Raw genomic sequence first — 144,179 nt, 5'->3', positions numbered from 1 at the left:
AATTATGCACGCCACCTACAAACGGCTTGTCTTGTCACTCAAGCTAATGAGGTGTCTAGCTAGTGATCGCTTCTGGTTCGCATGCGCTGGATCGCGCACTGCGATGCGTACGCATGCGCAGAATGCGAACATCGGCAGGCTGCGTGCGAGCGGGTCTGAATCGGGCCCTCTGAGCAATGAGCCCCTGATGAGACAGCTGGGGCAAAGGACCTCTGCTGCCAGTGCCAATGCTAATGTTCCTTTTCCTTAAACCTAATAAAATTATGTTGGGCTAGCATACTGTATTCTACCGTGATGTGCGCAGCGGTACGTGACGGTGGCACCTTGCAAAGCATTGAGGACCTTATTCAGAGGCCAGTGCCGGCTCCCTCGTGCGCATGCGTGAGACCCACTACGACCGACAGCGCTGGTCGTAGCGGGTCTCTTTCCAAAGGGGGCGAGCTGTCGATGTTGATTGACAGCTCGCCCCGTTTAGAAGGCGGGCTGGGGGGGTGGCAGCCCAAACGGAGGCGTTCCCATGGGAACGCCTACCTTTTGGGGGAGGCCCCACTGACATCACAAGTGATGTCAGTGGAGAGTGGAGAGCCAGAAGCTCTCCGGGGCTTACGACAAGTGAGACCCCACCCTAGGGTCTCGTCGTAAGCCCCGATGGTCGCGATGGTCTCTGACCATCGCGACCATCACCCGAGCGGTCGTTAGAGCTGTGGGTGTAAACCCACAGCCTAACGACCGCAACAGAGGTGGGCGGTCAGGATGCAAGTGGCCGCCCAGTTTCTGAGCGACCGCTTGCATCCTCCGACCGCCTCTGAATGAGGCTCTGACTCTCCTCCATGCAATTATGTACAGTAAGAACAGGTGGAGGGATTATCACGTGTATTTTACCAGTTCTGATTCGTCGGACAAGACGTACTGCACAGACCCTGCGGATAAGTCACAGCATACTGCTGTACATATGTGCTGTAATCTGAGACAAACACACAAAACTATTTTCTTCACGTTATAATTAAGACAACCAAATCTTAATGGCCATTACTCGTCGAGTGGGAAGCTAGTTGATTTGATGTTGTGATACCAGTAAACCGGGAGCTCGGTTTCTCGGTACTTGTTGATTTTGCAACATAGGGCCATATTCAATTAGGAGGGAAAAGCCGTTTTGGCGTGTAAAAAAAGTGTAAAGTCTATATTTTGGGGTGCAGATGTTGGGAAACCACTCAAAACCCTTGGTACACCCCCCCCCCAATGGACAAGTCACCCAAAAAAAGAATTAAAAAATTCCAGTAACACCCCAAAAAAAAATTTGAAATTTGGGGTGAAAATGAAAAAAGTGGGGGGACAACTTAAAAAACTAGTGAAATAAGTTTCTGGGGGTGCTGTAAGAAGGGGCCAAGTGTTTTTGGGATTGCAGGTGCTTGTATGACGGAGAGATTTCACTTTTCTTACACTTCACTTTAGAGACATTAAAATATGCTAGCACCCATTTTCAAGTACCCCAAATTTGATGTAACTACTTATTTTCACCAAAAAATACTGCATAATGCCATTCTTCACCACTCTTGCAAGGACGCTAATAACAAGGGTTTTAAACAACTTCAGTACCCCACAGAGATTAGGGCTATTGGAACACTTCTACATTGATCCCCAATGTTAGTGCATCTTTTTTTAGGGGTACAGACTGATTTCCCCAATTCTGACAGTACTTTCCACCTGTTCTGCATTCGCCGTTTTCGCCTGTTTAGTAATTGAATCCGGCTCATCATTGTACCGTACACTTCATTCTAATAACAGTGTCAGAAAACAAGGCATTACATTAACACTGACATAGCGCCGGACTGTTACTACAGCGACAACTGCAAATGCGATTTTATCTTCGCAATGCCGGTGAGGCCGTTTCAGTTGATCCCTCAGGGCTTTGCCACAAACGCGGCGAGACATTGGAATGATGAAAAGGCCACTTTTACCATTTCATACTTTGGCCCAAGAAACTGCAGGATAGGAAAATAAGCAGGAAAATATTCGCTGTCTTTACCTCACTCAGTGGGGGCGATTCAATTGTTTTTTTGGGCGTGATAATTAATGATCGCCCAGACTGCTATTCAATTGTTCTGGGCGCTCATTAATTATCGCTCTCTTCGCCGCCTAAAAGAGGAGGTTTAGCCATCTATAACGTCTGAACCCGTCTTAATTTCTGGTTAGGGCGCGCTATCTGCAGTTATCGCGCCCTAACCAGAGTGTTTTAGACACATTTCTGCTCACGCACTCCTGAGTGCGTGCAGAAATGCCGGCACCGGCATCTAAAAAAACAAGCCGCTGGCTAAACATTTGAATTCCCCCCCGTGATTGATTAATAGACACACGCAATGTCCATGTTGTGACGCAGTGCAGCAATTTAGCTATTGCGAATGCGCCCAAGCTGCACTGCTTATGCTCAGTGATTGGTTAGAGATGGCGGCCGCGGAGAGGATTTATTTGCTAAGTGAGTGACAGGTAGTCAGTGTTTGGTGGAGGTAACGAGAGGTCGCTAGCAAAACATAGGCATGTTGGGACCGTTTTCTGGCCGGGCAAATTCGTACACAGCTGGTGGGGTCCATATGCGACCAGTGTTTCTGCTTTTGGATGTAATGACAGATGTGCGATGCCAGAGGCGGGCGTCTCTGTCCACATGACAGAGGCTGAGGGCCTGATTCAACAAAGAACGCACGCTAGCAGATGCACACACCCGTCCGCTGCGAGAATATGCTAATCAGTGCATACGCACGGAGACCGCAGCACAAGATACAGACGCCCAGCCCCATATTAAGCCGCCCACCTCCCTTTACTCACAGCCTGATCAGCACGCAAGATAGCGTAAACATCGGTAACATCGAGAACCATTGTACCCATATGCACAACAGTGGGTGACCTGACCTGTCGCAGGATTTTGGCCGCTTCCTGTGTACAGCTTACGGTATGGCTGCGTATGCCGCAGCACTGCCTTAGTTATACATGCCCATATAACGGCTGCGTTCACCTGACCAACCCCCATCACCACCCACAAACGGCACTTCCTGTCAATCAATATTGGAAGGTTCTGCGTACACACTGTGGCCCTGACTCAGAGCCGGACGCTCTGAAAGAGCGCTCGCTCTGAATCAGGGCGTTTGTTTTTTTTTAGCGGCCTCCTGGCCGCTCGCATAGCTGTGGGTGATCACCCACAGCTATTGCAAGCGGCCAGGATGATGGTTGCGATAGTCAAGACCATCGCGACCATTGTGCTTGAGACGAGACCCTTGTGGTAGGGTCTCATGGCCGCAAGCCCCAGAGAGCTTCTGGCTCTAATAGAGCCGGAAGCTCTCCCACTGACATCACTGGTGATGTCAGTGGGGCCGCCCACAAACGGCAGGCGTTCGCATGGGAACGCCTCCGTTGGTGAAGCCACCCCCACGCCACACCTCCAAAACAGTGCGAGCTATCAATCAAAATCGACAGCCGCCCCCTTTTGTTGCGAGACCCGGAGCGCCAAGCACCCATCGCTAGCCGGGTTTCGCGCATGCGCACGTCTGAGCCGGCTCCGGCGTGCGCATGCGCAGCGGCCTAACATCGACCCACTCGCGAGCGCATAGCACTTGCGAGCGTGTCTGAATCAGGCCCTGTGTGTAGTCTGCGTACCATAACCCGATCCCACTGGCTGGTTTGTGCACTTACAGTGCGATGCTTATGTAGGCGCAGTGTAAACACAGCGGCCAAGTGCGTGCGTTCTCTCCTTTGCGTTCCTTGCTGAATCAGGCCCTGAGTCATCAGCATATTTTCACAGATCCGCTGCGTACTGGATCGCAGCAGTGACGGGAATTGCGTGCTCCTCTGCCTCAGGCTTCTATCTGTAAACTATGAATTTACAAATACGCAGCACTTGTGGCTGACTATGAAACGCCTGCATTCGCACCACCACTCCCCCGTTTCTATCGACCAACCCCTGTCAACACCTACAAACGGCTCGTCCTGTCACTCAAGCTAGCGAGGTGTCTAGCTAGTGATCGCTTCTGGTTCACATGCGCTGGATCGCGCACTGCGATGCGTATGCATGCGCAGAATGCGAACATCGGCAGGCTGCGTGCAAGCGGGTCTGAATCGGGCCCTCTGAGCAATGAGCCCCTGACGAGACAGCTGCGGCGAAGGACCTCTGCTGCCAGTGTCAATGCTAATTTTCCTTAAAACCAATAGAGTTATACCGTGCATATAGCGATGTTGGGCTAGCATACTGTATTCTACCATGATGTGCGTAGCAGAACGTCACGGTGGCACCTCGCAAAGCATTGACTCTCCCCCATGCCATTATGTACAGTAACAACAGGTTGAGGGATTATCACGTGTATATTACTGGTTCTGATTCGTCGGACAAGATGTTGATCGACAGCTCGCCCCGTTTTGTAGGCGGGGTGGGAGGGGTGGCCGGACAAACGGAGGCGTTCCTGAAGGCGTTCCTCTGTTAGAGCAGGAAGCTACCTGAGGCTTGCGGTAGACAAGACCCTACCACAAGGGTTTCACGCAAGCCCCGATGGTCGCGATGGTCGCGACCATTGCAACCATCACCTGGTCACTCGCTAAAGCTGTGGGTGGTAACAGCTGGTGGTCAAAGCAAAAGCGGCCGCCAATCATTCAGAGCGCTCGCTCGGCTCTGAATGAGGGCCATAGTGCGTACACACTTGACGATTTGAACGATTTGTAGTTCCATTCCGTCGGGATCGGCTAATTGTTAAAAAAATCGTCTACTGTGTACCCAGCTTAAAACTCAAGTATAGTATTGCGAGAACTCTGCACCTCTGCAAAATGGCCAGTTCCGCGGCAAAACTCGATTTGCATGAAACTTTTGTTTGGCTGCTGGTTAGGTTCCTACATCGTGTCTCCCAAAGTTTGGATTTTCTTGGTGGGATATTACGGATTTCGTCCAGTGATAACGGCTGTGTGTATGTTTGCGCATTTCTCAGATGTGTAATGGTAATTTGGTTTCTGTAAAGTAAAATCAAAATCAATTAAGGGGTAAGACATTAACTCATCCCTTACGGTAATATTTCTGCCACTTCTCTGTAATTCCTGCCTTGTAAAACATATCTTGCATCTGATATTTAATTCAAGATTTTGGCATTAACATATCAAATGTACAACGCTTCAATGTACAGCTGCTGTATCAAAAAACAACTTGGCAAACCGTTGTAAAAGAGCGATGCAAACCGATTGGTTCACAGTCCGACTTCAAAAACCTTGGGATGACTTTGTGAGTGTCCAGGTGGGGAGATCACACCTGCCAGAGGCACCTTTGTAACCCAGTAATAAAGGAGGGGGGGGGAGGCTGTGGTGTGGACTCCTAGAGATTGTATCAGGACTATACACCCACCTGTGTCAACCGTCATGTCACCGCAACACAGAGACCTGCGGTGGGAATGCCCCTTGTTATCACCGACGCTCATCTCTGTGGTCTGTACATCTGATCGCTGACAGCAGCCTGAGAAATGTCACAAGTGTCAATTTCACAGAGTTTGAACCAAAACCAAACACAAAAGTCATATGTTAGGGAAGAAGAGAACATTTACTGAATTATTTCACATCTTTAACCATCTTATAACCTAAAGTTTGACATACTTGTATAGACCATACAGCCGGACCAGATATTTGCACTTTGCAGATTATTTGCAAGGTGTAACTTTCTTAGGCCGGCTATGCACTTGGCCAATATCAGCACGACCAATCGTGCATATCGGCTAGTGTGTACACACCATTGCGCGCTCCGGCGGGTCATATTGCGACGTTTTGTTTGGCCATGCTGCATGGCAAACCGGAAGATATCGCATGCGGTTAGGTGCCAATCGTGTGGTGTGTATGGCCAACCAGACAATATTTCGGTCCGATTTGGCCAATTTTGACGTCATGGGCGGGATGCATGACAATCGCACTCGCATTGGTAACGCCGGTATGCATGACGATCCCCACAAAGGACCGTTTCGTCGATAAGAGCCGCCCTTTGTGGTGGAGCTGGCTTCCGGGTCTATGACCCAGAAACCCCTCCGGCGTCCCACTGCGCACGTGCAGGATGTGCCGTGGGGGATGCTGGAAGGGATCTATCTCCCAATAGAATCCCATAAGCTCCTACGGGTAATGCCATCAGAAAGATGATGTTACCAAGCGCAACCAAGTGCTTGGTGCATATGAGAAATGCGGTCAAATTTGCATTTTCGGGGTTTGACCACATTTTTCCCCTTGATGCATCCCACCCAATATGTTGCCAACGATCGTTGTAGTGTGTACGGGAGCAGCGATAAATCATATACGATCAAATTATACAGTATATAGGCCCTGATACAGAGGTGCTCGCTATTTGCGAGCGCTTGCTCTGAATCAGGGTGGATTTAAAAAAAAAAATCCGCCTCCAGGCCACTTGCATAGCTGTGGGTGACCACCCACAGCTTGTGCGGATGGCCTGGCGATGGTTGCGACTATCTCTACCATCGGGCTTGCAACGAGACCCTTGTGGTAGGGTCTCGTCCACCGCAAGCCCCAGTGAACTTCCTGCTCTAAGAGGGCAGGAAGTTCACTACCGACATGACGTGTGATGTCAATAGGGCCGCCCACAAATGGCAGGCGTTCCTTCGGAAATGCCTCCGTTTGTGCAGCCACCTCTCTGACCCACCTACAAAACGGGGCGAGCTGTCGATCAACATCCACAGCCGCCCCGTCTTGTAGCGAGCCCCGGAGCAAGTGATTTCTCATTTGCCCAGGGGCTCGCGCGTGCGCACTGCCCGACCATCGACCCACTTGCGAGACCTGTGTGCTCACTAGCGGGTCTGAATCAGGCCCATAGTACGGTTGTATGCGATATTGGACAGTGTGTACACGCAATATCGCATGTTCTGGCTTCAAGGGAAATCGGATGTAAAATCAGTCCGATTACAAGTCATTCAGGTTCCTTATTAACTAACATAGAAACGGCAGCACGATTATAACATTGTAATCGTGCATGTCTGTGATGCGCCTACACTGAACGTTCAGTCATTCAGTGTAGGCACATCCATCATCCCCGTACATGCTGAACCTGATGTGATCGTCAGGTTGACCAGCATGTACGGGCGATGATAGATGTAAAACACGACCAGCGGGCAAACGCATCGCTGATCGTTTTTTACTTCTAAATGCCCGAATTGCAGACGATTTGTAGGCGATTAACAAGCGCTTAAACGATGTCGTTATCGTTCAATCGTCCTGTTTAATCGCCTAGTGGATACGCACCTTTAGTGTTTGCACAAATGTTTAAAACATTTCTTTTTTTAACATAGGCATTTGCTGTGAGCAGGTTTGATTGATATTTTGGGTATATGAACAAAGGGATTTCCTATCTTTTGAGGTAGATTAACTGAAATTCCCCGAATCTCAATCTAGTGCATCAGTGGGTCGTCCATGGTCCGTAAGACCTTCCAGGGCCGGTGGTAGATCACCATCATCATCAAAGCTTATTTATAAGGTGCCACAGATTGTGCAGCCTCCTACCGGGTAATAAAGACATGACGCGCATACTAATGACCAAATCACAGGACATGCAGGCAGGATCCGTATAATGGCAGATACGAGAGTTAAGCAGGATAAAAATGGGACGGTTGCAATGTCGACCATGTTGCATGGCTAACAGAGCTCAGCAAAAGACATGTCAGAGTGGACGGACAGGAGGCATTGGAGGTAGATGACTCTGTCCGTGAGAGTTTACAATCTAGAAGACGGTGTAAGAGAAGTTAGGGGGAGGTGGGGTGGTGGATAAAGCAACTGAGGAGGGGGAGGCTGAGCAGTCAGAGTAGCAGGAGGATAGGGGTGTTAGGCAGGTAGCGTGGTGTTGATGGGGGCAGTAGAGTTTGGTTTTGTTGGTACTCGAGGATGAAGCGCAATGAGATGGATTAGGAGTAGTAGGGTCCAGTGAATCACGAGGCAGAACACTACATCTCCTGGCACCATAGCAACGCCTTGGTGAGGACCCGTGAAGCCTCTCTACCCTCCTGGGTATCCACAGATCATAGTGGGGTCTCTTTTGAGTATGTGCCGAAAAGCCCCAGGCCTCTGCCGGCTAACTTATCTCAATGGAGCATCCTTCTGGTGGCCTGAGGCTCATCACGATGCCTATCACAACTTTACGGCTCTGTCCATGTGTGGCCTGGTTCGACCCGGAGGCGATAACTTTAGCTACCAATTAACATTTTACTTTATATTAATATTGTGCAATTAACTTTTATGTCCCATTATATTCAAAGTATCCACTTTACATTGATTCTAAGGTGAGCGGTTCAAGGAATAATTTTTGCAAGAGCCAGGTTTCATCTGTTCGCCTGGTTTACAATTGCTGAGGTAAAGCGACGCACATGTTGTATAGGCATATTGTCATATCCAATGAATTATTGCTGCATATGTAAATTATTGCTCAATGTGTGACACCCCGGTCATGCTATTAATGCAGGCTAACAAATATCAGACTTACTGTACTGGACTTCTACCCAGAAGTTCATTTTCAGCAGGTTTTCTGCCCAATAGCGGCACAAGATATCAGACCAATTGGTATCGTAACCACTTATAGGTTTATTAACAATAAGGAGTATAAGGACAGGAGGCCAGAGCACTGACAACAATATTCAGCTTAGTTCATTACAAACAATATATATCAGTAACAGTGCAGTACTGAGAGATTTACACGCAACCCGGTAATATTTATTTTACTGGAACCTTTCAGTCGCCGGGACTGTCCGTCTACAAACGAAGTTGGTTAGTTCAGCACAGTAAATAAATACAATTAACTTTTGATTAACTATCACATAAAAATGATAACATGTTTTATGAAAACTCAAGTCCTTTTAATTTACTAGTTGCTGGCCAGTTGCGCTGTATCGTTGGTGCACAAATATTGTTTCGATAAATTGAATCCCTTCAACAATTGTGGATAACAACAAATAACTGATCTTACTGACTCCTAAGGAAATCACTGTTAAGTGTCCTAGTTTTCCTCAGTAGGCTGCACTACGAAGAGTTATACCCTTTAACCCTGCCCTGGGCTGCTGGTCACATAGAAGGAACTTGGCAACATTTGTATCGATAATGAGTGAAGGTTCATAAGAGCAACATAGTTACTAATTGTGCCTACCTCTGCTAGACTCTAGCTTTCCGCAGTCAGTGAAGCTGGTATGCTCAGGGATATAGGGGTCTATTTACCAAGCCTTAGCTGGAGTTAAAGTGAACGAAGATAAGGTACCAGCCAATCAGCTCTTAACGGCCATGTCACAAGCTGAGTTTGAAAAATGATAGTTAGGAGCTGATTGGCTGGCACTTTAACTCTGTTCACGTTATCTCCATCCACGGCTTAGTAAATCGACCCCATAGTGCAGTATGTCTGTGATCTGCTCTCAACCTTAAATAAACAGTGCGTTACTGCTGAGTGGATAATGTAGCTTCTATGGGGACCTGGGGACCCCTGAAACGGTAGCCTTTAGGTAGGGGTTTCCTTTTTAGAAAGAATCCTAATAATTCTAAGTACTTGGATATATCTGAAACACTGTCTCAATGAATTACTGAAAATTGGGCTGTCACCCGAATAAGTCACTTTTGAAGGAAATCAGGCTGCTCCTATTGCTCTCTTTCTCGACACTATCTGTATCAGGTACCACAATGGGTTGGCTCACTAAGGCCCTCATTCAGAGTCAATCGCTAGATACAAGCGGACGCTCTGAATGAGGGTGGCCGCTTGTGGTGTGAAGTGCGGCCTCCTGGTCGCTAGTTAAGCTGTGGGTTACCACCCACAGCTCTAGCGAGCGACCAGGTTGATGTTCGCGATGGTCAGGACCATCGCGGCTTGCAATGAGACCCTAAGGTTGGGTCTCGGCAAGCGCAAGCCCCAGGGAGCTTCCTGCTCTGATCAGCAATGATGTCAGTGGGGCCACCCCCAAATGGCAAGCGTTCCATCGGGAACGCCTCCATTTGGCCGGCCACCCTCCCTGCCCACCTCCCAAACAGGGCGAGCTTTCAACCACCATTGACAGCTCGCCCCCTTTGGCGCGAGACCCGTAGCGACGGAGCACCTGTCACTAGCTGGGTCTCGCGCATGCACACGTCGGAGCTGGCTCCGACGTGCACATGCCCAGTGGGCAAACATCGACCTGGTTGAGAGCCCTCAGCGCTTGCGGCCGGGTCTGAATAAGGCCCTAAGTCCCTTGCAGTAATAACTATGTTGTTGTAGATTGTCAGCTAGGTGACACTGCAGTAATGCTGGGTGTTGTGTGCTTTTGTTTGGTTACAGACCTCTCCTGCCGGGACGATGGCAGCTGCTGACTCTTGGGTAGTCACCACCCATTTGCAAAACCTCCGCAACCCAGGTCTCCGTATTCAGCCACAGGGCCTGATTCAGACCGGGTCGCAAGGCTGCGTTCGCACGCAGCCTGCCGATGTTTGCAATCTGCGCATGCGTACAAGATGCAGTGCGCGTTCGCAAACCAGTCAATGTGATCGGGAAGTGTTCGCAGCCTGTACACAGACGCAAGCATGATTGACAGGACAGGGGGTGGTCGATGGCAACGAGGGTGTGGTGGTGCGAATGCAGACGTGTCTGTGCGTTGGAGCGCCATTTTAGGGGCGTGCATCAGCATACACGTCACATGGCTGAATTACACACAGCAGCACTCGCAGTGCTTGCGGTAGGGTATGGTCAGCCACAAGTGCTGCGTATGGGTCTGATGTTACCGATTGTTTCATACACTTCCTGGAGATGACGTGTGTTACTAAGGGAAAGTGGGCGCCTTGTGTCAGGCTGGTGGGCATCTAATTTCATACCGCGATCGCACGCCAAAACATAGTGGGCGTGCTAATGTCTTGCTAGCGATTGCAGGATTTGCATATTTGGGCTGCTGATGGCTGCGTGCGAACGCAGCCTTGTGACCGGGTCTGAATCAGGCCCACAGTCCCAACCCGTCGCTCAGTTAGGCAGCTCCACCTCCTCCTCTGCTGCTCATAGGAAGTCCCCGCTACTCCGGTGCGCCTGGTGACCGGCAGTCACTACTCTTATTCGGATGGCAGCAGCTTCGATCCGCTCTCTGCTCTCTGTGCCACAGGACAGTTTAGCTGTCAGTCGGGCAGCCCCTTTTATAGCCTCTGGGCCTAATTCAGACCCGCTAGCGAGCGCTAGGCGCTCGCAAGTGGGTCGATGTTGGCCCAGTGGGCATGCGCACGACGGACCCAGCTCTGTCGTGCGCATGTGCGAGACCCGGATAGTGATGGCCAAGCCGTCGCTATGGGTCTCGTACCAAAGGGGGTGTGCTGTCGATGGTGAGTGACAGCACGCCCCCTTTGGTGGGGAGGCCCAGCCAGAGTAGCCTCAGGGCCCTACGCCCAAACGCTCACCCCAAATGTAATATATGCCAATTATAAGGTTTCATGATAAAGGCACATATATATTTTGTCAAATGTAAGGCCTCATGATAAAGGCACATACATAAATGCATCCAAATTGAGAGCCAGCTTACCTGGGAACTCCAACTAGCACTACTAGAACCAGCATGCCCTCCTAATGCTGGCTCATTCCTGCATCTCATAACAGCCCTCCCCCCTTTTTTTACTTGGTATGACCCCTGCCTTTCATGCACCTGAAAAGTACTGCCAGATTGATTGAGCAGCTGCCATCTATTGTTTGCACTTATTCACATTCACATGCTGTGATTATTCACTGGAGAGAGGAACTGGGGGCCTATCCATCAGCTCCCGGAGCGGTGCGCAAGCTCCCAGCATGATGAAAACAAGGGGAGCAGCTTGCAGGCATGGCATTTCACACGAGGCCACACCCCCTTGCTGCAAGGCCACACCCACTTTATCAGGCACACCTTCGGCGCCCGCTCATAGGGCCACTTTCAGGATTTTTTCCAGGGCCATTTTAAATTCCCTATCCGCCCCTGGCTGCATATATTAATCACCCTGTTTCCCTATACATAAATAGATGCGGGTTCAAACCTTTTCTCTGAGGTTTTTTATCCCCAGATTATATACAATGTTCTGGAAGTGTCATTGATACATGGAAAAAGGCGGTGTTGGAGTTTTCTGCAGTTGGTTACCATGTTGGCAACAGCAGCTTAAGTGACTGAAATCCCATCTTATCAAATCCCATTAAGGAAGCAAGTTTACTAAGGGTGGTGTCTCAGGGAAGTGTTGAGAGCTAGCTGATTTCCAACTGAAAAGCATTAGCGAGCGCTCAACTTATGATAGGCTGACATGATGGGGTCATCCTCCTCCCTATCGCAAATGGAATATGAGCCTTTCATGTAATCCTGTCACCACCAGAGTGTCAAAGAGCCTTGAAACAATGGGCCTGATTCAGCAAGGATCGCAGTCGGCCGATAGTTGCGTACTGCGCATTCGTATGCATCGGGACTGCGATCGCAGTGACTATGCAGACCCATCGCAGAGTGATTGACAGGAAGTAGAGTTTGTGGTTGGTGACAAGGGGGGTGGTTGGCGAAGCGCAGGCGCGCCAGTGTGTTTGAACGCCGTTGCAGGGGCATGCATAAATTATCCACTGCGATGCCTTACGCAGCCTGAGGCCTCATAGCGTGCGCTGAAGTTAGCAATTCCAGAGCAAGGTCAGAGCTTGTGCAAGTGTGCGTGAGGCTGCGATGGTACTCGATTGTACCAATGGTTTCGCAGACTTGCTAAACATTACGGATGTGTGTAAGGTAAAGTGAGCGTCGTTATGTTACGCTGCGACGTCATAGTGATCAAAATGGATTAGCATACTTTCCCAGTGAGACTGCGTGCGTAATCGCTATTGCATTCGCAGTTGTGATCCGTAATGAATCAGGCCCAGGGTTAGGATACCGACACCTGTCAGTCAGTATCCTAACCCTTCCCTTCTCCATTGCTTAAACCTACCCCTAGTGCCTAAACCTAACCTTACCCCTAGTGCCTAAACCTAACCTTACCCCTAGTGCCTAAACCTAACCTTACCCCTAGTGACTAAACCTAACCTAACCCCTAGTGCCTAAACCTAACCTTATCCCTAGTGCCTATCCCCTCTCCCTCTCAATTGCCTAAACCTACCCCTAGTGCCTAAACCAAACCTTACCCCTAGTGCCTAACCACTAACCGTAACTCTAGAGCCTAACCCTAACCTTACCCCTAGTGCCTAACCCTAACCTTACCCCTAGTGCCTAAACCTAACCTTACCCCTAGTGCCTAAACCTAACCTAACCCCTAGTGCCTAAACCTAACCTTATCCCTAGTGCCTATCCCCTCTCCCTCTCAATTGCCTAAACCTACCCCTAGTGCCTAAACCAAACCTAACCCCTAGTGCCTAACCACTAACCGTAACTCTAGAGCCTAACCCTAACCTTACCCCTAGTGCCTGACCACTAACCTTAACCCTAGTGCCTAAACCTAACCTTACCCCTAGTACCTAACCACTAACCTTAACCCTAGAGCCTAACCCTAACCTTACCCCTAGTGCCGAACCCTAACCTTACCCCTAGTGCCTAACCACTAACCTTAACCCTAGAACCTAACCCTAACCTTACCCCTAGTGCCTAACCACTAACCTTACCCCTAGTGCCTAACCCTAACCTTACCGCTAGTGCCTAACCACTAACCTTACCCCCTAGTGCCTAACCACTAACCTTAACCCTAGAACCTAACCCTAACCTTACCCCCTAGAGCCTAACCACTAACGTTACCCCTAGTGCCTAACCACTAACCTTACCCCTAGTGCCCAACCACTAACCTTAACCCTAAAACCTAACCCTAACCTTACCCCCTAGTGCCTAACCCCTAAACCTAGCCCTCCCCCGAACCCTTGTACTTTCCGTCAGGATGCCGGCCTTTGGGGTTGCCAGCACCTGGATTCTGACAGGTGTGTCGGCATTCCGGCACCGGCATCCTAAGCGTCGGCATCCTGACTGTCGGGATTATAACTACATCCATGTTCTTAAAACCAGATCAGTTGCAAGAGAGCTGCTTTGTGTCAGAGGTCAACAACATAAAATGATAGTAGTCACCTATAGCTCTGTAAAATCGCCACAAAGATCTGGACCAGTCTAATGAACAGCAAAATCCAAAATCAGTTTCCCATCTACTGTGTGTACAAAATAGAATGTTAAATGACTGCAACAGCCTACAGCTTGTACAGTGTTCCTTTCAGATAGGGTTAAACCTCTTCCCTGCAAACAATACAGTGTAAGCAAGGACTGATCGCATGGCACCAATGAAGTTCTGTCCTCAAGTGCTGTTTTAATTGAAGGCTAAAGTCAATACTCTTTCATGAAGAAATTATTGATTCCAACTAGCAGTTGAATTAGCAATTTGATTTCGGTAGTAATTACTGGCGAGGGTGCGAAGAATTATAAGTGAAAGCTCTCAAGCTAGAATAGCAGAGAATTTAATCGAAGGTCGTTATAATTTAGGAAATGTTATTTTGATAGGAAACCAAATATTTGCCCACTGCTCTCGAATTCATTAGATGAGAGAGAAGACGATATAAAAGGGAGCGACGTGGTAGGTACACTCAGCGGGGAGACTTTAAAAAGATCTGCAAGATAAAACAGCAGTGGCCTACATTTCTAGGCTTATTTTATAACACGGTTTTAATCTGCAAGTACCACCCACAGGAGGGCACAGGCCACGGGCCCGCGACAGGCTATTACTGTAACTGCGTACGTTTGGAACCCGTAAGAATTCAGACACGATGCCTGTACTCAAACACCCTGCTCCTGAAGACCCCATGCCCCATGACGGTGGTATTGGTTAGGGTCATGTGGTGTGCAGGCTACGTGCCATGTTTTGTCAATTGGTTGTGCTACTTAGTATAGTTCCTAGAAATTGTTTTTTACAACACATTATGGGCGGGATGTACTATGCATTTCAGCGATGTGGTACATCCCGCCTGTCTTCGGGCACATACCGCGGATAATTACCGCGATATGTACCTAGAATATCGCAAAGGACAGCCCTCCTGATAAGAGCTGTCCTTTGCGATGGCTCCGGACAGAGGGGCTTCCGGGTTTAACACCCAGACGTCCCTCTGGTCTCCTTCTGCCCAAGGGCAGAAGGCCGCTGGCCGCATCGGGGTGATTCTTCCCAAGGGGGAGAGTCCAGATAAGAAGCCCATAGGCTTCTGTTAGGTAATGCCACCTGAAGATGGCATTACACACCAGAACGTGGGTACATATGGGGAATGTGCTAAAACCCTCGCCAATGGCATTTCCGGGGGTTTTACCGCATTTTCTCCTTTAGTACATCCCAGCCTATGAGTGTAATTCTGGGGTGGGAGTAAAGCAGAAAAATAGCAAGTAATACCCCTTTCAGACATACAACCCGGGAAATTTCCCGCTCAGACCCGGGAATTTCTCATGTGCAAATTCCCGGGTATTCGGGCGAGACCCCCCTTTCACACTACAGTGTCTACCCGGGAACTTCCCGGGCAGCACCATTCAGACAAGAGCAGGGTTTTTCTGCTTACCTGCCTCTTCTCTGCCATCTGCTCCTCCTAGCCTATTCCCTCTCTGGCTGATGATGATGATGATGATGATGATGTCATCATTCGGCTACCGGAAGCCAGCCAATCATAATGCAGATTATTTTTTTTATTATTATTATTATTATTATTATTATATTATTTTTACATTTCTTTTAATTCCCTGGTGGTCCAGCGGGAGTGCGGGTGGCCCGCTATGGCTGGGACCAGTCGTTGGTCTCCAGCGTGGGTGTCCCCGGCGTCCGGCAGGGGTCCTGTGTCGCTGACACAGCGACCGGTGTGGCGGGCAGCCCGCTGTGGCAGAGACCCGCTAGCGGGTGTCCCCACCGTCCGGCTGGGGTTCTCTGTACACAGCCGGCCGGCGCAAGGGGGTGGTGAGCAGCAGCTCTGAGCGTCCTATAGGATGCTCTGCGCTGCCAACTTAAAGCAGCAGTGCTGAGCGTCCTATAGGAACGCTCTGCGCTGTCAACTCCATGTAAAAGCTGTTTGGTGCTGCCCGGGAGTAATAAATTCTCGGGTAGCACCATTCAGATAGAAGCAGGGTAATTTCCCGGGAAAAACCCTGGTCGATGGAAGGGGCGGCTATCCAGGAAAGTGTTCCCGGGTAGGTACCTTTCAGACAGACGCGGCTACCCGGGAATTTGGCTGACGCAGGCCAAATTCCCGGGAATCTCGTTAAGTCTGAAAGGGGTATAACTGTACACTTTGGCAAAACCATGTTGCACTGCACGGGTGGGAGGCATGAGGCTTACCGCAGGCTTGTAGCTCCAGGCTTTAACAGGCTATCCAATTACAAGCTAATGCACATTTCCCATTAGAATCCCGGTTAAGTGCCTGGAACTACGGAGTTACCCTGCGCGGTATGCCCCAGAGGCCGCACTAAACGTCTCAGGAGATGCGAGGAATAATTTGCGCTAGGTGCAACCCCTGGCGCTAACTGTGCGGGGTACCATCAGTAATTGAGTAGCTCTGGTCAGAGCTGCAGACGTGCGGTAAGCCCCCTGGCTAATTTAATCTGTCCCTTAGATATAACAGGTCGTGTCTACACTTAAATCTAAATTGCAGTGTGAAAATAAAGCTGTCCTGCGCAGATGCAAAACTCAGCGGTGATTCACTATCGGGCTCAGCCATCAATATTATGCCATCGGTGGCTAGCCATCCATGGTGAAAACACTCATAATCAGCATCAGACCATCGATGGTTGCTAAATCATCGATGGTCGATGTGCCCTGCTATGAAAGGGTAAATTGTTTCAGAAATTGAAAGCTCAGGGCCTGATTCAGATATGGACCTTAATGCAATTTTCATGCAGATCAAGTGATCTTTTGCCATCGCGCATGCGTATAAGCCGCACTGCGTGTGCGCAGCGATCGCATTGCGATTACAGACGCACAGAGGATCCCATCACAAAGTGACTGAAAGGTTGTCAGCGTTTGGGGGTGGTAATGGGGAGTGGTCAGAAAAACGCAGGCGTGTCTGTCCGTTTAAACACCGTTACATGGACGTGCATAAATTAGCGTGTCAGAAGAGCACCCAAGGCTGCGGCAGCTCAGACCTCCCGCAAGGGTAAGATAGCAGCCGATATGCGTTGATGTTACCGATATTTACGCAGGTATGCGTCGTCGTGCACAGGTAAGGAAGCCGCAGTGGGTGTCTTTATGCTCAGGTGATTTTTGATAACAGCAAACATAAAATGGAAGCTGCTCAAATCGATTTGGCAATACTCTTCAGGTGCATGAAGGGGAGGGGTCTTACTAAACAGAAAAATAGAAAGGAGAGTATCCCCTAGAGTTCCCCCAGCACACTAAATTGTACCTGCAACAATACATGAAAACTATATGGTAATAGAAATTCAGAGATATTTGTTGCATGTATTTATAAGTACATGGTAAGCTGCCAGGCCACTTCACGGCTTCTCTAATACTGGTAGTCCCTACTCTACATCATATCATATCATATCATGTAGTGTAGGAACTGCCGGTATCAGAGAAGCCGTGAAGTGGCCTAAACCTAAATCCCCCGGGGGGGGTGCCTAATCCTAAATCCCCCCCCGGAGTGCCTAATGCTAATCCCCCCTTCCCCTAGCCTAAACCTAACCTCTCGGGGGGGTGCCTAACCCTAAGTCCCCCCCGGGAACCCTAAACCTAACCCCCCTCCCCAAGGCTATCCGCGCTCGGCGCCCCGTGGTCCTTCGATCGGATGCAGGGCGTCGGGCTTCCGGCGTATGTCGAATGACAGGCTACAACATATCGACACCTGTCTTTAGACCCTTGCCGGGATATGACAGTCGGGAAGCCGGCTGTCGGGATTAGGTCCGCCGGCTTCCCGACTGCATACCCTTATAAATACATGCAACAAATATCTCAGAATTTCTATTACCATATAGTTTTCATGTATTGTTGCAGGCAGAATTTAGTGTGCTGGGGGAACTCTAGGGGAAACTCCCCTTTTTGTTTTTCCGACCATTGATAACATTAGCATATTTCCGCTGCTGCGTTGTGTGTGAAATCGCAGCTTCAATCGCACGAGTGTCCTTAGCGTCCATTTCTGAATCAGGCCCTCAGTTGGGAAGATCCCTGGATATTGGAATAAGATGGGTGCCTGGATATTGGGTCGGTTGCTGTTTATGCCTGGAGGAATTTATGCAGTGTGACGTATGTAAGAGGGTAACTGTTGTGAGGGGACAAAGCCATAACTAGACTTTTTGGCTCCCTGTGCCAGAGAGAGCATTGGCGCACCCCCACCTCTCATTTTTTAAATAGGGACATAATATACTGAACCTGAAAAAGGGCCATGGCCTCATGGGGAAGGGCCAGGGAAGAGATAGGGGAGGCCAGGAGATGATGGGGATATATAGGGACATAATATAGTGCACCTGAGAGAGGGCCATGGCCTCATGGGGAAGGACCAGGGAAGAGATAGGGGAGGCCAGGAGATGATGGGGATATATAGGGACATAATATAATGCACCTGAGAGAGGGCCATGGCCTCATGGGGAAGGGCCAGGGAAGAGATAGGGGAGGCCAGGAGATGCTGGGGATAAATAGGGACATAATATAGTGCACCTGAGAGAGGGCCATGGCCTCATGGGGAAGGGCCAGGGAAGAGATAGAGGAGGCCAGGAGATGCTGGGGATAAATAGGGACATAATATAGTGCACCTGAAAAAGGGCCATGGCCTCATGGAGAAGGGCCAGGGAAGAGATAGAGGAGGCCAGGAGATGCTGGGGATAAATAGGGACATAATATAGTGCACCTGAGAGATGGCCATGGCCTCATGGGGAAGGGCCAGGGAAGAGATAGAGGAGGCCAGGAGATGCTTGGGATAAATAGGGACATAATATAGTGCACCTGAAAAAGGGCCATGGCCTCATGGGGAAGGGCCAGGGAAGAGATAGGAGAGGCCAGGAGATGCTGGGGATAAATAAGGACATAATATAGTGCACCTGAGAGAGGGCCATGGCCTCATGGGGAAGGACCAGGGAAGAGATAGGGGAGGCCAGGAGATGCTGGGGATAAATAGGGGCATAATATAGTGCACCTGAGAGAGGGCCATGGCCTCAAGGGGAAGGGCAAGGGAAGAGATAGGGGAGGCCAGGAGATGCTGGGGATAAATAGGGACATAATATAGTGCACCTGAGAGAGGGCCATGGCCTCATGGGGAATGGCCAGGGAAGAGATAGGGGAGGCCAGGAGATGCTGGGGATAAATAGGGACATAATATAGTGCACCTGAGAGAGGGCCATGGCCTCATGGGGAAGGGCCAGGGAAGAGATAGGGGAGGCCAGGAGATGCTGGGGATAAATAGGGACATAATATAATGCACCTGAGAGAGGGCCATGGCCTCATGGGGAAGGGCCAGGGAAGAGATAGGGGAGGCCAGGAGATGCTGGGGATAAATAGGGACATAATATAGTGCACCTGAGAGAGGGCCATGGCCTCATGGGGAAGGGCCAGGGAAGAGATAGGGGAGGCCAGGAGATGCTGGGGATAAATAGGGACATAATATAATGCACCTGAGAGAGGGCCATGGCCTCATGGGGAAGGGCCAGGGAAGAGATAGGGGAGGCCAGGAGATGCTGGGGATAAATAGGGACATAATATAGTGCACCTGAGAGAGGGCCATGGCCTCATGGGGAAGGGCCAGGGAAGAGATAGAGGAGGCCAGGAGATGCTGGGGATAAATAGGGACATAATATAGTGCACCTGAAAAAGGGCCATGGCCTCATGGAGAAGGGCCAGGGAAGAGATAGGGGAGGCCAGGAGATGCTGGGGATAAATAGGGACATAATATAGTGCACCTGAGAGATGGCCATGGCCTCATGGGGAAGGGCCAGGGAAGAGATAGGAGAGGCCAGGAGATGCTGGGGATAAATAGGGACATAATATAGTGTACCTGAGAGAGGGCCATGGCCTCATGGGGAAGGACCAGGGAAGAGATAGGGGAGGCCAGGAGATGCTGGGGATAAATAGGGGCATAATATAGTGCACCTGAGAGAGGGCCATGGCCTCAAGGGGAAGGGCAAGGGAAGAGATAGGGGAGGCCAGGAGATGCTGGGGATAAATAGGGACATAATATAGTGCACCTGAGAGAGGGCCATGGCCTCATGGGGAATGGCCAGGGAAGAGATAGGGGAGGCCAGGAGATGCTGGGGATAAATAGGGACATAATATAGTGCACCTGAGAGAGGGCCATGGCCTCATGGGGAAGGGCCAGGGAAGAGATAGGGGGAGGCCAGGAGATGCTGGGGATAAATAGGGACATAATATAATGCACCTGAGAGAGGGCCATGGCCTCATGGGGAAGGGCCAGGGAAGAGATAGGGGAGGCCAGGAGATGCTGGGGATAAATAGGGACATAATATAGTGCACCGGAGAGAGGGCCATGGCCTCATGGGGAAGGGCCAGGGAAGAGATAGGAGAGGCCAGGAGATGCTGGGGATAAAATAAGAGGAAGCTACAAGTGAGAATGATAATAAACACGAATGACAGGCCCAACCAGCGCCTCCTGCCCTGCAATGCCCTGTGCCATGGCACTGGTCGCACTACCCTAGTTACGGCTCTGTGAGGGGCTGGTTTTGCACATTAAAGGAGCCTCCGATGTGGGAGTGACGAGGTGCTAGGTTTTCCGATGCAGAGTCTGCTGTATGTCTGCCGGTGTATGTAGTGATCTGTTATACTGTGGAAGCACTGCACCCAGCAACACCTGCTATGTGGACCGTATTGCAATGCTGTGATATTTGTGAATAGTACCGATGCTGGAGGCATGAGAGGAAAGCATTGCTTTGCAGCCATTAAGAGTATCTTGCAGGTGGAGAAGGAGACATTGTAATATAGGAATGAGGTTGTGGATGAATACATACACAAACACACGCACACACTACACAAATTGTTTGTCTGTCTTTTTATTAATAACTCATGAAACGGGAATGATTATCAGTCTACTTGGAAACATTATTGGAGGATGGTTCACAGCTTTCTAGTGCATGATGGGGGCAGCTCAATGATTCATCCAGCCAATATATCTGTATATGAATGACTGTGATATCAGTGGAGTGGTGCACTTTATGTGTTATGCACACACACACACACAAGCAAACGTACACACAGCATGCATACACACATACACACCACATACACACATATATAAGCATACCTATACACACCAAGCATACACACGTACATAAGCATAACTACACACAGCATACATACACACGTACATAAGCATACCGACACACAGCATGCATACACACGTACATAAGCATATCTATACACAGCATACATACACACGTACATAAGCATAACTACACACAGCATGCATACACACGTACATAAGCATATCTACACACAGCATACATACACACGTACATAAGCATACCTATACACAGCATGCATACACACGTACATAAGCATACCTACACACATACATAAGCATACCTACACACAGCATGCATACACACATACATAAGCATTCCTACACACAGCATACATACACATGTACATAAGCATACCTACACACATACACAAGCATACCTACACACAGCATGCATACACACGTACATAAGCATACCTACACACAGCATGCATACACACGTACATAAGCATACCTACACACAGCATGCATATACACATACAGACAGCATGCATACACACGTACATAAGCATACCTACACACAGCATACATACACACGTACATAAGCACACCTACACACAGCATGCATACACACGTACATAAGCATACCTACACACAGCATGCATACACACATACATAAGCATACCAACACACAGCATACATACACACATACATAAGCATAACTACACACAGCAAGCATACACACATACATAAGCATACCTACACACATAAGCATAACTACACACAGCAAGCATACACACATACATAAGCATAACTACACACAGCAAGCATACACACATACATAAGCATGCCTACACACAGCATACATACACACATACATAAGCATAACTACACACAGCAAGCATACACACATACATAAGCATACCTACACACAGCATACATACACACAGCATACATACACACGTACATAAGCATACCTACACACAGCATGCATACACACGTACATAAGCATACCTACACACAGCATGCATACACACGTACATAAGCATACCTACACACAGCATGCATACACACGTACATAAGCATAACTACACACAGCATACATACACACGTACATAAGCATACCTATACACAGCATACATACACACGTACATAAGCATACCTACACACAGCATGCATACACACATACATAAGCATACCTACACACAGCATGCATACACACGTACATAAGCATACCTACACACAGCATGCATACACACGTACATAAGCATAACTACACACGTACATAAGCATAACTACACACAGCATGCATACACACGTACATAAGCATAACTACACACAGCATACATACACACGTACATAAGCATAACTACACACAGCATACATACACATGTACATAAGCATACCTACACACAGCATGCATACACACATACATAAGCATACCTACACACAGCATACATACACACAGCATGCATACACACGTACATAAGCATACCTACACACAGCATGCATACACACGTACATAAGCATACCTACACACAGCATACATACACACGTACATAAGCATACCTACACACATAAGCATAACTACACACAGCATACATACACACGTACATAAGCATACCTATACACAGCATACATACACACATACATAAGCATACCTACACACAGCATGCATACACACGTACATAAGCATACCTACACACAGCATACATACACACGTACATAAGCATACCTACACACATAAGCATAACTACACACAGCATACATACACACGTACATAAGCATACCTACACACATAAGCATAACTACACACAGCATGCATACACACGTACATAAGCATACCTACACACATAAGCATAACTACACACAGCATACATACACACGTACATAAGCATACCTACACACATAAGCATAACTACACACAGCATGCATACACACGTACATAAGCATACCTACACACAGCATACATACACACATACATAAGCATAACTACACACAGCATACATACACACAGCATGCATACACGTACATAAGCATACCTACACACAGCACACATACACACGTACATAAGCATACCTACACACAGCATGCATACACACGTACATAAGCATACCTACACACAGCATGCATACACACATACATAAGCATACCTACACACAGCATGCATACACACGTACATAAGCATACCTACACACAGCATACATACACACGTACATAAGCATAACTACACACAGATGCATACACACGTACATAAGCATACCTACACACAGCATGCATACACACGTACATAAGCATAACTACACACAGCATGCATACACACGTACATAAGCATACCTACACACAGCATGCATACACACATACATAAGCATACCTACACACAGCATGCATACACACGTACATAAGCATACCTACACACAGCATACATACACACGTACATAAGCATAACTACACACAGATGCATACACACGTACATAAGCATAACTACACACAGCATGCATACACACGTACATAAGCATACCTACACACAGCATGCATACACACGTACATAAGCATAACTACACACAGCATACATACACACGTACATAAGCATACCTACACACAGCATGCGCATACACACGTACATAAGCATACCTACACACAGCATGCGCATACACACGTACATAAGCATACCTACACACAGCATACATACACACGTACATAAGCATACCTACACACAGCATACATACACACATACATAAGCATACCTACACACAGCATGCATACACACGTACATAAGCATACCTACACACAGCATACATACACACGTACATAAGCATACCTACACACATAAGCATAACTACACACAGCATACATACACACGTACATAAGCATACCTACACACATAAGCATAACTACACACAGCATGCATACACACGTACATAAGCATACCTACACACATAAGCATAACTACACACAGCATACATACACACGTACATAAGCATACCTACACACATAAGCATAACTACACACAGCATGCATACACACGTACATAAGCATACCTACACACAGCATACATACACACATACATAAGCATAACTACACACAGCATACATACACACAGCATGCATACACGTACATAAGCATACCTACACACAGCACACATACACACGTACATAAGCATACCTACACACAGCATGCATACACACGTACATAAGCATACCTACACACAGCATGCATACACACATACATAAGCATACCTACACACAGCATGCATACACACGTACATAAGCATACCTACACACAGCATACATACACACGTACATAAGCATAACTACACACAGATGCATACACACGTACATAAGCATACCTACACACAGCATGCATACACACGTACATAAGCATAACTACACACAGCATGCATACACACGTACATAAGCATACCTACACACAGCATGCATACACACATACATAAGCATACCTACACACAGCATGCATACACACGTACATAAGCATACCTACACACAGCATACATACACACGTACATAAGCATAACTACACACAGATGCATACACACGTACATAAGCATAACTACACACAGCATGCATACACACGTACATAAGCATACCTACACACAGCATGCATACACACGTACATAAGCATAACTACACACAGCATACATACACACGTACATAAGCATACCTACACACAGCATGCGCATACACACGTACATAAGCATACCTACACACAGCATGCGCATACACACGTACATAAGCATACCTACACACAGCATACATACACACGTACATAAGCATACCTACACACAGCATACATACACACGTACATAAGCATACCTACACACAGCATGCATACACACGTACATAAGCATACCTACACACAGCATGCATACACACGTACATAAGCATACCTACACACAGCATGCATACACACGTACATAAGCATACCTACACACAGCATGCATACACACGTACATAAGCATACCTACACACAGCATGCATACACACGTACATAAGCATAACTACACACAGCATACATACACACGTACATAAGCATAACTACACACAGCATACATACACACGTACATAAGCATACCTACACACAGCATACATACACACGTACATAAGCATACCTACACACAGCATACATACACACGTACATAAGCATAACTACACACAGCATACATACACACCTACATAAGCATACCTACACACAGCATGCGCATACACACGTACATAAGCATACCTACACACAGCATGCGCATACACACGTACATAAGCATAACTACACACAGCATACATACACACGTACATAAGCATACCTACACACAGCATACATACACACGTACACACAGCATGCATACACACGTACATAAGCATACCTACACACAGCATGCATATACACACGTATATACTTACAAGTCTGTAGGCTCCCAGTTGAAGAGGAAGGAGGACGCTCGTCGCAGAGGTAAGTGTAGAGCAGCTCCTTGGTGTATCCTGTGCAGAGAGAGTGGGCATCACTTGACCCGTGGCCAGTGCAGAGACGGAGGCAAGGCTGTCTCGGTCTCTATAAAACAAGTTTGGTCTGTCAGGGGTGGTTTCTGGATACTCAGAAACCCCCCCTGCGTGCACGTATGTTATCCCATAATCTCCCGACCGGTCTTTCAATCAGGGCATTCACACCATGACACGACATGACGCATCTGCAGAGTGGTAAAAATAGGACACTATTCAATGTCGTTTGAAATCAGAGAATGTGGCTTAAGCCCATCAACTAGTTAAGTTTCCATAGTGTTGATCTAGCTCAGTGTTTCCCAAACTCATTCCTCAGGAGGCACCGTAACAGCGCATGGTTTACAGTTTTCCTAATTGGTGCACAGGTGTTTTAATTACTGGCTGACACATTTTAAAGATCCACAGGTGGAGCTAATTAATTCACTTGTGATTCTGCGAGGAGACCTGGAAAACATGCACTGTTAGGGAATGCACTCACATTACCAGCGGCCGGAATGCCGGCTGTCAGAATCCCGACTAAAGATATCCCCCACAGCTGCCTTCCCGAACTAAAGCAAGTGGGCGCTGTTAGGTGTTAGCCGAGGTGGGGAGAGGGTTAGGTTTAGGCATCCCGAGGGGAGATTAGGGTTAGCCATCCCCCAGGGAGGGCTAGGGTTAAGCTATGTGGGGGGGTTATGCACCACTGGGGGGAGGTTAGGGTTAGGCTATGGGGAGAGGGTTAGGCACCACTGGGGAAAGGTTAGGGTTAGGCACCCCACCGGGAGGGTTAGGTTTAGGGTGCAGAAAGGGGGGGTTAGGGTTAGGCACCACTAAGGGAGGGTTAGGGTACTCACCGGCCCCTGTCGGGATTCTTCACAATCAGGATCCCAGCGTCGGTGTTTTGACCGCCGGCATCACAGCCATTGGTATATCATACAGATTCCACTGTTAGAGCCTCCTGAGGGATGAGTTTGGAAAACACTGATCTAGAGCAAACCCCCAATGTGCCATCTGCCAATTCTGTTTAAAAATTTAGGAAGATATTCCTTCCTGGACCTAAAAATGTCAGTGACCTAGATCAGAGGTTCCCAAACGCGGTTCTCTAGGCAACCCAACAGTGCATGTTTTAGAGATATCCATGGTTGAGCACAGGTGGTTAAATCACCTGTGGACAAACATGGATATCCTTAAAACCTGGACTGCTAGGGTGCCTTGAGGAAAGAGTTTGGAAACCTCTGCCCTAGATCAATTACCCCTAAATATCCTCAATTATATATAGCAACAGGCACCATTTCTTGTGTAACTCCACAGCTCACCCACCCTAACAGTAAAGAACCCAGGGCCTGATTCAGACCCGTTCGCTATACTGTATGTGTGTGCTCGCAAGCAGCCCGATGTTCTGCGTACGCGCATGCACACGCTTCGTTCTGCACGTGCACGAACTACTCACTGCGATCGCATACCACTCGCTCGCCCCGCAAAGACAGCCCAGTGTAATGAGTGACAGGAGAGGCCGTTTGTGGGTGGTGACAGGGGCAGTCCAGTAAAAACGGGGGGTTTGGAGATGCGAACGCAGGCGTGCCTGAGTGCATAATTAACAAGCAGCGTCATAGTACACGTCACTTGGCTTTTTTTCACACTGAAATGCTCGCAGAGCTTGCGGTAGGGTAAGGCAACCACAAGCGCTGCGTTCGCATCCGATGGTCCTCTATGTACCAATGTTTTCATACACTTCCTGGAGATGACGTGTGCCAGTGGGCATTTCTACATGCGCTAAGGGGTGTCTGCATACACAGAGCGATCGCTCGCACAGCCAGAGTGGGTGTGCTTATGCCTTGGCGAGCGATCTCATCCCATGACGTCAATTTGGAAAATTTGCATTCGCTCAGTGCGAGCGTACGCATCTAGCGACCGGGTCTGAATCAGGCCCCCAGTACCTACACTGATGGTAAAGCCATCTTTCCGCCATTCACTGTCAATGTCCTCTTCAACCGGACACTGGATACAGAAAGATAATTAAACAAATATTAATATTGGCCTAACTCCCCCTTTTCCCTCATAAGCAAACCTCATTTGTCTAGCATCTCTCTATAAACTATCTCTTCCCCTGGCTTTATTAATGAGGTTGCTCATCTCTGAATTCCTAGGTGCTCCTTATAGTGTAGTATCCAAAACTGTTCATTCTAGCACCCTGTACTTTTTCACAACCAGTGAAGTTCCCCTTTCCTGCCTGGGGTGTCGTTCTCTGCTCTGGTGCTTCTAGCACACTAAACTTATGCAACAAACTGATGAGATAGAAACCAGAGTGTGGTAGAAGCACCAGAGCAGAGAGCGCAACCCCAGGTAGGAAAGGGGAACTGCACGGGTTGTGACAGGTGAACACTATGTACCCCTTATTCAAGACGTTGCATAACTACCTCTGTGCCGGCATCCCAAAGTCTGGAGGCCCCTCCTCTCCGTCTCCGACACGGGCCCCCTCCTCTCCGTCCAGTGGTCGGCTACCTCACTGAGCGGTACGCGGCCAGTGCCGCACTTATGGACTTTGGGCACTAGAGTGGCTCAGAGTCTATAGCGCATACACAGGTCACCGTGGCGGCCATTATCCCTGTACTGCGATTGCGCAAACGACGGGAAAATGGCAGTGGCGGCCGTTTTACAGGCGCAGACACTGGAGCCGACGTGGACTCCGGAGAAGTAAGTTTTATGGGTGCAGGGTGTATATATATATATATATATATATAATGGAATGAAGACATGACTACATGAGTACATTTATGCAGGAAATAATCCTGGTGCCAAGGGAGAGGTTGGGGGACTTTACAAAGACAAAACATGACGTATCACAGCAATTCAGGGTTGGACTGGCCCACAGGGGTACAGGGAAAATCCCCATTGGGCTCCACTGCTCTAATGTCAGGTTCCAGACTGTGCACTCAAATTATACATTGTTAATCTATTAGAGGACCAGTTACATGGTCTCTAATGTCTGTCCGAGCCTCTATGGGGGCTGGCCTCATCTCCTGTGGTAACTGACCACACCCCAACCCATGGACCTCTACCACTACATTCCCCCGGTGGGCGCCTCATATTCCAGTCCGACACTTCATCAATTGAATGGCAAGATCCAGTTTCAAACCTACGTCCTCATAAAACCGAATCATCAGATGTGCCCTCATACACTGCGGATTCAGTTGCGCCAAACAGCCGCTCTCTGTGCGCCAGGTCCTGTACGATGTGTCCACACCGAGCGTATTTCTCGCTCAAAATGGTGACTTAATCCGCATAAATAAAGCTAGGAGCAACAAAACTGCTTTGCTAGATTGCACTGATCAATTGGATGCGCAGCATTTGTACATCTATGTGCGACTGAGGCCCTGATTCAGAGCCGGTCGCTATTTGCACTCGCTCGTCCAGAAAATAGGGGTGGCTATTCAAATGAACCGTTCGCTGTTTGCGGTCTGTTCACGCCTCTAGGTCTGAACGAGCGAACAAAACTTGCGGTCGTTTTTTGGGAAACTACGCCCCCTGGCCGCTCGCATCCGACGTCATGTCCGCTATTTATTAGATTAATCGAGTACATCGAACAGGGTATGAACTGCTCGCTATTCTTGTGGTTGGTTTTTGCTACCACAATTTTGCGAGCAGTTCTGGCTAAAAAAAACCCAGTGACGTGGTCAATGACGCTGCTGTTTTAAATATGCACACCCATAAAACGCCCGTTTTGACCTTTAAGCACGCTTGCGTTCTGATTTCCACTCCCCGTTTTCAAGCACCTTCCCCTGTTACCACCCACATACGCCTCATCCTGTCACTCAAATTAGCAGGCATTCGCTATTTTGCGAGCACATGAATTTCGGCCGCACTGACTGGTTCGCGCATGCGTATAACGATCCGTACGCATGCGCAGTTTGGCAAACATCGCTCGGAGCGAACGAGCTGCTGCTTACGAGTGGCTCTGAATGAGGGCCAGAGTCTGGATCTGTGCACAAAGAGCTACGATGCAACGTCCGCGGCTTTTCTGATGCCAAGTTCCGCTGTGCTTCGCCTGCGACGTTGTACGTGTTTAAAACCAATTCCTGCCCCGTTGAAGCCGAAGCTGCAGCCCAGCGTCTCTAGTACACTGTGAGCGGAGTTTTGCAGCGTCTGCAATGTGAATAAGACGAAAAATGTAAAGAAAAAATGGTACGCTGCTCCTCTCGGTGCATCGAGCCTGTCCTGACTGAGTAAATATACCCCTTAGTGCAGCAGTTTTCAACCGCTGTGCGCCGCGGGCGGTTGTTCAGTGTACCGCACTGCTGTCAGTGAGGCCCGGGCCTTCTGGGAAGCTCAGGCATGCCCAGGCCGTGACCTATATAGACGCGGCAGCGTTACATCAGAGGTCACGCCCGCCCGCTCACTTAGCCAGTCATCCCACCTGCTCAACCAGCCTGCCCGTCCACTTGCTCCACCAGCCGGCCGCCCGCACTCTGGGCCTGATTCAGAGCCGGACGCTATTTGCGCTCGCTCGTTCAGAAAAAGGGGCCGGATATTTAAATAGAGCGCTCGCTCTTTGCGGTCTGTTGACGCCTCTATGTCTGAGCGAGCGAACGAAATATGCACTCGCTATTTTGTAAAGACGCCCCCTGGTCGTTTGCATCATACATCATCTCCACTATTTATTAGATTAATCGAGTACATCGAAAGGCGTCTGAACTGCTCGCAGTGCTTGTGGTTGGATTTTCCTACCGCAATCATGCGAACAGTTCAGGCTAAGAAACAACCAAGTGACATGGCCGATGGCGCTGCTTTGTTAATTATGCACTCCCATTAAACGCCCGTTTTGACCGTTTGGCACGCCTGCGTTCGGATCTCCACTCCCCGTTTTCAAGCACCTTCCCCTGTTCCCACCCACAAACGCCTCATCCGGTCACTCAAATTAGCAGGCACTCGCTATTTTGCGAACACACTATTTCCGAACGCACTGACTGGTTGGCGCATGCGCATTACGACCCATACGCATGCGCAGATGTGCGAACATCGATCGGAGCGAACGAGCGGCCACTTACGAACGGCTCTGAATCAGGCCCTCTGCTCACAAGCCAGCCCACCCGCTCACTTAGCCAGTCATCCCGCCCGCTCAACCAGCTGACCCGCCCGCCTGCCCGAACTCTGCTGTGCTGACAGGTCTGCGCTGTCAGCCGATGAGGCACAGGTAGGTGCCACAAAATGTGTATTTATTCTTAAATAAATATATACGAGGGGCTAATGTGGGAGCTAGTGTGACTTATTTTTGGGGGGAGCAATGTGTTTTTATTTTTTCTGTAGGGGTCAGCCAATGGTGTGGGGGGGTTTTTTTGGTGTAGGTAGCAATGTGGGTTATACTTATTCTGTGTGGCCTGGCAATGTTTTTGTTTTATTTTTGGGGGGCCAATGTATGTGTTTTATTCCTGTGGGGGACAAATTATGTGTTTTATTTCTCTGGGGCCAATGTATGTGTATTTTACTCCTGCAGAGGCCAATGTAGTGGGGGGTTTTTATGTGGGAGCCAACATGTATGTTTTTTCATTGGTCGCGCACGCCGCATCACCGGATGGTGTGCCTTGGCAGTATTAAAATCTTGCGCAGCGTGCCTGAAGTTGAAAAAGGTTGAAAGTCGCTGCCCTAGTGTCTATACGTATGGTGTATAGACACTAGGGGGTATATTTACTAAAGGTCGATTTTGTATTTCACGGTCTAAATCACACATTTACTAACAGATGATTTTTGACATCTTTTTGTTAAACAATGTAAAAAAATTATCTCTAATGGGCAGAATTCACGAAGCAGCGGCTTCTGCAAGCTGCTGCTTCCCAGCGGGCTTTACACTGACTCCGAGTGCCCTTTAAAATATTCACCTGCAACCCGCCGGGAAGCAGCAGCTTACAGAAGTTGCTGCTTCGTAAATTCTGCCCATTTACTTAGAGATCATTTTTTGACATTGTTTAAAAAAAAAGATGTAAAAAATCATGTTAGTAAATTTGTGATTTAGACCCCGAGAAACAAAACCGACCAAAAATCAACCAAAATCGACTTTTAGTAAATATGCCCCTAGGTGCCCCATCTGTATTTGTTAGCAGAATCACGTGCCCCAATAGCCCCAACAACAGAGGTCGGGCTCACAGGTCTGTGATCTCCTGGTTCCAGTTTTATTCCCTTAGTAAATACTGGCACCGTTTCTTGTGTCTGCCAGTCCTATGCACTGACTAATGTACGACACAGGGCCTGATTCAGAGCGGGACGCTATTTGCGGACGGTCGTTCCTAAAAAGGGGCCGGCTATTTAAATTGAGCGCTCGCTCTTTGCGGTTTGTTGACGTCTCTATGTCTGAGTGAGCGAACTAAAAATGCGCTCGCTATTTTGTAAAGACGCCCCTTTGCCGTTACATCACACGTCATTTCCGGTATTTATTAGATTAATCGGGAACATCGAAAGGCATCTGAACTGCTCGCAGTGCTTGTGGTAGCTTTTTCCTACCGCAATCACTGCGAGCAGTTCAGGCTAAAAGACAACCAAGTGACGTGGTCGATGACGCTCCTTTACTAATTATGCACTCCCATTAAACGCCCTTTATACCGTTAGGCACGCCTGCGTTCGGATCTCCACTCCCCGTTTTCAAGCACCTTCCCCTGTTACCACCCACAAACGGTACATTCTGTCAATCAAATTAGCAGCCCCTCGCTGTTTTGCGAGCGCTCAATTTCCGACCGCAATGACTGGTTTAAGCATGCGCATTACGACCCATACGCATGCGCAGTTGTGCGAACAGCGCTCACAGCGAACGAGCGGCCGCTTACGAGCGGCTCTGAATCAGGCCCAGAGTCCTTAAATATAAGAAACAGTGATCTATCAACTACTAAATTCATTTTACTAGTGGGTGCGGGTCAATGCCATCTGCAGCGGGTGCTTAATTTTGCTTTGGGGCAGCTGCACCTCCTCCGTGTTAGACAAGTCACATTTTGCGGCGTGCATAGACTATTGCTGCAGCCTCTCTCCTGGCATTTTCCTGCTTTGTAAATACAGATTACAGATAAGTGAGCAGCTTTTCTTTTATCTCCCACGTTATATATTTCTCACTTTATCGTTTAGTGGCCTCGTATTATCTGCCTTAATTTTCTGGCTGTTTATGTACTTGGTAAAACATTTGAGGATTAGACTTGCAATCTCCAGCAATCCTTTTCCCAGCTTCCACCTCTGCTAAACTGATTTCCTTTATACAGAGTTTGCTGCATTCTTTGTGTGTCCGTAATGACTTCTCGTTTCCTTCTAGTATTAACTATTTAAATGCTCTTTTTTTTTTTTCCCTTTAACACAATGATTATTTAATTCGTATAAATGCTGTTGACAAACGAGTACTTGAAGCAGTATTAGAAAAAAAAAAATTAAAATGCATTAAGTAAGGTGTCCATTTATCATAGGATCAGAGCTGCTGAGTGTGAGTGAGAGCACATGGGAGGCAGATATACTGCAGGGTGAGAACCAGGAGGGGCGAGGGCATGTGAGGGGTATACCTGGTAGGTGAACCGGAAAGAGGTGAGGAGGGAGCACTGAGGGCGTGAGGAGGGTTGGTGGCCTTTAGTGCATCTCCAGGGTCCTGTAGGGGAATGGGTATGAAGTCCCGGCGCCGGCAGCCCGAAGGGAGAAGATCTTGACAGGGCAGGTAAGTACCCTATTCCTACCCCTCTCCCACCCTAACCCTTTCTTAGTGGTGCCAAACCCTAAGCCCCCAGGGATGCCTAACCCTAACTTCCCCATTACTGCACCCTAAACCTAACCCTCCCAGTTGGGTGCCTAACCCTAAACCAAAGTGTGAGAGTGGGGAGGTAACCCACCCGCAGTGGAGTGGGGAGGTTACGCACCTGCAGTGGAGTGGGGAGGTTACGCACCTGCAGTGGAGTGGCGAGGTTACGCACCCGCAGTGGAGTGGGGAGATTACGCACCGGCAGTGGAGTGGGGAGGTTACGCACCCGCAGTGGAGTGGGGAGGTAACCCACCCGCAGTGGAGTGGGGAGGTTACGCACCCGCAGTGGAGTGGGGAGGTTACGCACCCGCAGTGGAGTGGGGAGGTGACGCACCTGCAGTGGAGTGGGGAGGTGACGCACCTGCAGTGGAGTGGGGAGGTTATGCACCTGCAGTGGAGTGGGGAGGTGACGCACCTGCAGTGGAGAGGGGAGGTTACGCACCTGCAGTGGAGTGGGGAGGTTACGCACCCGCAGTGGAGTGGGGAGGTTACGCACCCGCAGTGGAGTGGGGAGGTTATTTAATATTATTATTAAGCAACAGATTTTTCATATTAGAATCTGTAATTTTAGGGTCCTTTAACTTTGTCATAAATATTTTAAAAAATCATAATCTTAAAATCTAATTTTATTTTAATTAAAGTTGTAAGTAAATAAATACCACGTGTGGATAATAATAGATTTCATACAATCACATGTAAATGTCTGAACCAATTCAGAATGTGAACAGGAATAACAGAAAATTGAAGTTCTTTATAATGTGTCTATTCTAATCATGCAACAAGAGTCTGATAATGTCACAATGTGCCGACTAATCATTTATTCTTAATGTCATCACTTTAAAAAAAAAAAAAGTGATGACATAATTTCAGAATTGATTCTAAACTGTAAAAATGTATCCTGGTTTCCTCACTTAGCACATTACAGCTATCCAGTTACATTAGTTGGGGTCTGCAGACGCACAGAATAGCTCTACATGGTTCCTGCAGCGGCAGATTAGTGAAGTAGCCGGTATAGCCAGCAGTATAGCTAGCACTGTATAACTAATAAGCTGCCTCTATATGGTTCCTAGGGGTGTAGTAGGTATTACGCCGGCCGTTCAAATCCCGACAGCGGCAGCCCGGCAAGGGTGAAGATCCTGATCGTCCCTAAGGTAAGTATCGCTAACCTAATTCTACCCCCTAACCCTCCCTTAGGGGTGCCTAACCCTAACCTCCCCCCCAAGTGCCTAACCCAAATCCCCCCTTTAAGTGCCTAACCCTAACCACCCCCTTCCCCTAGCCTAAACCTAAGTCCCCCGGGGGCTGTGCCTAACCCTCACCTCCCCTTCCCCTAGCCTAAACCTAACCTCCCGGGGGGTGCCTAACCCTAAGTACCCCTGGGAGCCTTAAACCTTTTCGACGCCTGTCATTAGTACCACGCCGGGATTAGAGAGTCTGGAACCCAGAGGTCGTCATTTAGACCGTCGGCTTCCAGACTAAATCCCGTTCCTAGATGGATGCACTTTAAGAATAAAGATGGAGGCTATTTATGAATGCAAAATAAATAGAATTGCTGCTTCTCTTGTCTGCTGCATCACTGGACATCCCTAAGTCCCCACCTGCCATACACACACACATATTTTATTTATATCTACCTATATAGAATAGTATATTGGACCCGGCAAATGTATATTATGTAGAGTTGAAAAGTTGCGTTTATTCCAACGTTTCAGTCAAGCAAGACATTTTTCAAGGACAATGGCTCCAACAATCTCTGTATAATGACATTTCCTGCTGACTACGAGGCGGATACAGAACACATGTTGGCAGTAAACGCTGCCGCATTGTGTGCGCAGACCTGAATGCGTACTTTAGCCCATGTGCAGAGTTGCACACATCTTTGCGAGCGGACCATCCCTATCAGTGCCCTTGGTTTAATACTTGTCGTCATCCTTTCTGCAAAAGATACATCGGGAAACAGGCGCATGTACATTCCCTGCCAACTAACCATAGCCCACAATGTCACCAGCACGCCCTCACCGAATACCACCTACATGAGAACGCGCCGTTACAGCCCCGTTACGTTCCTTCCGACACAAAGCCATTTACGTTTTATCTGGGGACTGAAAATAGCTACAGTACTAATCAATATGTCCCAGATTGTACAGGAGTGACTGAGCACAGATCTAGGCCACTGACATTTGTACAGACGTGTCCTCGTACATCTGGCCTCCTCGTGCATTAAACAACCCTTATGTGTAAAGCGACGTGTAGTGTACGGAGGATAGATGTATGTGGACACATCTGTATGTGCACCTTGTAATACCACAACCATAGCATATAAACCGGACTGCGATAGTCCCTACTCAATAACTGAGCTGTGACTCGGTCGCTGCGTGGCGGTTGCCGTGTGCGCGTCGCTGACGACCTCAGGAGGCCGCAGTCCCGCTGGCATTTCCTTTACACAACACGTAGACGCCACGAAAACAAAAAAAACACTCCCCAAAGTGGGGAACGAGTCAAAACACGCAGCATGGGAGCAGCACTTTACAGAACATTGTCTCCACACCTGACAACCTGAATCGGAGGCGGATGCTAAGCGTCGCGGCAAGCTGAGCGTAAGCCAAGTACTAATTACATTATACGGTATGAACTCAATATGGTGTAAATCTCGCCGTCAATCTGTGGCTGGCTAATTACATTTAATCTGTTTTAGCAGCTTCATTTCAAAACACAGGCTGTGCGACGTGCGCCTTTATTCCTGTCATCTGTAAACAAGACTCGGCTGAATGAGGAGCGGAGACATGTAACGCTGCCGTCAGGTCCGTCCGGCGCTCTCCTCCTCTCCCCCCTGCCGGTGTCCCCTCGCTTTCAGGAAGTTCATCTCCGCCTCAGAGAGTTTAGGGGTCAGGAACACACGGTTGTAGTCAAAGCTTTGGTCCAGAGAGAAGGGCCGGATCTCATCGCCCAGGTGCTGTGAAGGGGGGAAGCGAGATTTAAGATCCACGACGAGAGAGGATGACTGGAAATGTAACACCAGTACGTACTGTGGGCCTGATTCAGAGCCGGACGCTATTTGCACTCGCTCGTTCAGAAAAAGGGGCCGGCTATTTAAATTGAGCTCGCTCTTTGCGGTCTGTTGACGCCTCTATGTCTGAGCGAGCGAACGAAATATGCACTCGCTATTTTGTAAAGACGCCCCCTGGCCGCTCGCATCCTACGTCATCTCCGCTATATATTTGATTAATCGAGTACATCGAAAGGCGTCTGAACTGCTCGCAGTGCTTGTGGTTGGATTTTCCTACCGCAATCATGCGAACAGTTCAGGCTAAAAGACAACCAAGTGACGTGACCGATGACGCTGCTTTGTTAATTATGCACTCCCTTAAAACGCCCGTTTTGACCTTTTGGCACGCCTGCGTTCGGATCTCCACTCCCCGTTTTCAACCACCTTCCCCTGTTACCACCCACAAACGCCTCATTCTGTCACTCAAATTAGCAGGCATTCGCTATTTTGCGAGCACACAATTTCCGACCGCAATGACTGGTTCGCGCATGCGTATTTACAACCCATTCGCATGCGCAGTTGTGCGAACATCGCTCGGAGCGAACGAGCGGCTCTGAATCAGGCCCTGTGTGAGTGCATGCAAGCAGCACGATTGTATATCTATTTAGCATTTACTACACTAAATAAAGTAACTTCTAGGACAAAATCATGAATAACTTATTACTGTTATTATTATTGATGTAGAACACACACAGGGCCTGATTCCTAGAGTTACACTAATGCTCTCTCACAGATCGCAGTTGCTAAAATACGCAGCATTTAAGTCAGCTCTGACCGGCCGCAAACACTGCGTCCTGACACGCAGCAGAGAGCTCTCATGCTGCGAAGATCGCAATGACTAATTTATCCACGCCCATGAAACGGAGTTTAAAAGCTCACGACAATCCTGCATTTGCTTAGCCACGCCCCCTGTTACCTCCCCCCAAATGCTGGCTACCCGTCCGTCACTCACTTTGCGAGTGAATCCTCTGTGTGAGCTTGATCGCCGTACAATCGCTGCACGTGCGTAATGGCTGACAATCGCCAGCCCCATATTCTGCGCTTTACAAACAATACCTCAGTCACTCGCATCGGTCCCTGCCACGGTGGATCTTACAACCAATAATTCCCCACCACATGGACACACATTTGGATTATTTTTTGGGGTCAGAAGCCAATTGCCCTACCGGTATGTTTTTGGAGTGTGTGAGGAAACCGGATCATCCAGAGGAATCCTATGCAAACATAGGGAGAACATGCAAACTCCACACAAACAGTCCATGACTGGGAGCAAACTCCACACAAACAGTCCATGACTGGGAGTTGAAGTCAAGACCTCTGTACTGTGAGGCAGTGATGCTTTGCGCTACACCAATCATGCTGCCCAATGGGTTGGGTATGAAATCCCAGCTGTCGGGAGGCCGCTGATCAGAATACAGACAGCCAGAATCTCGACACCCATAGGGAAGACAGGTAAACCTCCCTCCCTGGTGTCTAACCCTAGCTCCCCCCCTAGTGCCTAAGCCTAACCTCCCCCTTTCCCACACCCTAAACCTACCACCTCCTCCCCGGTGCCTAAACCTAACCTCCCCCTCCCCGCACCCTAATCCTAACCCTCCCTCTAGTGCCTAACTCTAACCACCTACCCTAACCCTAGCCTCCCCCTAACACCCCGATACTTACCTTCGGGATGCCAGCAGTTGGGATACTGGTGCCGAGATCCCGACCTGTCAGGATTTCGGGAACCATTATTCACACCGTCGGCATCCCGTACGCCGAGATGCCAACTACATTCCCTGCCCAATAATACTTCAGGCTCTGAAATATAGACCACTGGCACAGATGTTATAAAAGGAGGTACTGTAAGGTGCTTTCTAGTGCTGTGAATGAAGGACCCCACATCCCCTCCGGTTACCTGAAGCTATCATGACAATATCACTGGCACATACAACACAAGCGCATGTATTAAGCTGAAAGGATGGACACTGAATGGTTTAACGTCGAGGCGCCATTGGTCCCTTTATTTCGATGGCAGGAAACTGTCACAGGAAAACCACTGGGATGGCACAACTGCAGACATGTGATCACGACGAGCCAATCAGACAAGGAGGGACAGCTGACACGAAGGCGGAGCTAAGTGATATGCAGAAAGAAAGATGTTTCCGCGTCACCAGCGTACTTCAGCCATTGAAGACGGGAAAATGTTGTTTGTGTGGGAGAGGCCAGCAGCTCAGTACTATCCCACCGTCCCACATGACTCCATGACGGGATGTATGAATGTCAGCGAAACAACCCTATATAGTTATCCGCAGACGCGTTTCTTGTACTGCTGCGGAAGCCTGCTTACTAATGAGAACGCAGATCACCCAGCAGTCTGCATGTGGAACGCCGTCTCGCCCATTGCTCTTTCATCTCCAGCCTCAGTCGTCATCCTGCACCAACGCCATGCTGGCTGTAAACGATCCGCCTGACCCAGGCGTCCCCTCTACGTCCGCACGCTGCTGAAGCTGGCTTACACGACCGCGACACCCCCGAACCCGTGTGCGTCCACATGGTCGCCAGTGACCGCCCAGAAAGCATTTCACGTAAAGAGTGGTCCTATCAACTTGTCCATGCTCGTGATCCCCGTCCTGTGCATGTGCCTGATTCGGTGCATGTGCGGTCGCCGACTACTTTCTACCGTGTATGAGCGGTATGCTGAGATCCGCAAGATGCGTCCGCAAACCCACTCAGTCTGACTCAGAATCAGGCCCTGTACAGATAACTTGTTGTCACAGCGCATTTCCGGCACCTTAGGGGACATCAGCAAGTTACACTACCTCATCAGCCTCCGGCGTGGACTCTGCGTGGCTCTGTAAGCAGGTGCTTCTCATGATGGGTTTATTACCAACTGGCGCAGTTTCGGCCTCTCCTGGGAATAACACTGATGAGGATAAAAAGCCAAGTTAAAGGGGAACTGCATACTCAGATAATAAATACAACTTCACCAACTAGTTGACTTCCTGCCACAGTTACCAACAGTTCAGGCCCTACCACGGCATATTTACAGCATAGATGTGAGCATAGGTACAGTACTCGGGCCGGTGTCTGGGTTCTGGGCACCAGAGATGCCACCCCTCGGGTAATACAAACCCCCCTCTCCACCCAGCCTCGTACCTAGGGCTCGATTCAGACCCGCTCGCTAGATGCGTTCACTCGCACCCAGCGTATGCAAATCCGCCACACACCCAGCAAGGCAGGCGATTGCACGGCATAAGCACAATCCCAACAGTGTCTTGACGTGCGATTGCTTTGTGTATACAGACGCCCACCAGCCTGTCTTAAGACACCCACTTGTGCACATCATCTCCAGGAAGTGTATGCAACCATTGGTACATCGGGTACCATCGGAAGCGAACACAGTGCTTGAGGTTGACTATACCCTACCGCAAGCACTGCGATCACTTCAGTGTGAAATACAGCCAGGTGACGTGTACTATGACGCTGGCTGTTAATTATGCACGCCTCTGAAACGGCGTTAAGACGCTCAGGCACGCCTGCGTTCACACCTCCACTCCCCCGTTTTTATTAGCCAGCCCCTGTCACCACCCACAAATGGCTTCTCCTGTCACTCACTCCGCTGAACGGTCTGCGCGGCGAGCGGATGCTTCCAGATCTCTCGCACTGGTTCACGCACGCGCAGAAAGCAAAAATCGCCCCGCTACGAGCGAACGCTTCTTAGCGACTGGGTCTGAATCAGGTCCCTAGTATAGAGCTGGTGTGGTGAGGAGCATTACATGGTCTATTACTGGGACTGTGGCGCTTAGCTGTGACATCACAGCCAAGCGCCACACTCCCAGCCTATTACTAAAATGGAGGAGCCGGTAAGAAGTAACCGACTGTTTACCCTTCACGTTAGGAGCCAGCACTCAGTGTGGGGGCTCTGTGGTGATAATTAAGACACTGAATGAATGACATGAGATTAGGTCACCCGGGCACCCTAGCTTCACCTGGTGGTAGCGCCAACCCTGTAGTGACTCAAATATAAGGACCATTGACATTAGGTTGCTTAGTAATGTTTTGATCAATCTATGAAGCAAGACTACCTCTCTCTATTGTGCTAGGTATATTTACTAGTCTTCATTCTAGCACCCTGCACCGTCGCTCTCTCCTCTGGTGCTTCTAGCATACTCTGGTCCGTATCTCAAAAGTGGGTTGCATCAGCTGAGTGTGCTAGAAACACCAGAGGAGAGTGAGACACCCCTGGCAGGAAAGTGGAACTGCATCGGTTTGACAAGTGCAGGTTCTAGAATGGACTCATTACATTTGGTGGGGTTTCCTTGTAAATGCAGGGAACCCTCAGGGCCGGAATATTTTCTTCTGTTCTATTTGCAGAATAATCACTGTAATAAAGAAAAAAATTCACAAAAAACAAACAATCCTTCGCCCCGTATACCGATACTCCATCTGTCCTCCAATGATTCAGCAGTGGCCTAAAACTCCGAAGTAGCGCGGATCGCGCCCAAATTGAGGGACCAGACGGCGCTCACCTCAGGCCTGACGGGGACTATTTTTAAAGTCGAATTAAGCGACACAAACATGTTTGCGATCATCCCCAGTAGCAGCCACGAGAAGGGAGCAATCAGCCTCTGTTTACTGGGGGGGATGTGTCAGGGAGAGAACATCTCAGCTCTAAATTTAGCCTGTGTGACAGTGAATGAGAGTGTCTAATCTGCGGGCATCACTCTGCCTGGCAATGTTTAATCAAGCAGCTACTTCACAAGCAAATCGTATCTGACAGCGAGAATCGGGAGAGACAAAGATGCCCCGGGGGGGGAGACAGACTAAGGCAGGACGGCTGTGGGTCTCCCAGGGCAACGCGCTCATCGCTGCAGGAGAGTCCGGCTCAGTTGCTGCATCTGCAAAATGACCTCCCGTCATACTTATGAGAGTTTACACGGCTTCAGTCAGTCCCAGTTTTCTGCTAATAGTCCTGATTTTTGCTACTACTGTATAAAATCTTATGGACTGTGGGCCTGATTCAAAGATGTACGCTAATGTAATCGCATCTGCGATCTCGTACGCGCCGGATGTGCAACAATATGTAAATGTCACAGATGCCAGGATATGTATAGAGAGACGCCCACCAGTGCCAATGGAAAACTAAACAACGATGCACAAACACCCGGCCGCCATCACAGATCAACAGATAATCAGCCATCCGAGTAGCCCTATAGTCGTGCAGAACGGCCGCCTGAACTGAGACACTGGAAACACTTTATCTGCGTATGGGATGGCAGACACCGGCTACGACACGCCCTGAAAATGGCGGGGACACACATGCGGTTATTGTCGCCGTTCCCTGTTACCTTCACCAAACTGTCGATCGCTTTGTGAATGAAAAGTCGCTTCAAGAGACTACGGTAATGTACCTTGACGCACGCACGGTGTGACTTAGAAGCTGATAATCGCTGAACTGCGAACATCGGAATAGCGTACATCTCTGAATCATAGTGTTCGTGCTAGGTTGTTTTAGCGGGGCGCCGCGCCCTGCCCAATTTTAAAAGGGCAAAATGCGACCTTCCATTTTAGCGGTGCCCCGCTGAAACAGCCTGGCCTGAGCCTTCCACTGCGGAACGCGGGTTGGGAAAAGTTGCGGTGAACGATCACCGCCGGGTGAATAGACGACGTTCACATGCGCACGGCTTCTATTCACCGTAAGGGTAGAGCTTGGGGGAAGCCCAGAATCTCCGTAAGTGCTGGGCACACCCCCAAATGTGACAAAGGCATGTCTCAGGGAAACGCCCTCTCCTCGGCTGGCCACGCCCCAATAAGGGGCGTGCAGAGGGTCTGATTCACACCTGGTCGCAAGCGCTGAGCGCTCGCAACTGGGTCAATATATGCCCACTGGGCATGCGCACAATGGAGCTGGCTCCGTCGTGCGCATGCGCGAGACCCGGCTAGCGACGGGTGCTCCGTCGCTCCGGGTCTCGCACCAAAGGGGGCGAGCTGTTGATGGTGAGTGACAGCTCGCCCCGTTTGGTAGGCGTGGCCGAGGGGTGGCTTCACAAACGGAGGCGTTCCCAAGCGAACGCCTGCCATTTGTGGGCGGCCCCGCTGACATCACAAGTGGACGATAATGCATTCACGGTTGCAAATTTTTGTGGCATCCCATGCCTTTCCCTAGTGTACTCACGTGCACCAGACAGTGCAAGCCCTCAGACGCCCAACTTTCAATGCACGTTTTCAGTGCAAATCCGCCGGTGGACTCAAACCCTCCACGCATCACCGACACTTAGGACGCCCTATGGTTGGCACAGTGCCGCTTTCACTGATGTGCCCTAGACACTCCCATAACACGCCCGTGAGACAGCCTTTTCTGCGTTCACTTCATGCCGCCTCCCACTCACTGTCCAGGGATGCCCATGGCATAGGACACCTGCTGCTGCATTTGCAACCCCAGCGTCGCAGTGCTGGGATCACCATCGGGACCATCGGTGGTCGACGGTTGCGATGGGGGATGGCGCCAGGCATCCGTACAGCTGAGTAAGCCTCAGCTTACTCAGGCTGGCCGGCTTGCGAGCCCAGCAGACTGCGTACGTCCACGCAATCTCTGAACTGGCCACTCGACCCTGCCCCCGCTCCTTAAATGCCTATACCTGGCAATCAAACAGAGGCATTCAAGAGCTTGCGTGCGTGTTACCAGGACCCATTTTGCATACTCGCAGAATGGGTCCTGCGCATGCGCAGATTCCCGATACTTCCCGAACTTGCGTGCGCTGCTGAATTAGCCCCATAGTCTCCAAACTATTTTACAAGTTCCCTGATTCAGGAGCACTTTTTTTTGTGCAGCAAAACTGAACAAAGGCAGGTAACCTGCAAGCTGTTGTGGAACTACAAGTACCAGCATGCATAGACTGGAACTAGAATTTCCACAGCACCCGGAGAGACACAGCCAGATCTAGAAGAACCGATGATAGTGCCTTTAAAAGGCAACACACAAATAATTGATATATTTTTCGCTGCTTGAAAGGAAAGGATGTGTTTACTGATGATTAGACCCTCTGTAGTTACTATGGGAATTCATTTCATTGCTGCCACTTACTGGCCGATCCTGCCCCTTGTTCAGAAGGCGCATCCACAGGAGCAGGGTACAATGAGAGAAGACACGTTGGCAGGGCCATGGTCAGATGCAGCTAATAAGGCTGGAGCTGAGTGGACGCACCTCTTCCAGCCTGGCTGGGACCCAGCAGTGAGATAGAAGATGATCACACACACAGGCCTGACTGAATTTACCAATATACCCAATGACAGGCCAATTGATTTTGATTGTACTTATAAGTGGACGTTTTTGGAACCCCTTACTCTGCGATAATCGGTCAGTATAATCGGCATGCGTGTGGCCAGTATAATAACGCTCACATCTGCAGCAATATTGTACTGAGGGTGTGATTCAGAGATGTACGCTAATGCCATCAGTGCACCCCAGACTTGCCTACCTTTAGGCTGTCCCTTCCGGGAGGGGACAGCCTGGACTACAATCTGTGCACAGCAGGTGGGCGGAGCGGGGGGCGTGGCTGCTCAACATGTCATCGTGGCCCCACCCCCCGCTGTGCAGAGCCCGTAATACAGGCACTGTACTGCGGGGGGCGGGGCTTCGATGACGCGATTTAACGCGAATCGCGTCATCTGATCCCCCGGGCTGCATACTAAGTGGCCGGCAACGGGGGGTGTGGGATGGCTGCGGCTGGTTCCGGGAGACTTGCCTTGCCTTCTGGATGGTCGGGAGCGGCACCCGATTTTCGGGAGGCTCCCGACCAAATCGGGAGGGTAGCCAAGTATGGTGCACCCGCTGCGATCCCATATACGGCTTCTTTGTGAAAATATGCAAATATCGCAGACGCCGAGGAATGTATTAACGCCAACCGGTGGTATAATGACGCAGCATCAGTCGCCGATCCTTCGATAATCAGATTTCTGAGTAGCCTTATGGTCATGCAGAATGGCCACGTGTACCGAGCAGCCACTGTCACAGCGTAGACACAGACTGGGAACCACCCCGAAAACGGTCACGACCTGCCTGCGCTCTTTGCCATCACTCCAAGTTACGTCCCACAAACGCTCCCAGTCAATCACGCGGCGAGTAAATAGTGGCTGTGAGCGACTACCGTAATGTACATTGGTGCGTGAAAAGATTGCCGATTATCGCTCATCTACGTAAACATCTTAATAGCGCAATTCTCTGAATCAGGCCCCCCTATACCCTATGCCCAGCTCCTGCTCCCGCCACTGACTGACGCTGGCAGCGGAGACAGCTGATCGATTAGACAAAGAAAAATGGCGGCTAAAGAAATAAGCCATTATAAAGCAGATACTGAGGTACCACAGCCAGAGAATGTTACTACATGGTCACGCCTGCTCGGTGACGTTACACAGAAGTTACGCCAATTCCCTTATTAGGAAAACGATAATAAGCTTTTGTCTGGTATGGAAACTGGATCAATGTTTTCAGAAAAGTGGTAAAATACAAAGAGGAGAACGTACAGACGCTGGGATCCGGCGCCTCGTTGTCTGAATCTGCGTTAATAGCTGAGGTGCTGAGATAATTATCCACCTGGGACGAAAGAAGATAAAAACATGAATTTATGAGAAAAATATATATATTAGGTAAATAACAACATAAAACAGATCAAACAATTCTGGAAGTGACTAAAAAAAAAAGCCTTTGCGTAACAATGCAATAAGACATATCAGAGGAAATGCAAACATATGTATCCAGCACAGATTAACGTGTGAAGTGCAGTGGAAAATACACATTGGTCAGGCAAAGAGAGATGTACAAAAATAGGTGCAATGGCCAACGTACAAATCACATAGGGGAAGGCAGTCTGCTAACAGTAATGGGAAGAGAAAAGAACAGGCTGGCGAGGTCCCGGGGTGAGGTCCAAGTATAATAAATACCGACAAAAAGGGAGGGTTTAAGGGAAATGGTTAAAGGAGAACTGGGGAGAGGGGTCATCAAACAGGAGTCTCATACCAGTAGCGATGGATCTAGGGCCCCGATTCAGAGCCGGAAAGAGCGCTCGCTCTGAATCAGGGCGTTTTATTTTTCCTTTTGGACCACCCACAGCTATAGTGAGCGTCCATGATGATGGTCGCAATGGTCAAGACCATCGCGACCATCGGGCTTGCGATGAGACCCTTGTGGCAGGGTCTCGTGGCTGTAAGCCCCAGAGAGCTTCTGGCTCTAATAGAGCCGGAAGCTCTCCCACTGACATCGCTGGTGATGTCAGTGGGGCCGCCCACAAACAGCAGGTGTTCGCATGGGAACACCTCCGTTTGTGAAGCCACCCCCGCGCCACGCCTCCAAAACGGTGCGAGCTGTCGATCAAAATCGACAGCCACCCCCTTTTGGTGCGAGACCCAGAGCGACGGAGCGCCCGCAGCTGGCCGGGTCTCGCGCATGCACACGTCGGAGCCGGCTCCGGCGTGCGCATGCGCAGTGGCCTAACATCGACCCGCTCGCGAGCGGGTCTGAATCAGGCCCTGGGTGCGAAGATTAAAGGATAAGTTATCAATATACATTATCTCTCCCATATAGATATGACTTGTTTAGTGAGGGTCTTTTTATGCTGGAGGCTTCCTCCCTCTCCATACAAGGAGGGAGGGCGTTCCTGAATAAGAAACTCCATATGTAACTAGACATAAAGTATAAGATTACGGAGCTGATTCAGACCCGGACGCTACGAAACGTTCGCTCATAGCTGCCGATGGCTCGCATTTGTGCGTATGCGTTGCAATGCACGTGCGCAAACCACTGCGAAAGCTCGGGAAGCATTCGCTCGCCCAGTATAGACAGCCCAGCTGAATGAGTGACAGGAGAAACCGTTTGGGGGTGGTAACTGGGGCAGGCCACTAGAAATGGGGGAGTAGAGGTGCGAATGCAGGCGTGCCTGAGCGTCTCAACGCCGTTTCAGAGGCGTGCATAATTACCAGGCAGCGTCATAGTACACATCAACTGGTTGAATTTCACACTGAAGTGATCGCAGAGCTTGCGGCAGGGTATAGACAACCTCAAGCACTGCGATCGCATCCGATGGTCTTCGATGTACCGATGGTTACATACACTTCCTGGAGATGACGTGCGCAAGTGGGCGTCTTAAGACAGGCTGGTGGGCGCCTGCATACACAGGGCGATCGCACGCCAAGGCATAGTGGGCGTGCTAATGCCTTGCCATGCGATCGCCTGCCTTGCTGGGCATGCGCAGGATTTGCATACGCTGGGTGTGAGCGAGCGGGTCTGAATGAGTTCCTATATGTGCAAGTGGGGAAACAGTATATTTCTGGCCGTGGGTTAGAATTATATGAATAGGAGAAAGCACTGAAAAGCCCTGTTATCACTGATAAAGCGCTTTTCACTGCTATACGATTAGACCCCAATAGCTTTTAGTGTCGACGTCAGGAGATAAAAATTACTAATGTCATCTATAAGGAAATCATAGAAGACATTGGTTAAACAAAAAACTATCACCGTAAATTCAAAATTGCTCCCGTGCAGGTCCCTAGTTAATACATGTAGTATTGGAGCTTATGGCCTGATTCAGAGCTGAACGCTCTGACCAGAGCGCTCGCTCTGAATCAGGGCCCTTCTACCTGTTTTTGGAGCGTCCTCATGGACGCTCGCATAGCTGTGGGTTACCACCCACAGCTATAGCGAGCGTCCATGATGATGGTCGCGATGGTCAAGACCATCGCAACCATCGGGTTTGCGACGAGACCCTGCGGTAGGGTCTCACTGCCGCAAGCTCAGGAGTGATTTTGACTCTATCAGAGCCAAAATCACTCCCACTGACATCACTAGTGATGTCAGTGGGGCCGGATTCAGACAGCACGCCCCCGGAACGCCCACCAAAGGGGGCGTGCTGTCAGTCACCATCGACAGCACGCCCCCTTTGGTGCGAGACCCCGAGTGACGTATTCCTCGTCGCTCGCCGGGTCTTGCGCATGCGCACGACGGAGCTCCCTCCGTCGTGCGCATTCGCCCAACATTGACCCGCTAGCGAGCGACCTTCGCTTGTGAGCGGGTCTGTATGACCCCCTTAGACCGCAGCACAATTCCCCTACTGCCTCACAGTGAGGAAATAGAAATTTCAGCGGCTCTAACATTACAACTAGCTGGTAAAGATTTATATTCCCCCCACCTGCAGCAAGACTCACCTGGACCCTCCCGAAATATGGAAGACTGTGACAGCGAGCTACTGTGACTCCTTCGCCAATTGCCTACTACAAAGTAATTAAAATAGATAAATGAGCTTCAAAAAATAAACTAATGAGGAACATAGCTTAGTATGTCTCAGCCAACACATCCTGCACACAGGCAAACGCAGGGGGGGTTTCTGTCTGCCTGGAAACCCCCCTCCCCAGCGCACACCGTTACCACAATAGAAATAGTAATACAATAGAATTTTACTAGTGCTGTATGTTCTTGGAATGGTGCCCACATCTAAAATAAAAGCATTCAGCTCAGGCAGGATGGACCTACTGCCGCATATAATGGCTTACTGTGATCACTGGTCCTGTATATGCTGGAATTATGACACACAATACACTATGTATGACACATATAATGGGTTACTGTGATCACTGGTCCTGTATATGCTGGAATTATGACACACAATACACTATGTATGACACATATAATGGGTTACTGTGATCACTGGTCCTGTATATGCTGGAATTATGACACACAATACACTATGTATGACACATATAATGGGTTACTGTGATCACTGGTCCTGTATATGCTGGAATTATGACACACAATACACTATGTATGACACATATAATGGGTTACTGTGATCTATGGTCCTGAATATGCTGGAATTATGACACACAATACACTATGTATGACACATATAATGGGTTACTGTGATCCCTGGTCCTGTATATGCTGGAATTATGACGCACGATACACTATGTATGACACATATAATGGGTTACTGTGATCACTGGTCCTGTATATGCTGGAATTATGACACACAATACACTATGTATGACACATATAATGGGTTACTGTGATTACTGGTCCTGTATATGCTGGAATTATGACACACAATACACTATGTATGACACATATAATGGGTTACTGTGATCACTGGTCCTGTATATGCTGGAATTATGACACACAATACACTATGTATGACACATATAATGGGTTACTGTGATCACTGGTCCTGTATATGCTGGAATTATGACACACAATACACTATGTATGACACATATAATGGGTTACTGTGATCACAGGTCCTGTATATGCTGGAATTATGACACACAATACACTATGTATGACACATATAATGGGTTACTGTGATCACTGGTCCTGTATATGCTGGAATTATGACACACAATACACTATGTATGACACATATAATGGGTTACTGTGATCGCTGGTCCTGTATATGCTGGAATTATGACACACAATACACTATGTATGACACATATAATGGGTTACTGTGATCACTGGTCCTGTATATGCTGGAATTATGACACACAATACACTATGTATGACACATATAATGGGTTACTGTGATCACTGGTCCTGTATATGCTGGAATTATGACACACAATACACTATGTATGACACATATAATGGGTTACTGTGATCGCTGGTCCTGTATATACTGGAATTATGACGCACGATACACTATGTATGACACATATAATGGTTACTGTGATCACTGGTCCTGTATATGCTGGAATTATGACACACAATACACTATGTATGACACATATAATGGGTTACTGTGATCCCTGGTCCTGTATATGCTGGAATTATGACGCACGATACACTATGTATGACACATATAATGGTTACTGTGATCACTGGTCCTGTATATGCTGGAATTATGACACACAATACATTATGTATGACACATATAATGGGTTACTGTGATTACTGGTCCTGTATATGCTGGAATTATGACACACAATACACTATGTATGACACATATAATGGGTTACTGTGATCACAGGTCCTGTATATGCTGGAATTATGACACACAATACACTATGTATGACACATATAATGGGTTACTGTGATCACTGGTCCTGTATATGCTGGAATTATGACACACAATACACTATGTATGACACATATAATGGGTTACTGTGATCACTGGTCCTGTATATGCTGGAATTATGACACACAATACACTATGTATGACACATATAATGGCTTACTGTGATCACTGGTCCTGTATATGCTGGAATTATGACACACAATACACTATGTATGACACATATAATGGGTTTCTGTGATCCCTGGTCCTGTATATGCTGGAATTATGACGCACGATACACTATGTATGACACATATAATGGGTTACTGTGATCACTGGTCCTGTATATGCTGGAATTATGACACACAATACACTATGTATGACACATATAATGGCTTACTGTGATCACTGGTCCTGTATATGCTGGAATTATGACACACAATACACTATGTATGACACATATAATGGGTTTCTGTGATCCCTGGTCCTGTATATGCTGGAATTATGACACACAATACACTATGTATGACACATATAATGGGTTACTGTGATCACTGGTCCTGTATATGCTGGAATTATGACACACAATACACTATGTATGACACATATAATGGCTTACTGTGATCACTGGTCCTGTATATGCTGGAATTATGACACACAATACACTATGTATGACACATATAATGGGTTTCTGTGATCCCTGGTCCTGTATATGCTGGAATTATGACACACAATACACTATGTATGACACATATAATGTGTTACTGTGATCGCTGGTCCTGTATATGCTGGATATATGACACACAATACACTATGTATGACACATATAATGTGTTACTGTGATCGCTGGTCCTGTATATGCTGGATATATGACACACAATACACTATGTATGACACATATAATGGGTTACTGTGATCACTGGTCCTATATACGCTGGAATTATGACACACAATACATTATGTATGACACATATAATGGGTTACTGTGATTACTGGTCCTGTATATGCTGGAATTATGACGCACGATACACTATGTATGACACATATAATGGGTTACTGTGATCACTGGTCCTGTATATGCTGGAATTATGACACACAATACACTATGTATGACACATATAATGGGTTACTGTGATCACTGGTCCTGTATATGCTGGAATTAATACACACAATACACTATGTATGACACACAATACACTATGTATGACACATATAATAAGTTACTGTGATCACTGGTCCTCTATATGCTGGAATTATGACACACAATACACTATGTATGACACATATAATGGGTTACTGTGATCTATGGTCCTGTATATGCTGGAATTATGACACAAAATACACTATGTATGGCACATATAATGGGTTACTGTGATCTATGGTCCTGTATATGCTGGAATTATGACACACAATACACTATGTATGACACATATAATGGGTTACTGTGATCTATGGTCATGTATATGCTGGAATTATGACACACAATACACTATGTATGACACATATAATGGGTTACTGTGATCGCTTGTCCTTTATATGCTGGAATTATGACACACAATACATTATGTATGACACATATAATGGGTTACTGTGATCACTGGTCCTATATATGCTGGAATTATGACACACAATACACTATGTATGACACATATAATGGGTTACTGTGATTCCTGGTCCTGTATATGCTGGAATTATGACACACAATACATTATGTATGACACATATAATGGGTTACTGTGATCACTGGTCCTGTATATGATGGAATTATGACACACAATACACTATGTATGACACATATAATGGGTTACTGTGATCACTGGTCCTGTATATGCTGGAATTATGACACACAATACACTATGTATGACACATATAATGGGTTACTGTGATCGCTGGTCCTGTATATGCTGGAATTATGACACACAATACACTATGTATGACACATATAATGGGTTAGTATGATCACTGGTCCTGTATATGCTGGAATTATGACACACAATACACTATGTATGACACATATAATGGGTTATTGTGACTCTGGTCCTGTATATGCTGGAATTATGACACACAATACACTATGTATAACACATATAATGGGTTACTGTGACTCTGGTCCTGTATATGCTGGAATTATGACACACAATACACTATGTATGACACATATAATGGGTTACTATGATCACTGGTCCTGTATATGCTGGATATATGACATACAATACACTATGTATGACACATATAATGGGTTACTATGATCACTGGTCCTGTATATGCTGGATATATGACATACAATACACTATGTATGACACATATAATGGGTTATTGTGACTCTGGTCCTGTATATGCTGGAATTATGACACACAATAAACTATGTATGACACATATAATGGGTTACTGTGATCTATGATCCTGTATATGCTGGAATTATGACACACAATACACTATGTATGACACATATAATGGGTTACTATGATCACTGGTCCTGTATATGCTGGATATATGACATACAATACACTATGTATGACACATATAATGGGTTACTGTGATCTATGGTCCTGTTTATGCTGGAATTATGACACACAATACACTATGTATGACACATATAATGGGTTACTGTGATCACTGGTCCTATATACGCTGGAATTATGACACACAGTACACTATGTATGACACATATAATGGGTTACTGTGATTACTGGTCCTGTATATGCTGGAATTATGACACACAATACACTATGTATGACACATATAATGGGTTACTGTGATTACTGGTCCTGTATATGCTGGAATTATGACACACAATACACTATGTATGACACATATAATGGGTTAGTATGATCACTGGTCCTGTATATGCTGGAATTATGACACACAATACACTATGTATGACACATATAATGGGTTACTGTGATTCCTGGTCCTGTATATGCTGGAATTATGACACACAATACATTATGTATGACACATATAATGGGTTACTGTGATCACTGGTCCTGTATATGATGGAATTATGACACACAATACACTATGTATGACACATATAATGGGTTACTGTGATCACTGGTCCTGTATATGCTGGAATTATGACACACAATACACTATGTATGACACATATAATGGGTTACTGTGATCGCTGGTCCTGTATATGCTGGAATTATGACACACAATACACTATGTATGACACATATAATGGGTTAGTATGATCACTGGTCCTGTATATGCTGGAATTATGACACACAATACACTATGTATGACACATATAATGGGTTACTGTGATTCCTGGTCCTGTATATGCTGGAATTATGACACACAATACATTATGTATGACACATATAATGGGTTACTGTGATCACTGGTCCTGTATATGATGGAATTATGACACACAATACACTATGTATGACACATATAATGGGTTACTGTGATCACTGGTCCTGTATATGCTGGAATTATGACACACAATACACTATGTATGACACATATAATGGGTTACTGTGATCGCTGGTCCTGTATATGCTGGAATTATGACAGTCCGCACCTCCAGACCCCCGGTGTGACTAAAACGAGGCTTCAAGCCGTGAGATCACGCCCCCTACCCACGAGGCCAATCCCCCTTCGTACTGGTACACGGCGTGGTCATGCGCTCTGCTAGCTCCTCTCATGGGTCCGCACCGGTTGTCACCAGGATGAGTGATGCCACTGGCTGAGACACGAGGCACAAAGATCCTAGTGCATTGAGAGGTTGCATTTACATGAATATTGGTTCAGCCCTCAAAATGGCTGCTTACAACGTAGTAATAGCGCAGTTTGGGACTGAGGCGGAAATGAACACAAGTGGCTGTAATTGCATAGACATTGCATTGAATGCACGGATATAAATGCTTCTATTTGCCCGTATGCAGAGTTATATGCATCTCTGCTGTACACCCCTCCCCATGTACATATGCTTAGTGTGATATAGCGCCAGGGCGCACTTGCTCCAGCCTGCACGTTAACAGTCAGCACTGCGAAACCCGCAATTCCATCAAAACGCAATCTCTGAACTTTGAGAACACCCCATTACAGCTCAGTTACACCCCTTTAGGTCGCATTGGTTCCAGAGGATGTGCAGTGCGGAAACTCTGCGTCTGCCCCCTTATAACTTCTGATGACCCCCCGCCTTTTAAAGGCAAGTCTACTTCACTGACAAATCTTTAATTCCCAAATCTTCTGTTCCCAGCTATGGTCAGGCCAAGACTTGTGGGGGGATGGGGGATGTAACATACTGTTAGTTCGCCATAAAGACACCAGCGATTTGGAGGTCAAAATTGCAGTCGATTTTCAGTGATTTTGAACGTGCTGCAAACTTTGCAGCCTATTACCATTCCCCCAGGTTGTCAAGCCCGCATCACTTGTGGTTGGAGTTTACGCTTGCAAGGCGTCCACTTTTACTACACACGACTTATTCCTCTCCAAAGGAAACCCCTACCCGTTAGCTTAAATAGTGTTCTTGTTGCCAGTCAGGCTGCCGGTCTCCAAACCATCCCGGCTACATCGTTCAGCTGCGAGGAAAAGCTTGCGCCAGTTAGATGTCAGCCGAATCAGCAGGTTGAGCGGGGCGGAGAGCTAGAGCTACCAATTTCACCTGGAAAAAGCCATTTACAGGTACATGACACAGAGGGGACTCGTCACACGGGAGCAGCCGGGAAGGTGGACGTGCGCTTTCAAATAGCTTTCTACACAAAACAAAAAGATGAGCGACAGATTTGTGATTGCTTCCACCAGCACGATACCTGGAAAATGACCTGCAGATACAGGAGGAACGCCCTTTCTGCAAATGCCCCCTTTATACAAGTGATTGACAGTTACCTCCACTCAGACTACAGACGTTGCAGATTCATTTAATACGAAGTGTTTTAATCGTTATTATGCATCCCGTGTGCTCTCTCTAACTACACGGTTATTACATGATTAGCACATGCTCAGTAGCGTACGTGTATACCTGCTCTGAGGGTTTACACGTGTCCTTTCTTTTCACGCTACTGCTCTCACATGGATTGGACGCTCATTGTGTTATTCTGTTTCATTTAGCCATTTCCGGGGGCCATATAAATAGACTATGAATGACGGTGAGGAGGATGGTATCGCAAAGCAAAATTACTGCAGAGTTTCCCAAACTCCGCCATTACAGTCCAGGATTTAAGGATATCCATGCTTAAATCCAGACGGTGAAATCAAATTGACTGAGGTACTAATTAAGGGCCTGATTCAGAGCCGCTCGTAAGCGGCCGCTCGTTCGTTCCGAGCGATGTTTGCCCAACTGCGCATGCGTACGGATCGTATTACGCATGCGCGAACCAGTCAGTGCGGTCGAAAATCGTTTGTTCGATAAATAGCGAATGCCTGCTATTTTGAGTGACAGAATGAGGCGTTTGTGGGTGGTAACAGGGGAAGGTGCTTGAAAACGGGGAGTGGAGATCAGAACGCAGGCGTGCTTAACGGTCAAAACGGGCGTTTTATGGGTGTGCATAATTAACAAAGCAGCGTCATTGACCACGTCACTTGGTTGTCTTTTAGCCTGAACTGCTCGCATGATTGCGGTAGGAAAATGCTACCACAAGCACTGCGAGCAGTTCAGATGCCTTTCGATGTACTCGATTAATCAAATAAATAGCGGAGATGACGTATGATGCGAGCGGCCAGGGGGTGTTTTTTCCAAAATAGTGAGAGCATGTTTTGTTCGCTCTTTCAGACATAGAGGCGTCAACAGACCGCAAAGAGCGAGCGCTTAATTTAAATAGCCAGCCCCTTTTTCTGAACGAGCGTCCGCAAATAGCGTCCGGCTCTGAATCAGGCCCTAAATCCCCTGTGCTCAAGCATGGAGATATTCTTAAAACCTGGACTGTAATGGCAGAATTTGGGAATATCTGGTTTAGTGTGTAACTTTAATATTACGCAGGGAGAAAACATACTGGGCTACAGGCAAGACGGCCGCGTGTTACAGGATAATAATCGGACGCTTGCTGCATCTGTAAATGGCATGTTCATTATTATTCCTGCAGTCTTACAAAGTCATCGCTGGCTATGCTCTGGTCCTATCTCTGCCTGGATTCACCAATCAGTGCAGAGCATTTTGCTATCTTGGAGACTGCTGGGTTAAGTCTCACACTGTATCTGAACTGCAATAAAGAGAACCTACATTCTCCTAAACAGCTTCTTGCAATCGCGTGATCTCAGCTATCTTAGAGGGGAAATTCCCATTTCATCAAGTTTCTGCTAATCCAACCTGGTCCCATAAGAAACAAGCTGTGGGGGGCAATCTTCTGCTGTACTCCCTCTCACTAATTGTTTTTTTGGTAATGCAATTTGCAGGGGGTGGGAGCTGGTAAGATGTTGGTTGCTTATCCAAAAGTAGCCCGGTCCTTTAATTATATTATTTTAGCTCAGACACACAATGGGCTGATTCTGAGTCCTACAAAGTGGTGTCCGTGTTTGCGTCTTTTTCGGCAAAGTCACATCTGCGACTCTATGCTGATACTTGAGACGCAACCATTGGTCGTACCGTCAAAACAAGCAGCAGCCCCATGCTAAGTGCTGAATCTCCATCAAAGTATGGCCTCCAATGTCAGCAATGAAGTGTCTAGGGGGCTATGGACTAAGGACCTCATTCAGAGACGCTCACAAAATGCGAGCGCTCGCTCTGAATGAGGGCGGCCGCATCTATTTCCCGACCCGGCCTCCTGGCCGCTCGCTAAGCTGTGGGTGACCACCACTGACCACTGACATCCCGAGTGATATCAGTGGGGCCGCCCCCAAACGGCAGGCGTTCCGCCGGGAACGCCTCTATTTGTGTAGCCACCCCCCCCCGCCCCGCCTACAAAACAGGGCGAGCTGTCGATCACCATCGACAGCCGCCCCTTTTGTAGTGAGTCCCGGAGTGAGAGAATTTCTCTCTCGCACCGGGGCTTGCACGCGCGCAGTGCGGCCGCTGCACGTGCGCAGGGCCTCAACATCGACCTACTTGCGAGCGGTTCTGAATGAGACTCTAAGCCTTGGTAAGAGATAAAATGGATGGAGATAAAGAACCAACCAATCAGCTCCTAATTAACAGGTTATAGGCTGTGTTTGAAAAATTACTGATTGGTTGGTACTTAGGGCTCGAATCAGACCCGCTCGCTAGATGCGTTCGCACGCACCCAGCATATGCAAATCTGGCAGAGGCAGGCGATCTGGCAAAGGCATTAGCACGCCCACTATGTCTTGGCGTGCGATCGCTCTGTGTATGCAGACGCCCACCAGCCTGTCTTAAGACGCCCACTTGCACACCTCATCTCCAGGAAGTGTATGCAACCATCGGAAGCGAACGGAGCGCTTGTGGCTGACCATACCGTACCGCAAGCACTGTGAGCACTTCAGTTTAAAATCCAGCCAGGTGACGTGTACTATGACGCTATGTCTTAATTATGCACGCCTCTGAAACGGCGCTAAGACACTCAGGCACGCCTGCGTTTGCACCTCCTCTCCTCCGTTTTCTCAGGCCAACCCGTCACCACCCACAAACGGCTTCTCCTGTCACTCACTCAGCTGGGCAGTCTAGGTGCAGCGAGCGAAAGCTTCCCGATCACTCGGACTGGTTCGCGCACTGCAATGCATACGCCTGCGCAGAATGAAAAAATCGTCTGGCTGTGTGCGAACGCTTCCTAGCGAGCGGGTCTAAATCGGGCCCTTAATCTCTGTCCACTTTATCTCCAAGGTTTAGCACATAGACCCTTTATGTGACACTCCAGCAACTCTCCCATAATACGCCCATAAGACGGTCCGAAGAAACCTCCCAGTCACCGCCAACGAACACCCAATACATTTCTGAAACCATGTTTCTCCATTGGTCCAGCGATCCTGTACACTCACACCGTGTGCGACTTTTTAGCGACTCAAGCGCAGTTTGAAAACATTGACTATCTGCGTGAATATCGGCACTGCTCAGAATCAGGCCCCAATGGGCCTGATTCAGAGCCGCTCGTAAACGGACGCTCGTTTGCTCCGAGCGATGTTCGCACAACTGCGCATGCGTATGGGTTGTAATACGCATGCGCGAACCAGTCATTGCGGTCGGAAATTGTGTGCTCGCAAAATAGCGAGTGCCTGCTAATTTGAGTGACAGGATGAGGCGTTTGTGGGTGGTAACAGGGGAAGGTGCTTGAAAACGGGGAGTGGAGACCCGAACGCAGGCGTGCCAAACGGTCAAAACGGGCGTTTTAAGGGTGTGCATAATTAACAAAGCAGCGTCATCGACCACGTCACTTGGTTGTCTTTTAGCCTGAACTGCTCGCATGATTGCAATAGGAAAATCCAACCACAAGCACTGCGAGCAGTTCAGACGCCTTTCGGTGTACTCGATTAATCTAATAAATAGCGGAGATGACGTAGGATGCGAGCGGCCAGGGGGCGTTTTTAAAAAAATAGCGAGCGCATGTTTCGTTTGCTCGTTCAGACATAGAGGCGTCAACAGACCGCAAAGAGCGAGCGCTCTATTTAAATATCAGACCCCTTTTTCTGAACGAGCGAGCGCAAATAGCGTCCGGCTCTGAATCAGGCCCAATGACTTTGAAAAATTAGGTGAACACCAAAAAGAAAAACAAATATTTAGCAAAAGGTATAGAAATGATCTTCTTATATAGACAATATTCAGCAACATCCCTCTCCCAGGTGAGATATCCCTTCTCTGCTGCCCAGAAACGTTTCTCTGCTATCATTACATGGAGAAACAATTCTAAAATGTTTCACAATAAAACCAAGAGACTGTATAAAACACGTGCCGGGGCGCCAATGCGGGATTCTTAGGTCCTTTACCTGCTCGGGTTCATCCAGTCCTTGCTCTCGCTGTGTGATTGGCATTTCTGGAGACGGGGCGAGTTGTCCTTGTGAGTGGTCACCCTGAACCTGGCATCCTCCTCTCTCTGTCACAGATACAGTATGTCAGTATTAGTGTCAGCACAGACATTCCTCATACAGTACAATCACACCGATGCAGAGAGCTAAACAAGACTTTTATTATTATTATTATCATCGTCCTTTATTTATATGGAGCTAATAGGGGTCCACAGCGCCTTAGGAAGTACAGAAACAGTATGAACAAAAGAAGAAATAAGTCACTTACAGTACAGAACATTGCAGGACATGGACAAGGTATATTAACATTGCCGCATCAGCCATCACAATACCCAAATCAGCGGCAGGACGGCATAACCCAAAGGTTTGATGTCGTTGTTGGAAGTGGGGAGGAGATGATGGTATGAGTCAGGGAAGGAAAATCACATGAGGGCAAAGAGCCCTGACCGTGAGAGCTTACAGTCTATAGGGGAGCGGCAGACAGGCAGGGGTGACACAGACTGGAGAGACAGTGAGGAAGAAGCATGGAGCAGCAGGTTAGGATGAGAGCTGGAAGGCCATGATGAAGTAGTAGTGGGTTTTGAGAGCCCATTGGAAGCTTTGTAGAGAGGTGGAGAGTCTGATAGGGAGAGGGGTAGAGTTCCAGTGGTAGGGTGCAGCATGGATAGAATTTTGGAGGAGGGAGTGGGAGGAAGTAATCAGTTGGGAGGAGAGGCGGCGTGGAGCAAAGTGGGCGGGTGGGGGTGTGAAGGGAGAAGAGGTCAGAGATGTAAATAGGAGAGGATTGGGTGAGGGCTTAGTAAGTGAGGAGCATGAATTGGGTTCTGAAGGGGAAGGGGAGCCAGTGTAAGGCTTGCAGTAGAGGGGAGGCAGAGGGTAAAGCTGGCCACACACTAGACCAACTTTCATCCAACTTGTTGATTGGTTGGAATGAAAATCTGGTAAGCAATGAAAACAAATGACAATCAGCAATTTGCTCCCAAACGCCGGAAAATGGACTAAAAACTGTTGTTTGAACAAATTGTTTAGATCAAACATTTAACAAACTTGTCTGACGCCATTTTCATCTGTTTTCTGGCATTTAGGAGCAAATTGCTGATCATCAGTTACTCCCATACGTTACCAGATTTTCATTCCAACCAATCAGCTAGTTGGATGCAAGTTGGTCTAGTGTGTGGCCAACTTTAGATGAGCCAGGTAGCAGCACTGAGGACAGATTGGAGAGGAGAGAGGTGAGAGACAGGGAGGCCAGATATCATATGTGAAGTTTACAAAAAATATCCCTCATAGGGCCATATTCAATTTGGGAGCGAAAAGTCCGGGCTGGACTTTTCGCTCCACATCGGAGGTTTTGCAGGAATAAAGTATCGGGCGCGTGCCCGTTTTATCCCCGCATTCAATTAGGATCCAGCGAAAACGGGACCCGGCGGAAAAGTAAGTATCACAAAAATTCGGGAATTTTCAGGAATTCTTTCTAGGACCCCCCTAAAGATGTCTAGACATGGGGGATCACTATGGGTGCCCCATTTTTGCCTGCTGAAGGAAGTCGGGTTTGTAACAGCCGCGGCAGGTGCATAAATGTGGCATTAAAGAATCAAATTTGGGGTACATGAAAATGGGTGCAAGCAGATTTTTAAGTCCCTAAAGTTATTTTTCTAAATCCTTAAAAAATGCACCTGCCGCTACTACCCGCATTCTGTAAAACACCTGCCGCATACTTGGGAACCCCTCTGGAATCTATTTTGCTACTTTAGAAGTTTGTCCCCCATTTATTTTTTTTTCACTCCAAAATTAAAACTTAGGGCCTGATTCAGAGCCGGACGCTATTTGCGGTCGTTCGTTCTGAAAAAAGGGGTGGCTATTCAAATGAACCGTTCGCTCTTTGCGGTCTGTTCACGCCTCTATGTCTGAACGAGCGAACAAAACTTGCGGTCATTTTTTTGGAAACTACGTCCCCTGGCCGCTCACATCCTACGTCATGTCCGCTATTTATTAGATTAATCGAGTACATCAACCAGCGTATGAACTGCTCGCTATTCTTGTGGTTGGTTTTTCCTACCGCAATCTTGCGAGCAGTTCTGTCTATAAAATAACCCATTGACGTGGTCAATGACGCTGCTGTATTAATTATGCACACCGATAAAACGCCCGTTTTGACCTTTAAGCACGCCTGCGTTCTGATCTCCACTCCCCGTTTTCAAGCACCTTCCCCTGTTACCACCCACATACGCCTCCTCCTGTCACTCATATTAGCAGGCATTCACTATTTAGCGAGCAAACGATTTTTTCCTTTAACCTTTTTTTGACACAGATCTTTTTTAGGGGACATTCCCAGGGGTGCAGGCTATTTTTTTTAAGCCTGCACCCCTAAACCCCAATTCTGCACTTTTTTTTTCTCCATGTAAAAAACATGGTGAAAAATTATCCCCGTTTTCTTTACAAAGACTTTTCGCAGCGGTGAAAAGTTTTTGAAATTGAATACGGGGATAATTAAAATAGGCGAAAATGACGTTGCGAAAATGGCTTTTCGCAGCCAAATTGAATGCTATAGCGTATTTCACAAATTCCTTCTCGCTATCACTCCGCCGTGCGGCGACGCTCGGATGCCGGAGATAATATTATGACGCTTGCCGAGCGCCATCCCTATGGTGATTTCATGTGGCGGCTATATGAATCGAGGCATATTTTATACTTTTATGCTCATCTTCAGAGAAGTGCTTCATCAAAAGTCCTCTGGAATTAAACAGTGGAAGGATGATGACAGGCAGGGCACGAAAGTACTGATGAATGTTTTATGCTCCTGTGAGATTCAAGTGACACCCCCTCCCCCCATTCACAACCCCCTCCTCTTCCTTCCCCTCCACACACACCTTCCTCGCTGCTTGTAACCATTGCTAAGCCCCTCATAAAAGTTTCATCCTTGGTTAAGCTCTTTCCATCAAGACAATGAGACATCTGTTCCGAGCTGGCCCTTCACAGCCGGATATGTTTCAGGTATGAAAATAATATTCCTCTGAAGATAGGTGGAAAAAAAAAATTTCAAAAATAAAAAGTCATGAGGACTTTTACACTTAGCTCTTCACATCAAACATTAAAGCGAATCTTTCATTCAAATGAGGTGTACACGGGCCCCAGAAGAGAGAAGATTCTGAGCTCATTGCCCGATGCCTCATGCCAACATCAGTTACTAATCACCGGCTGGGCACGTTATGGCTTGCTTCATGTTATCTGACACTTTGATTTTACCCGGCGCCCTTCTCACCCTGCCTTTCATGTGAAGCCTAATCTAGCTCTAAGTGCACAAAGAGAGAGAGAATACCTTTTGGTAATCTCCCTATGTGGCTTTTCCAGAGGTGGGGGGGAGAATGAAGAACCCAAGAGACGAGCTCTCTCTGAGCTGATCCGTGAAACAAAAGGTTTGTTAAGGATCTTACGACAGACGTTTTATTCAACGTTGAAAGAAATCTTGTCCTTTTTTTTCCCTTATATTTATATATTTCTTTATACCCGACATGAGGTCCTTGTAACAAGAAAAAAAAATAAAAATTCTTCACACCGGCAGCAAAAAAGTTTGAGGAGAATAAAATGATTTCCCGAGCCTGCTGTGACTTAGACGGCATCAGGGATAGAACCTAGTGGATGTGGAATGTTTGCCGGGGACCAACAGGAAAGGTGTTTAACTGTTACGTGGTTGACGGCTACAAAAAAAAGAAAAAGTTCTCAGTATGAAAGAGAGAAGTACAAGTATCGTAAAGGTCCTTCCCTGGGCAGATCAATAACTATGAATGTCAGAGCTGAAACAACTTGCAGCCTAGATGAGGATGGTGAGGAGGCCACGTCTGTCTGTTCTGTGGCCTCAATCACTTTTATATTCTCTGGAGTGTAAACTACTATTTATTACGTGATAAAATACTGGTCCTCGTCCAGGGTCGGACTGGCCCACAGGGGTACAGGGGAGATCCCCGGTGGACCCCACTGCCTGTGGGCCCCACCTCCCTTTCTAATGTCAGGTTGAATTATACATTGTTACTCTATTACAGAGTCAGTAACCTGGGAGAGCAGGAACATGGATGAACAGACCATGCACTGTAGTCTCCATGTTCTCCTCTATAATGTTTAGCCAATCCTTTGTGGAGGCTGGCCACACCAATCTGGAGGCTGGCCACACCCTTTAAGTCTGGGCCCCTACCGCTGTCTTCCCCCGGTGGGCCTTTCATGCCCCAGTCCGAGACTGTCCTCGTCTTTAAAGCTTTGAACAAACCTCTTGTCTCCAAGTATTTCCCCAGTCTTGTTCTGTGACTTTCCAAGGACTTGTCTCTTCTTGTCCAAGATCTGGTTCCTGTACTCCACCTGAGCTGTTAGCTCTATGGTGCCCTTGGCCCTATGGGACCAGGGGTATATGGAATTTCGCTCGCAGACAAAGGTTCCCCCACCCCAAGCCGCAGCATGTCAAAGTTTGGGGGGGCGGAGCAGGGGAGTGCCTGGCCACTGTTTTCTGGGAGGGACAAGGCCAGGGTCTGCAGTGGTGCACGCAAATACCTGGCCTCTTACGTGACCAGCACCCGGTCAATCTGTGGGAAGCTTCAGCAGCATGACCAAAGGAGCAACCGGTCGCGATGGTGATCCCGGCCTGCGATGTCGGTGGCAGCGCTGGGATCGCGAAAGGAGGTGTCTGACTCCTCCTTCTGCATTTGCTTCGGAGAATTGGACGTATTTGCTACAGCCGCTTGTGTGCGCCTCTGCAAATCCGTCCATCTCTAAATCAGGCCCAGTATGTGTGTGCGTCTGTTGCCGGTTTTGCTTGCTTGGCATACAGACAAGGGGCAAAATTTACTAAGCAGCGGTTTGACGGCGGTTTCTATTCTATTCTATTCTAAACCCTGGGGGTTTGGTGGCGGTTTTGCAGTGGTTTCTAAATGACAGCCCTGTTCTATTCCAAAATGTGTTTTGACTGTCAAAACCCCTGCAAAACCGCCATCAAAACATATTTTAGAATAGAATGGAACAGGGCTGTCATTTAGAAACCGCTGCAAAACTGCCACCAAACCGCCGGGGTTTAGAATAGAATAGAACCCGCTGTCAAACCGCCGCTTAGTAAATTTTGCCCAAGGACTGAGAAGCCTGATTGGAGCCCATTTAAATTAGGCATTTAATACCTGACATGTAATCACATGGACTGTCTTTTAGTAATGATAAAGCACAAATTATAATAATATAAGTAAATAAAAACTTTACTCCACTACATTCTGGAGAGGGGTTTTTCCCATTAAAGTTTTCTAATTTTTATTGGAAAATTTTGCAGGAATATAAACACATGTGTAAAGAGTGCGTGTCATATAGTAATCGCAATTCTTGTTACGTGATTCAAACAATTAAAAAAAATAATACATTTTAGAAGAATTTCTTTTATTTTTGTATTGTAATCAAATTTCCCAATAGTCGTATTACTTGCCAATGGAGTGGTGTGACCTATCAGTTTCTTACAGAAAAATTACATTTATTCTAAGAGTGACTCTACCTCCCAGTGGTTGCGTCAGATGCTGGGAACACGGAATTGGAGAATGAACTTTATTTTTGCTGATTTGTGTGAAACTACTATTGGTGCCATCGCTGCCTTGTTTGTTAATCATTGTAAAAAAAATGGGATTTATTTTCGATAACCGAAAGTTATAACGTTATATTGAATTGCTTTAAAAGAATCCTGATAAGTGAAGATGTTCTCTATGGTATATTTGTAGAGTGTTTTCAGGGCCCTTGTCCGGGAGCTCAGCGCGCTCCACAAGATGTTTTCAGCGCAGGTTTTCCAGTTATGTTATGCCTGGTTAGCAAAACAATAACACCACAAACATACAGGGAGCAGATGTTGCCAAGTGGGCTGTGAAGTAAAAACAACTTTAAATGTTCCCAGGGGACTCTGCAGGCGAAGCGCAGACAGTAAAACCACAACTTCCCACCCACCGGCCCTCTCTCCGCAGGACTCGTCCTTAGAAAACGGTACCCAGTTAAAGTGCACCTTTTGCCGACACAACCTGTAAATGGCCGTCTTATGAACGCAGCCTAAAGATGCAATTTTGATCTGCGCCTGCCGGCCGTAAACACGCCTGGGCATTGCGTCTCGGATGCACGCACAGAGGTGAAACATCAGGCGCTTGCGTCCCATGCTTTAGCTGCGTCCACCTCTGAATCCCCGCCCACAGTGACATCACTGAGTCCTAGAGGTCTGATGCTCATCAAATATATGACTGGTCTGCAGAGCGTATCTTGTACGAATTTGCGCTGCGCATGCTGCGGTACTGTGTGCACGCAAAAATCAGCCATTCAGAGTCATACACTTTTTAGCTCCATCTATATCAGGGGTGGGGAACCTTTTTTCTGCCAAGGGCCATTTTGATATATATAACATTATTTGCGGGCCTGGTGCAGGACACGCCCCCTCCGTGTGATGTCACATGGGGGTGGGGCCACAATTGCCGGTGATTACAGCAATGCCTGGAGCATCCTGAGGATGCTCCAGGGAGCTGTAACGGCAGCGGTGTGACCATCTGAAGCGCCCTATGGATGCCCCAGGTGGCACTGCTGCATAGATTCTGGCCGCAGAGTGCCATTATTGGCACCCTGCTGGCCAGATGAGGCTAACAGAAAAAAGCTCAGAGGGCCAGACTAAATGATTCCGGGGTCCTTATACGGCCCCTGGGCCTGAGGTTCCCCATCCCTGATCTAGACATTCGAATGAATAGGCATAAATAGGCTGAAACGAGGCGCAGTGAGGACGTGTCAGCGCATCTGGTGGCTAAGCCGGACGTAACCTGACCGTACCACCGTAAGCACCACCAAACTGTTGTACAGATCCCGGGCCGGGTTCACGGTTGAGGGATTGTTCACTGGGCGTGTTATGGGAATGTCAGTGATGGCGGCTACGTACAGAGACTCACAGCCGCAGACATCGGAGGCCGTGGTCAGCCGTAGGGTTGATGCAAGTTTAAATGGTCTAACCAACGGCGGTGTCAGTATTAAGGTGCGTACAGACGCTGAAATTGAGCATCCCAGATGTACGTTTATGACTCGTTCAAGGGGCCCTGATTCAGCAAAGGTCGGAATTGCAAAGCCGCACGCAAGCGGCTTTGCAATTCCGTCATAGCGAATATGGTAACGCGGCAGGAGGCGACATGCCTCCCGCATTAATAATCCGAGCTGTGTTGGATCATCTGTGTGTCCCCTGCCCGGTTGAGTGACCATGAAGTGACGCAAGCCGGCCGTCGCAGATAAGGGAAAGAGGCCAGGAAATCTCTGTCAGCCGATGGAGATCCTGGCCTATTCCCCCCCCACAAACGCCTCAGTTTTAGGAAACGACGGCCATCGCCGACCCATCTCCACCGACAAATAGCAGCAGACTGTCAGTCACTGATAGTCTTCTAATGCTCTACGCACGATCACAGCACCATAGCCCTTATTCAGCTGATCGGGATGCTTGGGAATCTGCGCGTGGCCTGAATAATATTCATGGAGTCTGACTAATATTCATGGTGTCTGACTAATATTCATTGATGGCGTCTGACTAATATTCATGGCGCCTGACTAATATTCATGGTGTCTGACTAATATTCATGGCACCTGACTAATATTCATAGAGTTTGACTAATATTCATGGCGTCTGACTAATATTCATAGAGTTTGACTAATATTCATGGAGTCTGACTAATATTCATGGTGTCTGACTAATATTCATGGCACCTGACTAATATTCATAGAGTCTGACTAATATTCATGGCACCTGACTAATATTCATAGAGCTTGACTAATATTCATGGCGTCTGACTAATATTCATCACGCCTGACTAATATTCATGGTTTCTGACAAATATTCGTGGTGCCTGACTAATATTCATGCCGTCTGACTAATATTCATGGTTTCGGACTAATATTCATGGCGCCTGACTAATATTCATTCATGGCGCCTGACTAATATTCAAGGCGCATGGCGCCTGACTAATATTCATGGCGGCTGACTAATATTCATGTTTTCTGACTAATATTCATGGCGCCTGACTAATATTCATGGTTTCTGACTAATATTCGTGGTGCCTGACTAGTATTCATGGCGCCTGACTAATATTCATTGATGGCGTCTGACTAATATTCATGGTTTCTGACTAATATTCGTGGTGCCTGACTAACATTCATGGCGCCTGACTAATATTCATGGCGCCTGACTAATATTCATAGAGTTTGACTAATATTCATGGCGTCTGACTAATATTCATGGTTTCTGACTAATATTCATGATGCCTGACTAATATTCATGCCGTCTGACTAATATTCATGGCGCCTGACTAATATTCATTGATGGCGTCTGACTAATATTCATGGCGCCTAATATTTATGGCGCATGGCGCTTGACTAATATTCATGTTTTCTGACTAATATTCATGGCGCCTGACTAATATTTATGGCGCCTGACTAATATTCGTGGTGCCTGACTAATATTCATGGCGCATGGCGCTTGACTAATATTCATGGCGCCTGACTAATATTCATGGCGTCTGACTAATATTCATGGCGCCTGACTAATAGTCATGGCACCTGACTAATATTCATCACGCCTGACTAATATTCATGGAACCTGACTAATAGTCATGGCGCCTGACATGGTTTCTGACTAATATTCATTGCGCCTGACTAATATTCGTGGTGCCTGACTAATGTTCATGGTGTCTGACTAATATTCATGGCGCCTGACTAATATTAATTAATGGCGTCTGACTAATATTCATGGCGCCTGACTAATATTCATGGCGCCTGACTAATATTCATGGCGCATGGCGCTTGACTAATATTCATGGCGTCTGACTAATATTCATGGCGCCTGACTAATATTCATGGCGCCTGACTAATATTCATGGCGCATGGCGTCTGACTAATATTCATGGCGTCTGACTAATATTCATGGCGCTTGACTAATATTCATGGCGCTTGACTAATATTCATGGCGCCTGACTAATATTCATGGCGCATGGCGTCTGACTAATATTCATGGCGCCTGTCTAATATTCATGGCGTCTGACTAATATTCATGGCGCCTAACTAATATTCATGGTTTCGGACTAATATTCATGGCGTCTGACTAATATTCATGGCGCCTGACTAATATTAATTAATGGCGTCTGACTAATATTCATGGCGCCTGACTAATATTCATGGCGCATGGCGCTTGACTAATATTCATGGCGCCTGACTAATATTCATGGCGCCTGACTAATATTCATGGCGCATGGCGTCTGACTAATATTCATGGCGCCTGACTAATATTCATTGCGCCTGACTAATATTCATGGCGCATGGCGCTTGACTAATATTCATGGCGCCTGACTAATATTCATGGAGCCTGACTAATAGTCATGGCGCCTGACTAATATTCATGGTGCCTGACTAACATTCATGGCGCCTGACTAATATTCATGGTTTTTGACTAATATTCGTGGTGCCTGACTAAGATTCATGGTGTCTGACTAATATTCATAGCGCCTGACTAATATTCACTGATGGCGTCTGACTAATATTCATGGCGCTTGACTAATATTCATGGCGCCTGACCAATATTCATGGTGTCTGACTAATATTCATGGCGCCTGACTAATATTCATTGCGCCTGACTAATATTCATGGCGCATGGCGCTTGACTAATATTCATGGCGCCTGACTAATATTCATGGAGCCTGACGAATAGTCATGGCGCCTGACTAACATTCATGGCGCCTGACTAATATTCATGGTTTCTGACTAATATTCGTGGTGCCTGACTAATATTCATGGCGCCTGACTAATATTCATTGATGGCGGCTGACTAATATTCATTGATGGCGTCTGACTAATATTCATGACGCCTGACTAATATTCATGGTTTCTGACTAATATTCGTGGTGCCTGACTAATATTCATGGTATCTGACTAATATTCATGGCGCCTGTCTAATATTCATGGCGCATGGCGCTTGACTAATATTCATGGCGCCTGACTAATATTCATGGCGCATGGCGCTTGACTAATATTCATGGCGCCTGACTAATATTCATGGCGCATGGCGCTTGACTAATATTCATGGCGCCTGACTAATATTCATGGCGCTTGACTAATATTCATGGTGTCTGACTAATAATCATGGTGTCTGACTAATATTCATTGATGGCGTCTGACTAATATTCATAGCGCCTGACTAATATTCATGGCGCCTGACTAATATTAATTGATGGCGTCTGACTAATATTCATAGCGCCTGACTAATATTCATGGCGTCTGACTAATATTCATGGTGCATGGCACTTGACTATTATGCATTGGCGCCTGACTAATATTCATGGCGTCTGACTAATATTCATGGCGCCTGACTAATATTCATGGTTTCTGACTAATATTCGTGGTGCCTGACTAATATTCATGGTGTCTGACTAATATTCATGGCGCCTGACTAATATTCATTGATGGCGTCTGACTAATATTCATAGCGCCTGACTAATATTCATGGCGCCTGACTAATATTCATTGATGGCGTCTGACTAATATTCATAGCGCCTGACTAATATTCATGGCGTCTGACTAATATTCATGGTGCATGGCACTTGACTATTATGCATTGGCGCCTGACTAATATTCATGGCGTCTGACTAATATTCATGGCGTCTGACTAATATTCATGAGGCACTAGTTCCAAGTGGCTTGAGGTATTGTATTTTCAGAAATATTACTCAAGTCCCAAAATGGCTGCCTCCACTATGGAGGAACATGAATCTGAATCAGGCCCTCATGGGAACCCTGACAGCGCGTGTTTTCAAGGTAGCTTGAGAAATAATTACCATCACCTGCAGATCTATTGTGTTTGTCTATTAACACACCTGTGTTCTAGCTAGATGATCTGGAAAACATGCGCTGTTAGGGTTCCATGAAGACCAGGTTTGAGAAACACTGGTTTGATTTGTGTACAGCTCTGCAGACACCTTGTGGCACCATATAACAAAAAGCTGATCACGATAATAATAATAACTGCGCACGGCGGGAGATGAAAGCTCCTATGGTATACAGTAATGTACCACCGGCCATAGGAAGCCATACGATAACCAGTCTTACCGTGTGGAATACCGGTGAACACTGTAAGGAATTCCTCATAGGTCTGCTCTGGGATACTGACAAAGCGATGTAAAACGCTGCTGGCCATCTCTTCTGCCTCACCGGGAGAGTCACCGGGAGAGTCACCGGGAGAGTCACCGGGAGACCTCGGCATGGTGCTGGCTCCTCCCTGAAGAAGAGATTTTATTTAGAAAAACAAAAAACTCTTTGTAACACAATCGCCGAAACACAAACAAACATTGTGACGTAACTGATCGTTCCATGTCGAGTGGTCCAATGCTGAGACTCGACCCCATCTGCTGACATTGCGCTGCCGATTCGGTAACAGTTGCACCCACCCCCACTATGAGGGCCATAGTTTTGCTACTATTGCATATTGTGAACCACATTTTTCCCAAAGTTAGTCTGACATGTATGCCAACCTTCATGTAAACTTTTATCAACATCGGAGATGGTGAGGTGGGTACCCGTGGTCCACCTCACATGAAATGACCCATTTACGAAAAACGGCGCAAAAGGAGAGAGTGGCGCTGGCCATAGCAGCGACCAGCCGCGTGCTTGCAACTTTTTATCTGTACTAGAAAAATTCCTAACCCTTACTCTACACGTTCTACATCACAGACAATTAAAATCAAAGTAGGCTGTAAAGGGGGAACGCCATGACCTCAGGTGAGGTGGTGCTTAATGAAATGAGTTGCATTATCATGCTCCACCCACTGCGACACAATGACACAAATGTCTGCAGTGCGATGACACAAAGCGCACCACCGCACCATGGGACTTTTAGTGTGGCGCAGGGCAATGCCCGCCATATCTCATTGCGCCTCGGGAGCTTGAGAGACTACACACGATATCGTGAGCCTCTCTGGGAGCGTCGGCAAGTATGAACGCATTCCAATGACGCCCTAAAGGGCCTGATTCAGCAATGAACGTAGTTGCTAATATGCACGCAATAGGCCAATTGTTGCGCTCTTCGCATCCGTATATCGGGACGTCGGTCGCAGAGGCTACGCAAACCCATCACAGAGTGATGGACAGGAAGTGCCGTTTGTGGGTGGTTGCGCGAATGCAGGCGTGCCAGTGCGTTTCAACGCCGTTACAGGGGCATGCATAAATTATCCACTGCGACAGCCTACGGTCTCATAGCATGTGTGGCTGTTAGCAATTTCTGAGTAAGAAGGTACTCGATTGTACCGATGGTTTCACTATTCTGCTAAGTATTACGGATGTGCGTATGGTAGAGTGGGCGTCCTTATGTAGCACTGAGTTTGCATTGCGATCGCAGTGGTTTGGCTTGCTAGCACAGGATTGCGATCTGCAGTGGTTCAGGCCCGTAAACCGTACAACTTGCACATCAACTGAAAACCAATCCCCAAAGAAACTCTGGACCTCATTCAGAGCCGGTCGCACAGAGCGTGCAGTCGGTCTGAATGAGGGGAGGACCTCTTGAATTTTCAAGACGTCCTCCTTTGCGGTGGTAAGGTTGTGGGTTAACACCCACAGCCTTACGACCGCCTAAGGTGATGGTCAAGACCATCGCGACCATCGGGGCTTACGACGAGACCCTAGGGTAGGGTCCCCCTTGTCGTAAGCCCCGGAGAGCTAGTGATGTCAGTGGGGCCGCCCCCAAACGGTAGGCGTTCCCATGGGAACGCCCCCATTTGGGCTGCCACCCCCCCGGCCCGCCTTCCAAACGGGGCGAGCTGTCAATCAACATCGAAAGCTCGCCCCCTTTGGATCGAGACCCGCTACGACCGGCGCTGTCGGTCGTAGCGGGTTTCACGCATGTGCACGCCGGCGCCGTCGTGCACATGCTCTGTGGGGGGCCATCGACCCGGTCCAAGCGCATTGGTGCTAACGACCGGGTCTGAATGACCCCCTCTGTATCTGAAAACTTTTTCTTCCATTCTTTAATGATCGAGGAACTTTCTATTTAGTTCGTAAAATAAGCCCCATGACATATAAATGTTTAAAATAGGATATATGCTCCCCAATTTTAGGCAGACTTGGCAAAATATCCTTATAACCGCAAAGAATCGGCGCTTGCTCCTTACCGTCCCCTAGTCAGGGCTGGCTGGGAGCAGAGCACAGCCGGCCGTCCCAAGGGGCACACAGACTGCTGTAACCACACTACCTCGGTGGTTTATATGCAAATTGTGGTTTCCTAAGGAAATAAGCTTTTCTTCTCTTGTTTTCCAGGTTTCAGATTACGGCGGTTACACTTGTCTGTGGCTACACGGCGCACACAAATATTATGCAGCACTTTGTCAGTAACAGTGTGGAAAGTCCGAGATAAACAATGAAATGATTTCCAGCATTATGAAACATAGGCCCTCATTCAGAGCCACTCGCTAGCGGCAGTACGCTCGTTCCGAGCGATGTTCGCACATCTGCGCATGCGTACGGTTTTTAGTACGCATGCGCGAACCAGTCAGTGCGGCTGAAAATCGTTTGTACGCAATATAGCGAATGCCTGCTATTTTGAGTGACAGAATGAGGCGTATGTGGGTGGTAACAGGGGAAGGTGCTTGAAAACGGGGAGGGGAGATCAGAACGCAGGCGTGCTTAAAGGTCAAAACGGGCGTTTTAAGGGAGTGCATAATTAATCCAGCAGCGTCATTGACCACGTCACTTGGTTGTTTTTAACTCAGAACTGCTCGCAAAATAGCGGTTGAAAAAACCAACCACAAGAATAGCGAGCAGTTCATACGCTGTACGATGTACTCGATTAATCTAATAAATAGCGGACATGACGTAGGATGCGAGCGGCCAGGGGGCGTTTTTATCAAATAAACGAGCGTATGTTTTGCTCGCTCGTTCAGACTTAGAGGTGTGAACAGACTGCAATGTGCGAACGGATCATTTGAATAGCCACCCCTTGTTTTTGAACGAACGAACGCAAATAGCGAACGGCTCTGAATGAGGGCCATAATCTTTAAAATATATATTAATGGGGACATATGATGTCGACATTAAGAATGTCGACAGTGTAAATGTCGACAATTTACTACATACTAAGTATTTAGCATGTGTACAGATGTGCCCTAATATACCTAGCCTCAATACGCCATACAGCGTGAGATACCTGGCGCGACTGAGCCACTCCGTATCGAATTTTCAATTTGCATCGCAGACGCAGCAGAACACCACTCGCAGTGTACTACAGTCGAAGGGCTGCCACTTTACCTGCACAGGGACTAGTTTTAAATACGTACAAAGGCGCAGATGAAGACGCACTGAGAGATACAAGTGTCTGCTGTTGCGTCCTAGTCATGTCGCATTGCGACTTAGGGCCGTATGGAGGCCCTGATTCAGAGCCGGACGCTCTGACAGAGCGCTCGCTCTGAATCAGGGACAGCCTTCTGAACTTTTTTTTTTTTAGAGCGGCCTCCTGGCCGCTCGTATAGCTGTGGGTGACCACCCACAGTTATAGCGAGCGGCCAGGAAGATGGTTGCGATGAGACCCTTGTGGTAGGGTCTCGTTACCGCAAGCCCTGTAGAGCTTTTAGCTCTATCAGAGCCGAAAGCACTCCCACTGACATCACTTGTGATGTCAGTGGGGCCGGCCCCAGACGGTAGGCGTTCCCATGGGAACGCCTCCGTCTGGCCAGCCATGCCCCCGGCACGCCCACCAAAGGGGGCGTGCTGTCACTCAACATCGACAGCATGCCCCCTTTGTAGCGAGACCCATAGCGACGGCTTGCCCGTCGCTATCCGGGTCTCGCGCATGCGCACGACGGATCCGCCTCCGTTGTGCGCATGCATACTGGGCCAACATCGACCCGCTTGCGAGCGCTCAGCACTCGCGAGCGGGTCTGAATTAGGCCCTGAACTAAGTGGGAAAAGCCATTTTCTGCGATAAAGTATCGCAAGTGACGTAATTTCGCCATGTGAAAAGTTTAATCCGTATTCAATTACGGAGACTTTTCGCCATTGCGGAAACTCAATGCAATAGAACCAGCGAAAAAGTTTTGCCTATGAATAGGTGTCCAAAAAAGTGCAGAATTGGGGTTTTGGGGTGTAAACCTCGGAAAAAAAATCCTGCACCCTTGGGACAATCCCCCTAAGGTAAACTGCGCCAAGAAAAGTTTAAAAAATACTTTAGATCACTCCAAAAAAGTACTTTCATTTTGGGGTCGAAAAAATACAAAGTTGGGGGACAAACTTAAAAAGTAGCGAAATAGACTCCAGGGGGTCCCCAAGTGTGCCCCAGGTGTGCGGCAGGTGGATTTTTTACGTTTTTTTTTTTTTAAAATTCACTTTAGCAACTTTCAAATATGCTGCCCCCCATTTTCAAGTACCCCAGTTTTGCTGGGACTATTTATTTTCACCAAAAAAACTGCTAAATGCTATTCTTCACCACTTCTGCAAAGATGCTAAATAGCAGCTACTCAGAGCATTTAAGTACCCCAAATACCTTCAGCAGGGCTATTCGGGGGTATTTATAGTGATCCTCAATGTCAGTGCATCTTTTGGGGGGTGTCAGGCTGATTTCCCCAAATCTGACAGCACTTTTCGCATGTTACAGTTTCGTCGGGTGCCGCTTTCGCTGATTTGTAATTGAATATGGGGATGAGAGGGAACGCGCGCGATCCTTTTTCGCACTGAAAACCAGCGATGTCGGCCAAGAGTCCAGCATGCGAAAAGTACGGGACTTTTCGCACCTAATTGAATACGGCCCTTAGACGCATTTTTGGGGAAAAAATGAAGCAAACAAGACGCCCAGCACTAGTAGAGTCTCATGGGACCAGGGCCCTCATTCAAAGGCGTCTCGCAAAAAGCGAGCGCTCGCTCTGAATCAGGTTAGACGCTTTTTTTTTTTTTTACCCGGCCTCCTGGCAACTCGCTAAGCTGTGGGTGACCACCCACAGCTTTTGCGGGCGGCCAGGTGATGGTCGCGATTATCGGGATTGCGACGAGACCCTTGTGGTAGGGTCTCGTCTTCCGCAAGCCCCAGTGAGCTTCCTGCTCAAATAGTGCAGGAAGCTCATTACTGACATCGTGAGTGATGTCAGTAGGGCCGCCCACCAGCCACCCCCTCTCCCCGCCTACAAAACGGGGCGAGTTGTCGATCAACATCAACAGCCGTCCCGTTTGTAGCGAGCCCCGGAGCGAGTGAATTTCTCATTCGCTACGGGGCTTGCGCAGTGCTCCACCATCGACCCGCTTGCAAGCGGGTCTGAATGCAGGGCCATCTCTTTCATTGGGCTTGTTGGGTAGTTGCCTAAGGGCAGAAGGGTATTCTGATCTAACCTCCCCCCTCCCCCAAGGGCCCGAAGCTTGTAGGGGCCCACCAACCCACCGCCCTGCAGCCGTGGGCAGTTGGTAAATTTCGATATTTCTGTAAGCCGGCCATCAGAGCACTGCATTCTGATCTAACCTCCCCCATCCCATCCCCCCGGTGACAAGTACTCACCTCAGTCCCAGTTTTACTTCATCCGCTGGCTTCAGACAAGTCAGACAGAGGGCCTGATTCAGACCCGCTCGCGAGCTCTCGCAAGCGGGTCGATGTTGGCCCAGTGCGCATGGGTCTCGCTACAAAGGGGGTGTGCTGTCGATGTTGAGTGACAGCACGCGCCCTTTGGTGGGCGTGGCTGCCCAGACGGAGGCGTTCCCATGGGAACGCCTGCCGTCTAGGGCCGGCCCCACTGACATCACAAGTGATGTCAGTGGGTGGACTTCTTGCTCTGTAAGACCAAGAAGTCCACTGGGACTTGCGGCAACGAGACCCTACCACAAGGGTCTCGTCGCAAGACCGATGGTCACCCACAGCTATGCGAGCGGCCAGGAGCGCCGCTTTAAAAATACAATAGGCGGGCACTGATTCAGAGCGAGCGCTCTGAAAGAGCGTCCAGCTCTGAATCAGGCCCAGAGTCTCTCTGCATGTGTGGCAGGTCTGATGGGCATGCAGGAGGGTTTAATTTTATTGACCATTTACATTTTTTTCCCGTGAATGGGTGGGTAGGGGCCCCAGTACATTGCTTTGCCCAGGGCCCGCACTGCTGTTAAGACAACCCTGTCTGAATGAGGTCCCAGGCGCGCTGAGAGGGGCTGTTTGATGGTAAAGCTGGTCCAATAATTATTGGACTTTCAGCACTTTATTAAACTCTCTGGGGAATTCCCTATTTGTAGCCGAACCAGCTGTATTTGTTAGGTATCACTACAGCCGACCGACACTATCGACCGAATACCATCTGCAAGAAGCCTTGCTAATCGAAGTCTGGGCCTGATTCAGAGCCGAACGCTCTGACCAGAGCGCTCGCTCTGAATCAGGGCCCTCCTCCCTCAACTTAGAGCGGCCTCATGGACGCTTGCATAGCTGTGGGTTACCACCCACAGCTATAGCGAGCGTCCATGATGATGGTCGCGATGGTCAAGACCATCGGGCTTGCGACGGAGACCCTGCGGTAGGGTCTCGCTGCCGCAAGCCCTGGAGTGATTTTGGCTCTATCAGAGCCAAAATCACTCCCACTGACATCACTTGTGATGTCAGTGGGGCCGGACCCAGACGGTAGGTGGTAGGTGTTCCCATGGGAACGCCTCCGTCTGGCAGCCACGCCCCCGGCACACCCACCAAAGGGGGCATGCTGACACTCACCATCGATAGCACGCCCCCTTTGGTGCGAGACCCGGAGCGACGGAGAGCCCGTCGCTATCCGGGTCTCGGGCATGCACACGACGGAGCTCCCTCCGTCGTGCGCATGCGCAGTGGGGCAACAGCGACCCGCTTGTGAGCGTCCTGCGCTCGCGAGCGGGTCTGAATGACCCCCTCTGTGCGGACCGGCTTTACCATAAACAGAAAATATTCATCCACTGTCTGGTCATTAAACCGGGACTGTTTGTATTCAAATGCACCTTAATATCATCTTCACAGGTGCCGGTTAACTGAGATATATACTGTACCTGCAGATAATACTGACTATAGTACCGAATAATAATCTGGACTTGGTGCCCACACACATAGCGATATTTTACACAATCTGGCCGATTCTGACGCATCGGAATGAGAGACCATCTAATATATGGCAAAATCGTGAGAAAATCATGAGTCCCCACTTACGATCACCATGCGATGCGCGTCCCTGCTGGTCGCACATCGCATCGTCACATCTGCTGTGCTGTAGGGCAGATCTGACAATCTGGGACACAACGCACTGGAAACAGTCTGGATGCAGGAGAGATCGTTTGAAGATTGGACACCGCAAACACCAGATCGTGTGCAGAGCTGCCGGGGAGGAGTTTTCAAGGGAAATCGTGCACGATGTCGGATCGTGAGCACATCGCTATGTGTGTGGGCACCTTCATTCACGTTGTTAGGGTCCCCAGTGACCATATTGATGACTGCGACTGGATCACTTGATTTATATTATTCCGAGTGCATGACTAATTCATTTTCCATCTTGCTTTTTTTATCTACCAAACCACTTGATACATCTTAAGTAAATTGTTGGTTTTTGAATATTTTATCTTTATACCCTAAATTGATGTTCTCTTTTTTTTGCCAGTATTTTACTGATTATTAGGACATGGACTCTCTGCTATGTACATCCAGCCAAAGCTGCCCAACCTGCAATTCCATCATATCCTCTATTGAACTTTGCCTATGTGAGTGGAGACTGTGGGTCTGATTCAGACCCGCTCGCAAGCGCTATGAGCTCGTAAGCGGGTCGATGGTGGGGCATTGCCCACGCGCGGCGTGCGCCAGCCCCGGAGCAAGTGAGAAATTCACTCGCTCCGGGGTTCGCTACAAACATGGAGGCTGTCGATGTTGAACGACAGCTCGCCCTGTTTTGTAGGCGGGGAGGGGGGGTGGCTGGACAAACGGGGGCGTTCCTAAAGGAACGCCTGCCGTTTGTGGGCGGCCCTACTGACATCACTCGTGATGTCAGTACTGAGCTTCCTGCTCTATTAGAGCAGATAGCTCACTCGGGCTTGCGGGAACGAGACCCTACCGCAAGGGTCTCGTCGCAAGCCCGATAGTGACCATCACCTGGCCGCTCGCAAAAGCTGTGGCTGGTGACTGAAACGCTTACGGTACATCACCCGCCTTTTCTACAGCAGCGAATCGGAGAAGGTATGTAAATGATGCAGGTATCGACGTTTGAATTGAGACGCCCACATGGGCCTTCTCAGATCCGCTGCATGTGTCTGAAGATGTAGTATCGGATCACCATCGGGAACATCGATGGACCTTCAGACATTCTGAGTAACCCTTAGGTTACTGAGAAAGTCCACCACAAGCAAAGCTAGTGAATCTGCTTTGGAAAAGATGCAGTCGCTAGCATCGGCTCGCCTCTAAAATGCCAGTGACGCGCCTGCGTTTTAGAAGCTCCTCCCCATCGTCACCCCCAAATGGCCGCAGCCTGTCAGTCAAGCTGTGGCCTCTCCCACACTGCGACCTGAGCGCAGTAGCACTGTGGCACATGAGCTCTGCGGGGCAGTCACCGAAGCATCGATCATTAGCGACCGAGGGGGTCATTCAGACCCGCTCGCGAGCGCAGGACGCTCGCAAGTGGGTCGATGGTGCCCTACTGCGCATGCGCACGACGGAGGGAGCTCCGTCGTGCGAATGCGCGAGACCCGGCTAGCGACGGGATAGCCGTCGCTCCGGGTCTCGCACCAAAGGGGGCGTGCTGTCAATGTTGATTGACAGCACGCCCCCTTTGGTGGGCGTGACGGGGGCGTGGCTGCCAGACGGAGGCGTTCCCATGGGAACGCCTACCGTCTGAAGCCGGCCCCACTGACATCACTAGTGATGTCAGTGGGAGTGATTTTGGCTCTGATAGAGCCAAAATCACTCCAGGGCTTGCGGCAGCGAGACCCTACCTCAGGGTCTCCGTCGCAAGCCCGATGGTCGCGATGGTCTTGACCATCGCGACCATCATCATGGACGCTCGCTATAGCTGTGGGTGGTCACCCACAGCTATGCGAGCATCCAAGAGGCCGCTCCATTTTCATGTAGGAGGGCCCTGATTCAGAGCGAGCGCTCTGGTCAGAGTGTCCGGCTCTGAATCAGGCCCTGATTCCCCATTAGGGTCCAGGTCTGAATCATGACCTTGGTATACTAGGCTCCGGAGCATGCACAGTGTGAAAACACACAGGATACGCTCCGCAAACAGGGGCACATTCACAGCTCCAATATGAATGAGGTTCTATTTATAAAGCACCATGGTGGGAGAGGAACAAGTGAAGTTACCCATAGTAACCAATCAGGTTATGGCTATCATTATATATATAGTGTGCAAGAAAAATTATACTTGCATCTGATTGGTTGCTAGAAGCAAAGCCTCTACTTGTTCTCTTTAGACGATTGATAAATCTTCCCCGATGTCTTGGGTGATACTGGTGCTTTCCAGTACGTGTAACAAAATAGTTGGGGATAGCATAAGAAAAGGAAGATTTTTGTCTCAAGAGCTTGCAATCTATTTATAGTAGGTACTCAGGGACGGTCAGATAAGAAGGGAAAAGCACAATTCCTGGTAGAAAGTTTTGAATTAGTGAGAACTGGTGCAGGAAGGGTTAAGTCAGCTTGTGAGTGTAAGCCGGAGGAACAACGGTCACAGCCTGTTACCCACATTGGGGTTAGTGGCACATCTGCAGACTGTGGCTGTATTATACCAGCAGCGGATCGTACAATATACTATACTGCGAGGGCACAATACAGGCAGCAGCGCACCAACATCCAGGTAAGTCACGTCTGCTTCATTTATGGAATTAATTCTAGAATTCTGACCATATAAACAGAGGAAGCAGCCGGTAATCATTAGCTGCATGTAGCTGTTCCTCTGCATCACTGCCAGCCGCCAGCAGAGGTACTCCTAGCTCAGTAGCCGACATTACCCCACACTGGACTTCTGAGGGTAGTAAACTAGGATTACAACCAAGGGTATAACTACACCCGCAGCCATCCATGCTATGGGCTTCGGCTGCGCCGTGGTTAAATTATGTAGCTGTAATAGAGCTACAGTTTTGAAGTCTTGAGTTTAAATTTCCTTTTAAGCACAGATAGGAGCAATGTCAGCTATCAAGTAGTGTTTGCAATAAAGGTGACTTTCTCCCTCCGGCTATTAGATCACTGAGGGACCTGCTATTACTCAGCCAAGCAAACTCCATAAAATACCTTTCACTTCTATAGTAACCATTTCTTGGAGGATAAAAAGAAGTCAGGATCAGAGCACCCAGCTACCTGTTCGTAAGAGACAGTAACTACTAAGAGGAAATCTCCTTTAGGTTATGGTGCACCCACTGGCCAACCAAAATGCTGGCACTCCTTTTGTGGGCAGAAGGCGTGAAGTGACGTTTACACACAAGCTGGGTACACACTTGCCGATGTGTGTACCTAGTGATGCTACGCCCAATCTCACGTTAGGCACACACTGCAGGATGCGGCAACCGACCGCCTGATGTCGGGCTCTGTTAGAGCCAAAAGCTCTCTGGGGCTTGCGATGAGCGAGACCCTACCACAAGGGTCTCGTCGCAAGAAGACCATCGCGACCACCATCCTGGCCACTCGCAATTGCTGTGGGTGGTCACCCACAGCTATGCGAGCGGCAAAGAGGCCGCTCCAAAAAAAAAAAAAAAGCCCGGCCCTGATTCAGAGCGAGCGCTCTGTCAGAGCGTCCGTCTCTGAATCAGGCCCTCTGTGCCTCAAGATAGGTTATGTCACCTGCTGCTAACTACGCGATAGGCTGCATTCTCATGAATGTTGGTTCAGCCCACAAAATGGCTGCTTCTGCGATGTGCAGGCACCAGTTGTACTTTAACTGTTGTTGCTATTAGAAGAGACAAACATAACACAAATGATTTAACACGCTATTCATTCTATTGCGGCCGCCGGTCACATTTATTTATTTATTATTTATTATCAGTTATTTATATAGCGCACACATATTCCGCAGCGCTTTACAGAAAATATTTGGCCATTCACATCAGTCCCTGCCCAAGTGGGCCTGAATCAGAGCCGCTCGAAAGCGGCCGCTCGTTCGCTCCGAGCGATATTCGCACATCAGCGCATGCGTATGGGTCGTAATCCGCATGCGCCAACCAGCCAGTGCGGTCAGAAATCGAGCGCTCGCAAAATAGCGAATGCCTGCTAATTTGAGTGACAGGATGAGGCGTTTGTGGGTGGTAACAGGGGAAGGTGCTTGAAAACGGGGAGTGGAAATCCGAACGCAGGCGTGCTTAAAGGTCAAAACGGGCGTTTTATGGGTGTGCATAATTAACAAAGCTGCATCATCGACCACGTCACTTGGTTGTCTCTTAGCCTGAACTGTTCGCATGATTGCGGTAGGAAAATCCAACCACAAGCACTGCGAGCAGTTCAGACGCCTTTCGATGTACTCGATTAATCAAATAAATAGCGGAGATGACGTAGGATGCGAGCGGCCAGGGGGCGGCTTTACAAAATAGCGAGCGCATGTTTCGTTCACTCGCACAGACATAGAGGCGTCAACAGACCGCAAAGAGCGAGCGCTCAATTTAAATAGCCGGCCCCTTTTTCTGAACGAGCGAGCGCAAATAGCGTCCGGCTCTGAATCAGGCCCAATAGTCCCTACCACATGCTCACACACATACATACACACTAGGGTTAATTTTTTGTTGGGAGCCAATTAACCTACCAGTATATTTTTGGAATGTGGGAGGAAACCGGCGCACCTGGAGGAAACCCACGCAAGCATAGGGAGAATATACAAACTCCGCACAGTTAGAGCCGTGGTGGGAATTGAACCCACGACCTCAGTGCTGTGAGGCAGTAACGCTAATCATTACACCGGTCACATGACTATATCCCATTCTATATGTATACTAAAATGTTTGCTCAGGAGATCTTAAAATGCATAGTGTATGTACCCTATTTAGTCACAGGCTAGGAACAAGGAGGGCTGTCAAGCGACTTCACGTAAATCCCCCCCAAAGAACGCCTGATCTCCAGTTTAGCTGCAGAAGGGAAGAAGCGAGATAGACTAACTAGTCTGCAGCTTACTGCTTCCATATGCAGCCATTTTAATCTGGCTCCTCCAGTTCCTCTCACAGGACCCGATTCAGACCCGCTCGCTAGGATGCGTTCGCTCGTAGCCAGCCGATTTTCGCACTGTGCGTGTGCATACGCATCGCAGTGCGAGAGTGTGAACAAATGCGAGAGATTGTGAAGCGTTCACTCGCTGCGCATAGACAACCCAGCAGAGGGAATGACAGGAGAGGCCGCTTGTGGTGGTGACAGGGGCTGGCCATTGAAAATGGGGGAGTGGAAGTGCGAACGCAGGCGTGCCTGAGCGTCTCAACGCCGTTTCAGAGGCGTACATAATTTAGAGACAGCATCATAGTACACGTCACCTGGCTGGATTTTACACTGAAGTGCTCGCAGTGCTTGTGGTAGTCTATGGTCAGCCACAAGCGCTGTGATCGCATTCGATGGTACTCGATGGTGGTTGCATACACTTCCTGGAGATGACGAGCGCAAGTGGGCATCTTAAGACAGGCTGGCGGGCGTCTGCATACACAGAACGATCGCACGCCAAGACACAGTGGGCGTGTTAATGCCTTGCCGTGCGATCGCCTGCCTTCCCAAATTTGCATACGCAACTAGCGAGCATGTGTCTGAATCAGATCCACAGTCCCATCCAAAGACCAGGGGTGTGAGAGTGGGAGGCCCAATCCGGGGGGCTTGTGAATGGTCCTCTGGGTCACCCTGTCCTCCTCCGACACCTTTTAAATTTGGCGAACGGAATTCATTTGCTGGTTCTGTGTGGCAGACGAGGAAAAGAAGAAGATTAAGAAAATGTACTGAGTAGATGGTACTGCAGCTTCAGCTATACATCTGATTTATGGAATGCTAGTTTCTGCAGAACAAAAATATAACGGGAATAAAGTTTCAGGATGCACGAGATCAGCCCGAGGAAGGCTGCGCAGATTTGTTTTGACCCCAGTAATGCAATAGTCACCCCTTTAAAGTGTCATTGATGTATTTTTGGGACTCTGGGCCTGATTCAGAGCCACTCGTAAGCGGCAGCTCGTTCGTTCCGAGCGATGTTTGCCCAACTGCACATGCGTACGGATCGTTATACGCATGCGCGAACCAGTCAGTGCGACCGAAATTCATGTGCTCGCTAAATAGCGAATGCCTGATAATTTGAGTGACAGAATTAGGCGTATGTGGGTGGTAACAGGGGAAGGTGCTTGAAAACGGGGAGTGGAGATCAGAACGCAGGCGTGCTTAAAGGTCAAAACGGGCGTTTTATGGGTGTGCATATTTAAAACAGCAGCGTCACTGACCACGTCACTGGGTTTTTTTTAAGCCAGAACTGCTCGCAAAATTGTGGTAGCAAAAACCAACCACAAGAATAGCGAGCAGTTCATACCCTGGTCGATGTACTCGATTAATCTAATAAATAGCGGACATGACGTAGGATGCGAGCGGCCAGGGGGCGTAGTTTCCCAAAAAACGACCGCAAGTTTTGTACGCTCGATCAGACCTAGAGGCGTGAACAGACCGCAAACAGCGAATGGTTCATTTGAATAGCCACCCCTATTTTCAGGACGAGCGAGCGCTAATTGCATCCGGCTCTGAATCAGGCCCTCTCTTCGGAGAGATCCTGGAGGGGAGATTCCAGGGGCAACTATGGGTGGAGGGAGGGTTTAGCACTGGGATTTATTGCAACGCAACCTCACCCCGCTGCAAAATGATGCCATTTGTGGCACTTTCCAGCGGTTGGGGGCCTCTATGACGCCATTTTGGCCGAGTTCACTTCAATGGACAAGTGGACGGGAACAGCCAGGGCTGTCTACTCTCTGGGGCACCGAGACGGCTCCCGAAAATCCCACCTACAGAGGCAAGATTCCCAATATAGCTGCAGAAGGGCTGGAGCGAGACAGAATTACCTTTGCGGTAGTGAAACACCGACATCGCTAGTTTTATTAGGAGCAGGAGAGAATGTACCCTTCATAGAGCCTGTCTGACCTTTCTGCAGGTTTTCCATTATACGGTAGCATTTATTTCACTAACACAGTAAATTGGGCCCCATAAATTATTCATCACATAACATTTCACACAAAACATGAACATCGGCTCTGCTGTTTACCGTCTGCTTGGTGCTCGGCTATTCCAGGCCACGAGCAGAGATGGTGCAAACATGCAATTAGCAAGCAATACATTAAATTAGCCGGCATAATGCGCCTCTTGTCAGTACCGTATAGAAGCTATTTTGGGAATTTAATGAACAACTGTGAGGTTCTTAGCGAGGACCGAGCTGCCTGCAGCATTAATGTGATGCTTTGGGTTATCAGAATAGTGGAAAGGAAGATGTAATCTTTGCAGGGGAGTACAATGGTAATCAGTGCCAGGAGATTTCTACACCTAGCCCATTGGTATTATGACAATGTTACAGATCATACCTAGCACAATGACGCCAGTACAGCAGTGTGTATGTATTCCATGGGGTATACTGGATAGAGATAAGTGAAACTGGAGCAGAAAAGTTTTAGCAATGCAGCGGGACAGCCGACGAGGTGCAACGCTCTGCTGAATGTTTCTCTGAACTTATAGTCTGTGACCAGCGCTGGGGTGATGATGGTTACTTCATTCTGCTGTGTGGTGTGGGGGGGGGGGGGGGGATTGGGGAAGCTCTAGGCGTAACTGTTCTGGCTAAATGTCTGACCATGTCTGCATTTATTTTGTCATCTGTACATATCCCTGATTTATGTATGCTCCATTTCCACACATTCTCTTAGCTTGTGCTGTGACACCGTACTAATCACCGACATTAATAATGATAATTACTATGCTGTTTTGGCAAGAAACTGTTGGTAGTGGTACAGAAACCTATCTGCCGGTATAAGTAAGTGAGACTGGTAGATGTCAGCTTTGTTACTGGCAGCTCCTAACATTCTCACCTTGGGCTGTGGGGTCCTAATACAACAAGGTGGCCGGCAGTAGTTGGGGTGTGGGGTCTCTGTACAACAAGGTGGCTGGCAGTAGTTGGGGTGTGGGTTCTCTGTACAAGGTGGTTGGCAGTAGTTGGGGTGTGGGGTCTCTGTATAACAAGGTAACTGGCAGTAGTTGGGGTGTGGGGTCCCTGTACAACAAGGTAACTGGCAGTAGTTGGGGTGTGGGGTCTCTGTATAACAAGGTAACTGGCAGTAGTTGGGGTGTGGGGTCTCTGTATAACAAGGTAACTGGCAGTAGTTGGGGTGTGGGGTCTCTGTATAACAAGGTAACCGGCAGTAGTTGGGGTGTGGGGTCTCTGTATAACAAGGTAACTGGCAGTAGTTGGGGTGTGGGGTCCCTGTATAACAAGGTGGCTGGCAGTAGTTGGGGTGTGGGGTCTCTGTACAACAAGGTGGCTGGCAGTAGTTGGGGTGGGGGTTTCTATACAACAAGGTAACTGGCAGTAGTTGGGGAGTGGGGTCCCTGTACAACAAGGTGGCTGGCAGTAGTGGAGTGTGGGATCTCTGTATAACAAGGTAACTGGCAGTAGCTGGGGTGTGGGGTCCCTGTATAACAAGGTAACTGGCAGTAGTTGGGGAGTGGGGTCTCTGTATAACAAGGTAACTGGCAGTAGTTGGGGTGTGGGGTCTCTGTATAACAAGGTAACTGGCAGTAGTTGGGGTGTGGGTTCTCTGTATAACAAGGTGGCCGGCAGTAGTTGGGGAGTGGGGTCCCTGTATAACAAGGTAACTGGCAGTAGTTGGGGAGTGGGGTCTCTGTATAACAAGGTAACTGGCAGTAGTTGGGGTGTGGGGTCTCTGTATAACAAGGTAACTGGCAGTAGTTGGGGTGTGGGGTCTCTGTATAACAAGGTAACTGGCAGTAATTGGGGTGTGGGGTCTCTGTATAACAAGGTGACTGGCAGTAGTTGGGGTGTGGGGCCTCTGTATAACAAGGTAACTGGCAGTAATTGGGGTGTGGGGTCTCTGTATAACAAGGTGACTGGCAGTAGTTGGGGTGTGGGGCCTCTGTATAACAAGGTAACTGGCAGTAATTGGGGTGTGGGGTCTCTGTATAACAAGGTGACTGGCAGTAGTTGGGGTGTGGGGTCTCTGTATAACAAGGTGACTGGCAGTAGTTGGGGTGTGTGATCTCTGTATAACGAGGTAACTGGCAGTAGTTGGGGTGTGGGGTCTCTGTATAACAAGGTAACTGGCAGTAATTGGGGTGTGGGGTCTCTGTATAACAAGGTGACTGGCAGTAGTTGGGGTGTGGGGCCTCTGTATAACAAGGTAACTAGCAGTAATTGGGGTGTGTGATCTCTGTATAACAAGGTGACTGGCAGTAGTTGGGGTGTGTGATCTCTGTATAACAAGGTGACTGGCAGTAATTGGGGTGTGTGATCTCTGTATAACAAGGTGACTGGCAGTAGTTGGGGTGTGGGGTCCCTGTATAACAAGGTGGCTGGCAGTAATTGGGGTGTGGGGTCTCTGTATAACAAGGTAACTGGCAGTAGTTGGGGTGTGGGGTCCCTCTATAACAAGGTGGCTGCCAGTAGTTGAGGTGTGTGATCCAGCCTATGTTGTGCTCATATGTATCTGCTAAGCACCAAAGTACCAAATAATGTGATTAAATATTGTAATATTTTGTTTATTTAGAATCTTAAAATGTATCCAACCTTCCCCATAAGGAAATGCCACCCCATTAGTGCCAGAATAAAACTAATTGGCACTGGACAGGAGTACAACATGCATAGACTGGGGAAACACAATGTCATCTTATTGGACTTGCAGTAAACCCTCTGACAAATGCAGAACACACTCTAACCTCATAGCAAATAACCCTTAAATCGACAACCACCTATATTAGACCTAGATAATAACGTGATCCTGCAGACTCGGCAGAACTACAAGTTCCAGCATGGCATGGACAGCCACAAGCTGCCTAGAGCTACTTCCTTAGTTATAAGGATAAATCATAAACATACTGTACCTGGTCCTGAACTTCCTTCTCGCCCTAGATAGACTAAAGCACCGAGCCAGATGGCTGTTGGGAAATGTAGTTAATTCCTTCAGCTAACCTAGATGTGGAGGAGGGAACGGAACTACATTCCCCATGAGGCACTGCGCAGAGAGGAGCTACTTTTGCTTTCACTTAGCAACCGTTACTAAGCAAAGCTCAGAAATAACCCTTTGTGTGCTGCCCTCATTGTAGCTGCAGCGTGTGCATAGATCAGTGTTGGCTAACCTTGACACTCCAGCTGTTGTGGAACTATATATCCCAGCATGCCCAGCCACAGTTTTAGCATGCCCTAATAGCAAAACTGTAGCAGTGCATGCTGGGTTATGTAGTTCCATAACAGCTGGAGTGTCAAGGTTAGCCAACACTGCCATAGATGCATGATAGGCTGATAAATAAGGGTTAATAAATTAATAATAAGCTAATTAGAGGTAGACAGTGCAAGCATGTAGTAACCACACATTTGGGCCGATTCTTATGCTGGGTGCACACTAGACAACCTGCGTACCCTACCCAGCGATGCGATAGACGACCACTTCCCCGCCGACGGTCTGACATATCACTGGACAATCCTGTGCCCGACCGACCGATATGTCGGTCCCCGCTGCATATCGCTGCATGGGGTCGTCAGCCGCATCGTCTGATTGGACTGCATGTACAAAAGATCTGACGATGCGACAGACGACTGCACGGGAGCACGCACTGCACGATTTTAACGATTTTCCGTTCCGATGCATCGGAATCGGCCAAATCGTTAACAAATTTGTGTAGTGTGTAGACTGTAGAGGCCTTTAGTCTGGCAAATGGACGGATCTTGCACCATAGAGCCGTACTCAATTTGAGCCGAGCCACGATACTTTTTCGCTTCCCGGACTTTTCGCCTACTTCGCCTGTTTTGTAGGCGGAAAAGTAATGCGTGCGTGCCCGCTTTACCCCGTATTCAATTTGAAAGTACGCGAAAACAGGACCTGGCGAAACTTGAACAGGCAGAAAGTACTGTCAGATTTGGGACAATCAGCCTGACATCCCTCAAAAGATGCTCTGACATGGGGGCTCACTATGGTTCCCCCCGATTTGGCTTGCTGAAGGTATTTGGTCTTTTTAAACTGCCTTAATAGCTGATAAATAGCGTTTTTCTATAAGTGGTGAAGAATAGTATCAGGAGTATTTTTTCCAGAAAATAACTTATCCCAGCAAATTTGGGGTACTTGAAAATGGGAGCCAGCATATTTAAAAGTTGCTAAAGTGAAGTTGAAAAAATCGTGAAAAATCCACCTGCCGCAAGCACCTGCAATGAAAAAAACACCTGGGGCATACTTGGGGACCCCCCCCCCCCCCAGCGTCAGGTTCGCTAGTTTTTAGAATTGTACCACAACATTTTGTTTTTCGCCCCCTTTTTCAAAGTTATTTTTTGAGGTGTCCTTAAGTGTTTTTTACAATTTTTTTGACACAGTTTACCTTTGGGGCACTGCCTGAAGGCTGCACAGGGGTTCCCGCAATGTTGCACCCCAAAACTCCAATTCTGCACTTTTTTCCGCCTGCTATTCATAGGCGAAACTTTTTGCCTGTTACATTGCATTGACTTTCTGCCTAGGCGAAAAGTCTTTCAAATTAAATACGGGGTAAAAGCAAAACAGGCGATAATGACGTCATCGGCGAAAAAGTATCGCGGATCTGGACTTTTCGCCTCACATTGAATACGGGCCATAGCTGCCTACCTTTGGCTTCTCCTCCCCGGAAGAAGCTTTGGTAGGAGAAGCAGGTGGGCTGTGACAGGGGCGGGGCCTGATGGTTTGTGTCATTACGACCTACCCCCTTAGCGGGAAATTGACGTGATTTGCTTAAATTTAAATAGGAGGCGGGGCTAAATTACACAATTCGCTGAGAATCACGTCATTAAGCTCCACCCCTACACGAGAAGGGCCTACCCTTCCGGGGATGCGGGGGTTTACCAGAAAAATCGGGAGCCTCCCACGAAAACCGGGAGGGTAGGCAATGCATGTATGTATTGCGCATTTCAGCCATACTTGCCGAACTGATTGTCAGGGAGACTCCCTGATATAGCAGAAATCTCCCTGTCTCCCTGACATAGTAGCTGTCTCCCTGAAGACTTCAACAATCTCCCTGATTGCACCTTACCCCCATTATGTAACTGTTATATATAAAAAAATATATATTTACATTCAAATGGGATCATTAGTATAATTTCCCTGCATTGGGTATAAGGCACAATGATCCCTATGGCTACATGTATTTTCTGAGAAGTATCAGTGTATTTTCATCAACAAATAGATCTTACTGACTGCATTGGGGCTTCTTTACATTTGGATGTAAGTACAGTTATTTGTACAGTTATATGACACGCCTCTCAGATGTAGCAGTACACGCCCATCACATGTATGACACGCCTCTCAGATGTAGCAGTACACGCCCATCACATGTATGACACGCCTCTCAGATGCAGCAGTACACGCCCATCACATGTATGACACGCCTCTCAGATGTAGCAGTACACGCCCACTTTATCACAACGCTCATAGGTGTTGCATTCACAATCTCCCTGAAACATGCTTGCCGACATTCTGGTTGCCCCCTCCGAGAGGAAGCAGCCAGGTCAGCATTGCAGGGGGGAGTGGCCAGCATAGGGGGCACAGCTGGACATATTACCCGGCATTTGTGGGCGGATCAGGGCATACCTCTCAACATTTCAAAACCGTAAGGAGTGACAGGTCGCGCACCGAAGACACGTGCGGCCGAAAAGGGGCGTGGTTTATGGGAAAGGGGTGGGGCCTATGAAAACTAGGGCGGGGCCTCGTGGTTTTCTCTCTGAGATACTGGGCAGCAGGGACGGATTAAGGGGGGGGCGACAGGGGCGGTCGTCCCTGGGCCCCCACACACGAAGGGGCCACCACTAGCAGCGATGTGCTGTCTGCACCCGCCGCTAGTGTCCCCTCCACTAGTGTAGTGTAGACCGCGCAGTGAGCGCAGCCACATTACACAGTGACATACGCACAGCCGCAAGCGGCAGCTGTGTGTATGTTACAGCAGCCGATGAGAGTCACACAGACTCTCATTAGCTGCTGCACAACGGAGGGAGCCAGCTGGAGCTCACTCATGAGCTCCGCCTTCCTTTTGTGTGTGTAAGGGGGCCGCTACAGAGGGCACTGAAAGGGGGGGTGCGCTACTAGGGTCATTGCATAGGAGGACTACTGCTGGGGACACTACTACTGGGGGCAATGCATGGGGGGAGGGGGGCGCGCTACTAGGGTCAGTGCATAGGGGGACTACTACTGGGGGCAATGCATGGGGGGGACTACTACTGGGGGCACTATATAAGGGGCACTGCTTTGGGGGGGACCACTACTGGGGGATTCTATAGGGGACCACTACTGGGGGCATTATATAAGGGGCACTGCATAGGGGGGGCACTATATAAGGGGCACTGCTTTGGGGGGGGACCACTACTGGGGATTCTATAGGGGACCACTACTGGGGACATTATATAAGGGGCACTGCATAGGGGGGGACCACTACTGGGGGTCCCCCCTATGCAGGTCTGGGGCACTATATAAGGACCACTACTGGGGACATTATATAAGGGGCACTGCATAGGGGGACCACTACTGGCTGCACTGCATAAGCGGGATTACTACAGGTGGCACTGCATAGGGGGACTACTACAGTGGGCACTGCATATGGGGGACCATTACTGGGGGCACTGCATATGGGGGACCATTACTGGGGGCACTGCATAAGGGTCACTGCTACTGGTGACATTGCATAAGGGGCACTACTACTGAGGTGAATAAAAAGAGAAAAAAATGTTCCTAGGGTGACGAGAAACCAGGGTATATAGGAGCCCCCACAAGTTTGTTGCCCAGGGGCCCCCACATACCTTAATCCGGCCCTGCTGGGTAGCCCCCAGGCAGTCTGTACACATGAGAACAGATGCCGTGCTCTCCCGAACTTCCCCCCGCCCACCGTGGGACACTGCGGCCTGCGGGTGGGACAGCGAGACCCAGAAAAACGGGGACAGTCGGGAGGTATGGCAGGGGTCACGTGATCGCGTCATTTTTGCCCCACCTCCATTATACAATACCGAGATCACCGGCATTGTGAAGCAGGGGGTGGGGTCATGATGACTATTCAGCGTGAATTGCGTCATCGGCCACCCCCACTGCAGGGCTCCTGCATACTTACCTACTTTTAGTGACATGCCCGGAGAGCAGATACAGGTGGCCACTTTGGGGGGAGGGGCCGGATGTCTGTCATTAACCTCACCCCCTCCATACAGAGCCGTGATTCCCGGCGATCATCTCTCTATCCTGGCCACTTCATTAGGAAGGGCGGAATGCGGAAGATGCGGATACTCTTCCGTGGGTGCTGGGGGCTCCACCGAAATTTCGGGTGCCTCCCGACATTTCCAGGAGAGTAGGTAAGTATGGGTTCCTGTTGTAACTGCAGGGGGGTCCGGGAGGCTTGCCTGCCCTTCCGGGGGCCAGGAGCGGCACATGATTTTCAGGAGGCTTCCGGCCGAATCGGGAGGGTGGGCAAGTATGATTTCAGCATATAGCGCATGATCCAAATCATACTTAAGCGCACGAACTGAGGGCCTGATTCAGACCCGGTCGCAAGCGCTGAGCGCTCACAACCGGGTCGATGGTGGCCCAGAGCGCATGTGTACGACGGAGCCGGCTCCGTCGTGCGCATGTGCGAGACCCGGATAGCGAAGGGCACTCCGTCGCTCTGGGTCTCGCACCAAAGGGGGCGTGCTGTCGATGTTGAGTGACAGCACGCCCCCTTTGGTGGGCGGGCTGGATGGGGTGGCTGCCCAAACGGAGGTGTTCCCATGAGAACGCCTACCGTTTGGGGCCGGCCCCACTGACATCACAAGTGATGTCAGTGGAGAGATTCCGGCTCTATTAGAGCCAAAATCTCTCTGGGGCTTGCGGCCACGAGACCCTACCACAAGGGTCTCATCGCAAGCCCGATGGTCTTGACCATTGCGACCATCATCATGGCCGCTCGCTATAGCTGTGGGTGGTCACCCACAGCTATGCGAGCGGCCAGGAGGCCGTTCTGAAAAAAAAAAAAGACCGGCCCTGATTCAGAGCGAGCGCTCTGTCAGAGCAACCGGCTCTGAATCAGGGCCCGAGTTCACTAGTGCATACAGATGGATCTGTCCTTCAAAGGACCACGCTATCTTTGAAATGGGCATTTCTTGGCAGTGACTGGGTTGCTACCCTGCAAATACATGGAACTGGGCGGTGACTGGGCGGCTACCTGGGCGAATGCACGGATCTGTTCCGTCTAGTAGGAATGTTGTTGGAATGTCGTGGACATGTCGTGGACATGTCTCCCCGGAGTCTCGCGATTTTTGGGTAACCACCTGCACCCCCGGAAGAGTAGACATATCTCCCGCACCCCGCCCACTTCCTAGTGAAGTGGGCTGGATGGGGAGATTTTACTGGGAAATTTCGGGTCCGTAGGGAAAGGACGGGGCTAAATGGTGCAAATTGCATCGTTTAGCCCTGCCCCCTCCTCGCTGACTCGCGAATCGAGGGTTTTCTGTAAGGGGGTGGGGCCTAATGACGATTATAGTCTGGCCCCATCCCCCGAAGCTGAAAGCAGCAGCTCCCCTCCGCTGCTCCCGGAAAGGTGCCCAGCAATGTCGATAAGCTTGGTCTAAGCTTGTCATAATATCCCTATGACAAGCCCAGCCGTCTCCCTGCATGACGGCAACCATTCCTCTTCTCCAGGGCCGGCACAGCTGCGGCGGTGGGGGGTGCCCAACCCGACCACTGGCGGGACACTTCGGCCAGCGGGTGGACCAGCGGGCAGAGCCCAAAAAACGAGACTGTCCTGTTGAAAATCGGGATGGTTGGGAGGGGTGCGCACTCTATGGGGTGGCGACATTGTTTGACCGCACTGGTCGAACATGCCTCGAGCCGACCCTGTTCAGTGCTATAGTGAGCCTCATATGTGTTTTTAATACTGGTTTAGAGACCATCGCAGCCTTCGCTATGTGCTTACATGTGGTAAATGCTAAAAATGGAACAAGCGGCTTTCATCAAAATGCTACCTCAATGCAGCAGACTTTGGTTAATAAAATCAAGGAGACTGTCTCTGAAAGAACGAATGACTTTGGAGGGATGCAATAGCAGCTTAGGGACGCCAACAGCACAAAACGTTCTAAAATATGTGGATTTTCTTCCTATCAGTCTATAATATTTTGATTTTAAAAAATATATGTTTGTCCAGAGATTGGTTTACCTGGGGCGATGTAACAGTGCATAAATGTTCCATGTATTTTGGAGGAAATTTGTACAGAGATTGTATGCATGTATTATTTAGTACCTGTTATGGAGATGGGTAGATTGTAGGAAATAGGTTATTTAAGGACAGGACAGACAAGAAAGTTAGATGTTCCATAAGGCTAAAATAGAGACAGCCACTAAGTAAGTGTATTTGATATACAAGCTTATCGCCAGGCCGGGGCACGGTCACACATTGTTTATTTAGAGAATGTAGTGATCTGAAATTCTGTGTAATAATAATAACCACGGCTGATTCATTACATTATAGGCAAGTCATAGGCAATATAATTATTTATTATTGTAGCTTTGTGTCACCACGGGAGACAGGGCTAGTACAAAGTGTGCGGAGGGTCAAGGAGTAGACCACATTGCACTCCCTGCACCCATTGCATGGACTTACTTTGTGGCTGCCATTTTCCAGGTTCCGTCTTTGGAAATATGAAGTTGGCACCATATTTCTGAAATGATACCCGGAGATATGGTGCCATTGTGCCAGAGTGTTCAGCACCAGCGCAATTTATTCCAGGCGGGGGACGACAACTGGGGGCAAATGCCCCTGGCCAGTGTGTATGCCCTTGCAGTCCTAGCTACACAGAACCCATGTAGGTACCCCCTCCGAGTACTTCTTACCTTGTATAGAGTGGGGGGCAGCTGCTCCTAATGGGTGTGACCAAAGTCCAGTGCTGCACTTCCAAGTTAGGACGGGGGAGTTACAGGAGAGGAGAGGAGAGATTTAGGGAAAGTGATGCATATCAGGTTGAGAACATTTAGGGGTTACTGCTTTTGTGTGGATTAGGGCATTCCCAAACGCGGCCTTCAAGGCCCCCCAACAGTTCAGGTGTTAGAGATATCCATGGTTGACCACAAGTGGCTTAATTAGTACCTCAGTCAATTTGAGTTATCCACCAGCTATGGATATCTAACACCTGAACTGTTGGGGAGCCTTGAGGACCACGTTTAGGAACCTCTGGATTAAGGTGTAAAGGGGAGAACATGTGGTAAGGCGTGGCTGAAGAAATGGAGGTTGTGGCTGTGGAAAGACCAAATTGGAGAAGCTAGAGATGGACCAAATTGGAGATAAATACGGGGTGATGTTGTATCAGATCGGGTAAAACTGGTTTCTGTAATTTAAAGGACGTAGAGGGTTTTTTAATGTATAGATCATGGATGAATGCAAATTAGTTATAAACTGATACATTCCAAAGTACACAAGAAAAGGGGATAGCAGATAATAGGGAGACTAGGGTTGGAGGGACAGGTGGTTGAGAGTTTTTGGGATGGGAAGAGTATCGGGTCAGATACACAGGGTCCGGGTGTAGGTAACACGTCGTCAGCAACCATGAGAAGGAGCAGGGCAAGAAACGAGGACACAAGGATGGCTTGTGGGCATGAGGCTTCTTTCTGCTAAATTGGTGAGGTGGGTACAGCGATCAGGGCAGACAAGCAAAGAGGGACGTAAGAGGGGGAAATAAGGACGATGGGAGAGGGAGATATGGGTTCCCGGAGAGAGGTGTGAAAATAGTGAACATTAGAAATAAAATGAAAGGAGGGGGTCTAGTATGAAAATGTAACACCAGACTATCCCGAATCCTAACTGCAACCCTAACGTATAACTTGCCAACTGTCCCTGATTGTCAAGGAGACTCCCTGAAATAGTAGCAATCTCCCTGGCTCCCTGAAGAGTCTAGTAATCTCCCTGATTGTACCTTACTCCCACTATGTAGCTATTATATACTTATAAGAAATCAGAGATATATACATCCAAATGGTATAATCAGTGCCATTTCCCGGCATTGGTTTTACAGCACAATGATCCCGATGGCTACATGCATTTTCATATAAGGTTTCTCTTGGCCACTTATATAGAACCCTGTGTAAAACACAATACATGAGCAAGCCCTGAAAAGTATCAGTGTGTTTTCATCAACAAGTATTTCTTACTGACTGTTTTAGGGCTCATTTACATTTGGATGCAACATGCAAGTCAATTTTATGGCACGCCTCTCAGATGCAGAGGCGCAGAGAAGGGGGGGAGTGGGTACTGTGCTGGTCCCCCTCCCGCCTCACAGCAGTCCAGCACACGCTGCTGTGTGCTGGACTGCAATGGGAGACTGCTCGCGGCTGTTGAGCAGCAGCCGCGAGCAGTCTCCTATCTATGCCTGCGGTGGGTGGAGCGGTCAGATTGATCGTGCCCCCACCTGGCTTTGCTCACAGCGCTCCCTACGCAGTGCTGCAAAAATTGGTTCTTTCTTTAAATTTTTTTTCATAAGGGGGCGTTGTTATGCCTCCCGCTATTAGGCCACGCCCCCTTTTACCCAGGCCCGCCGACAGTACAGGCCACTTTACCGCTGTGCTCATAGGTGGTGCTCTCACAATTTCCCTGAAATGCTTTTTCTAAAATAGGAAAGTACAACATTTTGCCTGACTGTGTTGACCAGCACTGAAATGGAGTGACAGGTGTAAAGATGTGAGAGATACAGATGAATGAGTCGGGGTAGGCAGTGAGAGACTGGGGAGGAGCAGGAATGCAGGGCAGTGGAGGAGGCAGATGCTCCTTTGCTGCACCAATACTTGTGACACCGGAATCAGTATGAATTACCGCCGACAGCAGCTGGCCGACATGGCTGAAAATCCTGATCGTCCCAAGGTAAGTATTAACTAACTTAACCTTCCCCCCCTAACCTTAACCCTCCTTAGGAGTGCCTAACCCTAATCTCCTCCCCCGTGCCTAACCCTAGTCCCCCCTCCAAGTGCCCAAAGCTAACCCCCGCTTCCCCGCCGCCTAACCCTAAGTCCCCCCCCGGGGGTGCCTAACTCTAACCCTTCCTCCCCCTAGCCTAACCCTAACCTTCCGGGGGGGGTGCCTAACCCTAAGTCCCCCCCGGGAGCCCTAAACCTAACCCTCCCTCCCCCGCGGCTGTCCGCAGTGGTGCCCGGCATCACTTCGATCGGGATATCGGGTGCCGGTCTCCCGGCGTCGGTAAAATGACAGACGTCTAGATTTAGACGCCTGTCATTTAACCCTCACCGGGATAAAGCAATCGGGAAGCCGGCTGTCGGGATTACGTCCGCCGGCTTCCCGACTGCATGTTGTGACACCAATGTAGACAGCTTCCGCCACTCTGACCTGTGCTCCAGGATGCTGTAATACAGTTCTGACAGTTTAAATGGATATCACGTTGTCACTTACAATTAATATTTAGGTTTATGCATCATCTTTATAAATCTATAGTAAAGAGCAATAGTGTATCAACTTACATTGGCACAGAGAGGCTGCAAACACTGAGGGAGATCTGTTCTCCGTGGTGGTTACTGATGGGAGCAGGCAATTGCAGCCTTTAACATAGGGAATTTTCCTTTGCACACTGGGTCTGATTCAGAGATGGTCGCTCATGCAATTTTCACGGAAATCGAGTAATTGTTTGCCATCGCGCATGTGTATAAGCCACATTGCGTGTTGCTCAGTCCCGACAGTGTAATCCCAGCACAATACCAACGCCTATGTTAATCCCAACGCCGACGACGCCGGACCGATCGTCCTCGTTGCCGGGTAAGTATACACATAGCCCAGGGATAGAGAAGGTTAGGGTTAGGCACTAGGGGGCGAGGTTAGGGTCAGGCATCCCCCCCCGGGGAGGGTTAGCTTCACGGTGCGGGGAGGGGGAGTTAGGTTTAGGCACCCATGGTGGGGAAGTTAAGGTTAGGCACTAGCGGGGGAGGTTAGGGTTAGTTAGGCACCCCTAAGGGAGGGTTAGGTTTAGGGTGCGGGGAGGGGGGTTAGGTTTAGGCACACATGGGGGGGAGGTTAGGGTTAGGCACCCCTAAGGGAGGGTTAGGGGGGAAAGGGTTAGGGATAGCTTAAATACTTACCGTGTCGGGATCTTCATTCTTCTGCCTTCCGGCGTCGGTATTACATCCGCCAGGCTTTAGTCCGGCGGTATGTCATACCGATTCTGCATACGGTGATGTGTTCAGCTGAACATTGCCGCTGCACATAGCAAGGAACGTAATCTTTCCCAATAAGTACCTAGGAGGAAGATTTATCAAATTTTCAAATACCAATAGCAACCAATCAGATTCTAGCTAACATTTATCTACTACAGTCTAGAAAATGCTGATTGGTTGCTATGGGCAGAAGGTTTGGTAAATCTCAGTCTCTTATTAGCTGATAATGATATGGCCTAAATAGCCTGAGCACTAAAATATTGCTTTAATTAATCAGACTCTCCAAAAAGGCTATTGGCGCAATTTAATATTGATCTTTACTACTCGCGGCATATATAATTATCACCGTGATACAATCAAATGTTGTATTTAACATAATCACCTCTCCGGTGAGGTCCAGCGGCGTTCCCTTATTTGGCAGCATCCTTCACTGAATTTTCAACAGCATGCGCATTATCAGGGCCGTAACTAGGGTAGTGCGACCAGTGCCATGGCACAGGGCACCGCAGGGCAGGGGGCACTATTTGGGCCTGTCAATTTTCCTGTTTGGTACCATTCTCACTTGTAGCTTCCTCTTCTTTTCTCCTGGCTTCCCTTATCTCTTCCATGAGGCCATGGCCCTCTTTCAGGTGCACTATCTTATTGTCACAATCCTGGCTAGTTTTTACCTTTTGTGACTTACCTCTGCCAGCTGCTCCATGGATCTGTGTTTGTAATTCTCCTGGGACATATGCTCTGGCTGAATCATGCTGGCTGTAACATCTCTGTGTGTGCAGACTGCTCTCCCCTCACACTGATTAAACACCTGGACCCTGCTCTGTCTGTGAGCATTGCTAGTCTTAATTGGAATCACAGGTGTGGTCCTGTTTCTCAAGGGCTGCAGAGATGAATACTCCCTCTGCATGCTGTGCCTTGCTCCACTCTGAATGCCACTGCCAGACCACCTGTCTGTATCCACCAATCGCTGCCAGACTCTAGGTATATAGATCCTCCTCTAATAGCACTCAGTGCTTGAACATCGTGTTACGTTCCGTGGTGTACTGCTTGTGCTATAACTGTTCCTCTGTGTGCCAGTATGTCCCAGGCTCCTGCTGGTTCCTAGACCAGTGCTATCCGTAAGCCTGCTGCATTCAGCTATCCACGCTACCAGACTCTCACCTACGGCTCCCAGGCCGCTCCACGTAGCTTCCACGCTACCAGCTTCTCCACACGGCTCCTAGGCCGCACCAAGTAGCTTCCACGCTAGCATCTCTCACCCACGGTTCCCAGGCCGCACCAAGTAGCTTTCACGCTACCATCTCTCACCCACGGCTCCCAGGCCGCACCAAGTAGCTTCCACGCTACCAGCGTCTACCCACGGCTATCCAGCCGCTCCCCAAAGCCATCCAGCTACCAACGTCTACCCACGGCTATCCAGCCGCTCCACGTAGCCACTCAGCTACCAGCGTCTGCCCACGGCTATCCAGCCGCTCCACGTAGCCACTCAGCTACCAGCGTCTACCCACGGCTATCCAGCCGCTCCACGTAGCCACCCAGCTACCAGCGTCTACCCACGGCTATCCAGCTACTCCACGTAGCCACCGAGCTACCAGCGTCTGCCCACGGCTATCCAGCCACTCCACGTAGCCACTCAGCTACCAGCGTCTACCCACGGCTATCCAGTCGCTCCACGTAGCCACCCAGCTACCAGCGTCTGCCCACGGCTATCCAGCCACTCCACGTAGCCACCCAGCTACCAGCATCTACCCACGGCTATCCAGCCACTCCACGTAGCTACCCAGCTACCAGCATCTACCCACGGCTATCCAGCCGCTCCACGTAGCCACCCAGCTACCAGCGTCTACCCACGGCTAACCGGCCGCTCCACGTAGCCATCCAGATACCAGTCTTCCTGCCGGTCCCAGTCCGGTTCCTCCAAGCCCACTCACCTCACGGCTCGTTAGCTGCACCAAGTAGCTTCCGTGCTACCGTCCATCTGCAGGCTCATCTACTGGTACCCCGACCAGCTCAGTCAGCCTACCTGCCGGTCCCAGTCCGGTCCCTCCAAGTTCCTTCTGGTCTCATTCCAACGTCTCCAGTTTCCAGTTCCAGTCACTCATCACCAAAGGCAGTTCTCACTGCTACCCACTTCTTATAATAAAGAGCTATTCATGTTAACCATGGTTCCAGTCCAGCCGGCCTCCAGTGATTCCAGCTCATCACCTGATACAGGTAACTCGCTAGCACCAACTGTGACAGTATGTTCAAGCCTAACGATGGTAGCGGATCAAGCACTTAATCCTTGATCAAGTGCTTTCCGTAACCTAATCACTCGTTTGGATTCACAGGAGGCGGTACAGCATCAAGTACTACAGCTTCTGCAAATTCTGACTAACCGGCTAGATGATACCCAAATCTTACCTGAACCCCTAACTACTTTCCATCAACTGCTGGAACAGCTACAGGCTCTACTCAACAAAATCTTTCAGATCATTCCTGAATTTCTTAGAGCTACCTCTGTCTCAACTAAAAACTCTGTCTTGGAATCTCTAAGAACCAAAGATTCTTCCTTGCCAAGTAAAGTGAGACATCGAAGTTACCCGCGCTCCAAGCTCTCTGTGGCTGAACGCCAGCGGCGTAAAGATTTACATCTCTGTCGCTATTGTGGAGCTTCTGACCACTTTCTCAAAGGCTGTCCCCTTTGCAATTCCAGCAGTATAACTATGTGTCAACGTCTCAATGCCTGTTCTGGTCCCGTCCCGGATTCTGCCTGTTCCGGTCCCGTCCCAGATTCTGCCTGTTCCGGTCCCGTCCCGGATTCTGCCTGTTCCGGTCCCGGCCCGGATTCTGCCTGTTCCGGTCCCGGCCCGGATTCTGCCTGTTCCGGTCCCGGCCCGGATTCTGCCTGTTCCGGTCCCGTCCCGGATTCTGCCTGTTCCGGTCCCGTCCCGGATTCTGCCTGTTCCGGTCCCGTCCCGGATTCTGCCTGTTCCGGTCCCATCCCGGATTCTGCCTGTTCCGGTCCAAGCCCGGATTTTGCCTGTTCCGGACCCAACCCGGATTCTGCCTGCTCTGGTAGGGGACTTCAGTTGGCTACCCCAGGAGGGTCCTCAAGTCTCGTAACACAAGAAGGGGTTTTGAGTCACTCACCCCAGGAGGAAGTCTCTGTCCTCACATCCCAAAAGGGGGGTTCATGTTCCATACCCCAAAAGGAAAAGTCGAGTCAGCTTCCCCAGAAGGGGATTTTGGGTCCCATACTCCAACAGGGAGTGTCAAGTTCTGTACTCCAGGAGGGGACCTTAAGTCTCTCACCCCAGGAGAGGGTTACAAGTCTCACACCCCAAGAGGGGGTCCCAAGTCTCTCACCCCAAGAGGGGGTCCCAAGTCTCTCACCCCAAGAGGGGGTCCCAAGTCTCTCACCCCAAGAGGGGGTCCCAAGTCTCGCACCCCAGGAAGGGGTCTCAAGTCTCGCACCCCAGGAAGGGGTCTCAAGTCTCGCACCCCAGGAAGGGGTCTCAGGTCGCGCACCCCAGGAGGGGGTTTCAAGTCTCGCACCCCAGGATGGGGTCTCAAGTAACGCACCCCAGGAGGGAGTCTCAGGTCTCGCACCCCAGGAGGGGGTTTCAAGTCTCGCACCCCAGCAAGGGGCCTCAAGTATCGCACCCCAGGAGGTGGTCTCAAGTCTCATGCCCCAGGAGTGGGGTCCAGGTTCCAGTTCCCAGGGAGAAGTGTCATGTACTACTAATCCTGATCATGGCTCCTGTTCAGCATCTCCTGAAAATATCGTTCCAGAGGATGACAGTTTCTGTAGCCTGTTCTCAGCCTCGAATGTTGAAGCTGCTGTCTCTGGCTCTTCAGGACTCCTTCCAGTTCCTTTAGTTGGTCCAAGTACCGAACAGCTGTCAACTTCAGTTGTTTTGATTCCTCAACAATCAGAGCATCCTCAAGTCTCTTCCAGCCCTGCACCTGAATGTGCTCCACAATCCTCGAACACACAAACTTCATTGGATACTCCAGGATACATATATTTTGATGGGGACTTATCGCAATACTTTGCATTACTGACGCAATATGCTGCAATCATGGAAGCAGATCCAGCTTGTGGTATCACTCCTACCAACCTTACTAAGTACCTTCTCTCTTCCTTTAGAGGTAAGGCATTGGACTGGGCCAATCCTCTCATTGAGTCTAAAGATCCTGTGCTTCTAAAAACAAAGACTTTCAGTGAAGCTGTTATTAAAGAATTTGGTCTAAAACCTGTCAAACGAAATTCTAGTTCTGAAAATCGGTCCAAGCAGTCTGTTGGTGCTACTAAAGAATCATCCTCTGCTGAGTCCTCCACTTCCCTGAACATGAGATGTGCGGCCACCTCCTTGTCCTCTTCATACTGCGGTAACTCCCAAAACACCATCAAAATTGGTTATATTTCACTTAGTTCCTCCCAGGAGTCCTATCAATGTTCAAGTCCTACTAAACCTTCGATTTTACCTTTAGATACTGACTCGGAGTCTGAACTTGATCCTGCATATGATAATTCTCCATTCCCTGAAAACCATCTGCCATTTGACCCTGTCCTTTCCAGTCATGTATTTCCACAGGAGATACCAGAGATCCCATGTCCATTGGTTGGCACAAAACGTTCTCGCAGCAGAAAGAAGAATCGACGAAGGTCTTGAATCATCCCCTTTGAAGAATTTCCACTTCTGGTATCCCAATAATGCAGAATTAAGAAGATGTCTAAAGAGATGTTTCTAGAGTGATGGTGTTCCTATGTTTGAAGCTCCTGTAATGTCATGTTTGGAAGAAAGTTTTTCAGTTTCCTGGGCGTCTCATTTTTTCATGTTCTCCTATGTAATTATTTGGGTGTTCGGAGTCCACCCTTGAAGAGGGGGGTACTGTCACAATCCTGGCTAGTTTTTACCTTTTGTGACTTACCTCTGCCAGCTGCTCCATGGATCTGTGTTTGTAATTCTCCTGGGACATCTGCTCTGGCTGAATCATGCTGGCTGTAACATCTCTGTGTGTGCAGACTGCTCTCCCCCCACACTGATTAAACACCTGGACCCTGCTCTGTCTGTGAGCATTGCTAGTCTTAATTGGAATCACAGGTGTGGTCCTGTTTCTCAAGGGCTGCAGAGATGAATACTCCCTCTGCATGCTGTGCCTTGCTCCACTCTGAATGCCACTGCCAGACCACCTGTCTGTATCCACCAATCGCTGCCAGACTCTAGGTATATAGATCCTCCTCTAATAGCACTCAGTGCTTGAACATCGTGTTACGTTCCGTGGTGTACTGCTTGTGCTATAGCTGTTCCTCTGTGTGCCAGTATGTCCCAGGCTCCTGCTGGTTCCTAGACCAGTGCTATCCGTAAGCACGCTGCATTCAGCTATCCACGCTACCAGACTCTCACCTACGGCTCCCAGGCCGCTCCACGTAGTTTCCACGCTACCAGCTTCTCCACACGGCTCCTAGGCCGCACCAAGTAGCTTCCACGCTACCATCTCTCACTCACGGTTCCCAGGCCGCACCAAGTAGCTTTCACGCTACCATCTCTCACCCACGGCTCCCAGGCCGCACCAAGTGGCTTCCACGCTACCAGCGTCTACCCACGGCTATCCAGCCGCTCCCCAAAGCCATCCAGCTACCAACGTCTACCCACGGCTATCCAGCCGCTCCACGTAGCCACTCAGCTACCAGCGTCTGCCCACGGCTATCCAGCCGCTCCACGTAGCCACTCGGCTACCAGCGTCTACCCACGGCTATCCAGCCGCTCCACGTAGCCACCCAGCTACCAGCGTCTACCCACGGCTATCCCGCTACTCCACGTAGCCACCGAGCTACCAGTGTCTGCCCACAGCTATCCAGCCACTCCACGTAGCCACCCAGCTACCAGCGTCTACCCACGGCTATCCAGCCGCTCCACGTAGCCACTCAGCTACCAGCGTCTACCCACGGCTATCCAGCCGCTCCACGTAGCCACCCAGCTACCAGCATCTACCCACGGCTATCCAGCCGCTCCACGTAGCTACCCAGCTACCAGCATCTACCCACGGCTATCCAGCCGCTCCACATAGCCACCCAGCTACCAGCGTCTACCCACGGCTAACTGGCCGCTCCACGTAGCCATCCAGATACCAGTCTTCCTGCCGGTCCCAGTCCGGTTCCTCCAAGCCCACTCACCTCACGGCTCATTAGCTGCACCAAGTAGCTTCCGTGCTACCGTCCATCTGCAGGCTCATCTACTGGTACCCCGACCAGCTCAGTCAGCCTACCTGCCGGTCCCAGTCCGGTCCCTCCAAGTTCCTTCTGGTCTCATTCCAACGTCTCCAGTTTCCAGTTCCAGTCACTCATCACCAAAGGCAGTTCTCACTGCTACCCACTTCTTATAATAAAGAGCTATTCATGTTAACCATGGTTCCAGTCCAGCCGGCCTCCAGTGATTCCAGCTCATCACCTGATACAGGTAACTCGCTAGCACCAACTGTGACACTTATGTCCCCATTTAACAAATGGGGGGAGGAGGCGCCAATGCTCTCTCTGGCACAGGGAGCCAAAAAGTCTAGATATGGCTCTGCGCATTATACTTTCACCCAGTGGGGACTCAGCAAAGCCTGTAAGATTTTTGCTGAAGCCGGAAAGGCTTTTGCCTTCCAATGGGGACTGTACCACTAACGCCATCTTGACGTAAGCAGTACCGTCACAAACAGCGGCAAGCTTAGTGCCCCATTGTTTGCTTATTACAGAGCTACTGTATGCTCATAACCCCTTTAGCGAGTGCTACAGGGCTGATCTCTCGTTATTAAATAAAAACCTAAATGTTTTACCATTAACAGATACAAATCTAGAAGCTGACAGATCACTAAAACTGTTACAAGGTTATACTTCCAAAGAGTTCTCTCCATGTTTGTACATCTCTCTTTACACTAAGAAAATATATAAAGAGCAGGTGGTATATTTACTAAAGGGTGGGTTTTTAAAAGTGGAGATGTTTCCCATAGCAACCAATCAGATTCTAGCTATTATCTTCTAGAAGGTGCTAGATAAATGATAAATAGAATCTGTAATTCAATATTTATATAAGTTGTAATTTGGTTGTTGGTGGTGGCAAGGGTGATGATGATGATGATGACAAATACTGTATGATGATGGTGTCGATGGTGACAATGATGCTGGTGAAAGTTTTGGGAATGATGAGGGTTCTGATGATGAGGGTGGTTGTGATTAGGATGATGATTATGATGACGTGTAATGACAATTCCTGTTCTGTTGTCTGCAGGTGCGATGACCCTTCAAACAATAGACGCTCTAAGTAATTCATGTCTGATTCAACCAGGATTTTCCCTGTTCCGATTCGGCAGCCGTGTCATTTACTTTGGGCAAAAAGGCTGGCCGAAACGCTCCTGCCCCACAGGGCTGTTCCTCGTGGATTTAAAAAATAATGAGATGAAGCTTCGTCCCACCACATTCACCAATGATTCTTGCTACCTACCTCCACTGAGATACCCGGCTGTCACCAGCTTCTCAGATACCATGGGGGATGAAGTCAACCAGTACCTCATCCATGGAGGAAAGACTCCAAACAATGAGATATCTCAGAAGCTTTACATCATGTCCATGGCATCTTCGGTCAACAAGAGGACCCTCTGCTGTGTAGAAAAAGATTTAGTAGGGGACATTCCAGAAGCAAGATATGGTCATTCAATGAATGTGGTTCACAGCCGGGGCAAAACTGCAGTGGTGCTATTTGGTGGCCGATGTTATGTGCCACTAAACCAAAGGACTACAGAAAAATGGAATAGTGTCATTGATAGTCAACCATCCATCTATCTTATCGATCTCCAATTTGGCTGCTCTAGCATGTACACCATCAAGGAGATCCAGGATGGGCTTTCCTTTCATGTGTCAATATCCAAAAATGATACAGTCTATGTGATGGGTGGCCATTCAATTGAAAATAACTTTAGGTCCACAAATATCTACAAGATTAAAGTGGAACTCCCACTCGGAAGTCCAGCTATAACTTGTACAGTCCTACAAAGCGACCTATCTTTTTCAAGTGCTATTGTAACACATACCTCTCCAGACGAGTTCCTGATTGTTGGTGGCTATGAGTCTGACAGCCTGAAGAGGATGATTTGTAACAAAGTCTCCATAAGTAATGAAACCATTGACATTCAAACCCTTGAGACCCCTGACTGGACAGGGGAAATTAGGCATAGCAAGACATGGTTTGGTGCAGATATGGGTCATGGTGCCATACTCATTGGAATCCCAGGGGACAATAAGAACCATAATTCAGAGAGCAGCTCCTTTTTTTACATACTGAATCTTGGAGAAGACGAGAATCTGATGCAGTCATGCAGCCAAGGATCGCTTGAGGAGCAAGAAGACTCCATGCCCCTTGAAGACTCGGAGGAGCTCACATTCAATGAGGATGGGAACTTTTTTGACGGAGACGCTTATAACGAAGATGATGAAGAGGATGAATCAGTAACTGGATACTGGATCACGTGCTGCATTGGCTGCAATCTGGATGTGAACATGTGGGTCCCTTATTATTCCACAGAGCTAAACAAGCCAGCCATGATCTACTGCTCCAGTGAAGAAGGACATTGGGTTCATGCCCAATGTATGGACTTGTCGGAAAGCATGCTGATTTACCTGTCTGAAAACAATGTCAAATATTTCTGCAATGACCATGTTGAGTTGGAGAGGGGTCTGCAAACTCCTAAAAAGATGACCCCCGTTATGAAACCGTCAATAAAGCGAGTAGGTCGAAAATCATCTCTCAGTCGAATGTCACCAGCAAAGAAGTCTTTCCTAAGACGCCTGTTTGAGTAAAGTCTTTGCGCTCTGTGAGAGGGTTAGGCACATGTCAGCTTTGTAGGGGTGTAGAATTTTGCTTGCTGCATTTTGTTGAACTTTATTAGTTGAGGAATATGGCTTATATTATAGAGACTTTCAAATGGAAGTTCAGTGCTCAGAACACGGTGTGGGCCTGATTCTAAGTGGGATGCGAGTACAAATTTGGATGAATCTACGGGTATCTGCACACTACATATGGGCCACAGCCTGTCGAACGCACAAACCAATATTGAAAGAGTGGACAGATTGACCCATCTTTTGATGGACCATACTATCCGTGTCATGGGCATGTACTGGAGGGCAAATGTTCTGTCTCGTGGTAGTGTCATGGACGTATCGTTGTAAGTCACACTTGCCTACTGTCCCAGAATAGCAGAGAGGCTCCTGAAAATCGGGTGGCGATCCCAGCCACCAGAAAACTAGGCAAGTTACCCGTGGCCCCACCTACACCCACTTCCACCCCTCCGCGGCTGCCCACTTACAGAGCACAAATGGGCGGCCCGGGGGAGCGATGACATGAATTACGGTGAATTGAGTCACCATAGCCCAGCCCCTCGCTTTACTATGCCTGTTCTCTCTGTGCTGTATAGGGGAGGGGGACCATGATAATGCGATCATGCCACCACGCCTCCTGCCCCACCCACACTCTCTCTCTGCCTACCTGACTGCTCCCTAGCGGAGGTGGGTGCGGCAAAGTCGGCAAGTATGGTGTTAACCGACGTCCATGGTCATTCGCAGCTCGCGGACAGAGATGGAGTGGATGCAAGTCTTCATACTAATGAAGGAGACTGAGGGCGGATGTAAAAAAAACGTGTGCGGGATAACCTTGCACATGCAGACGCATAGATAATCAGCATATACAGGTGGATACTCGCATTAACATAAACTAGAGAGTAGGTTGCCGTTGCTGGACGGACAGATGGGCGCAGAGGCATCCAACTCAGAATCAGGCCCAGCATATGCTTTGTTGAGTTCTGCTTCCTGTGTAAGACAGAGGTTCTTCAGTGTAACTTTTTCAAGCAATCGTCATGACAAATTTGACCACTTTGTGTCACTGTCCCATTAGAATCTATGAATGAGATTTCATTATATCTTGACAGATCGGTCATTGCGGCAGCTCCCAACCATGATCATAATATAAACACGCATACACATTAAAATAAAGTTTTCTGTGCATTATAAACTATCTCCGTATATGTTACTGGGAACTTATCAAAAATTCAATAGACAATAAAACCTTACTGATAATATTGGTATATTGACCAGTTTAATAAAATATCATAAATTATAATAAATGACCTTTAAATTAGTCAGGGCCTTGTACTGCATGAGTGTATCAATAATTTTACAGGAGAAATATAGCATCACTATATGTACAAAAGTTAGGCTGACATATTTTTGGGGCATATAGTAACCTCGCTGTTAACCATTCCATTACCAGATTGGGGAGACCTCCCAGTGTTAGCAAAGTGAGATCACTCATTAAACAGCAAATAATTTTTCTTTCATTTATATTTTGTAGGACCCAACAGACAATAATAATACATGACCTGTGATCCAGCCAACATATTCGGCGTACCGATTGGGCAGATACTTTGTCGCAACTCTTCCCGTCACTGAATTCTGCCTGAAAAATATAAAAACAATGTATTGATACATCGCCATCTTTACTGTCTTCCCTGCTGTGTCCTCTTCTCCCCGGCTGTCCTGCTGCCATTCATTAAAGGCTACAGGTCAGCAGAAAGTTCACGTAGGGCCACATGGGCGGTGGATGTAGGTTTAGCCCATGGGTGGTGGTTGGCCATGGTTAAGCTTGGAGAAAGTTTATCAATAGACTGGCAGCGGTAATTAGAATTAGAACTCAGGGACATTAGGCGGCTTTTGCAATAGCGTGCGACTTCCAGCCGCTGCGGGAACTCCCGCGAGTCTTGCCGTATTTTTAAAGTGGCAATCACTTTAGAAGTAAAACCAGCTTGGTTTTGCCTATAAAATGATTGCCACTTTAAAAATACAGGAAGACTCGCAGGATTTCCCACAGCGGCTGGAAGTCGCACGCTATTACATAAGCCCCTAGGACTGGACTTCTGAGTGGTATTACAGTTATGAATTGTAAGAAGGTTACTTATATGTTTCTTGATATGAGATACACAGTGAAGGGACACCGACATCATTGTGGCATTTTTGACACAGCGGTAGTAGTCAGGGGCGTATCTATAATGGGTGCAGGGAGAGTAGTGCACACGGGGCCCCCAAGTCCAAGGGGGCCCACACCGCACACCCTGCGCTATATATTATATTTACCTCCGGTGCTGCAGAAATCAATAGAAAAATGGTGCAGGCGCTGTGTTCCCAGAGACCTGCGCATACCGAGTAGATTTTGGCACATTACTGCAATTACGATGGCGAGAAGGGGGGTGGATCCGTACGTAGGCTACACATGGGTCCCCTGGTGGTAGTGTAGAACAGTTTTGGCCCATTGGAGCCTAAGCAGGACCCACCCGGTCTGGAGTACGGAACGTTACAGTTAAGAGACAGGATTTTTGCATTGGGAACACCCAGGGTCGGACTGGCCCACAGGGGTACAGGGGAAACCCCCAGTGGGCCCCACTGCCTGAGGGCCCACCCCCTCCTTTAGGGATCAGGTTCCAGACAGTGCACTTGAGTTATACTGCACAGTATTATTGTGTATTTTCTTCAATGCACTGCTGCTATTAATCTGGTACATTATAATGCATTCACTAGCAGTATTTACTATATATATATATATATATATATATATATATATATATATTTAAAGGGGCCCAGACCCCTTCTGGAGGCTGGCCACACCCCTAAGTATGGGCGCCTATCACTGCATTCCCCCAGTGGGTCCTTCATGCCCTAGTCCGATACTAGGAACACCCAATAATACTAGAAGTGAAGTTTTAGGTGGAGCTCCTTCCGAAGGCTTGTGCACCCGTCATTCTTACAGCCGTATATTGAGATACTGCACTGGCCCGATTGCCCAGTATCGCTCTAGCTTTGTGACTTTGGGAGCCAGGTTACTGTCGGGGAACATGTAGCAGCAGCTTCTGTGCAATTGTGAAGATTTTGGGGCAGACCAAGGGCCTTTGCAAATGAGGCCCTTGGTATGTGTTTCCATTGTTTTGCCATTGACCTGTATATATGTGACACAAATTAAAAATTTGTCATTTGATTAACGAGCATAGGTGGTAAGCTCTGAATTGGAGATTATGGGCCTGATTCAGAGCCGGACGCAATTAGCGCTCGCTCGTTCAGAAAATAGGGGTGGCTATTCAAATGAACCGTTCGCTCTTTGCGGTCTGTTCACGCCTCTAGGTCTGAACGAGCGAACAAAACATGCGAACGTAATTTTGAAAAAAACGCCCCCTGGCCGCTCGCATCCTACGTCATGTCCGCTATTTATTAGATTAATCGAGTACATCGACCAGCGTATGAACTGCTCGCTATTCTTGTGGTTGGTTTTTGCTACCACAATCTTGCGAGCAGTTCTGGCTATAAAATAACCCAGTGACGTGGTCAATGACGCTGCTGTATTAATTATGCACACCCATAAAACGCCTGTTTTGACCTTTAAGCACGCCTGCGTTCGGATCTCCACTCCCCGTTTTCAAGCACCTTCCCCTGTTACCACCCACATACGCCTCCTCCTGTCACTCAAAATAGCAGGCATTCGCTATTTAGCGAACAAACGATTTTCGGCCGCACTGACTGGTTCGCACATGCGTATTTACGATCCGTACGCATGCGCAGTTGGGCAAACATCGCTTGGAGCGAACGAGCGGTCGCTTACAAGCGGCTCTGAATCAGGCCCAATGTCAGTTTATTAAGGCCTCCATACACAGTGCGATTTGCACCAATCTGCACCAATTTACAGTCCAATCTGGTTTGAGATTTCCCTTGAATTCCTGAACTCTCCCGGTCAAGCGATATTGTGCCCACACACGGAACGATTGTACAAACGATATAGATGGGTCGGTAACGGCTGCAGATCGTTAACGATGTATCATTTGCAGCAAACAACCTCACGATGCATCTGCTGGAACATTTAAAATTAGTGGAGGGGATTGGCCAGGATCAGTGATGGCAAATCGTCCATCGCATCAATCATTGTGCACACACGGAACGATGCGTGTCAAATCGTGAACAATAGGTCGAAATCTTTCTGCAGGTTCAGTTGATCAGCAGCGATGATGTACGACGAGCTTCGTGATCATCCCCACACACGGCACTTTTTACACAATTGGTCGCTCCAATCGATCGAAAACGCCCAAATCGTGTAAAAAAAAAATTGCACCGTGTATGGCGGCCTTTACACTTGCAGAATAGCATATAGTAGAATAGTAATAAGCAGCGCAAGTGAAAGGAGGGATCGTAACAGATTACTGAGCCATTCGGTTCCTGGCGGTTGTGTTATACAGAGCTCTAGGGCCCTCATTCAGAGCCGCTCGCTATTTGCGGTCGTTCGTTCTAAAACAAGGGGTGGCTATTCAAATGAACCGTTCGCTAATTGCGGTGTGTTCACGCCTCTAAGTCTGAACGAGCGAGCAAAACTTGCGAACGTAATTTTGAAAAATACGCCCCCTGCCGCTCGCACCATACGTCATGTCTGCTATTTATTAGATTAATCGAGTACATCGAACAGCGTATGAACTGCTCGCTATTCTTGTGGCTGGTTTTTTCAACCGCTATTTTGCAAGCAGTTCTGAGTAAAAAATAACCCAGTGACGTGGTCAATGATGCTGCTGTATTAATTATGCACACCCATAAAACGCCCGTTTTGACCTTTAAGCACGCCTGCGTTTGAATTCCACACCCCCTTTTTCAAGCACCTTCCCCTGTTACCACCCACATACGCCTCCTTCTGTCATTCAAAATAGCAGGCATTCGCTATATAGCGAACAAACTATTTTCGGCCGCACTGACTGGTTCGCGCATGCGTATTAAAATCCGTACACATGCGCAGATGTGTGAACATCTGTCAGAACGAACGAGCGGCCGCTTACGAGCGGCTCTGAATCAGGGCCTAGGTCAGGAGTTCCCAGCTGTGTGGTACCCATCTTGCACGCCTATTTAAGCGATGGTAAATTGCAACAATTCTAAAATTATTTTATGTCTGCAAAAAAGAAAACCATATACAGAGACTAGTGCAGAGATTAACTGGAACAGTTGTGTGGATTGTAAATGGAATATGTTCCGCCTATTGTGGTTTTACAAGAACATTAGCAGCTGTTACAAATCTCTAAAGCAATTATTTAATTCTCCATGTGAGGACAGAGAGGACGAAAGCACCATGAGAGCGTTAGCTGATCAATGTCAAGGCCCCCATACATCAGAGATTGATTGCAGCAATCGTGCAATTTGCAATCGATTGTGTATAAAAATCTTTCCCTTTTTCAATCGATTGTGGCAATTCTGCAATCGATCGAAAGAGGGAAAGATTTTTATACACAATCGATTGCAAATTGCACGATTGCTGCAATCAATTGCTGATGTATGGGGGCCTTTAGTCTGCCAACCTATTAATTAGGCAGATTGTCTGCTAAAACCTGTTCTTTTATTTTTGCTTTGTAGTAATTGCACCTGGAAAAAAAAAGGCTTTTGTTTTTGCTAATGATGAAATAAAATGCAAACTGCTAAAAACACATCTCGTGTTATATCCTGATTTGTTTGTAAGCTTGTAGATCGCTGACTCACGCGCCCGGTCTTGTGACACGACAAAGAAAGTTGGAAAAGCAGACGCAGTTATGAACACAACCTAATTACATTCCTGCTATCTACCCGGAAAACAATTACATTACGCTGTCTTTTGGATCATAAGAATTAAGTGACCCCTATCCTGTGCACGCTCAGTATGTTAAGTACATCAGATTTAGGTTGCTCCGTGTGTGCAAAAATAGTTTAGTGGAAAAAAAATCATTGGCCAAAGCAGTTTCCCAAACAAGGGGTCTGATTCAGGGATGGACGCTACATCGATCGCAGCTGCGATTTTGTACGGGATGCAGCAGCGAAAATATGCTAATAGTTCCAAAGCTCATCCGAGCATGAAGACGCCCACCGCTGCCTTCTCACTTTGCTATGGATTCCTAAGTGCGTCTGTAGTTGCACTGCGAATTATACGCATGTGCAATGGCAAACAATCGCTCGATCTGTGTCCGTAATCGCCATTACTTCCCTCTCTGTATGAGGCCCTTGGTCCTCAAGTCCCTCTAACAGTCCAGGTTTTAAGGTTATCCATTCTTAAATCACAGGCGAGTTACAGTAATTAGTACCTCTCTCAGTTTGATTTAACCATCTGGGCTCAAGCATGGATATCCTTAAAACCTGGACTTAAGGGTGGCTTGCGGACCAAATTTTGGATGCCATGGGTTAAAGTATCTTTAGATTAAGACTCATAGGACTGTTTTGTGAGTGTGACACTTTTACACAAGTATGTTACCTGTGTATATAATATGAATCCTGGATTAGAATATTCTATTATTATTATTATAATTAATTTATATGGCGCCACAAGGGTTCCGCAGCACCTTACACAGTACATAAACAAATAAGCACACAAGACAACAGTTATTAACAGTACAAACAATGCAGGACAGATACATGATTTATACATTCCTGCATAACACTTATACCCCTTTTACACCAGAGCTAAAACCCGGGTTTTTGAAGGGATAACCCGGGCAGCTCCCTGGTGTAAAAGGTGAGAGAGTTGGATCGCCGGGTCGAGTGACCCGGCGATCCAACCCAGGTAACTAGCAGGGTTTAACACGGGCGTAGCCACCCTGCTGTGAGAACAGCGCACTCCGGGTCACGATGACCTGGAGTGCGCTGCTAGCCGGCCGATTGGTCCGGCTTCAGTGGCGCTTGGAGATGACGTCATCTCCAAGCGACCACTTTCACTCCGCAAAAGCCGGGTCTATGCAGACCCGACTGCGGTGTGAGCGGCGCTGACTCGGGAATATCCCGAGTCGGCGCCGGCAAAATTCCGGGTCTGATCCGGATAGGAACTTTGTTCCAACTCCGGGTCAGACCCGGAATTTAGGTGGAAAAGGGGTATAAGATAAGCAGCATGGGGTCTGTAACCAAGGGTTGGGTGCTGTTGTATATTAAAGTATAATCAAGTGAAAGAGAAGCACATGAGGGAAGAAGGTCCTGCTCGTGAGAGCTTACATTCTAAGGAGAGGGGGCAGACAGACAGGGGTGACATAGATGGGCTGGATACAAGGGTGACAGTCAGTGGCGTAACTAGGTCAGGGTGCATGCCCTGGGCGCCGTGGGACCGGCGGCGCGGGGGGCGCCGACGGCCACGGTCCGGACCGCCCTAGTTAGCCACCAGTGTAGCGCCAACCGCAGTGAGTGTGGTCAGCGCTACACATTTGCACAGGCTTCCAGCGCCGGTTTCCAGCGCCGGTCCTGTGCTGCACACCTGAGCCCGTTCCCTCCCCCTGAGCGCTTGCCCAATAGCGCCAGGAGGCGGGCTCAGGCTGTGCATAACACATGCATCGCCGCCAGCGCTGGCGGCAATGCGTGTGTTAAACAGCAACCAATGACAGTCAGATAGACTCTCATTGACTGCTGCAGTGAGTAATGGGACAGACATCATGACGTCTCTCCCATTATGCTGAGGACGCCAGCCCGGGAGGACTGGCGGGCGGCGGCGGGAGTGGTGTCGCGGTCAGGAGCAGCAGCGTGGATTCAGGTAAGTATGTATTTATATTTTTTTTTTTTAAAAAACCTGTCAGCACTACTGGGGGAACAACGGGGGAGGGGGGTGGCTACTACTGGTGAGACCTCTACTGGGGTGGGGGCACAACGGGGGGGTGGCTACTACTGGGGGCACCATTATTGGGAAGATCTCTACTGGGGGGGCTATTACTGGGGGCACCATTATTGGGAGGACCTCTACTGGGAGGGGCTATTACAGGGGGCACTTAATCGGGAGGGGGAACCTCAACTGGGGACCACTACTTGGGGGGAGGGGGGAACTACTACTGGGGGCATTATAAAAGGGGCCTACTACTAGGGGCACTGCACTGGGGGGACCACAACTGGGGGCAATAACAGGAAGGACCACTACAGGGACCACTGGATAGGGGGGGTCACTACTGGGGGCCTGCATCAGGGGGACCACTACTGGGGGCACTGCATGGGAGGGGGGGACTACTGCTGGGGGCACTATATAAGGGGTTTACTGCTAGGGGCACTGCAGGGACCACTACAGGGGGCACTAGATAGGGGGGGATCACTACTGGGTGCCTGCATAAGGGGGACCACTACTGGGAAAACTGCATGGGGGGGACTACTGCTGGGGGCACTATATAAAGGGCACTGCATAAGGGGATACCGCTACTGGGTGCACTGCATTGTGGGGACTGCTACTGGGGGCACTGCATAAGGGGGAACACTACATAGGGCACTGCATTTGGGGGGACCACTACTGGGGGCACTGAGTAAGGGGAACTAATTGGGGGCTGTATAAGGGGGACCACTACTGGGGATACTGTATAAGGGGCACTACTATGGGCCTGCATAAGAGGGACCACAACTGCATACTGCAGGTACTGTATAAGGGGTACTACTGGGGTTAAGGTGCATATAGATAGGAATGTTCAGCGTGAAAATAAAGGGGTGTGTCATGTTGACACGCCCTATGTTTAAGTGACCACGTCCATTTTTTTTTTGCGCACATATTGGGATATTGGGAGGGGGGCTCCCTTTTCAAATTTGCCCTGGGCTCCAAATACCCTAGTTACGCCACTGGTGACATTAATATAACATTTATGGAAAGGTTAGTTTAAACTTAAGAGGAAAGGACAATGAGTTGATCCAAATTTCACCCAGCCTCAAGATTTGGGAGCCACAACCAAGGTCCATAAAGGGGGGTATCCACTAGACGATAAAGTTGAACGATTGAACGATAACGATAAAATCGTTCGATAATTGTTCGAACATCGTTTGAAAATCGTTTGAAAATTTGGTCTTTTAGACATCTATCATCGTGCAAACATGCTGGTCAACCTGACGATATCGTCAGGCTCAGCATGTTTCCAGATGATGGATGACCCTGCACTGAACGTCGCTCGTTCAGTGCAGGAACATCACACGACTGACAAACGACTGCACGATTACAATGTCGTAATCGTGCAGTCGTTTTCAGATCTTGTAGTGGATGCCCCCCATTAGAGGGGTCATCTTGCTGCGTTGTTCGGTATGGTATACTGTAGTTGGAGTAGATAAGCAGATTGCATGAGGAGGTCAGTAGGGATGTGAGCATCATTGGGGATCCAGGTACAGGCACAATCCATAGGCATGTTGGAAGTGTGGTGGTTTTTAAAAACAGTCCTTAATAGCAGGAATAGTTGATTTGTTAATTTCTCCTTCTGTTTAACTCCTGAATAACTCCGGCTTCAATTTAAAAATTCTAGTTACACTTCAAATCTAAGCACTCTTGCAAACGCAGCCTTAGATCTAAGTAATAAGTATGGCTGAAACCAGGAGTCCACACTGATTCTACCCCTCCCCTAACACCCTCCTCAAACAGCAAAGGGTCAGCAAGCAAATAAACAAATGGTCAGAGGACAACCCACACACACAGATACAGAGTCATTTCCTGCCTTGGTACAGATTTTAAAACTATATGAAATTCTCTATAGTTAGATTACCTAGCAATTTTAAAGGCTGTGTAATAGAAACACCAAGCTGCAAGATATGTCTTGCTAAGATAGTCTACAAACGACATTGTTATTGTACTGTATGCTGTTTGAAAAATGAAGGGTCTTATATGGGTTACTGTAGGTTTTTTATTGTTGTTGTTTATTTGTCTTTATTTTGTCTTTTTATCATCTTAACAATATTCTTTTTATTTACTTGGTGTAGGTGGTTCCCATCAGGTATCGTAACAAAGGAGGCGTAAGTTTCTTAAAACAAAAGGGCACATGAAAACAGCAGCAGTGCTTCCCAAACTCGGGCCTAACACACACCTCCCAATATTTTAATATTGTGGAGCATGACACCTTGGTGTGTGACATTTTAGTGTCACGCTCCCCCATTTCTCATCCTTCCGGCGGTTGCTGGGATGCCCTCAGCCTCTCCCAGCACTGAAACGGATGCCGTGCGCATGACTGCGCCATTCATTCACCACGGCTCTGCCGCTAAATCAGCTGTGATAAAGTTCCCCCCACACATCTTCCGATCATCCATGGGACACTGCGGCCCGTGGGTGGGACAACAGGGCAACTGTACTGCCCCACTAAAATCGGAACGGTTGGGAGGTATGCCCTGACTGTCCAGGTTTTAGAAATATCCATGGTTGAGCACAGATGGGTAAATCAAATTGATTGAGGTACTAATTAAGTTACCTGTGCTCAACAATGAATATCCTTAATACCTGGACTGTTAGGGTGTCTTGAGGACAGAGTATTAGAACCACTGGCTGTATCCACACACATACAGAGCCGTACAGATATTGAGATACACGCAGTTGTGAATTATGTGTCTGGTTTATTACAAGTCTGCCTGTAGTAAATGCATATTTGCCACCCGGCAGCCAGGTCAGTACTGCAGGGGGCATGGTGATGGCAAAGGTGGGCGGTGCGGGAGGGTGTCAGCGCGATCACGTCAATGTTGCCCCGTCCCGCTATACAATGTCAAGATTTCTGGCATTGTGAAGCAGATGGAGGGGCTACAATGACACGAGTCACTCGTTAAGAAGTGTGTGGATGCGGGGAAAATGGGAGGGATTTTTTGCAGATGGTGACTGGACCGGGAGACTTGCCCTCTCCTGTGGATGGCCGGGAGCGTTTAGCTATAGTAGGTGCAGATAGTGCGGCTATTACCGGGCACAGGTTGCCTCTGGGGCCCGGCCCTCTCCCTGCACCAAGTTACACTGCCATCTCCTGAGCCCAGGCTATTCTGTACTCACCAGAGTGCTGCTGCAGGGCATCTGGGCCCAGAGCTGATCCAAACTACATCTCTAGCTGCTGCCTGCATGTATTGTGATGTCACAGTGCAGGTCACAGCCCTATATAATGGATGCCCAGCTACTGGCAGCCATTTTGTGGTGATATTTTCTCCTACATTGATGCTCTCTGAGTAGTTCCTGCTTTTTTTAAGTGACTTTGGATAATGACTACTGATATGGACTTTGGATTACATCTTACGTCTTCAGGTAAGGACTATATAACAAATGTTGGCCTGTCACTCTTACCCCTTCAGATACCTCCCTCCATTTCATCTGCAGTTTTTCATTTAGAAACAATGGATAAAGCTAATTATTAATCTGATATGACGCTGCATGACTTAAGATGGGTACACACTTGTCCAATCCTTCAGGGATCAGTGGCGTCACCCCTGCGGTGGATGTGGGTCGGTCACCCACAGAGGGGTGACACCAATGTGCACACTCCCCCTCTGTGACAGGAGTCGGGTGCTACACTGTATAATTAAGTGCAGCACTCGGCTCCTGACACTGAGGGAGCTGGCACTGCAAACAGGGCAGTCACTCCGCACCTCCTGCACCCCCCTTCCCCACTGTCTGCACCCCGCTTCCCCACTGTCAGGCTGTGAGGCCCCGCCCCTTCCTGTGTGACCACGCCCTGCCCACAAGGCCACACCCCTTTTTTGGCGCCACCACGAGCACATCGTCCCTCCCCGCACAAGGTGACACCGCAGGGAGGGACGCCACTGCCGGGGATCCAACTCCAGACCAGACTGTTCACACAATCCTACTGGAGACCAGGACGCAGATTCAATACCCAATATATGCCGACACAGCGTCTTCTGAAAGTATTGTGTCACCGTACACACTATTCCAATGGCAGACCAGCTGCCACTCACAGGCAAGGGAGTAGCTACAGTAGGTGCAAAGAGTGCAGCTGCTACAGGGCCCAGGCCTACTCTGGGGCCTGGTCTTCTCCCTGCCCCGAGTACATCTGCTCTCACTGGCCCAGCCGGCTCCATCTCTCCTCACTGATTGATTTATTAGTGAATCAAACCCTTCTTATAGACGACTTAGGGCCGTATTCAATTAGTTTTGCTCCCGCAATACTTTTTCGCATGCTGCACTTTTTGCCGACTTCGCTTGTTTTATCCGCGGAAACTTATTGTGCGCGCCCCCGCTATTTGCCGTATTCAATTCCAAAGGGGCGCAAAAAAGCGAACAGATGAAAAGTGTTGGCAGAATTGGGGAAATCATCCTGACACCCCCCAAAAGAAGCACTAACATTGGGGATCAATGTAGATGTCCCCGATTAGCCCTACTGAAGCTATTTGGGGTACTTAAGTGCTGTCATTTGCTCCAAAATAGCGGCGTGACCGGATGGCTTCCAGCCCGGACACCCGATCACAGGTTGGGGTTTCGATCCCCACTTGACCTTGTGGTATCAGGGATTCCCACTTACCGTCAGTGACCGCCTGTCACTGATTCCGCCCACTGCGCCGTGGGCGTAAAGATGCTTCCACCACCAAACTCTACAATCGGCGTTTGGAACCGTTTCTTAGGTACACTCAGGCTCCTACCTCGGCACCTGGAACCGCTTCTGCTGCGTATGGGTTTGACTAGCTGCGGCCACACCCCCTGATTTGTGTCGGCTGATTCCTCCTGATCCCTCGCAATGGACCAGGTCTGCACGGTAGCTGGCAGAGGGCTTGAACTTGGAGACGCTGAGCTCTTACCCAGAACAGCCGGAGAACAGAATAATGTTTGGCGCAATTCTGTTGGTCACAGGATTGAGATGCAATTGAAGTCAGGCAAGATGTTTATTGCTCAAAGTCTTAAAAAAGACTCAACCTTCCGAATGAAGGGGAATATCAGCATACAGACATCTTATCAATCAGCAGTTCTTCTCCTCAAAGAATTTACAGGGTTGTACAATTTTACCAGGCACGAAGACTTCTTTTATGCTACTCCAATCCACATTACCACAGGGGGTAAGCCCGCCTTGTGGTTTCCAACCAATCATCTTAAGTGCATAACCTGAGCATGTGCTGGCCACATGCATGTTTCACATTGTCCCCTATGGACAGTGGGGAGTGGTCACTCCTCGGTGTCTGAGCCCGGCCACAGGGCTTGGCCCACCCTCGGCTCTGACTCGTCTGGAAGGCAAAGTTTTCCCCTCCAAAATCTACTTCCAGGAATCTGCTAAGGGACCAAGCCTGCCATCTCTGCCTGAATCTGAGCTCCAGAGGTGGGCAAGCCGGGTTCCCGGGTACGGTTTCCTGGCCACGGAAGGGAAGCTCTTTTGGAGCTCCCTGAAACAGCTGGCTGCATTAGCCAGCTTCCTATGCACTTCCTCATACCACTTTCAGGCATGAGCCTGCATAGGAGAACAGTTTATTTCTCTGGAAGGGGCTCGGGGATCCAGCAGCCCACGGAGGACCTGGATCCCCTGGCCGTCCAGAGCATCACAGGTAAGTGCACTTTCTTTATAAATTATACACGTAAACTCATACATGCCTACCCTCCCGGTTTTCGCGGGAGGCTCCCGATTTTTCGGGTAACCCCCCGCACCCCCGAAAGGTTAGGCATTTCTCCGGCATTCTGCCCACTTCCTAGTGAAGTGGGCAGAATTAGGAGAATACCCGCGGCAATCGCGGGTCTCCGTGAAGGGGGCGGGGCTGAAGCTGTGATTCTGCATGAATCACAGCATTTGGCCCCGCCCCCTATGTAAATGGTGCCCAATCGCGGCAATTTTACCGCGAGGGGGCGGGGCTTAATGACGCAAATCGTCAAGCCCCGCCCCCGTCGGCCCCCTGCTGCTTCTCTTACCCGGGCTTCTCCCGGGAAGAGAATATTAAAGGTAGGCAACCCTGCGTAAACTTAACCACATACATTAAATATATTCATTCCAAATACATTATGTGTTATCACACTTCCACCAGGTCTGTGCACTGCACCAGGCTGTTACACACTGCAGCACTGTAGCCCAGGTCCTGCTTTCCTGGCTCAATGCTGCACATACACACAAGTCGGGCTTGCCTACCCTCCCGATTTGGTCGGGAGCCTCCCGAATATCGGGTGCCACTCCCGACCCCCTGTAAAGGCAGGCAAGCCTCCCGGCTGCCACCTGCCCCCCGACTACCTACTAAAAAACCCCGCAGCAGGGGGACCGATGACGCAGTTCCTGCTGAATCGCGTCATCGTGGCTCCGCCCCCTGCTTCACAATGCCTTTATTTTCGGCATTGTGAGGTGGGGCCGGGGCCACAATGATGCGATCGTGCAGCTCCCCAACACTGACCCATTGCCCGGCCACGCCCCCCCCCACTGTTTGCAGGCATTCAGCACGTATGGCACAAGTGGTGAAGAATACCTGTAAGCAGTTTTTTTGTGAAAACAAGTAGTCCTTTCAAATTTGGGGTACTTGAAAATGGGTGCAAGCACGGTTAAAAATCGCTACAGTCAAGTTTTAAGTGCTGCATAAAAACACCCCCCCATACTATCAGACCCCCCCCCAGTCTGCTCGTTTTTGCGTTTGCACCCCCACTTTGTACTTTTTCACACCCATTTTCAAAGTGCTTTTTTGGGGTGTTCCCCTTCTTTTTGCATTTAGTTACGCAGTTATCCTGTGGGGGTCTGTCCAAAGGGTGCAGAGTGGTTTCCGCATCTTTGCACCCCAAAACCTCAATTCTGCACTTTTTTCCGCCGGCTATTCAGAGACTAAACTTTTTCGCTGGGTACATTGTATTGACCTTCCGCACCGGCGAAAAGAAACAAGAATTGAATACTGCGGAAACTTTCTGCCTGGCGAAATGATGTCACTTGCGATACTTTACCGTGGATTCTGACTTTTTCGCCTGGAATTGAATACGGCCCTTAATATCATAAACATTTAGGATTTATATATTTTTTTAAGAAAATATATTTTTTGTATATGAAGCTGGGTACACACTAAACAATGTGTGTACCCAGCAATGCGACTGATGACCCCCCCCTGCCGATGGGCCAACATATCCAGCGGGCGGTAAACATTAGACAATGCGGTGCCTGACCACCTGATATATCAGTCTCTGCCGCATTTCACTGCATGGGGTCGCCCATCACATTGTCAGCTTGAGCTGCATGTAGGGCTGACCTGACGATGCGGCTGGCGACCCTGGAGCACGCACGGGACCGTAGAGAGCCCTGGAGGGCCCATGTACAGAGGGGCGTGGCTTAATTACGGGAGGCGTGGCCATGTCCCCTTGAGCAAACAAAAAGCACTTTTGCGCTGCGTGCCAGGGAGGGGGGAGATGTAAGCCCCTCAGCCTGCCGCAAAGCCAGGGGGGCGTGATCAGTGTGATCGCTCCCCCCCAAAAGGCAAAGGAGATTGCTGTGGCTGCAGCTCACTGCAGCTCAGCACACGCTGTGGCTGGGCTGTTGTGAGAGTGAGAGAAGGAGGGGGCGGCGCCGGACCCGGGCCCCCGCCGGGCCCCTCAGGAAGCCCGGGCCCGGGTAAACAGTACCCGCTCCCCTCTCTCTCGGGTCGGCGTCCCTGAGCACGCAATGGGGGTGGGTGAATGATTTGTTGTTCCGATCTGTCTGAATCGGGCATATCGTCCAAAATGTCGTTAAGTGTGTACCCAGCTTTATACTTACTATATGTAGCGTTCCCGCTAGGCTGTTTTAGCGGGGTGCGGCGCCCTGCCCTCCTTCTGGAGGGCAAAAAGCACCCTGCCCTCCAGGAGGAGGGCAAAAAGCGCCCTGCCCTAACAGCCTGCGGGAGCCGTTCTCACCCGCGGGACGCAGTGTCCCGCGGGTGGACAAACATGCGGTGACCCGGTTACCGCCGGAGAATAGACGCCGGGCGCATGCGCCCGGCATCTATTCTCCCTTTCTGCAGCGCTTGGGGGCTGCCCGGCATGTCCGTAAGCGCCGGGCACGCCCCCAAGTATGACGAAAAGGGGACGCGTCTTATAGACATGCCTTCTTTTCATGACCACGCCCCCTTTTCGGGCGCGCGCGCGCCTTCGGCGCCCTCTCTAGCTCCGGCGCCCTGCCTGCCGCCGGAGCTAGAGGGAACACTACTATGCTAATCACATATTACATCATTTACAATCCAAATGGATAAACTGCAAAGTAATTGTACTTGGGGAGCCCTGTGGAAATTTTGCTATGGGGCCTCCATAGATGTGCCTCAGTAATACACCTATAATAATACCCCTGTAAAATACTATGGGGTTTATTTAACAAAGAATATTTATGGGATATTGGGGTTTTTTTCAGGGGTGGTGGGTGGTAAGTTCCCCTGCTCCCGGCCGCCGTCCAGGTCAGCATGGTCCGTGGCACTACACTGTCTACACACTAAAACAAGCACACAGGCGCTGAGTAGTACAATCACTGACAGTGAGTGTACATGTACTACCCAGCGGCAGTGTGTTTGTTTCAGCAACCAATAAGAGTCAGGCAGACTCTTATTGGCTGCTGGACCCAGGGCTGGCGCTCACTCATGAGCTCCGTCTTCCGGGTCCCGCAGTAGGTGAAGGGAGAGACCCACTGACGTCTTTCCCATAGTGCCGAGCGGGAGGAGCGGATGGCGGTGGGCAAAGAAGCGAGGATTCGGGTAAGCATAGTTTTGTGTGTATTTTATGTGTAAGGGACACTACTACAGGAGGCACTGTATAAGCGGCACTATTGGAGGCACTGTATGAGGGGAACTACTGGGGGCACTGTATGAGGGGAACTACTGGGGGCACTGTATGAGGGGAACTACTGGGGGCACTGTATAAGGGCACTACTACTGGGGGCATTGCATAAGATGCACTATGACTGCGGGCATTGCATAAGGGGCACTACTACTGGGGGCATTGCATAAGGGGCACTACTACAGTGGGCATTGCATAAAGGGCACTACTACTGGGGGCACTACATTTAAAGGGCACTAATACTGGGGGCACTACTACAGGAGGCACTGCATAAGGGGCACTACTACAGGGGGCATTGCATAAAGGGCACTGCTACAGGGGGCATTGCATGAAGGGCACTACTACAGGAGGCATTGCATAAGGGGCACTACTACAGGGGACATTGCATAAGGGGCACTACTACAGGAGGCATTGCATAAGGGGCACTACTACAGGGGGCATTGCATGAAGGGCACTACTACAGGAGGCATTGCATAAGGGGCACTACTACAGGGGGCATTGCATGAAGGGCACTACTACAGGGGGAACTGCATAAGGGGCACTACTACAGGAGGCATTGCATAAGGGGCACTGCTACTGGGGGCATTGCATATAGGGCACTACTACTGGGGGCCAGTGGCGTAACTAGGGTATTTGGAGCCCACGGCAAGTTGAAAAATGCCACAATGGGAGTGCTCACTGAAAAGTGGGGCATGTCAACATGACACACACCCCTTTCTCGTCACTCTGGTTAGATTCCTTTCCATATGCACCTTAATGCAGTGCCCCCAGCAGTTTTCACCCCTTATTCAGGCTCCCAGTAGTGCCCCTTATACAGTACCCCCAGTAGAGATCCCCCTTATGCAGGCCCCCAGTAATGGTCCCCCTTATGCAGGACCCCAGTAGTGCCACTTATACAGTACCCCCAGTAGTGGTCCCCCCTATGCAGTGCCCCTAATACAGTGCCCCCTTTAGTGCCCATAATACAGTGCCCCCAGTAGTGGTCCCCCTTATGCAGGACCCCTTTAGTGCCCCTAATACAGAACCCCCAGTAGTGGTCCCCCCTATGCAGTGCCCCCATTAGTGCCCCTAATACAGTGCCCACTTTAGTGCCCCTAATACAGTGCCCCAGTAGTGGTCCCCCTTATGCAGGGTCCCAGTAGTGCCCCTTATACAGTACCCCCAGTAGTGATCCCCCCTATGCAGGCCCCCAGTAATGCCCCTTATACAGTGTCCCCAGTAGTGGTCCCCCTTATGCAGGCCCCCAGTAATGCCCCTTATACAGTGTCCCCAGTAGTGGTCCCCCAGTAGTGATCCCCCCTATGCAGTGCCCCCTGTAGTGATCCCCCCTATGCAGTGCCCGTTATTTATCTTGCCCTGAGCGCCAAAGACCCCAGTTGCGCCCAGGGCTGCCATCAGGGGGGACAGCCAGTACTAATGTACCGACCCCAGTTGCGCCCAGGGCTGCCATCAGGGGGGACAGCCAGTACTAATGTACCGGGCTCAGGGGGGCCCGCACCGCACAAATATTATGACTATACTGCCAACTGCTGGGTAAGAAGGAGCACTTTCCTGCATTAGCAGCACTGCAGGCCCCTTGTCACTGAGACGCTCAGGGCAGAAATGGCTAGGCTTACCTGGCCAGATGGGAGCACGGGAGTTACGTGCCACCATAAGTAAACTAATCACCAATAGGCTATTACCATGGCTGACATTTTGGCAGACTCCTCTTGTTCCCCGACCCCAACTCTCCTCCTCCCCCCTGCTCTAGGGGAAGCTTGGGCCTGGTCTCCGTCGTGTCAATGAGTGTTGTTACCCGCTCCTCACTGCTCTAACACCCCCTCCTCATCCATAAATGCACATTGTACAGAAGTTAGGAGGGAGCAGGGTTTCAGTGTCTGCAGCTCCTCTCAGCCGGGAACATGGAGGGGAGAGAGACACCTGAGACAGACCTGCAGCTATCAGGGACCAGACGCTCCGGATCACCCCTCAGTGTGTATCACTGACTGAGCCTGTACATGCAGCTTATTATGTAAACCTAAATCCTCTGGCTGCATACCTCCAGTAGAATGAGTGATGATACTTGCCCCTGGATATCATGCATAGCTGCTCTCTGTTTGTACTTTTATCCAATCAGAGAGCAGAGCAGAGCTGTGCAATATCCAAAGGCAACGCAAATGAACAACTCTGCAGGACAACTTAATAATAACTTCATGTAAAATCCTGCGATGATAAATATTTTCTCCATTATTATGTATTAATTTATAAACTGTAATTTTATTGTGTCATGTCTTTACAGTATAGTTTGTGTATACTGTAGCTTTTAATCAGTTTACACTATAGCTTGCAGCAAACTTCTCAATTTCACAGTGTATTTGAAAACACACATCTTTCATATTGGAAAACTCTCATATAATCTGCAGCTCAGTACTAACTTTATTTGAGCAGATTACTTTCATTTGCTGACACATTCGATTCGTTAAAAATGATTATAAACTCAGAGGCAATCTGTTCCTTCCTAACACTAGTATGTTACAATCGTAGGGGGTGAATCCAATTGCTTGTGGAGGGTTGCCATTGTCACAGCGTTAAAATGCCGGCATTGGTACAGCATCTCGCACCCCTCGCGCGCCACTCAGAGCCCGAATTCGCATAATTTTGCTCGGAGCCCTATGGAGCTGCGAGCACTTCTAGGCGAATTTGTGCTGCTGTCTAGTGCGCCTGTTTGTGCGATTACTCGCATCCGCGAGAACATCGCGTGTTATTGATTTGACCCCATACTTTGATGGGAAGGCGGGTAGTGATACAGGGATCTATGTACCAGTGACGTGCGATGAGGTAAATGGCTGGGGAGGCACTGGCAGTGATGTGCGGTGAGGTAAATGGCTGGGGAGGCACTGGCAGTGATGTGCGGTGAGGTAAATGGCTGGGGAGGCACTGGCAGTGATGTGCGGTGAGGTAAATGGCTGGGGAGGCACTGGCAGTGATGTGCAGTGAGGTAAATGGCTGGGGAGGCACTGGCAGTGATGTGCGGTGAGGTAAATGGCTGGGGAGGCACTAGCTAATATCAGAGCCAGAATTACAGATACATATATGAACCCGAGGGTGCATGTGGGCATTATACAAAGGTGCAGCAGTATATAGTGCTGGAAATTTGGTGAGTTTTGATCAGGGATGTGCGGAAAAGGTATACAGGGGAGGCAGTGCCTCACCTGCCATTCACTTTGTATTACAGAGATTTGATTATAAAAAATTATTAGAATAATACAAAGAAGGTACTTATAATTTTTCTTATAATTTTTATAGTCAAAACTCTGGAGTATACCTAAGTATGACAGGTGAGGCACTGCCTCATCTGCCTCACCTGACCGCACATAACTGCTATGTACTGAGGGCCTGATTCACTACGAATCACAATATTGCGTACGCATGCAGTTCAACTGCGATAGCATGCTAATCCATTGCAATCGCAATGCAAACTCAGCACAAAATAAGGACGCCCACCTTACCTTACACACATCCGTAACGTTTAGCAGAATAGCAAAACCATCGGTAACAGCGAGGACCATCGCAGCCTCGCGCACACTTGCACAAGCCCTGACCTTACTCAGAAATTGCTAGCTTCCACGCACGCTTTGAGATCTCACACTTCGTACGGCCTCGCAGTGGATAATTTATGCACGCCCCTGCAACGGCGTGTGCGAACGCACTGGCACACCTATGTTTCCCCGACCCCCCCCCCCTGTCACCATCCACAAACGGTGCTTCCTGTCAATCACTCTGAGAGGGGTCTGCGTGGCCGGTGTGATCGCAGTCCCGATTGCAATAGCTACAATCGGCCGATTGCGTGCGTATTAGCAACTGTGATGCAAGCTGAATCAGGCCCTAAGCCTTGGAGAGAGAGATAAAGTGGACAGAGATAAAGTACCAACCAATCAGCTCCTAATTGTCATTTTACAGGCTGTGTTTGAAAAAATGACAGGAGCTGATAAGTTGGTTCTTCATCTCCTTCCACTTTATATCTCTCCAAAGCTTAGTACATAGGGCCTGATTCAGACTCTGAATCAGGGTGGGATGTTTTTTTTTTTACCTCGGGCCTCCAGGCCACCCACAGCTTTAGCGGGCGGCCTGGCGATGGTCTCGATTAGAGACCCTTGTGGTAGGGTCTTGCGACGAGACCCTTGTGGTAGGGTCTCGTCCACCGACCCGGCTACAAAATGGGGCGAGCTGTTGATCAACATCAACAGCCGCCCCGTCTTGTAGCGAGCCCCGGAGCGAGTGATTTCTCACTCGCTCTGGGGCTCGCGCACACGCAGTGCGCACGCCCCGTGTGCTCACTGCCCAGCCATCTACCCGCTTGCGAGCGCTATGCGCTCGCGAGCGGGTCTGAATCAGGCTCATAGACCTCACAGTTTCTGCTGTATACAGTATATGGAGTAACAGCCCCTGCTGCATTCTCATTATAGCTGCCGGGCCAGCATCTCACACTGCTTCCTGTAGGTGCTGACCCGGCCGGGGCACAAATAGATTTGCAGATCCCCATTCACCTGGTCTCCAGGTTCCGCTGCTCATAGAGGAAGTTGTATTAAAAAAATATATATATATATATATATATATATTTAAATGTAAATATCGGCAGCGAGTGGCTGGCAGGTCCCTCAGTACCTACTGATGAGCTTTATTTGAAGGTCTGCCTATATAAGGGACAGTATATACATTATAATGTTATTGTACTTGTGACTATTTGTTGGGTCCCCTTTAGACAATGCAGGAATATTGATGACTGTTTGCCTGATTGTTATAAGGGAGGGAGGGGGCTGCCAGGTCGGTGCAGGTCGGCTGCAGTGGACGAAGCAGGGGCGTGTCACCATGATTGCGGCCCCGCCCCCCACTTTATAATGCCGATTTTACCGGCATTCCAAAGCAGGGGGCGGGGCTACGATTGCACAATTTGGCGCGCATCGCATCATCCCTCGAACCGCCCACTTTCAAGTGCGGGTGGTCGCGGGGTGCCAGCAGACAATACGGGGGGGACTTGCCTAGTCTTTCAGGGTGCCGGGAGCGGCACACGATTTTCGTGAGGCTCCCGACAGTCCTCGGAGAGTAGGCAATTATGCCTATTTTGCGTTGCTTATTACTACTCTGGTATAGAAAAGTTGTAGTCGGCTTGTTATATATTCAGGGGCTACACTGTGACTCCTCTACTAGGAGCTGTACTTTGAATTACAAAAGATATAATTACTTGGGCTGGGTACGGGATACTGGCGCTCAGGAACCTGGTGCCAACATCCCAACTGGGTTACAATGCCGACACCTACAGGTAAGTGTTCTAACCGTCCCCTCCTCCTAACCCGCCCCTCCCTGCAGCCTAAACCTAACCACCCCTCCTTCTCCCAGCCTAACCCTAACCGTCCCCTTAGTGCCTAACCACTAACCCTCCCCCTAACCCCACTACTTACCATCCCGACTGCCGGGATCTTGACTTTGGGGTCTATTTACTAAGCAGTGTTAGGAGACAGAGTGAAAAGTGATTAGGTACCAGCTAATCAGCTCCCAACTGTCATCTCACAGGCTGTGTTTGAAAAATGACAGTTGGGAGCTGATTGGCTGGTACCTTATCACTTTTCACTCTGTCTCCTAACACTGCTTAGTAAATAGACCCCTACATCCCAGTTAGTTTGACATTGTGGCCCGTGGGCCTTAAAGTTTTATTTATTTTATTACATTTAAAGAGTATGTGTATGATTTGTGTGCACCTGCCTTATTTCAGTGTAGAAGAGGTTCTTGCCCAATTCGAAGCATTCATGTAGCATGTCCGTGTCCGGGTATCAGGAACTGAGCTTACTCTATATGCCATGATAGGGCAAACGTCAGTTACCCTAAAAGTGCCCATACCTCACTAGGGTGTGTTGGTTTAGAGGGAGTAATATATATAACCCATGCCATTGCCCATATAAGCAATGTGCACTGCTGTGGGATAGATAGATAGATAGATAGATAGATAGATAGATAGATAGATAGATAGATAGATAGATAGATAGATAGATAGATAGATAGATAGATAGATAGATAGATAGATACACATACATACATACATACACACATACAATAAATGCTAACAGGTGTCTTCAATGTTCAAATCTTTATTATTAATCAATTAAGCAGACCAAACTAAAAACAAAAGGTTACACAATGTTTTAAAATATTAATGTACTGTATATTAGCAAAACATAAAGATCACTGATTTTTTATTTATCTGTGATTTATGTACATTTTTTTCAAAGAAACACAACATTTTTGTTAAACCCGTTATTCTGTATTAGATAATTAAACTGTCAGTTTATATAAAGACAGGCACAAACGGAATAAAGATTATCACATAAAGTAGGTGCCATTTTGTAAGTTAGAAGAGGCTACTTTATAACAATTGCTTTGCGTGAGGTAAAAACGTGTCATTCGCTTACAGTTCAGGACTAACCAATGGCTAAAATAAACAGTAACTCCATGGTGCCTTCAATCCCAGTGATCGACATACCGGGAATATTACGATCAAGCAGTTCAATAGAAATATGACATAAAAGTCACTGCAAATACTGTTTGTCACAATCAATTCAATGTAATTATTGCACCTTTCTAAATGAGCACAGTGCATAAAATAGTAAAACATAGGCCCTCATTCAGAGCCACTTGCTAGCGGCAGTACGCTCGTTCTGAGCGATGTTCGCACATCTGCGCATGCGTACGGATCGTTATACGCATGCGCGAACCAGTCAGTGCGGCCGAAATTCATGTGCTCGCAATATAGCGAATGTCTGCTATTTTGAGTGACAGGAAGAGGCGTATGTGGGTGGTAACAGGGGAAGGTGCTTGAAAATGGGGAGTGGAGATCCGAACGCAGGCGTGCTTAAAGGTCAAAACGGGCGTTTTATGGGTGTGCATAATTAATACAGCAGCGTCATTGACCACGTCACTGGGTTATTTTATAGCCAGAACTGCTCGCAAGATTGTGGTAGCAAAAACCAACCACAAGAATAGCGAGCAGTGCATACGCTGGTCGATGTACTCGATTAATCTAATAAATAGCGGACATGACGTATGGTGCGAGCGGCCAGGGGACGTTTTTAACAAATAAACGAGCGTATGTTTTGCTCGCTCGTTCAGACTTAGAGGTGTGAACAGACCGCAAAGAGCGAACGGATCATTTGAATAGCCAGCCCTTGTTTTTGAACGAACGACCGCAAATAGCGAACGGCTCTGAATCAGGCCCATAGTTAATTAAAGCAACAAATGAATCAGTACTTATTAACGAAAACGTAATAGAAGAGGAACAAATGCTAACAATAAAGTGTCACCTTGAGGTATACATATACTCTAACAAACTATACAATTTACGGTTCACAATAAAATACCAGCAATTCAGTACATACAGAATCCCACCCCATCCTTCACCTCAGACTACAGAACAAGGAGGAAATTCCCAACAGGCGACAAGTTCTGTTATCACCACAAACAATTCGCTGCCCAGCGCGGGGTGATATGAGGTAGAAAAAAAATCTAATAAGTATTTACCTTCTAATATCAGAACCTGGAAGCCATTGGCCTGAGAATCAAACACATCAAAGTGACCATGTATAAAACCATGAGGTAGCCACACATATCGCCTAGTTGTTGTTGTCTTACAGTATGCACAGGCAAAACAAAATGGCTACCCCTAGGTACAGTGGATATAGTATCTGCATTGAGCGTGTGTCTGTCTGTTATTGGCACGGGGAGAAGTTCACAAGATCTGTGCAAAATATGCCAAACGCTGCTACAGTGGAGCTGTACTCTTCCCCAATGTCCTGATTCACCAGTGGGGACAGGCGGGAGGCCTGAAACCCATCCACTAGGCCTCCATTATTAACACTACAATTAGGCGCAGAATTGTCACTGACCGCCAGCAACATAGCCCACTTTCTTTTATTGTCTTAACTTGCAGCATAAACTGTAGTAGAGTATGTGATGCATTCGGGAAGATTTACCGCTGGCCGCATGCCCGGCGGTTCAAATCCCGGCAACGCCTGCCCGACAGAGGAGGAAATCCTGATTGTCCTAAAGGTAAGTATAAACTAATCTAATTCTACCCCCTAACCCTAACCCTCCTTTAGGGTGCCTAACCCTAATTCCCCCCCCCCCCCATGCCTAACCCTAATCCCCCCTCTAAGTGCCTAAACTTAGAGATTTCGACGCCTGTCATTTATCCCTCGGCGGGATTCAGTAGTCGGGAAGCCGGCTGTCGGGATTGCGACAGCCGGCTTCCTGAACGTATACCGTATGTGATATCCCATATATATGTTCTACTTTCCCCCAATTTTTGCTAACCAAAACTGAACCAAAATACTTGAGGGTGGTTTTGCCACATTGGAGGTGTTTCCCATAGCAACCAATCCGATTCTTGTTAACATTTTATAGAATGTACTAGATCAATGCTAGCTAGAAACCTTGGTAGCTATGGGGAACGTCTCTACTTGTTGTCTGTAGAAGATTTGATCCATCTGCCCCACATACTCATATTATCAGCTATCTGATTGGATGATACACATACAGTATGTGCTAATTGCCCCCATATGGGTAGTGCTATTATTGGGGGCAGCGCTAGGGACTTCACAGGAGAAAGATGAAAATGGGGGATGTGGCACGTCAGGTACTGAGGGCTATGTGATCGACTAACTGGGAAATGTCGTCTGTCTCCGACACCTGAGCAATCGCTCCCCAATCTCCCTGCGCTACAGCTCTGACAGCCGTATGGAATAAACTTGCATGCTGGGACGGAGCAGAAGGCAGCTTACTCCTCAAATCCTAACACAGTGTCTGTAAAAATGTTCTCTTATTAAGTTGAAAGATCAATAAATAAATAAAAATGGAATAATATTGCTTCCACTCTAAAGGTGCATAGACACAACGATTTTTTGAACAATTATCATTAAACGCTATCGTTAAACGATAATCGTTTGAAAAAAATCGTTCACTTTCTGAGTCAAATGATGAACGATTATCGTTCATGTGCGTTCACGTTTGTAGTTCAGTCAGACTTGTCAACTCAACAATTTTCATTAAGGGAATATGCAAAAATCGTTTGTAGTTAAAAAAAAATCGTTCATTACACTTTAAAAAATCTGACAGATAATCTGACAGATAATCTGACAGAAAATCGTTCATAAAATCGTTCATAAAATCATTGGTACCAAAATCGTTGTGTGTGTATGCAGCTTAAAGGTGCATACACACACAACGATTTTTTTGAACGATTATTGTTAACAATATCGTTTATCGTGCAATCGTTGTAAAAATCGTTCTCTTACTGAGATAAAACGATGAATGATTATCGTTCATGCGCGTTCACGTTTGTAGTTTGTAGTTCAGTCAGACTGACCAACTGAACGATTTTCATTAAGGGAATATGCAAAAATCGTTTGTAATTCAAAAAAATCGTTCATTACACTTTAAAAAATCTGACAGATATGGAGCATACACACGGTCAGATTTGTCAGATGAACGATTGAACGATTTTACCAAAGTTTTAAACGATTTGAACGATTGAACGATTTTTGACTGCATTAAAATGAATGGAATCATCCAAGTCTGACTGCAAACACATCAGATGTCAGATATTGTTATCTGACAAACGGGAACGTTCATCGTCCATCGTTCAGGCATGTCAGATATGTCAGATTTTCCTTCAGATATGAACGACTGAACGATTTTTAAATCGTTATCGTTCAGATCTGAAAGAAAAATCTGACCGTGTGTATGCACCAATAATCTGACAGAAAATCTTTCAAAAAATCGTTCAGAAAATCGTTGGTACCAAAATCGTGTGTGTATGCAGCTTAAAGGTGCATACACACACAACGATTTTTCGAACGATTATCGTTAACGATATCATTTATCGTTCAATCGTTGTAAAAATCGTTCACTTTCTGAGTTAAAACGATGAACGATTATCGTTCATGCGCGTTCACGTTTGTAGTTTGTAGTTCAGTCAGACTGACCAACTGAACGATTTTCATTAAGGGAATATGCAAAAATCGGTTGTAGTTCAAAAAAATCGTTCATTACACTTTCAAAAATCTGACAGATAATCTATCAGAAAATCGTTCATAACATCGTTGATAATAAAATCGTTGTGTGTGTATGCACCTTTAATCTAACCATCACAAGGAAAATGTAACCTGGCCCGTGCATGTTTCATTCAGTAAAAGTTGTAACGCTCCAGATTTAATAAAAAACAAAAACAAAACATTTTCAAATAAATAATTGTAAGTACATACATGGTGTCAGGATATCCCCAGGCCAGACATAAATCTCATTTATATCTTTGACTGAACCGTCATTCTGGAAGTGAAAGATCCTAACACATTATTACTAAAGCATGCCACTGATTGCTCTAAATTAAATTCTCCTTGAAAATAACATTAGCGGTTACTAAAGGGAATTCTATCAATCACATGGAAGCTAAATGCAATGCAAATGACTCCTATTACTATACATGAATGACATATGCAATGTGCATACCCCCCCCCCCCTCAACAAAAACAGAGCAGGACCCTGAAGTCACAGGGGAGGTCAAGTCCTTTCGTGGGGGTTCAAAATGTGCTACGCGCCCTCCTGCAAGGCCTCCCTTATAAATGCAGCGTCGACACCCCTTAATCTCATTTGAACTATTATTTTTGCAAGCGGGTGTAAATGTGCATGCACTCGGGTGCCCAATCCACACCCAACAACCACAGTAATGCCAACGAAAGCTCAGTTTCAACTGTCGGACAGGATCATTCCTGCAGGCAACGCCAATTTGGCGTGTAACATCGGGGGATAGATGCACGATGTCGCAGACACCTGATTCATGCTGCTAGCTTGCACCTTTGCCCAGCCGTAAGTGATGAAGAAAGCGATTTTGGCAGGAAAAACACATTTTCAGAGACAATAAGAGACAAATGTAAGTGGTTATGTTACAGATGCAACCGGCATTGTCTACTTGTAAATAAAGAAATATGTTAGACAGTAAAGGCACAAATAGCAAATGCCCGTAAATTCCAATTCCAATGGCATTCTGTACTTGTACTATAGAAGGCATTAAACAAAGTATTCTGTACACATAATAAAAATATCCCTGTCACCTGTACACAGTGGGCACCCGGGCTCTGGGCCGATTCACTATCCAGGACAGCGCTGCCTATTAACTCACTCATGATAAGTAACAATGCATAGGAATGGGGAACAGTGTGCCTTATACCTCAGGGATGTCACTAACACTTAATAAATTAATAGGCTGCATCATACCTACAGTGCCACCAAGAAAAATGGCGGTCACAGATAAGAAGGCGGCATGGCCGCACCATGTGAAAGCATGACCGAGCCACGTTGTGAACTCCAGCCCTTTTGTGCTTATGTGCTGCTGACGGGGGGGTGAGGATCTGGGAGAGTGATATACAAAATTCTGGACTTACATTCCAGGAGAGTAGGCCAGTGTAGGTGTATCCTTATGACTATTGAGTCACCTCCAAAATGGCTGCTTCCACTGTGTGCAGTTGATGGAGACGCTTTTTAATAATTGGTTTAAATACTGCAAATGCTGTGTCCTATAGTAACCACTCAACCCCATTAGTATAATTGTCCTCTGATTGACTGGTTGCTGTAGAGTACAATCTATTTGGGCTATTTGCCCTATGCTATTATATTAAACTTGATATCTTTAGATAAGAATAATGTTTTCAATATCAAACAAAGTAAAAGCAATTACGTTTTCAGTATTGACGTAATTAATGCTCATTTTTGTTTCCATATTGCAATCAGACAGACGTAACCATTTCTTTCATAATATTAATAAGAATAACACAGCATTACAATTTCTTTGATTTACTTTGTAATCCCAGAATTAGAGATTATTTACATTTTCTATGAAACTATCAAAATTGCTATACGGAGACTGTTCGTACATAGCTCATTGTAATCATTTATTCTCCAGTCTGCAAGGCTACATCGCTGCACCATAGACACTTCTGTGCGCCCTCATAAAACTGTATCAGTCATCACACTCCTTGTGACAACTGGGAGTTTGACTCTCATCCTAACACTGGTTGTGTGCTAAGGAATCCTTAGGAGACTCCCCTTGGAACATAAGAAGAATACAAAGAATTCCAAATGGTGAACTCAGAATTCCATTGACTCTAAAGAGTCTATAGGACATGGAACCGCTTCTTCTTGCTCTAGATATGGTTCTAGATCTAGAGGGATTCCTTGGTTCTTCAAGTGAATATGGGCATTCATAAACTTCTGGAGGTATTTAGAGGTGTAGAGCCAGTGATGTTTCAATACATCTTCCATCTCATAGAATTTGGACTGCCTGGCATTCATCTTGCGGAAACGTCTGAATAACTTGTTACCAGACTCATTGCCCTCGCTAGCCCAAGCGCCAATAGAACCATCACGTTCTATGATCTCTGGAACATGGGCTAGAGTCTTGTGGAAGTAATTGGTTATTTTGCCCTCATACCTATACTTAAACTTGGTGGAGAGCAGCTCTGCAAAGCGCTGAGAGTGGTAACTGTATTGGCACAGAAGCTCTGGGCATTCTTTAGCAGGGCAAGAAGTGCGCCAGACCGGTTTCATTTTGAGATACAAGTCCATAAGTTCTTTGACAGCCACTTTCCTTTCCTCACAATGTATCAGTTCACAGACTGCTTCCGCCGTTTCCTTGGTCATTAGTTTCCGAGCAAAGTTTCCATTCATTCTCATAATGGGCTTAAGGTTCATCTTCTTCCGCAGGTGTTTATCTAGTGTCGCTTGCCATTTCTTTCGCTCTTCTTTGGTGGTATTGGGATTTTTGTAGACCTCCCCAATTTCTAGCTGGAATATTCTGAAGAACTCGGCGGCATTTCCAATGTCACAGTGCAAAGCGTCAATGGACGGGACAGTTTCAATGAACGCCTTTGCAGAAACTCCTTTCACTCTATCACGAAGCTCATCAGCAGACTCGTGGTAGGGATTAGCTCTCCAGGTCTCGTAGCGCTGTAAGTTCTCGCTGTGGCTTCTAGTGATGGAATGAAACACCAGGTTCTGAGAGGCTTCCAGGCGGGTGGCATCGCAGAGAGTGCAGATATAGATAGAGCCTGAGGCCTCCAGACCTTCCACTTCTCGCACCAGCTTTTCATCATACCCTGTGCCACGGAATATAAATTTGAAATTTCGGAGTATTCCTCCAATCTCCAGCATGAGGTCACTGGACTTCATGGCCTCCCTCTCGGCTATCAGAGGGCTAAGGATGGCCGTCAGAGTTTCGTGGTCTGATTCATCAGCAAGCATTAGGCATAGAGGTTTACAACAAAGTTCAGAGTTTGGTTTGGTCTCTTCAAAAATCCGAACAGTTCCATTGTTGTTGGGAACACCAATGGTCATGATGGTAAATGAGAAGCGGACCGCCTTTTCAGGCACCATGGGGCCGCAACCATGTTTCTCACTAACATCTCCCATTCCATCACAAGATTCTTTAACCACCACAGTAAATGGACCAGTCAAGTATTCCTCTAAGTCTTGAGATTTTAAGCCTTCAAGGATGTCCTCTTCCATATCTTTCAAAGCTGAAACCAAAGCTGCATCATATCTAAACCTTTTGGAGATAGTATCCACAGGATATTCATCCACAGAGCGATTCAGTCCTGAAAGGCCATCAATTATTCCAACATCTGTGTTGGAAGAAACGTTCTTCAGAGGTGGTTTCCATTCAAAATGGTGATACCCTGGCAGCAGGGCTTTCTCAGCATTTCTCAGGGCATGGAGAGGCTGAAAGATTTGGCGCCTGGTCGTGGCTTTGACTGTCCTGTACATTTTGTGGTACTGGCTGCAGCTCAGAAAGGTGTTTACTCGTATCGCAAGGCAAACAGCAGGTGGGAGACCTGCTCCTCTGCCTTCCATGATGGCCTCTAACTCATCTGCATGCCGGTGCTCATTTCCTGCTCTTAGAGCCAGCAGAAAGAGGGTCAAGCAAACTGATTTAACATCGCCCCCTTCTTCTTTGTCACAAAAGGCTTTCACTTGCATCTTCAGCTCTCGGAGACGGTGCTTTTGGGCTCTCCTTGTCAGAGAGAGCAGATGCTGTCTGGGTCGTCCACCTTTGTTGATATGTGCATAGGCCTCTTTGCCCTTGATCTCTTTGTGTTTGGAGATGTGCTGAGAGTATTTTCCTAGGGAGATTTCCTCATCACATCCAGTGACACTGCATTTTAACATTAAGGAATTAAGAATATTAAGAAACGACTTCACAGGCGTTGTCAGGTCAGTGGGGAAGCAGGTGTACCTACAGACCGGACAGTAGCAACCCATGATCTTTATGTATTTAAGAATGCAAATCCTGCAGAACAGGTGTTTGCATATGGTTTGCACCGGATCAGATAGTAGGTGTTCACACACCTGGCAAGTGACTGACTTGGTAAAGTCGGAAGGAAAGTCAACTACAAGTAGACCGGTGTCTAGGTGGATTTTCTTGCAGTTAGCCTTTATCTGATTCATGGTGTTATTCCTTTTCCATAGAGAGGGGTTGTTTCCACTTTTTTTCATTTTTCCTTGCTCAACATTGATTTTTCGTTTTTTGGTTTGGTGGGAGCTTTGGTGGAACGCTCCTTTCCGTTTACGAAAGTTCTTGGAGGTATTACAAATATCACACGTAGTGGAATGAGGCATCCACTCCACTGCTCTGTTACGGGGGAAGTAAACCTCGCTGGAGTTGTTGCTAAATTTCTGATGCATGATGCTCCAACAGTTATGGCAAAAGCGAGTCGGGTGAGTGGTGTCCAAGTCGCCCCTCACGTCAATCTTAAAAACCTTTGAGATGAGGTCAGGCCAGGAGGTGGCTTTCTTCTCCCTTCGCCTTAAGACTTCTTGAGTGTCGTTGTCCACAGGTCCATGGACAGGATAGCTTCTGCCCTGCTGGTCCATTTTAAAGGAGACTCCACAAATACGGCACAGGTGTTGCAAGATGGCTGTGTGGGTGTCTCCGTCCTTTCTTTTCAGATCAGCCTCATTGTTGCCAATTAAGCTTGTCTCCTGACACTCACCATCTGCAGGTGATGGTGATGAAGACACCAGGGTACTCTCATGTGGCTTGACGTTGAAGTACGGAGATTTCTCCTGCGAGCTGGTGCATGACACCCCGCTGTCATCAGCCTGCTCTTGTGATGGTGTCCTCTCCAATGATTTGACTCGGAACAGCTTAAATTTCCATTCTGAGAACTTAGCATAAGGAGGTTGTATTTCATTTGACACCGAGTTCAGGAGTGTGCTGACCTCTGGCAACTCCATGTCCAAGATTGCTACAAAAAAAAAAAAGCACAAAAAGAAATAAATATCAAAGAATTCTTCTACAATTCAATATAAATCCCAATCAATATAACAGTTGATATTATGGCCTGCCAGGCTTCCTTCCCCATATAACAGCTCATCTTTTCTACTCTAGTACATTTCTGTGGCTAAAGCATATCATTGATTGAAAACTATGTAATAGAGGCGTGTGAAAATTGGTCTACTGGTTGCTTTGGAAAGCAGTTGTCGTCCGTATCATTAATCCTCTCCCTGCAGATGATAAAAGCTTTTTCCCAACAGCACTACTGACTAGCCAGGAAGGAGGCCGAAGAATAATTATTAAGTTGTCGCAACGGCGTGTGATGACATCACTGAGCAACGGCACACCTCTACACTACAGAAAAGTAATCGCTGTAATGCAGGGGATGGGGGAAATTTTAAGTCTGTGAGTCCCCTTGTTTGAAATAGGGGAGTCTATTCATTTAAACTAGATTATTATTATTATTATTATTATTAGTAAATTTTATTTATAGGGCGCCACAAGTGGTCCGCAGCGCCGTACATACAGTAAAGGGTACACAGAACATTACATTACAATACAGTGACCAAAATATAAGCAGAACACAAGTAACAATTAGCAACACAATGCTCCATACACAGTACAGCACTGAAGGTGAAGACTGTCATAGAAGTGTTAGAGAAGAAGGCTGTGAGACAGTGTGGAGGAGGACCCTGCTCCTAGGAGCTTACAATCTAGGGGAGAGGGGAGACAGACAGATGACATGAGGCATGAGTGTGTAGAGGGGGACCTGAGTGCAGGAAGTAGGCAAGGTAGAGATGGCTGAGGCGAGAGGGACAGGGGACCTCATTCAGAGCCGGTCGCACAGAGCGTGCGGTCGGTCTGAATGAGGGGAGGACGTCTTGAATTTTCAAGACGTCCTCCTTTGCGGTGGTAAGGCTGTGGGTTAACACCCACAGCCTTACGACCGCCTAAGGTGATGGTGCTTACGACGAGACCCTAGGGTAGGGTCTCCCTTGTCGTAAGCCCCGGAGAGCTTTTGGCTCTGTCTGAGCCGGAAGCTCTCCACTGACATCACTAGTGATGTCAGTGGGGCCGCCACCAAACGGTAGGCGTTCCCATGGGAACGCCCCCCTTTCGGCTGCCACCCCCCCGGCCCGCCTTCCAAATGGGGCGAGCTGTCAATCAACATCGACAGCTCGCCCCCTATGGATCAAGACCCGCTACGACCGGCGCCGGCCGTAGCGGGTCTCACGCATGCGCACGACGGCGCCGTCGCCATCGTGCGCATGCTCTGTGGGGGGCCATCGACCTGGTCCGAGCGCATCGGTGCTAACGACCATGTCTGAATGACCCCCAGAGACCTGGTAACCTAATATAAGTAATTGTCTGGAGATCAGTGCAATCACCATGCAATAAACCCCTCCACTAGAATACTCACTTTCAAATGACGTGATCCCTTACTAGTTATTGTCTGGCAATCACCTATGATCCAGCACGCAATAACTTTTATCATGAAAACCTGCGCTTTGGGTTTTTTTTGTTTGTTTTTTGCTGTTTTTGGATGGATTAATGCCAAAATCGAGACCTACAAATTATTTTGTTATGGTTATAATAAAAAAAAAAACACATTTGCTTTTAGTTCATTTTCAAGCATATATATTTTTTTTTTTCAATTTTTCTGAATGTTCAAAGTTTTCTGGAAAATTTTTTTTTTACGTGGGTACTGCATAAACAAATGATACCCCTTTTACACCAGAGCTAAAACCCAGGTTATTGCAGGGGTAAACCCGGGTTGCTTCTGGGTGTAAAAGGGGCCAGGGTTGGACTCCCGGGTCGAGTCACCGGGCAATCCAACCCAGGTAACTTGCAGGGTTTAACACGGGAACAACCCGTGAAACCCTGCAGTGTAAACGGAGTGATCCGGGTCACGATGACCTGGAGCGTGCCACATGCCGGCCAGTCCCGCGTGGCCGGCTTCAGTGGCGCTTGGAGATGACGTCATCTCCAAGCGTCCACTTCCACGCCGGAAGAGCTGGGTCACTGCAGACCCGGCTCCGGTGTGAACGGCGATGACTTGGGAATATCTTGGGTCGGCGCCAGCTAAATTCTGGGTCAGACCTGGATTTTAGATAAAAAAGCGGTATACGTGATTAGTGGGAATGTGATGAGATGCAAAAAGTGGCAATGTAGGCATGGCACAGCGGTGAGAACATCCTTAGCAGCCACGGGGTTAAGTTCTATAATAACACTATAATAACACTATAATAACACTATCTATACTGCACATTTTATGTATGTACAGTAGCACTGTGGTGATTTTCAGGCCAGCACAAATATAGGACCTTTTTCAGAGATGGACGCAATAGCGAATACGCACATAAATCGATCGATTGTTTGCCATCGCGCATGCGTATAAGCCACACGGCGCATGTGCCGCATTCGCACTGCGATTACGGATGCACAGAGGAATCCATCGCAAAGTGAGTGACAGGTTGTCAGCGTTTGGGGGTGGTAACGGGGGGTGGTTAGAAAAATGCAGGTGTCTCTGTCCGTCTGAATGCCGTTACGTGGGCGTGCATAAATTAGCCCTTGCGATTTCCTAGGCAACTCTGCGAATCAGGAGAGCTGCCAAGCCTGCGGCAGGTCAGACCTGCCGCAAAGGAAAGGTGCCCGCTCCATGTGCGTTGATGGTACCGCTATTTACGCAGGTAAGTGATGTCGTATGCTTGTGAGAAGGCAGCAGTGGGGGGTCTTTATGCCGGCTGTGCTTTGGCACGCATTAGCATATTTTTTGCTGCTGCGTTCTGTGCGAAATCACAACTGCGCTCGCATTAACGGCCATCATTGAATGAGGCCCATAGCGAGTATAGTGACATACTGTATATACAGTACATCAATGATCCTTGAGAACATGCAAGTTCGATGCGTTAAACTCTGCAAGCAATATGGTGTCTGCTGAGGCCTTGCAAAACATAATGGGTCTGATTCAGAGCCTGACGCTATTTGCGGTCGTTCGTTCTGGAAAAAGGGGGTGGCTAATCAAATGAACCGTTCGCTCTTTGCGGTCTGTTGACGCCTCTAAGTCAGAACGAGCGAACAAAACTTGCGGTTGTAATTTTGAAAAAAACGCCCCCTGGCCGCTCGCACCATACGTCATCTCCGCTATTTAATAGATTAATTGAGTACATCGAACAGCGTATGAACTGCTCGCTATTCTTTGGTTTTTCCTACCGCAATCTTGCGAGCAGTTCTGACTATAAAACAACCAAGTGACGTGGTCGATGACGCTGCTTTATTAATTATGCACACCCTTAAAACGCCCGTTTTGACCTTTAAGCACGCCTGCGTTCTGATCTCCACTCCCCGTTTTCAAGCACCTTCCCCTGTTACCACCCACATACGCCTCCTCCTGTCACTCAAATTAGCAGGCATTCGCTATATAGCGAACAAACGATTTTCGGCCGCACTGACTGGTTCGCGCATGCGTATTAAAATCCGTACGCATGCGCAGATGAGCGAACATCGCTCATAACGAAAGAGCGGACGCTTACGAGCGGCTCTGAATGAGGGCCAATGTTTTCAATTGTACTTTAATTAGGATATACATTATCTAGAAAGAGATATCAGTATATAACTTCAGCTACTCTGAAATCAGGGCTCTCACAGCAGAAATGTCCCATTAGACAGCTGACAGACCGATGCCCATTGTACCATATTACTGTAATCCCATATAAATAAAGTAACAGCTCAAACTATGTATTATTCACTATAAACAGCTAACGACCTAATGGTAAAATAATGACACACAATTAAATACAATACACTAAATTAATGCAATTAACTATAGTGCCTAATGTTCAACGCAGCGATGGCACAGTTATATTAGCAACATGGCCCAAAGGCAATAGACGGCGATTTGCGGGCGCCGGCGTGATTCTGATGAAATATCGGCTAGATTTACAGCAGTGATTGGTTTTGACGAAAAACTAGGTTGATTTTGCCTTAAAACGAATTGCTGTTTTAAACCTAGAGGCTAGCTTGCTGGAATCGCGCTGGCGCCCACAAATTTGCAAACTGTTACATTTGAGCCAATATTTATAAACATTGAACATTTATGAACATTGCTCAGTCGCTACATATAGTTAAAATAACATCACTCATAGGGGTAAATTTACTCAGATGGGAGTTCTATTTAAAAAGTGATGTTACCCATAGCAACCAATCAGATTCTACTTCTCATTTATCTAGCACCTTGTAGAAGATAATACCTGGAATCTGATTGGTTGCTATGGGCAACATCACTTTTTAAATAGAACTCCCATCTTAGTAAATTTACCCCATAAAATAAATACACCACTATTACTATCATTATATTGTATCTTCTGTATTATTTACCAAGAACACTAAACACCACAACATATACATCTGTCTACGACAACAGTAAAACAATAACGGTGGGATGTTTTAAGTATCGCATCGGCGATTCGGTACATCCCACCACTTATCGGGTAAATACTGGCGTTAATTACACCGGTAGGTTCTTAGAAAAACGTAAAGGACAGCTCTCCCAATAAGAGCTGTCCTTTTGTGATAGAGGGACTAGTCCCTCTGCTCATACGCAGAATGTGTGCCCCACCGCGGAGGACACTGCGATGGATCCTATTGGGTCCCTCCCAGTGGGTCCCTCCCAGAAGAAACCTGATATAAAGCCCATTGGCTTCTATTGGGTAATGCCATCTAAAGATGGCGTGCGCCAGAATGTATTGACTTCCGGAGCTTGGTACTGTACATATGGAATTGCAGCCAAAGCTCTGAAAACTTAATTTTCTGAGTTTTGGCCACATTTTCGTGCTTAGTACATCCCGTCCTAATTTTTGACAATTATTGGTTTAGGAGTACATGTTGGTAGCTGCTCAATCATCTCAGTAATATTATCTCCAGATGCATGCTCTATACAAGAAACAGCAAAAATAATCCCCCAGCACTCGGAATGATATCAGCAATAAGACTTGAAAACCTACATGGTGGTAGATAATTCATAGATCTCAGTTACATATATTTGCAAAAATATGGCTAAGCCTCCGGGCCGCGTCACGGCGTCTCTGATTACTGGAGGTCCCTAATACTTCAAAGTCTGGGTCATGCAAGCGCGCTTGTCTCACTGCTCCGAAAGGAGCAGCGAAAAGATGAATTGCTCCGAAAGGAGCAGTGAAACACTTAGGGGAGACAGCTGATTTTCGGGTCAGCTGTCTCCGCGCCGGAGCAAGGATGAATTGCTCCGGTGCTCGCGGCGAGATGGAATGTTAATAATTAACATGATGAATAGGCCCCAAACTATCTGCAGAATGCACTAAGATAATAAGATCACTGTGCATGCCGGCAGGTGCAATATGGTTGTGCTTACATCTAATTCACCAATATTACAATAATTATATATGATATCCGGCTGATTCTCACCAACCCAAAACAACTGTCTAATGCTGTGGTGTCAAACTCGGGCCCTCTAGCTGCAGTGAAACTACACATCCCAGCATGCAGTGCCACAGTTTTGCTATTAGGGCATGCTAAAACTGTGGCAGGGCATGCTGGGATATGTAGTCCCGCAAAAGCTGACGGGCCCGAGTTTGACACCACTGGTCTAATGCATGAATATTAGTATAATGAGGAGAAATGTACATGAGCAGCAGCTCAGACAGCAATCGTCAGACATTAACCTTCATTAGTGAGACTACGGTACAGTATGTAGTGTTGGGTTAGAGCCCAGCATTGCTCTTTGCTTACTTTTATTGCAATAATAATAATAATAATAATAATTAGGGCACTAAGACGGTGATCTGAGTCGGGAGCAAAGCTGGAAAAGCCAGTAGAGGGACCCATACAACAACCATCCCCAAAAAAACAATTCACAGATTCTATGCTTTTTTTCCCCCAATATAAAGATTCCCAATCTGCGACCATACATTACCGATATTTTTCAGGGATTTGCAGATAGTTTTCAGGAAAAATAGTTCTACCAATCTTAAAAGCCTCATTATTTTATTAGTAGCAGTCGGCAATTAGGCTGATTGTCACCATACGCTCTACAGCCCTGATTGGTCTGTGAATTGCACCATGCTGGACAACCTGATTCACCGATTCCGTTCGCTTTTGGTCGGAATCGGCGATAGGTGTATCCAATATAATGCCGATTTCCCCTCCAATCATCTGCAAACAGGGTATTTGCCCCAATCCATCACAGATGGGTCTTTACTTTACACCTTGGTAAAAAAAAAAAAACATGCTGCACTGCAGGGGGAGGGAGGGCTTTAAAATGCGCAGAGAGAGTTAGATTTGGGAGGGTTGTGTCCAAACTCAGGGCCTGATTCAAAGCCGCTCGTAAGCGGCCGCTCGTTCGCTCCGAGCGATGTTCGCACATCTGCGCATGCGTATGGGTCGTGATGCGCATGCGCCAACCAGTCATTACTGTTGGAAATCGTGCGCTCGCAAAACAGCGAGTGCCTGCTAATTTGAGTGACAGAATGAGGCATTTGTGGGTGGTAACAGGGGAAGGTGCTTGAAAACGGGGAGTGGAGATCCGAACGCAGGCGTGCCAAACAGTCAAAACGGGCGTTTAATGGGTGTGCATAATTAACAAAGCAGCGTCATCGACCACGTCACTTGGTTGTCTTTTAGCCTGAACTGCTCGCAGTGATTGCGGGAAGTAAAACCTACCACAAGCACTGTGAGCAGTTCAGACGCCTTTCGATGTACTCGATCGGGATGCCGGGCGCCTGTCTCCCGG

The 144,179-nt window shown here is 48.2% G+C and overlaps 3 protein-coding genes across 4 annotated transcripts; 1 reads left to right on the top strand and 2 right to left on the bottom strand.

Moving 5' to 3' along the window:
* Positions 1-35,034: 35,034 nt before the first annotated feature.
* On the bottom strand, positions 35,035-97,377 carry IFTAP (intraflagellar transport associated protein). 2 transcript variants are annotated; one of them, XM_088459032.1, is made up of 6 exons: positions 97,263-97,377; positions 69,377-69,545; positions 58,220-58,326; positions 44,886-44,955; positions 39,182-39,285; positions 35,035-36,290 (listed from the first exon to the last, which is right to left on the bottom strand). In XM_088459032.1, the coding sequence occupies exons 1-6, from the start codon at positions 97,326-97,328 to the stop codon at positions 36,135-36,137; spliced, it is 672 nt and encodes a 223-aa protein (XP_088315158.1). In that variant the 5' UTR covers positions 97,329-97,377; the 3' UTR covers positions 35,035-36,134. The 2 variants fall into 2 exon arrangements, with proteins under 2 accessions (XP_088315158.1, XP_088315159.1); XM_088459033.1 differs by lacking the exon at positions 97,263-97,377 and adding an exon at positions 86,292-86,333.
* Positions 97,378-103,841: 6,464 nt separating this feature from the next.
* Positions 103,842-105,401, top strand: RAG2 (recombination activating 2). Its single transcript, XM_088459037.1, has one exon. The coding sequence runs from the start codon at positions 103,842-103,844 to the stop codon at positions 105,399-105,401; it is 1,560 nt and encodes a 519-aa protein (XP_088315163.1).
* Positions 105,402-134,232: 28,831 nt separating this feature from the next.
* On the bottom strand, positions 134,233-137,376 carry RAG1 (recombination activating 1). Its single transcript, XM_088459039.1, has one exon. It carries the CDS (start codon positions 137,374-137,376, stop codon positions 134,233-134,235), a length of 3,144 nt encoding a protein of 1,047 aa, XP_088315165.1.
* Positions 137,377-144,179: the final 6,803 nt, after the last annotated feature.

Source organism: Taudactylus pleione, unplaced genomic scaffold (genome assembly GCF_031769625.1).
Source record: "Taudactylus pleione unplaced genomic scaffold, aTauple2 ptg000887l, whole genome shotgun sequence".
In the NCBI taxonomy this organism is placed as follows: Eukaryota; Metazoa; Chordata; class Amphibia; order Anura; family Myobatrachidae; genus Taudactylus; species Taudactylus pleione.
Note: the sequence above shows the minus strand (reverse complement) of the source record. Positions and strands in the feature narration are given on the sequence as shown.

Bases quoted from the DNA above. Each gene is read 5' to 3' on its own strand.
- IFTAP (XM_088459032.1), bottom strand. From the start codon at position 97,328: ATGATTCAGCCAGAGCATATGTCCCAGGAGAATTACAAACACAGATCC. The intron at 58,327-69,376 runs GTAAGACTGGTT...TATCTGTGACAG, and splicing joins GTTCACCGGTATTCCACACG to AGAGAGGAGGATGCCAGGTT. The intron at 44,956-58,219 runs GTAAAGGACCTA...CTTTCGTCCCAG, and splicing joins GACTGGATGAACCCGAGCAG to GTGGATAATTATCTCAGCAC.
- RAG2 (XM_088459037.1), top strand. From the start codon at position 103,842: ATGACCCTTCAAACAATAGACGCTCTAAGTAATTCATGTCTGATTCAA.
- RAG1 (XM_088459039.1), bottom strand. From the start codon at position 137,376: ATGGAGTTGCCAGAGGTCAGCACACTCCTGAACTCGGTGTCAAATGAA.